The 144,179-nt window shown below is 38.3% G+C and overlaps 5 protein-coding genes and 1 long non-coding RNA gene across 11 annotated transcripts; 3 read left to right on the top strand and 3 right to left on the bottom strand.

Annotated features, from left to right (window-relative positions):
- Positions 1 to 31,071: 31,071 nt before the first annotated feature.
- LOC144664654 (potassium voltage-gated channel subfamily KQT member 1-like) lies at positions 31,072 to 56,730 on the top strand. 2 transcript variants are annotated; one of them, XM_078525827.1, is made up of 15 exons: positions 31,072 to 31,614; positions 35,217 to 35,319; positions 36,196 to 36,322; positions 38,110 to 38,179; positions 39,201 to 39,297; positions 40,108 to 40,233; positions 41,350 to 41,460; positions 42,374 to 42,469; positions 47,718 to 48,033; positions 51,862 to 51,913; positions 52,027 to 52,102; positions 52,587 to 52,681; positions 53,706 to 53,743; positions 54,271 to 54,329; positions 54,769 to 56,730. In XM_078525827.1, exons 1-15 carry the CDS (start codon positions 31,280 to 31,282, stop codon positions 55,759 to 55,761), a joined length of 2,694 nt encoding a protein of 897 aa, XP_078381953.1. In that variant the 5' UTR covers positions 31,072 to 31,279; the 3' UTR covers positions 55,762 to 56,730. The 2 variants fall into 2 exon arrangements, with proteins under 2 accessions (XP_078381953.1, XP_078381954.1); XM_078525828.1 differs by having other exon boundaries at positions 31,074 to 31,614; positions 47,718 to 47,841.
- Positions 43,882 to 46,219, bottom strand: LOC144664864 (uncharacterized). Its single transcript, XR_013572874.1, has 3 exons — positions 46,089 to 46,219; positions 45,434 to 45,484; positions 43,882 to 43,949 (listed from the first exon to the last, which is right to left on the bottom strand). It is a non-coding gene; the product is annotated as an uncharacterized LOC144664864 (long non-coding RNA).
- Positions 56,731 to 60,472: 3,742 nt separating the features above from the next.
- On the bottom strand, positions 60,473 to 78,717 carry LOC144664739 (endoplasmic reticulum-Golgi intermediate compartment protein 3-like). 2 transcript variants are annotated; one of them, XM_078525945.1, is made up of 17 exons: positions 78,490 to 78,717; positions 76,681 to 76,751; positions 75,613 to 75,700; positions 74,474 to 74,514; positions 73,351 to 73,429; positions 73,037 to 73,077; positions 71,065 to 71,199; positions 70,119 to 70,202; positions 68,056 to 68,113; positions 66,441 to 66,488; positions 64,573 to 64,604; positions 63,579 to 63,675; positions 63,375 to 63,439; positions 62,595 to 62,673; positions 61,860 to 61,917; positions 61,552 to 61,607; positions 60,473 to 61,237 (listed from the first exon to the last, which is right to left on the bottom strand). In XM_078525945.1, exons 1-17 carry the CDS (start codon positions 78,584 to 78,586, stop codon positions 61,158 to 61,160), a joined length of 1,209 nt encoding a protein of 402 aa, XP_078382071.1. In that variant the 5' UTR covers positions 78,587 to 78,717; the 3' UTR covers positions 60,473 to 61,157. The 2 variants fall into 2 exon arrangements, with proteins under 2 accessions (XP_078382071.1, XP_078382072.1); XM_078525946.1 differs by lacking the exon at positions 66,441 to 66,488 and having other exon boundaries at positions 78,490 to 78,711.
- Positions 78,718 to 88,868: 10,151 nt separating this feature from the next.
- On the top strand, positions 88,869 to 97,219 carry LOC144664721 (uncharacterized). 4 transcript variants are annotated; one of them, XM_078525923.1, is made up of 5 exons: positions 88,869 to 89,016; positions 89,797 to 89,891; positions 91,484 to 91,577; positions 92,545 to 92,638; positions 94,572 to 97,219. In XM_078525923.1, the coding sequence occupies exon 5, from the start codon at positions 94,586 to 94,588 to the stop codon at positions 95,933 to 95,935; it is 1,350 nt and encodes a 449-aa protein (XP_078382049.1). In that variant the 5' UTR covers positions 88,869 to 89,016; positions 89,797 to 89,891; positions 91,484 to 91,577; positions 92,545 to 92,638; positions 94,572 to 94,585; the 3' UTR covers positions 95,936 to 97,219. The 4 variants fall into 4 exon arrangements, with proteins under 4 accessions (XP_078382049.1, XP_078382050.1, XP_078382052.1 ...); XM_078525924.1 differs by lacking the exon at positions 91,484 to 91,577; XM_078525926.1 differs by lacking the exons at positions 91,484 to 91,577; positions 92,545 to 92,638.
- Positions 97,220 to 106,645: 9,426 nt separating this feature from the next.
- LOC144664629 (PAS domain-containing serine/threonine-protein kinase-like) lies at positions 106,646 to 131,258 on the top strand. Its single transcript, XM_078525783.1, has 19 exons — positions 106,646 to 106,816; positions 110,116 to 110,380; positions 110,983 to 111,140; positions 111,721 to 111,930; positions 113,424 to 113,564; positions 114,386 to 114,517; positions 115,523 to 115,795; positions 116,649 to 116,856; positions 117,600 to 118,124; positions 118,452 to 118,762; positions 119,411 to 119,566; positions 121,309 to 121,458; positions 121,915 to 122,040; positions 122,125 to 122,259; positions 123,283 to 123,339; positions 123,936 to 124,078; positions 125,596 to 125,729; positions 127,579 to 127,710; positions 129,152 to 131,258. Exons 1-19 carry the CDS (start codon positions 106,694 to 106,696, stop codon positions 129,340 to 129,342), a joined length of 3,570 nt encoding a protein of 1,189 aa, XP_078381909.1. The 5' UTR covers positions 106,646 to 106,693; the 3' UTR covers positions 129,343 to 131,258.
- On the bottom strand, positions 131,237 to 136,779 carry LOC144664717 (uncharacterized). The gene is made up of 4 exons (XM_078525919.1): positions 136,274 to 136,779; positions 134,993 to 135,318; positions 133,679 to 133,927; positions 131,237 to 131,930 (listed from the first exon to the last, which is right to left on the bottom strand). The coding sequence occupies exons 1-4, from the start codon at positions 136,753 to 136,755 to the stop codon at positions 131,650 to 131,652; spliced, it is 1,338 nt and encodes a 445-aa protein (XP_078382045.1). The 5' UTR covers positions 136,756 to 136,779; the 3' UTR covers positions 131,237 to 131,649.
- Positions 136,780 to 144,179: the final 7,400 nt, after the last annotated feature.

Genomic DNA, 144,179 nt, shown 5'->3' with positions numbered 1-144,179 from the left:
ACCAACAACTACTTAACAACCAACAACTACTAAAACCAACAAACGACACCAAAACTACTATACAACCACAACTACTAGTACACCAACAATACTGTCACACACATACTATGACAACCACAACTACTGTAACAAAATTAGTTCAAAATACTAGTACAACCAACAACTGTAAACCAAAATACTAGTACACCAACAATACTAGTGAACAAAACTCTAGTACAACCAACACTACTATACACTCTAACAACCAAATCTTACACCAACAATATTACACAAAACAAAAATCAACCCCTAGTGACAACCAACAATACAGTACACCAACAATACAAGTACAAAAAATACTGTACACCAACACTACTGTACAACAACAATATGTACACCAACAATATTACACCAAAATACCGCAACTACTAGTACTACTAGTACACCAACAATACTAGTACAACCAACAACTACTAGTACAACCAACTACTCAATACTACACCAACATACTAGTACAACCAACACTACTGTACAACCAACAACTACTAGTAACACCAACAATACTGGTACACCAACAACTACTAGTACAACCAACAACTACTAGTACAACCAACAATACTAGTACAACCAACAACTACTTGACAACCAACAATACTAGTACAACCAAAATACCACCAACTTACAATATACACAAATACAGCACTACTAGTAACAACCAAAAACACTTAAATCTCACTACTTACTAAAAACTATACAACCAAAAACTATACACCAACAAATAGTACAACCAACAACATAACACCAACAACTACTAGTACAACCAACAATACTAGTACAACCAACAACTACTATACAACCAACAATACTAGTACACCAACAACTACTAGTAACAACCAACAACTACTATGACAACCAACAACTATAGTACAACCAACAATTACTAGTGACACCACAACTACTAGTACACCAAAACTAACAACTACTAGTAACAACTATAACTACCAAACTACACAACTATAGTACAACCAAAATACATATAAATACATACTATACAACCAAAACTACTAGTCCACAAATATAGTACAACCAACAATACTAGTGACACCAAAACTACTAGTACAACCAACAATACTAGTACAACCAACAATATAGTACAACCAACATACTATACAACCAACAACTACTAGTGACAACAAACTATACCAAAATACTAGTAAAACAAAAACTACAGTACACCAAAATACTAGGACAACCAACAACTATAGTACAACATACTAAATACCACTACTCAACCAAAATACAGTAACCAAACTACCAAACTACCAAAATACCATAACTATAGTCAACCAAAACTACTAGTAACAACCAAAACTATAGGATAACCAAAATACTATAACAGATCGACAAAAATGTACCCAAAATATATAACACCAACAATATAGTACAACCAACAAATATACAACCACTATAGTACAACCAAAATACTAGTAACAACCAACAATACTAGTACACCAACAACTACTAGACAACCAACAATACTATACAACCAACAACTACTAGTAACAACCAACAATATATCAACAAAATACTAGTGACACCAAAACTACTAGTACAACCAACAACTACTAGTAACAACCAACAACTACTAGTGACAACCAAAATACTAGTACACCAACAACTACTAGTGACACCAAAATACTAGTGCACCAAAACTACTAGTACAACCAAACTACTAGTGACAACCAAAACTACTAGCAACTACTAGTACAACCAACAACTACTACTAACAACCAAAACTACTAGTACAACCACAACTACTAGTACAACCAACAACTACTGTACAACCACAACTACTAGTACAACCACAATACTTCACAACACTACTAGTGACAACCAAACTACTAGTCACCACAACTACTGCACACTAGTAAACCAAAAAATAGTGACAACCAAACTATAGTGACAACCAAAACTACTAGTAACAACCAACAATACTAGTGACAACAAAATACTAGTAACAACCAACAATATAGTGACAACCAAAACTACTGTAACAACCAACAACTACTAGTAACAACAACAACTACTAGTAACAACCAACAATACTAGTACAACCAAAACTATAGTGACAACAAATACAGCAATACTATAACTACTTGACAACCAACAATACTAGTAACAACCAACAACTACTAGTACAACCAAAACTACTAGTACAACCAAACTACTAGTAACAACCAACAACTACTAGTACAACCAAAATAATGACAAACACACATACTATACAACAACATTTAACCAACATACTGAACAACTAGTACACAAAATACTAGTGAAAAAATACTAGTAACACCAACAATATAGTCAACCAACAACTACTAGTACAAAACAATATAGTAAACCAAAATACTATGACAACCAACAACTACTAGTACAACCAACAACTACTAGTAACAACCAACAACTACTAGTACAACCAACAACTACTAGTGACAACCAAAATACTAGACAACCAAAAAACAAAATACTAGTACCCAACATATAGTAAAAATACTTAAACAAAATATATAACACCAACAATATAGTGACACCAAATACTACAACCTACAAGTACAACCACAACTACTAGACACCAACAATATAGTAACCAATACTATAACATCCAAAAAATAGTGACAACAAAAATATGACACCAACAACTACTAGTACAACCAACACTACTAGTACAACCAAACATAGTGACAACCAACACTACTAGTACAAAATATATACTCACCTGTACCCAACAATACTAGCCAACTACATAGTACAACCAACACTACTAGTAACACAAAATACTACTAACAACCAACAACACTAGTACAACCAACAACTACTAGTGAAACCAAATACTATAACAACAACAACTACTAGTCAACAAACTACTAGTACAACCAACAACTACTAGTACAACCAACATACTAGTACAACCAACAACTACTAGTGACCCAAAACTACTAGTGACAACCAAAACTACTACAACCAAAACTACACTACTAGTAACAACCAACAATACTAGTACAACCAACAACTACTAGTAACACCAACAACTACTATACAACCAAAACTACTATAACAACCAAAATACTAGTAACCAACTACTATACAACCAAAATACTGTACAACCAAAACATAGTACAACCAAATACTTAACCCAACAACTAGTACACCAAAACTACTATGAACCACAACTACTATACAACCAACAACTACTATGCACCAACAATACTAGTACAACCAACAACACTAGTGACAACCAAAACTACTAGTGACAACCAACACTACTATACAACCAACAACTACTAGTCAACCAACAACTACTGTGAAAACATACTATAAAAATACACAACAACTACTAGTACAACCACAATACTATCAAACACTATACACCAACAACTACTAGAATACTAGTACACCAAAACTACTAGTACAACCACCTACAAGTACACCAACAACTACTGGTACACCAACAACTACTAGTGACAACCAACAACTACTAGTAACCAAAACTACTAGTGACAACCAAAACTACTAGCCACCAGCAACTACTAGTAACAACCAACAACTACTAGTAACAACCAACAACTATAGTACAACCAAAATACTAGACAACAACTACTATAACAACCAACAACTATAGTACAACCAACAACTATATAACAACCAACAACTATAGTACAACCAAAATACTAGTGACAACCAACAACTACTAGTAACAACCAACAACTACTAGTGACAACCAACAACTACTAGTGACAACCAAAACTACTAGTGACAACCAACAACTACTAGTACAACCAAAATATAGTAACAACCAACACTACTAGTGACAACCAACAATACTATAACCACAATACAAAAATATATACACAAAATATATAACAAATATATAACAACCAAAACTACTAGTGACACCAACAATATAGTAACAACCAACAACTACTAGTAACAACCAACAACTACTAGTGACAACCAAAATATATAACAACCAAAAATATAACAACCAAAATATAGTAACAACCAACAACTACAGTAACAACCAACAACTACTAGTAACAACCAACAACTACTAGTAACAACCAACAACTACTAGTCACAACCAACAACTACTAGTCACAACCAACAACTACTAGTACAACCAACAACTACTAGTAACAACCAACAACTACTAGTAACAACCAACAACTACTAGTAACAACCAACAACTACTAGTGACAACCAACAACTACTAGTAACAACCAACAACTACTAGTAACAACCAAGAACTACTAGTAACAACCAACAACTACTAGTAACAACCAACAACTACTAGTAACAACCAACAACTACTAGTGACAACCAACAACTACTAGTAACAACCACACTACTGTACAACCAACAACTACATACAACCAACAACTTCTGTGACAACCACAACTACTAGTGCCAACAACTCTAGTAACAACCAACAACTACCAGCAACTACTAACTCCAACATACTGTACAACCAACAATACTAGTCAACCAACAACTACTAGTAACACCAACAACTACTATAACAACCAACAACTACTAGTCAACCAACAATATATACAACCAACAACTACTGTACAACAAAACTACTTAACAACCAAAACTACTAGTACAACCAACAACTACTAGTAAGCCAACTACTTAAACCAACAACTATATAACAACCAACAACTACTATCAACCAACAACTACTAGTACAACCAAAACTACTGTAACACAAAATTTAAACCTAACACGATCCCCCAACATCAACACAATACCAAAAGCCCCATACAACCAACTTAAAAAAAACCACAATAAACAAATAAAAAAAAAAAAAAAAATTAAACAAAACAAACAAAAAAACACCAAAAAAAAAAAAAAAATAAAAAAAAAAAAAAAAACAAAAAAATTTAAAAAAAAAAAAAACTATAAAAATCAACCAAAGAAAAAAAAACATAAATAAAAAAAACAAATAAAAAAAAAATAAATAAAAAATAATACAAAAAATAAAAATACCAAAAATAAAAAAAAAATAAAAAAAAATCAAAAAAAAAAAAAACAAAAAAAAAAAAATAAAAAATAAAAAAAGAAAAAAAAAAAAAATAAAAAATTAAAAAAAAATAAAAAAATAAAAAAAAACAAAAAAATAGAAAAAAAAAAAAAAAAAAAAAAGCAAAAAAAAAAAAAAAAAAAAAAAAAAAAAAAAAATAAAAAAAAAAGAAAAAAAAAAAAAATAAAAAAAAGAAAAAAAAAAATAAATAATAAAAAAAAAAAAAATATAACTACCAGTGACAACGAACAACTACTAGTAACAACCAACAACTACTAGTGACCACCAACAACTACTAGTGACAACCAACAACTACCAGTGACAACCAACAACTACTAGTGACAACCAACAACTACTAGTGACAACCAACAACTACTAGTGACAACCAACAACTACTAGCAACAACCAACAACTACTAGTGACAACCAACAACTACTAGTGACAACCAACAACTACTAGTAACAACCAACAACTACTAGTGACAACCAACAACTACTAGTGACAACCAACAACTACTAGTAACAACCAACAACTACTAGTAACAACCAACAACTACTAGTGACAACCAACGACTACTAGTAACAACCAACAACTACTAGTAACAACCAACAACTACTAGTAACAACCAACAACTACTAGTGACAACCAACAACTACTAGTGACAACCAACGACTACTAGTAACAACCAACAACTACTAGTAACAACCAACAACTACCAGTAACAACCAACAACTACTAGTAACAACCAACAACTACTAGTGACAACCAACAACTACTAGTGACAACCAACAACCACTAGTGACAACCAACAACTACCAGTAACCCAAACAACAACTACTAGTGACAACCAACAACTACTAGTGACAACCAACAACTACTAGTAACAACCAACAACTACCAGTAACAACCAACAACTACTAGTGACAACCAACAACTACTAGTGACAACCAACAACTACTAGTAACAACCAACAACTACTAGTGACAACCAACTACTCACCAGCAACTACTAGTAACAACCAACAACTACTAGTAACTACCAACAACTACCAGCAACTACTAGTAACAACCAACAACTACTAGTAACAACCAAGAACTACTAGTAACAACCAACGACTACCAGCAACTACTAGTAATAACCAACAACTACTAGTAACAACCAACGACTACCCAGCAACTACTAGTAACAACCAACAACTACTAGTGACAACCAACAACTACTAGTGACAACCAACAACTACTAGTGACAACCAACAACTACTAGTGACAACCAACAACTACTAGTAACAACCAACAACTACTAGTGACAACCAACAACTACCCTAGTAACAACCAACAACTACTAGTGACAACCAACAACTACTAGTAACAACCAGCAACTACTAGTAACAACCAACAGCTACCAGTAACTACCAACAACTACTAGTAACAACCAACAACTACCAGTAACTACCAGCTACTACTAGTGACAACCAACAACTACTAGTAACAACCAGTAACTATCAGTAACAACCAGCAACTACTAGTAACTACCATCAACCACTAGTAACTACTAACAACAACCAGCAACTACTAGTAACAACCAACAACAACCAACAATTGCAAACAATAACGATAACTACCATCAATACACCGAGGAAGCGACAGTACAATTAGTATTACATGAAGTATATACCTCGGGTGCACTCGTGGCTTTCTACCACGAAGTATATACCGTTCAGCCCCTATGCAGAGCAGGGGTAGGGAGAGTTCAGGAACTGGACTAGCCTCACTCCTACTCCCTATGGCAGTTTTTGCCAACGGTTCACTAGCCTCGGCTCCCGAGTTTGAATCCAAGACGGAAATTGTCTGATCAAAATGTGCTCATTCGCTAAAATACACCCGCATCATTGCAGCCTACTACATTTGCAAATAACAACGTAGGGCGAGAAAAGCTAAGTGATGTCACGAATTCCCTCTCCCAGGGTCCATGATCCTTTCTGATCTGCGCCAGAGAGGAAACCAGAAGGATCGTGGACCCTGGGAACGAGAAATGGGCTTTGTCCGTAGACTACCATTCTCGTCCCCATAGCCCTTTCGTTTCTCTTAGCCGGCTTGGCACGAGAAAACGGAGGGCTCTGGGGACATAGGATTTTTGAACTAATTCGAATATTTTTGATTGGCTGTTTGGAACAAAGAATTCCTAAACGGAAGTCGAAAACGTAACGACTCTCTCATACATTCTCTTGAAACATCATGACTGCGTACATGAAGACCGGAAGTCCTAGAATCTAGGACTGGAAATTCTGTGTCCCCAGAGCCCTTTTTTTCCACGTGCCAAGGCCCAGCCGGCTAAGAGAAACGAAAGGGTTATGGGGACGAGAATGCGTAGACTACATTCTGTGAATTTATTACCTACATTCTCGTCCCCATAGCCCTTTCGTTTCTCTTAGCCGGATTGGCATGACAAACGGAGGGCTCTGGGGACATTTAATTCAATTTTTTTGATTGGCTGTTTGAAACATGAAACAAAGAATTCCTAAACGGAAGTCGAAAACATAACGACTCTCTCATAGATTCTTTGAAACTTGACGACTGCATACATAAGACCGGGAGTCCTAGAATCTTGGACTGGAAATCCTGTGTCCCCAGAATTTAGCTAAAAAGTTCGGGAAAAGGCACATATAATACGGTTGCTAAGGTTGGTCAAGATTTAGTATCAAAACGTATATTTCTGACATTTTTTGACGAAAATAGTCAAACAATGTTATTTGCAACATGTTCTGTAGGTTGTTAAGGAAAATCAGGTCCTTTGCCAGTTAACAAATGTCAGTAAAGTAAACAGTTAAAATTTAGGCCATTTGTCAGTTAAAATTTGGGTCATTTGTAAGTTGTCTCCTATGGGACGATAATGATTAAAATAGAAATGACAATAATACCCACATCACCTTGATATATTACGTAAACGTATCCTTTGAAATTGGAGTTAAAAACTAGGTGGAAAATTTCCGTCAATAGCCCTTGACTACTCTAAAGTGAGAATTTCCCGTCTTAATGATGCTTTCTCGGCAATTCTTAACAAGAATTTAAATTTAAAATTTTCATATGATTTGCTATGATTAGGCCAGGATGTCAAAAACCCTTTGTCTGGATTAATGGATATATATTCATTTTCATGATGTCCTTTTGATGCTGAGCAGCCTATAGGGGGGAGAAGTAAAAGTCTTTGATTTGTCTTTTTTCATTCAACAAAATCCCCTCCTTCCCCATAAATATTAACCACTCTCTTATCACTTTCCTGGCGTATCCTGTGTAAAACTACGATGTTTTACATTGCTTTCTTTATTGGCGGTTTTGCCACTTATTTTCGCCGGATAGGGGCCGGCGCTGTCTTTGGAATTCTATTTGTTTTCGTTTGGGCTCTAGCTTCAAATTTATTGGCGAAGCAAAGTCTTTATTGGCAAAATCACGGCCGCATAAAAACAAGGATGATTTTCGAGCATTGTAAATGGCACTTTCATACAAATTTCCAAGTTTACCTGAACGCAATTTTTTTGTTCGAATTTTACCCATCCATGCCCCTTGGCCTTTCTGTTTTTCTTTTGAGTTTTTCTACAGTTTTAAGACCTTATTGTGACAGTTGTTCTCTGTGTCACTTCTTGACAAATATAAGCATGAGGAGGCAGACATTGACAAGGTGGTTTCAGAAAGAAGCACTGAGGCCCGGGGGAGGGGGGGGGGGTACTCCATATAATGGCCTATACGGGAAGGCTCCGCCTGAAAGGGGTACCTTTTTCAGGCTTCAGGTATATAAAAGGGTAGGGATTTCACAAGTTTAGGTATATGAAAGGGTATGTAAATCCGTCATTTAGGTTTTTAAAAGGGCCTTGAATTAAAATATTTCGAACAGACGCACTTTATGGCTGTATTATTTTAATTTATAAAGCGCAACATGAAAATGACAAGAAAACGTCCTGCCATGTCTTTTAGGTATATGAAAGGGGTACCTTTTTTCAGTAAAAAGTATACGAAAGGGGTACAATTTCTGTGGTAATGGTATATAAAAGGGTAAGGGGTAAGAGCTTGGGGCGGAGCCTCCCCGTATAAAACGTTTTGTGAGTGCCTCCCCCCCCCGGGCACTGAGGCCCGAAAAATGCTAAAAGCTGGCATCAAATATCGCAAAGGCTGATATACGAACATGATTTGTTAAATACTCAGAGTTTTCCGGGCCCCAGCGTTTTGATTTATGAAATTGTCCCTGTAAAAGGTAGGAAATGGCAATATAATTTCGAGGGGGTCATGACCCATACCCTCTAACTCCCTCTAGTGGCTCGAACCTCACGAAAGATGCACGGTACGCCCCTGTACTTTGCAATGAGAAAGCCTGGCCCGTTTAATCGGGCAAACAACCAAATTTGTGCATGGTATAGACATTAATGACATTAATTGTATTCCACGTTGTCAACCATGTTCAAATGATGAGGGATTTGTCATACAACCTGACAACCGAAAACTAGGAGTAAAGCCTTCTTCAGGGCATCACAAAAAAGTCCGATTTCTGGAGAGCTGCTCCTAAACATTTGCTTGTTAGAATACATAAGTATGAAACTACTAACAAGGGCGAAGGCTTTGTTCAATATGTTTTAACAGTATAAGGAAAATCATGATGAGAAAATTCTTTGTGAAAGGAATCACGACAGTGTTCATCGCAGTATGCATCTTTGGGTTAAAATAATAAATCAAAATGTAACTCTGTTCAGAAATGTTATCCAGTAGAGGGGGTGGGGGGGGGGGGGGCTTATAACCGGATGTGTTTTTTGTTTCCAGGTAGATGGGCTTATAACCAGGGGGGAGGGCTTATAACCGGGGGTCTAACCAGGTTAGGGATGGACCATTAGAAAAGTGATGGGGGGGTGGGGAATTTTGGGCACGAATTTTTTTCTGTCCATTTGTGAGGAATTTTTTTTTCGGGGAAACCCTCTGCTCGAATTTTTTTTTTAGCAAACGTTTTTTTCTTCAGACAAATGCCATTTTTGTACTAACCAATCTGTTGTTCATTGACTTCTCCTTTAGGACTGTCAATAAGTACCACGGGGGGGGGGGTGGTCAAAGAGCGGTGCATGAAAGTGGACACCGCTTTCTCTCAAAAACTACCCCGGCGGGGGAATACTGATCCGGGATCCACCCTTCTACAATAGTACGGTAAAGAATCTTGCTTTGAGTTGTGTACTCACCAATCCCACCATCCCTAACACTTTCCCATCACTTAGCAGCTCCGCATAGAAATCCCTCTCACTCGCGGCTTCTCTGAAAAACTGTCCAAATAAAATCGCGAACCCACAAGCTCAGAGAACTCACACAAACAAAATCGCGAGGTTATCTCCCACAGATAACAAGAGCTCAGTAAAGAACTCACCACCAATAAGACAAATAATTTACGCGAGTTATCTCCCACAGATAACAGACTCAGTAAAAACTCACCACAATAGAAGAAAATTTACGCATTATTCCCCAAGAAACAAACTCAGTAAAGAACTCACCACCTAGAAGGCAGAAAAATAGCGCGAGGTCAGTAAAGCGAAAAGTCACGCGCGAACACCCGAGTCCAGGAACATATAGCAGTGCTTAAGCGATCATTGAAAAAACTACTTTTCTTCTTCTTGGACGGCGGGCCGCGCTGTCGACACCTCCCGCAAACCGGAGTGATCTAACGACCATCTTTGGCGCCCTTGCTTCGGCGGGGGTCTGTGCTGTCCTCTCCTTCGTGTCCTCCGCCCCGTCTTCCCCCCGCGCTCCTCGCTGTCCTCCCTCTCCCGCCCGCTCTCGTCTTCCCCCCCCGCCGACTGGTCGCCCGTGCGGCACTCGGTCTCGTTTCCCTGGCTGCGGTGACGTTGTGTGGGCTTTCTCCTCTTCTTTCGTTCCCGTGCTTTTGTTTTCTGTGGTCTACTTTCATCATTCGTGCTTTTCTCTTTGGGGTACTAGTTGCAATCTCGCAGGCTAGGAGAGCGAGCTGGTGTTATCACTCCATTTCGGGGGTGTGGGGGCATGCTACCTAGAATTTATTTCTAGGCTCGTGCTCTTTCCGTTTCCACATATTTTCGTCGAAAAATGATCTCATCTAGTGTTATGATGGCAGGTATTATCAGGTATTAATAGGACCTTTCCTCCGAATTTTTTTCTTTGCCTTCCACTTTGCACGTTTTCCCATTTTGGCTTGTGAATTTTTTTTTTGTTTTTTCCCCCCCCCCCATCACTTTTCTTGGTCCGTCCCTTATAACCAGCTAGGGAGGGGAAAGGCTATTATAGCCGGACTTTTACAGTAGGTCGTTAATTTGTCGAATTTTTCTTTATTTTCAGTTGAAGTTGAAGAAGTTGCGGAATGAATACTGCCATCTGAGGAAACAGAATGAAGCGTTTAAAAAAGAGTATGAAACAATGCGTGAAAAAGTAGAAGGTTTGTTTTGTAAGATTTTAAACATTTATTGAAAAAAAAATCACTTTTTACGTCTGCATTCACTAATTTTAGTTTGCTTTTATGTACGCAGATCTGAGAAAAGAGAATGGAGAGTTAATAAAAGAGATTGAAACAATGCGTGAAAAAGCAGAAGGTTTGTTTTGTGAGATTTTTAACATTTATTGAAAAAAATTCACTGTTTACGTCTGCATTCACTAATTTTAGTTTGCTTTTATGTACGCAGATCTGAGAAAAGAGAATGGAGAGTTTTAAAAAGAATTTGAAACAATGCGTGAAAAAGCAGAAGGTTTGTTTTGTGAGATTTTTAACATTTATTGAAAAAAAATTCACTTTTTACGTCTGCATTCACTAATTTTAGTTTGCTTTTATGTACGCAGATCTGAGAAAAGAGAATGGAGAGTTAATAAAAGAGATTGAAACAATGCGTGAAAAAGCAGAAGGTTTGTTTTGTGAGATTTTTAACATTTATTGAAAAAAAATTCACTTTTTACGTCTGCATTCACTAATTTTAGTTTGCTTTTATGTACGCAGAGCAGGACAAGGAATTTAAAAAAAAATTGAAAATGTTTTCATTGGAAAAAGAAGAAACTAATGCAAGAGTTCTGACAATAACGAAAGAGAGAGATGAGTTTGCAAATCTGGCTTCAGAGAGAGGGAAGCTTTTAGAAGTAAGTTTTTTTTTCTTTGTCCAATGCTCATGACAAATGAACACTCTATCTTAATCATTCATTCGCCGAGCATAAAACATTTGTCATTTGTCATTATTTATTACATACCGTAGCATTCCGGTTATAAGCCCTGGGCTTATAAAACTACGTAAGGGGTTTTTGGTGGGCTTATAAGCGGAGGGGCTTATATCCGGGGGGGGGGGGGGGCTTATATGCGGATTAAAAAAAGCGTTTCGGTATATGATAATTTTGGAGGGAGAATCGTAGTTCAAGCCAAACACATACGTCCTGGGGGAGGGGGAGGGTATAACCCAGACTCAAGTACTCAAATTTCCCAAGGTCCAACCCCCCCCCCCCCGCACGTTTCAAAACGCTCGCCCGCCTCTGAATTGTAGTCCTGCTTACTTTATGCCACAAGAAATTAAAGTTTAACCAGCATAAATATGACCCCATGCATTGGCCTCTGTGGCCGATTTTAAAATAGAAATCCAATCTGTCTTAGTTTGTTTTGACTTAGACCATCATTAAATGAAACTTACGTTTAAGGCATATCTATAAATGCGGTAGTTCAAAATAAATTAAAAGTCCAAATGACTTAAAACTAGTCAGGTATGTATTTCTTGTTCCAGATTTGAATAATGATAACAATGCGCCGCTGGTTAAGAGCATTTTGACTTAAAATTCAATTGAACTACAAAAGGAATATTGGAACTTAATTTTTTTTTTATTTTCAGTTAGATATTGTAAATAAATATAAGAAAATTATATAGTTGCAGACTGAAAACAGTCGTTATTTGTTTTTACACAGGAGCGAGATTTTCAGATCGAGCAACAAAGGGACCATGTTAAAATGCTCCAAGAACAATTCGAAGCCGCAAAAGAAAAGGAAAGGTTGGAGTTTTTAACGTTTAAACGTTTTTTCTCATGAAACATTCACACAATTATAATAACATATATATATCGCTGGACAAATGGTTCATGTTTTAACGTGCACAATCGAGTTATGGTGCTCGCGGCCCGGGGGGGGGGGGACTCGCATATGAAAGTGACGGGGATGCTCGTCGTCTCGCTTAGGGGTGTCAATTTCGGACTTTTGGTCTCGCTTAGGGTGTTCCGGGAAAAAACGCCCAAAACGCCAATATTTTTAGCCATAATGGTCTCGTTTAGGGTTATACACGAAGAAATATACAAATATAAACTCCATTCTTAGTTTTTTGGTATCTTTTAGGGGTCAAGAAAGGCTTGAGCCACACCCAGATTGGTCTCTATTAGGGGTTCTTTTCAAAATTTCCGACGAGTCCCCGTCCGTTTCAGCGTTTGGAGAACACTATTAATAAGCGTTAAAGTGTCTATCCGGCCTACAGGTTTTTTGTGGTTTTCGTATCTCTGTAATGCATAAACGAGTATTCCAAGAAAAGTTTTGGATTCCGCGACTTTTTGGCTTTGAAATCGAGCTTCAAAGTTCCCGTTTCGGCCACGCCCAAACAAGTTGACCGCGTTATCGAGGATTGGTGATGAGTGACGTCATATCAGAAACCGCTCGAAGGGTTTGCATTTGTTTATTACATAAGGTTTGTCTTCCCAAGAATTCTTCGAGTTTGGATGAAATACTCGCCTGACAGCGTTTTTTTTTATCTGAAGAAGACGAGACTGGAATCGATCGTTTGCACTGTAGTAGAAGATGAGCCCACAAAGAAGAAGGCGCTTACTCTCAAGAACCTCTGGGGCAATTCTTTAGTTATGCCCTGTCTTTAAAAGTGGCCCTGCATTCCTTAAAGTTCATATGGTGTTTGTTGTTGTTGATATAACTTTACAAACTGAACTTTCCACCAATAAAAAGCAATAAAATTATGTGTGTACTTTAGGGTAGCCCTGGAAAAACTTAATCATTTGGAGAAGACGGTTGAACTTTTGCAAAAAGAGGCTGAAAAAGGAAAAGCTCTAGAAGTAAGACATTGTATTTGTATGTATACATTTTTACATTATAAACCTTTTTTAGGAGGCATAACTATATACACCATCTAGAGTAGTACAATATTTCGACGAAGACGAAGTGAATCTTATTACCTAATTGTTAATTGACATGAACAATTGGCACAAATGGGACATTTGGGACACCTGAGAAAACTGGGACAATTGGGAAAATGGCAAAACTATTGGAAAAACTTGGACATTTGGGACAATTAAGAACATTGGCAGGGTTGGAAATTAGCGCTCGCCCACTCGCCCAGGCGAGTGTGAAAACTGTCGGGCGAGTACAAATTACGGATCACTCGCCCAGTTTGGCGAGTACGATTTTCATATCCAGATTATAGTTTTCAAAATAAGCGTCCACTGATCCACGAAACTCTGCAAGATTGCTTTTCCTGCCTCTTTTTCTGTACAATTTCGACACTTTGCTTGCAACATACAGGAATTTGGGAAGATGTATCAAATTGAAAACTGCGTATCAACTTTTGAAGTAAGCATGCTCATGGTTAAATTGTAAAGTAAGTCTTTTTTGGCGATTTTTCATTCAAGAATTAGATTGCAGTCTGTATCATGATCGACCACCACTCTGTGGCACAATGAGTATTGAACGTGATTAAAATTGTTAGAGGAGGGGGGCTAAATTTTCCTTTCTTTAAAGCTGATTTCCAGTCCGTACTGCGCAGACTCGGGGTTTGTTTACGTTTTTGTTTTGAATTCGTTGAAACGTTACACTTCGGTGACAGCATACATGAAGTTTTTTAGTCCGCCATTACAGTTCGCTTCGTTCAAGAACTTCCGATGAGCTGAAACGTCGGTTTGAAATAGCGTCAAGGTTCTTCTACTTGTTATTATTTGTTCTGCAAGGATATCTGGCGTTAATAATGAAGAAACAGGTAAGTTTGTCACGTAATTTTTAGTTTTGCTTTGTTTGTGAGGCTCACATAAACATTGCAGCCGAGATTGCGCAGTACGGACTGTAATTCATCTTTAATGGAGGAGACTGGGCGAGAGAAAATTTATCTGGGCGAGCACAATTTTAAGGTCACTCGCCCAGATGGCGAGTGCTCCGAGTGCAACCCTGATTGGGAAAATTGGTACAACTGGAACAAGTGGTACAACTGGGGCAATTGGGTGATTGGGACAACTTGGAACATTGGGAAAATTGGTACGACTGGGTCAACTGGGAAAACTGGGACTATTGGGATATCTGGGACAATTGGAACAATTAGCACAACTGAGACAATTGGCACAACTTGGACAATTGGGACAACTGGGGCAATTGGCACAACTGGGGCAATTGGGACAACTGGGACAATTGGCACAACTGGGGCAATTGGGACAACTTGGACAATTGGGACAACTGGGACAGCTGGGACAATTGGGACAACTGGCACAACTTGGACAATTGGGACAACTGGGGCAATTGGGACAACTGGGGCAATTGGGACAACTGGGACAACTGGGACAATTGGGACAACTGGGGCTTACTTCTTCTTACTTCCTTATCCTTATCCTTTTCCATAACGGGCAAGTACTATTGTTACGTCATTATAACCCGAGAACACCTTGCGGGTAAGCACTATTGCTACGTTTTCATTACCCGATACTATTTGTAGGCAAACCCTATCCAAGAGTGTGATGTAGAAGAAACATTTTTACGAATTCTACGAAAGGCAGCGGGGAAACCTGAAGAGGTAAAGCTTAAGCTATATTTTACTCCCTATTTAGTAAAGTCATGTTTAAACGACCCTTGACCTTTCTCAAGGCTCAGCCAAATTAAGCTGTTTTAATATGAGATTCGAATAAAAGCTCTTGCATTGGTTTATTTTTTTATTTTGTAGAACGGACGTGAAAAATTGTATTCAATGGTTTAAGTGAAGAACGGTCAGAGCTACATTATCCCTTGAACATTCACTCCTTTCTATCAACAGGCCAAAACATTCCTTAAGGCAAATGCCAAATCAAGGGGTTGCCTTTGTGGCCCAACCGTCCTGTTTAACATCGAGAGGGCAACGGAGTTCATCGGGCTGCCAAAAAGTATGGGCGACGCCATGAGAAACTGGGTGAAACAAGGAAATGGGTGCACCGGTAAAACGTTCAACCGGGCAGATAACACGCAACTCCATGGCGTCCATGTCAAAAGAAGCTGCATCAGGCAAGACATATTAGACGCCCTTGACAAGGCTTTTTCAGGTAATGGCCCCTTTGATGTTGTTCTAAACCTTTATTTTGACACTGTTGTCTTTTTTATAGTTAGAAGAAACAACAACAAAAAAAATACCCGTAGCTCATGTTTATAAACATTGCCTTATAACAAAAGCGAACAAAAGCGTAAATGAGAGTGATAAATGATGATTGCAGTGAATTTCCAATTTATGCAATTGGAAGAAAGAAGCCTGAAAAAATTCAGGGCTTCAACGGGATTCGAACCCGTGACCTCCGCGATACCGGTGTGACGCTCTACCAACTGAGCTATTGAAGCCACACATTGCTTGGGAGCAAGGCCAATTGTGAGTTCATATTTGACCTTGCTCCCAAGCAATGTGTGGCTTCAATAGCTCAGTTGGTAGAGCGTCGCACCGGTATCGCGGAGGTCACGGGTTCGAATCCCGTTGAAGCCCTGAATTTTTTCAGGCTTCTTTCTTCCAATTGCTTAATTTGGAAATTCACTGCGATGATCATTTATCACTCTCATATACATCCGCAGTTCATATATAAATTATTTCATATACATTACATCAAAAGCGTGAATGTAGCAAACAGCCAGGCAACTGCTTCTCAGCAAAAAGGTAAACTGTATGCATTGATCACTTTTCAAAAAGCTACCTCCACTAAAATCAAGCATCCACTAAAATTTTGCGAGCATTAATTCCGAGCAGAAGCCAAACTTTGCGAGCACTACAAAATTTTGATGGACCATTCATGACCCTTAATTATGTAGTTTGTCTTTTGAACTGTTAATCTTGAAGTAAATACCGAAAGGCCTGTATTTCACTAAACGTTTTCTGTAACCGTTACTATCCCCATGAAACATGCACATTATTACAGTTTTGTAATTGGTTCTTATTTCGACATTTTTCTATTTCAGAGTATCCAAAGAAAGCGAATGAGTAAAGCAGCGAAAAGCCACCACAAACGCGCTCCAAGTCTGGGCGGTCTTTTTCTGTTTCTTCTTTTTACATGTTTTTTAGTAATATTTTATGCAGTATCTTTATTGGCATTACAACTGACATAAAAAAATGTTACAATGAAAGAAAAAAGGCTAAGTATTACAATTTGTAATTACATAGTTAGTTAACAATTAGTTACAATGTTCAGTACGCTGCAAGATGGGACATGAAAAAAGAATAAATAAATTAAAAATATAATGATTAAAATGATTAAATAAATAATAATTATAATAAACGAGGAAAATAAGGTTAGATAAAGTCTTTCCACTTTATTTAAAAATTGTTAATATTTTTATTTCTAACTGCAATTTGTTGTAGAGTATCCAATCTGTTTATTAGAAAAGAAGGAAAACCGTCAAAAGGTACATCATTGCAGTCTTGGGGCGTGCAAAAGATATAATACTTGGCTACAAGTGATATATAATTTAAAATATCTTTTGAATGTGTGGCGTTGTCGTGCCAGCCGTAAAGGATGTCGCGTTCGGAGAGAGTCTTTTGTTGTTTTTCGGACCACCAATTTTGTAATGCAGTACAGAAATTGGAAATTATTGGACATCGATAGGGTAGATGAGGCAATGTTTGCGGTGCCTATTACATAAGTGACAAGTTTTAGAGTCGCTTAATTTCATGCGGAAAAGCGAAGACTTGGTAGGAAGTATATTATGGATAATTTTATATTGTAAGATTTGAAGCTTAGTTTCGATCGTTATTGCAAAAGGGAAGTTGTAAACGTTTTTTAGATCTATACCGTAGAAGTCTTTGTTCAGCGGTTGGAGGTTGGAAATAATTATCCATAATAGCTGCGTAAACAGAGCGGTTGCTGATGATATTGCGTAAAGGGGATTCTTGCGACGCGTTTTCGTTTTCGATTGGGTCCTTTGCAGCTTTGATTTCGCATCTCCAGCTTGGTGGAATTGCGTGTATTGCGTCCTTTACTGTCCTTAACGTCCTTACTGTCCTTAATATAACGTCCTTTGCTGTCCTTAACGTCCTCCAGCTTGGTGGAATTGCGTGTATTGCGTCCTTTACTGTCCTTAACGTCCTTTGCTGTCCTCAACGTCCTTATTGTCTTTAACGTCCTTTACTGTCCTTAACGTCCTTTTGCTGTCCTTAACGTCCTTTACTGTCCTTAACGTCCTTTTGCTGTCCTTAACGTCCTTTACTGTCCTTACTGTCCTTAACGTCCTTTGCTGTCCTTAACGTCCTCCAGCTTGGTGGAATTGCGTGTATTGCGTCCTTTACTGTCCTTAACGCCCTTTGCTGTCCTTAACGTCCTTTGCTGTCCTCAACGTCCTTATTGTCCTTAACGTCCTTTACTGTCCTTAACGTCCTTTTGCTGTCCTTAACTTCCTTTACTGTCCTTAACGTCCTTTTGCTGTCCTTAACGTCCTTTACTGTCCTTAACGTCCTTTACTGTCCTTAACTTCCTTTACTGTCCTTAACGTCCTTACTGTCCTTAACGTCCTTTACTGTCCTTAACTTCCTTTACTGTCCTTAACGTCCTTTACTGTCCTTAACTTCCTTTACTGTCCTTAACGTCCTTACTGTCCTTAACGTCCTTTACTGTCCTTAACTTCCTTTACTGTCCTTAACGTCCTTTACTGTCCTTAACGTCCTTACTGTCCTTAACGTCCTTTACTGTCCTTAACGTCCTTACTGTCCTTAACGTCCTTTACTGTCCTTAACTTCCTTTACTGTCCTTAACGTCCTTTACTGTCCTTAACGTCCTTACTGTCCTTAACGTCCTTTACTGCCCTTAACGTCCTTACTGTCCTTAACGTCCTTTACTGTCCTTAACTTCCTTTACTGTCCTTAACGTCCTTTACTGTCCTTAACTTCCTTTACTGTCCTTAACGTCCTTACTGTCCTTAACGTCCTTTACTGTCCTTAACTTCCTTTACTGTCCTTAACGTCCTTTACTGTACTTAACGTCCTTACTGTCCTTAACGTCCTTTACTGTCCTTAACGTCCTTTACTGTCCTTAACGTCCTTTACTGTCCTTAACGTCCTTTACTGTCCTTACTCGTCTTTTACTGATCTTAACGTCCTTAACGTCCTTTACTGTCCTTAACGTCCTTTACTGTCCTTAACGTCCTTTACTGTCCTTAACGTCCTTTACTGTCCTTAACGTCCTTTACTGCCCTTAACGTCCTTTACTGTCCTTAACGTCCTTTACTGTCCTTAACGTCCTTTACTGTCCTTACTCGTCTTTTACTGATCTTAACGTCCTTAACGTCCTTTACTGTCCTTAACGTCCTTTACTGTCCTTAACGTCCTTTACTGTCCTTACTCGTCTTTTACTGATCTTAACGTCCTTAACGTCCTTTACTGTCCTTAACGTCCTTTACTGTCCTTAACGTCCTTTACTGTCCTTAACGTCCTTTACTGTCCTTAACGTCCTTTACTGTCCTTAACGTCCTTTACTGTCCTTAACGTCCTTTACTGCCCTTAACGTCCTTTACTGTCCTTAACGTCCTTACTGTCCTTAACGTCCTTTACTGTCCTTAACGTCCTTTACTGTCCTTAACGTCCTTTACTGTCCTTAACTTCCTTTACTGTCCTTAACGTCCTTACTGTCCTTAACGTCCTTTACTGTCCTTAACTTCCTTTACTGTCCTTAACGTCCTTTACTGTCCTTAACGTCCTTTACTGTCCTTAACGTCCTTTACTGTCCTTAACTTCCTTTACTGTCCTTAACGTCCTTACTGTCCTTAACGTCCTTTACTGTCCTTAACTTCCTTTACTGTCCTTAACGTCCTTTACTGTCCTTAACGTCCTTACTGTCCTTAACGTCCTTTACTGTCCTTAACGTCCTTTACTCTCCTTAACGTCCTTTACTGTCCTTAACGTCCTTTACTGTCCTTAACGTCCTTTACTGCCCTTAACGTCCTTTACTGTCCTTAACGTCCTTTACTGTCCTTAACGTCCTTTACTGTCCTTAACGTCCTTTACTGTCCTTAACGTCCTTAACGTCCTTTACTGTCCTTAACGTCCTTTACTGTCCTTAACGTCCTTTACTGTCCTTAACGTCCTTTACTGTCCTTAACGTCCTTTACTGTCCTTAACGTCCCTACTGTCCTTAACGTCCTTTACTGTCCTTAACGTCCTTTACTGTCCTTAACGTCCTTTACTGTCCTTAACGTCCTTTACTGTCCTTAACGTCCTTTACTGTCCTTAACGTCCTTTACTGCCCTTAACGTCCTTTACTGTCCTTAACGTCCTTTACTGTCCTTAACGTCCTTACTGTCCTTAACGTCCTTTACTGTCCTTAACTTCCTTTACTGTCCTTAACGTCCTTTACTGCCCTTAACGTCCTTTACTGTCCTTAACGTCCTTTACTGCCCTTAACGTCCTTTACTGTCCTTAACGTCCTTACTGTCCTTAACGTCCTTTACTGTCCTTAACTTCCTTTACTGTCCTTAACGTCCTTTACTGTCCTTAACTTCCTTTACTGTCCTTAACGTCCTTACTGTCCTTAACGTCCTTTACTGTCCTTAACTTCCTTTACTGTCCTTAACGTCCTTTACTGTCCTTAACGTCCTTACTGTCCTTAACGTCCTTTACTGTCCTTAACGTCCTTACTGTCCTTAACGTCCTTTACTGTCCTTAACTTCCTTTACTGTCCTTAACGTCCTTTACTGTCCTTAACGTCCTTACTGTCCTTAACGTCCTTTACTGCCCTTAACGTCCTTACTGTCCTTAACGTCCTTTACTGTCCTTAACTTCCTTTACTGTCCTTAACGTCCTTTACTGTCCTTAACTTCCTTTACTGTCCTTAACGTCCTTACTGTCCTTAACGTCCTTTACTGTCCTTAACTTCCTTTACTGTCCTTAACGTCCTTTACTGTCCTTAACGTCCTTACTGTCCTTAACGTCCTTTACTGTCCTTAACGTCCTTTACTGTCCTTAACGTCCTTTACTGTCCTTAACGTCCTTACTGTCCTTAACGTCCTTACTGTCCTTAACGTCCTTTACTGTCCTTAACGTCCTTTACTGTCCTTAACGTCCTTTACTGTCCTTAACGTCCTTTACTGTCCTTAACGTCCTTACTGTCCTTAACGTCCTTTACTGTCCTTAACTTCCTTTACTGTCCTTAACGTCCTTTACTGTCCTTAACGTCCTTTACTGTCCTTAACGTCCTTTACTGTCCTTAACGTCCATTACTGTCCTTAACTTCCTTTACTGTCCTTAACGTCCTTTACTGTCCTTAACGTCCTTTACTGTCCTTAACGTCCTTTACTGTCCTTAACGTCCTTACTGTCCTTAACGTCCTTACTGTCCTTAACGTCCTTTACTGTCCTTAACGTCCTTTACTGTCCTTAACGTCCTTTACTGTCCTTAACGTCCTTTACTGTCCTTAACGTCCTTACTGTCCTTAACGTCCTTTACTGTCCTTAACTTCCTTTACTGTCCTTAACGTCCTTTCCTGTCCTTAACGTCCTTACTGTCCTTAACGTCCTTTACTGTCCTTAACGTCCTTACTGTCCTTAACGTCCTTTACTGTCCTTAACGTCCTGACTGTCCTTATTATCCTTTCCTGTCCTTAACGTCCTTTACTGTCCTTACTCGTCTTTTACTGATCTTAACGTCCTTAACGTCCTTTACTGTCCTTAACGTCCTTACTGTCCTTAACGTCCTTTACTGTCCTTAACTTCCTTTACTGTCCTTAACGTCCTTTACTGTCCTTAACGTCCTTACTGCCCTTAACGTCCTTTACTGTCCTTAACGTCCTTTACTGTCCTTAACGTCCTTTACTGTCCTTAACGTCCTTTACTGTCCTTAACGTCCTTTACTGTCCTTAACGTCCTTTACTGTCCTTAACTTCCTTTACTGTCCTTAACGTCCTTTACTGTCCTTAACGTCCTTTACTGTCCTTAACGTCCTTACTGTCCTTAACGTCCTTTACTGTCCTTAACGTCCTTTACTGTCCTGAGCGTCCTTACTGTCCTTAACGTCCTTTACTGTCCTTAACGTCCTTTACTGTCCTTAACGTCCTTTACTGTCCTTAACGTCCTTACTGTCCTTAACGTCCTTTACTGTCCTTAACGTCCTTTACTGTCCTTAACGTCCTTTTGCTGTCCATAACGTCCTTAACGTCCTTTACTGTCCTTAACGTCCTTTACTGTCCTTAACGTCCTTTACTGTCCTTAACGTCCTTTACTGTCCTTAACTTCCTTTACTGTCCTTAACGTCCTTTACTGTCCTTAACGTCCTTTACTGTCCTTAACGTCCTTTACTGCCCTTAACGTCCTTTTACTGTCCTTAACGTCCTTTACTGTCCTTAACGTCCTTTACTGTCCTTAACGTCCTTTACTGTCCTTAACGTCCTTTACTGTCCTTAACGTCCTTTTACTGTCCTTAACGTCCTTTACTGCCCTTAACGTCCTTACTGTCCTTAACGTCCTTTACTGTCCTTAACGTCCTTTACTGTCCTTAACGTCCTTTACTGCCCTTAACGTCCTTACTGTCCTTAACGTCCTTTACTGTCCTTAACGTCCTTTACTGTCCTTAACGTCCTTTACTGCCCTTAACGTCCTTTACTGTCCTTAACGTCCTTTACTGCCCTTAACGTCCTTTACTGTCCTTAACGTCCTTTACTATCCTTAACGTCCTTACTGTCCTTAACGTCCTTACTGTCCTTAACGTCCTTTACTGTCCTTAACGTCCTTTTACTGTCCTTAACGTCCTTTACTGTCCTTAACGTCCTTTACTGTCCTTAACGTCCTTTACTGTCCTTAACGTCCTTAACGTCCTTTACTGTCCTTAACGTCCTTTACTGTCCTTAACGTCCTTTACTGTCCTTAACGTCCTTTACTGCGCTTAACGTCCTTTACTGTCCTTAACGTCCTTTACTGTCCTTAACGTCCTTTACTGTCCTTAACGTCCTTTACTGTCCTTACTCGTCTTTTACTGATCTTAACGTCCTTAACGTCCTTTACTGTCCTTAACGTCCTTTACTGTCCTTAACGTCCTTTACTGTCCTTACTCGTCTTTTACTGATCTTAACGTCCTTAACGTCCTTTACTGTCCTTAACGTCCTTTACTGCCCTTAACGTCCTTTACTGTCCTTAACGTCCTTTACTGTCCTTAACGTCCTTACTGTCCTTAACGTCCTTTACTGTCCTTAACGTCCTTTACTGTCCTTAACGTCCTTTACTGTCCTTAACGTCCTTTACTGCCCTTAACGTCCTTTACTGTCCTTAACGTCCTTTACTGCCCTTAACGTCCTTTACTGTCCTTAACGTCCTTTACTGTCCTTAACGTCCTTACTGTCCTTAACGTCCTTTACTGTCCTTAACTTCCTTTACTGTCCTTAACGTCCTTTACTGCCCTTAACGTCCTTTACTGTCCTTAACGTCCTTTACTGCCCTTAACGTCCTTTACTGTCTTTAACGTCCTTTACTGTCCTTAACTTCCTTTACTGTCCTTAACGTCCTTTACTGTCCTTAACGTCCTTACTGTCCTTACTCGTCTTTTACTGATCTTAACGTCCTTAACTGTCCTTACTCGTCTTTTACTGATCTTAACGTCCTTTAATGTCCTTTACTGTCCTTAACGTCCTTTCCTGTCCTTCGCGTCCTTACTGTCCTTATTATCCTTTCCTGTCCATAACGTCCTTACTGTCCTTATTATCCTTTCCTGTCCTTCGCGTCCTTACTGTCCTTATTATCCTTTCTTGTCCTTAACGTCCTTTACTGAATAATGAGGACACTCGCCTGTAAACACGAGATCTGCGAGAAAAAATCAGTACATTGAAGGCCCAATTTTACTATCTTAAATGTTTTCAATGAGTTGAAACTTGCAAGCTATATCACTTGATGACAAACCTCGAGTTTGTCAAATTTTAAAAAAAGTTCATCGGGCGGTTTTCAATTTATTATCACTTTTGTAGGCATAGACCAAATTATAAACAAAAATGGCAACAAGAGCACCTGAACGCACGCTCATCAAATTCTTTTTTTCTCGCAATCGACCAAAGCAAACTCCACCACTGTTTTACACACGATTTTAAATGGAATCAAACTACTATAAGATGAAATTTCAATTCACAGGTGCGTCGTTTTCTTCAGATATTACCCCATTTTCTCGTTAGTATGTTTTTGACGGTATTTATAGCTCCGAAAATTTCATTCCCAAATATTTCGAAAACGCTCTCATAGAATTTGTTCAAACTTTGCCAACATCGAGGCAGCTTTGAGTGGTACAAGCTCGTTCGAGCGATTTTTGAAAACATCTCCTGGTGCCGAGGAATACGAGCGAAAGTAAAAACCGTAATGACGTCATTTCGTCGCTATGGCAACTCCGATGCCATCCTAATACTAGTCATGAAAAAATTTCATCTTTTTCTAATGTAGCTGTGGTGATCGTTATTCGATAGCATTGTTAATCCAGTTGAGCCACCTTAAAAAAGAGAATGAAACGTTGTGAAAAAAAGCAGAAGGTTTGTTTTGTGAGTAAGATATCACTTTTTCCGCCTGCATTCACTAATTTTAGTTTGCTTTTATGTCCGCAGAACAGCACAAGGTATTTCAAAAAACTTTAAATCTTTTCAATGGAAAAGGAAGAAACTAATGCAAACTGTTTGCAAGAGTTCTGACAATAACGAAAGAGAGAGATGAGTTTGCAAAACTGGCTTCAGAGAGAGGCAAGTTTTTTTTCTTTGTCCAACGCTCATGACAAATTTCGCAGGACATGGTTTCCAAGGTTTATTGGCATACTTATTAATCACTGGTGCTTTATTTGCTGTTATGCAGTCTTAAGACATCTTTGGAAACAGAAATGGAGGAGATCTCTTTTGATGATCTAAAGAAAAAAACTGTTGAGTTCGCTAGGGCCCTTCACAAGCTTTTCATCGTTAAGACGCCCGTCGTCCGATACTGTCCAAGAGGCCATGAACAAGCTACCAGCAGCTGGCACTGGCACTGTTGTTCCAGTCGGCAAAGTATGTGTGTTTTTTTAAGGAACTACCAGATGAGGTTAATGCCATCCGGCAGGTAGCGGCATGTGGCTTTACGCCAGAGAAATACAAATAAGCTTTTCTAAGTCCAGATGAATCGTTCACCACCACCCAGCAGAGACCATTATGGCTGTCCATCCAAAGAGGCAAGCTGTTGAAGATTATTTAGAGAAGGAGTCGCCACAAACAGAATGAATGTACCTTTATTGTGATATTTTTGCAATATATAAACAAATACATTGGACATCATGTATATAAGTGACAGGTGAGAAAGTTATGGACTTATTGTTGTCATATATGGACTAAATAGCTTTCAAATGTCCATTTCCAAACATTTTTTTAGTTTTCTGGTAGAACAAAATGCAGTTATGATGCATTGATGTTAAGGTTGTCGTGAGACAAAAATGAATGGATAGTCACTGACAGGTGTGAAAAGAAGTTGTACTTAATGGTTTTTAAAATGTTGTTGATGAATATGAAGAGTGGTAGTTTATAGAAATATGCTGAACTGCAGTTATTAAATAAATTTAAAAAAGATTACATTATTATCTATAAAAGTGTCAGTTTGATGATCATGCACGTTTTAGTTCTCTGGGCACGTATAAAAAGTTATACATGCATTTAGATTCAAGAATGGCCGTTTTCACTCAAGAACAATAAATAAATACAGTGGAACCCCGATATAACGATATGCCAAGGGGGCAGTAAAATTATATCGTTATATCGAGGAATCGTTATATCGGGGTTCCGTCCCATACATTTTACTATTACCGGGACATAACATATTCATCGTTATATCGGGAATATCGTTATATCGAAGATCGTTATATCGGGGTTCCACTGTAATAAACAATAAACTCAAGAACACTACTAGCATTCTTTATTTAACAAGCAATTTTATTTGGATGTATAGTGTCACACACAATTTGTATGTCATTAAAAATGTGAATATGAATGTGAATATTCTACAAACCTAAGATCTGGAAGCGATATGTAGATGACACTTTTACTGTATTAGATCGAGACCAAGTCGAAGGCTTTTTACAGCATCTTAATAACCAACAGCCCATGAAAACCGAGAAAGATAACAGCATTCCCTTTCTCGATACGTCAGTTATAAGGGACTCAGACGGCCTTCTTACTAGCAGTGTATATAGAAAGCCCACACACACTGATCAGTACTTAGCCTATGACTCACACCATCCTCAGTCGGTGAAGCGTGGTATTGTTAAGTGTCTATATGACCGAGCCAAACACCTCATAACAAAACCATCAGTTATCTCTCAAGAAAAAAAAAACATTTCATGATCGTCGGTACTTGTTTCTAACGGTTATCCTTCTTCGTTCATACGAAAACTTACTAAGACCACAAGACCAACAGTCAACAACGAACCCACGCAGGAATTTAAATCTAATCTACTGCGGTTTTACCCTATATTAAAGGTGTATCAGAGGTTCTTCGCCGCTGCCTTCTAGAACAAGGCGTTCGCACCGTCTTTAAATCTGACACAACTCTTCGGTTTTACTTAGTACGACCGAAAGACGCCCTAGAACCAGGCAAACAAGATGGTGTTGTATACAAAATTCCATGTGAATGCAGCAACTGAGTATATATATAGGGAAACAGGGATAGCGATGCAAGACAGGATAAAAGAACACGACAGAGATATAAGGCCTGCTTATACACAAACCTCCGCAGTTTCGAGGCACGTAAACGAAACGGGGCATATTCCTTTATGGAATCAAGTAAGTTTATCGATCGCGACCCTCACCGATACACACGCAGGGTCAAAGAGGCTATCCAAATAAGACTTCATCCTAATAACATCAATAGAGATAGCGGAATTGAAATTCCTGAAGCATGGATACCTTTTTTTATTATTATTTATTTTTTTTTTTAATTTGCAATACGACATTACTTACAATACCTACATTACATCACTTACCTTCACTACTTACAATACTACAATTACTTACAATATAACGAGGACACTACTTACAATACTTACATTACACTACTTACAATGCTAATTAAGCTACTTACAATATACCGTAATGAGGACACTACTTACACTAATCACAACAGTGTCACGTATTACTTAGAAGTCTCACTTACGGATAAAATGGTAACACTTACAAAGGCAATAGAGATATACAAAAATAATTTAAATGACGCAAAAAATATATGAAAAAGAAAAAGAATAAGTAGGACAAAAGGTCGTCCATTTTTTATAAAACGTTTCTAAGGTCTTATTCTTTGTGGAGATATATTTTTCTGTTAGAAATTTTAATTTAATCTTTATTTTAAACCCAGCTAAGCTTGGTAGTATTTGCGATCTTCTGCAATCCCATAAATACAGTTTGCCTATTAATAGGAAATAGTTTAGTAAGGGGCTTTCTGAAGTTGTAATGCCTATTAACACATCTTTTAAACTCAAGGGGACATATTCTTTTGATACAAAATAAAAGTAAAATTCAAAATCTTTCCAGAAAAGTTTTGAATAAACACAGTCAAAAAGAAGCATGGATACCTACGATCAGAAAGCATAACGGCCGTTCAACTACAAAGCGGACCTCTGAGGGAACATCATCTGTTAGTCGGAATAATAATGAGGATCGAAATGCACCAATCACAGCGAACCAACGTGCATAAATAGCGACGCGCAAACAATCGACCTCATCGCCTGATGAAGACTAGCAGTATTGCAGTCGAAACGTCGCGATCAACATCTCAAAGCGATTCTATCGTGAAACAAGCGAATAAACGTTCATTACGTTCATTATACTCCATTTATTTCTTGAATTCGACCTGGTCGTTGTTGTTTTCGCGCTTCTAGTGTTACAATAGTGCTCCAAATACATTGGAAGCAAAGTTGTCGATCATTCAACGCGGCTAGAAGGGTTGACAATTAATGAAAAAGTTGCCTGATAGTTTGAAATAAACATGGCGATGTGGTCTAGTGTTGCACTGAATGCAGAGAACCGTGGACTGAACTAATGTGTAGCACGATATATATCGTGAACTGGATTGATAATTGAAGGTTCTGCTATACATTTATAGTGTGTGTTCGACAGTGAGATATCAATTGCCGCGAGAGGGCGTATTTTATCTATCTTTACTGTTTTTTTTGTTTAAAATATATATACTGTATATATAAAACTGCTGGAGCGATCTGTGGTCATAGCTTAAAATGTAAAAATGTTTAAAACAGATCTAAAAATATAAAAGGATACTCTAAATTTTCGATCGCCTTCTGCGGTATTCTGTTTCTGGAATCTTTACATTCTTTCCTCGACAAGAACACTATAAACGAAAGAGCGCCCTTCCCAAGGGTTTACGCATCGCTAGTTGCTCCCCAGGGGAGGCAACGAACAATAACGTCGATGCAACTTATTAGAATTCTGCGAGCCTTGCAAAAAGTCAATCATTCTCTGAAGAAGACCGCAGAAGGCGATCGAAAATTTAGAGTATCCTTTTATATTTTTAGATCTGTTCTAAAAAATTTTACATTTTAATACTGTATTTATATTTATAATCCTAACAAATGTTTCAAACTGGAATCCTGCATTTGGCAATTGATAATTTCTTATCTTGGTTGAGGTCACTTACATGACGCAAAAGTTTCTTCAGCCTTAATCCGAACCTTTTTTTTTGGCGGAATGCTGAGCTGGGTGCAGTGCCCACCACCCATAAGTTTTCGCTAGCCACACTGGAGATCCAGGTGACTAGGACCGCCGGGGTGAGGGAGCCCCTACTAAACGTAGCCAGCTCGCCACAATCGCCAGGGAATCGAACCCTGCCTCATCCCCCAAAACTAAAAAACTAAAAAGGCCAATAAGAAGCATATGACACATAGAAGACCAAAAAATGTTAGAAATAGAGCCAAGCAAGAGACTCTGTTAATACTATTGAAAAAATCTCAAAAAGACAAGGAAACGATCTTAAGAAATTTCAGGTCATTTACACGACGCAGAACCTTTTTGAGCCTTAATCCGAGCCTGAAGCTCAGGAAATCGGCCAAAACGCTGACGTCAACGTTATGGAGAGCTTTCTTTTGACGGAATGGTGACCTGGGTTTGCAATGTCCACCACCCTTATCTTAGCTTTTTACTCGCCACACTGGCCATGGAGGGGAGTCTGACTGGTCCTCGTCAACAACGTAATGAATAACCCTAAGCAATCTGCCAGGTTCAGGCATAAAGATTATAGTTGACGTTTTAGAGAGTGATAGGCCTCCTATTCTTTCGATCCAATCTGAACCCTTTCTTAAAGATGAAAGAAGTAAGACCCCTAGCTTCCTCAAATACGGTTACGGTTCCTGTAATGCGTGGAGAGGGATGAGATGGTATGATATTCCTGGTCGTGTGGATGCGCAACAGCAGCTGCAAACGATCGATCGAGAGGCATCTGCCGGGGACCGAAGAGGTTGCTTGCTCAGCAATGAATAGTTATGACTATGCGTTCTTCCCATTCTAGCCAAGATAAAAGGGTCTTATTTGTGAGTACATTTTCAAAAGTACTTCCTTAACTATTCAAGGATATTCAGGCAAAATTTTGCCATCTTAACATTAAGGCTGTTATTTTTTAGGCTGTCAATTTACAAAACCCGGCATTTCTCCTGCCTCGTACCCAGACGCCTCTCTCTTGTTTTGGGGGACATGGGCGCGCAAGGCAGGAAGGGAAGGTGAAAGGAAGAGAGACATCGTCTTGCTCCCTTTCCTTCTCCTTCCCGTGGTCCGTCGCGCTTCGCGCTCGTCACCAGTCACCGCGCTCGCTTTGTTCTCGCTTTGTTGAGCTTTGTTACAGCGAAAATCGAGGCGCCTGAGGAGGAGGCTGGCATTTCTCGGCAATCAGTTAGCCCCATCCATACGCTCAGTATGACGGCGCTTTTTTTTTTGTTGTTGAACCCGAAAAGGATACCCTGATTGCAGGGTATCCTATGCAGAGAATGGGGAAAAAACACCCAATCTGTTATCGATTACCGGCTAGTATCAACTTCGTGAATTTTCAGCCCTAACCCTTTCACTCCCTCTTAGACAGTGAAGCAGGGAGGGCAGGGGTGCTGTAGCCACTCCAAACGAAAATTTGGGGGGCCCAGCTCCCCCCACGTTTTGGTGCCGAACATACAGCGAGCGCAGCGTAAAATTGGTTTGTCAAGATATTCTGTCCCGTGAGTGAGTTCAAACATCTTCGAAACTTCCTTAGAAGTCTTCGGGAAAGTTGGTTTCTCTTCGGAAAACTTCGAAAATGATCGTAAACGTTCGTATGGCTCTCGCAACCTCGTTCTCAGGGAAAAGCCCTAGGAACGAGGTTGTGGCTCTCGCACAATAATCTGAGAATCTTCGGTAATCAGAAAACAAAAAGGTTACCCCAAATATGAAAATCTGCCAAATATTTTTGGATCAGTCTTAGCTGAGCCCTCGTTCCAAAACGCTCCACCGCCTCTGTTTTCCTTCGATAATCCGCACTTCACTCGCTAAGATGTCACCATTTGCAGACGTGAAAAGAAAGACAGTACTCCGGATGACAATACCCTCAAAGGAAAAATCATTCACCCCAATACTCTCAACTGGACGGCTGAGTGTTGTCTGAGTGACACTGTAAATTTCGACCAAGAATGTGTTCAAAATTTTTTGGACAGTTGCCAGTTTTTGCGCGCGCGGGCTATTCAGGCTGTCGAAGTGTGTAGAATATTAAAAAATAAGACAATAAGTTACAGAAACCACAATTTTAGTGGCTGGAAAAAAACATATAAGAGAATCGGGTCAAATGTACATGAAAAGTACAAAGCCCAGCGGATGTAAACACAACACATTTCCCGCCGTGGCGAGGAGCCAATCAAAATCTTGGTTCTCTCATATACCACGTGACTCCTTCCATTCCATCACTCAAGACGCTTGCCGCAGTTTGTTTGAGTATCTTTAGATGATGTTTTTGTTAGAAGGTTGTCGTTTGGTTTCTTCTCATGTGTGGACGTTTTGTGATTTCTGTTGAATCATGGCTAGGCCCATAACGGCGGACTTAAGACGCGAAAGCATAGACTTGCTTGGCGTCGGAGGTTCGTTTACTGAAAAACTTTCAACAAGTAATTCTTGTGACGGCGAAACTGTTCCGTTGAGAAGAGTTGGCTTGCAACCGGATCAAGACTCGAAGAAGAGTGAAGAATTCACAATTCAGAATGGACACAAGACTAAAGATGATAAACGAGGGGAATATAGACTTGGAAAGACTTGGGGATTGCGATCAGACGAATATCGAAAAATACAAAACTACTGTTTTCGATTTTTGGAGATGCCAAGAGGTTTCTTTGAAACCGTGTACCATGCTCTTTTGTAAGTATCGTGTATAGTTTTCTTGTTGATCGTAGCTAGTCTCTAGCGTATTAATATTTTATTATAGGAAAGGGAGAAAATGATAAGCTGTTGCGTTTTATTAGGCCGTTTCATCGCGACAACTGACTGTGGGATTTAGCACTTTTTCGGTTGTTATCACTGAGGGAATTAGTGGCTACGATCCTATTCACGAAGGTTATAAATAATTCGTTTGCACGGTTCTGTTTTCATTTTAGCGCGATCGAGTTTTCCCCAGGGTTCTGTAATGTAATATTTCCTTGTTTTGATTTTTTTCGGGTTTCACCGTGTCGAATTTTTACAGTAAACACACAATATAAATCTTGCATAATACGTTTTGAAAGAGCGTGGTTAATTTCTCTTATTGCAATTTGTACGTGCCTTGTGTCAAAAATTTCGGTGCGTTTTATCGCGATAATGTTTTTCAATCAATCCTGGAATTAAACAGTAATTAGATCACTTGGCACTATTCACTTCTTTTCACTCTTAGCTTTTATTTCTCAATAATAAGCATTGCGTGAGAATCAAAGTTCTGTGAATCGCAAAATTAAATTACCGGACGAAGTCTCGAGATTAAAAAGACACAGCAACTATTTTTAATATTTATTTTCACTAATTGGCAGCCTGCGTGTGAAATGCTATTAAACGTTTTTGTAAAAGCAAAACTTTAACCAACTTTTGTTTCTCTTGCAAGGTAATTATTATTATCATCTCCCTTGCTAGGTTATTCGAGTTTGTTTTTGAGTGGGAGTGATTAGTTTTGATAGACCATCGGGAATTTTGCCGAGAACTTTGTTTATTTTCCACTCTAGGGATTAATTCTTGGATCACTTAGACAGTTTTTTTGACATAAACACCAAGTTAATCCTTGATCATCGCTTGCTGTGGGTTATTTTCTAGTACATACTGTAAAAAAAATATTTTTTCCTGTTTCATCATCAATCATTTGGAGGTAACATTACCTTATTTGCTGTTTCTGTATAAGTAGGGTATGATAAATGTACAGAATTTCAATTTGCAGTGTTTTATTTTCAATCAACTCGTGCCTATATAAGTATGCATATTTCACTGGAACCAATATCTTTGTGATCACAGGCCTTTATAATTTTTGCCAAGTTGACATAAATATATTAAATTACGTGCTCTACTATCTGTCAATCATTACATCAGGAGTTTCTTCTGGTAACAAAAATAATGTTCACTGTTGCATAGATTTGTGACAAACATTTGCAGCTTTTTTGTAGAGAATGAATGTTTTTAAGGCAAAAATGAAATTATCAAGAACTTTTATTTGCGATTTTGTATAAAAAAATGTTTTGCGCAATTTGAAATAGTGCTTTTCTTTTAACAGATCTGAAAATTGGATTGCTCAAACGTTTTGGCATGTGACCCTTGCTGTGTGTGTTTGGCAACTAGGAATTAAATAAGATGAAATACAAAAGACTGTTGATACGTAGTTTGAGTAGATTAACGTCAGCAACAGCAATGAATGATTTCTGGCATGAAAAAAATCGATGGAAACATTTGTACTAATGTGAATCTTTGTTTTTTCAGAAGAGAAATTATTTTTTCAGTTTTTTATGAAATGTAGAGATAACAGGTGTCTGAGTGTTCTTAACCATTTGTAACAAAGGTACTGAACCCTGACAACGTTATTTACCAAACAGCTTTGGAAATCTTTGTTTTTCTTGATACTACCTGTTTTCTTCGAAAACTTAAACAAGGTTAAAGTTGATAAACAAACTTGGAAAGCAAAAGAATGAAAATCTTTTTATACTGTGCCAAGTTCATCAGTTCAGGTCATCTCACTAATGGGCCAAATCCTCACTATTAGCAGTGTTAAAATATAAAGGACATTCTAGAAAACAATTCTTTGGAGGCATTTATAAATAATTATATTATTATAAGAAGATATACCAAGCATGCATTGATTTCTGTTATTTCATGGTCAGTCATTCATTTATCACATCCATATTGGTTGTTTTGTTATATTTGTGACATCCAAAATATGCGTTGGTCATATTGACATTGCCATGGTTACCCATCATGGACCCCCTAGTGTTCTTTCACACAAAAGACAAAATCTCAAAAGGTGTTAATGGCGGGTGATTAGAGCTCTAACAAAATTGATATTTGACCCACCACTAAGTCTTTTTAAGAGGACAATATATTTAAAATGTCTGAGTCAACTTTTGAAAATGAGATTTGTCCGTCTCTACAATCATCAGGTTTATGAAAAATGTATATTTGTGACATTTTTGTAACCTGATACATCTATCATATTACAAGTTGTTTTTCTGCTTTGCTTGCCAGCCCTCAACTTTTCAAGAGTGTTTGCCAAATGAGCTTTAATTTATAATTTTTAAAAAAATATATGTCACACCTCACTTTTTGACCATTGGAGAAGACCATGGTTGACTTGATTAACTATCAAACAATGGATTTTAAATTGTTAAGTTTCTAGCAAGAGTTAAGTCTGTGATTACAGCAACAGAACAGAACCATGGTCTTGGCTGTAGTTCAAGGAATCAATTGAATGTGTATCCAACAGTTCAGGGAATATTAAATGAAAATGAATTTTAAGACATGATTTTCATCATAATATTAAATTTATTTGACAGTTTAGTTCAGTTTTAGATCTGGCAAGGAAGTCTACAATTATTGTGCTGCTGACTTGTTATATCTTAAATTCTTGAAAGATGCCTACAGTGGAGGGCAGGGGGCGGAAGTCCGGGAGAAAAGGGGGGGGGGGGGTGGGAAGTGAGATTTCGAAGGTGGCGGAAACTGGAAGAAAACAAGTAATTCGCAGCATTTTTTGTTTAACTTCGCAATAAATATGGAATAAAGAGGAGAGAACATCAACTGCTACGGGAAGGGGTGGGAGGCGGGAGTAAAAGGTACACGAAGCAAGAGTTAAAGGTACAGGAGGCAGGGGGCTGGGAGCCCCCTGTTCCCCTCCACCATACCGAAAAAGCAAAAAAGGTTAATTGTACCGCAGACAAAGTGGCCAGTGCTGTTGCATAGCATTAAGCAACTGGAGTATTGCTACTACGACAGGCGGGATGCTAGTCCATTATGCATCACAGCATTTTGTGAGGCTACCTTCATTTGATAGTTTGTTGGGGGTGGGGTTGGGGTGGGTGGAGAGAGGTCATTTGAAGGTAAAAGGTAAAGGCTGCAGTTAGGCATAGTGGCCCGTCAGGCTGGAGCTTATCCTGGTTTCAGTAGACTAGGAGTATTTCTGTTTATCCCCCCTGGATGGGATGCTAGTCCATGACAGGGTTACCCCCAGTATTAATTCGCTAGCACCCATTTAAACAACTGGTGGAGAGAAACACCCACCCGGGCTCAAAACCTGATCACTCGTTCTGGAGTCTAGTGCACTAAACATTATGCCACAGTGGGGTGGAGAGAGGCACTGTGGAAAAAGTGTCATGAAAAGAACACAACACGACAATGCCAGGCAGATGTTGAACTTTGACCTCTTGATCCAAAGTCCAATGGAATAACCATTAGGCCATAACACCTTATGTAAGTGAAAGAACTATTATCTTACTGATTTCTTTGATTCTTTTTATTTGTAGATTTTTCCTAGTGATTGCAAGTTTAGTATTAACTGTGTTGAGCACAGTACATACAGAAGATAGAAATTATGAAGAAATTTTACAAACACCAATATTAGCAGTGGTGAGTGTAATTCCTTTTTTTTTTTAACAAAAACTTAAACGTCTAATGTTGTAATTAATGATTGCTATAGATAAGCCAGAAGGCTTCAGTCTGAAAATTATATGCCCTTAAAAAGTTACTTAAAAAGTGAATTCAAATACGTATAAATTAATAAATTTGTACAGTAGAACCCCAATTTCTCAAACTCACAGTTTCTCAAAGCTTCTTATTTCTCAAACCAATTTTTATTTCCCTTGTATAGTACTTCTATTCAATTTTACCCCCAATTTCTCGAAGCAAGTTTTGTTTCCCCTAGAGGTTCAAGAAATTGGGATTCTACTGTATACATTTTGAAAAACAAAAATTAGAAAAGAAATAAAACCTTAATTCTACATAATTATATGTTCTAACCATGATACATGATGAATGTGTTTATGTTCAGTCTTTGCATTATGCCTCAGCTTCCACTAGGGACTTCTATGACACTATGGTATTTAACCTTTGTCGTCTCGCACGCTAGTCACTCAACACAACCAGTTTTTTGTGCTCATTTTGCCAATTTCGTTTTCATATTGCAGAATAGCTTCTTTAATGCTCTGGTATTCATGTAATTTTTTTCTTGTTATTGCTTGAATGTAAGTCTTTCATTGCTCGTCTCCAATAAACAGCTGGTCGTATCCTTCCTACATCAGAGTATCTGTTGTTCTCTACTTATTAGAACATAAATGTTTTCTCTGCGAAAATAATTCCATTCATTTGAATGGTTGAGACCCCTTTCTTCTGAGTTCCAAAATTAATGTTACTTCCAGGGCTTGAACTTCTGCAATTTTTAAATTGAATTTTGAATAATTTTAATTAAATAAGGCTCTAACTTTTTTCATCTTTTTCCTTTTGCAGGAGATTATTTTAATAGTTATATTTGTAATAGAATACATTGTTCGACTGTGGTCAGCAGGCTGCCGCAGTGCTTATGTAGGAATAAAAGGAAGATTACGCTTTGCAGTACAACTCTATTCTATAATAGGTACAGTGTGTTCGTTTTTTGTTGTTGTTGTTTTACTGTTCCTGTGTTTAAAATAAGAAAGTAAGTTATTTTACTGTTTAATAAAAGAAGATAAATTATCACCTAGTAGTTTGTTTCAAGCTTATCTTTAAGGAGCCGATTACATGGCGACTTTCAGCCCGGGATGAAATCTGAGCCCAGTTAACCTGGCTGAGATTTCAGCTTTGCTTCGAGAAGTAATATATCAAACACGAGAGGCAGTGTTTCATCGGGATATCCAAACACGGAGAAGAGGGTTGAAATTACGACGCACAGCGGAGTATTTTTGACGAAATTCGAGGTGTTTGGATAGCCGATGAAACACTGTCTCGAGTGTTTGATATATCTTCTCAATCGAAACAAAAACTACGAAGTAAACGGAGAAATAAAATTGTAAAAACGTGAAAACGTGAGCTTAGGGATGCACAGTGATGGTTTTAAAAGGAAGAAAATGGCCACCACGATCATTTTCAGTTTTAAAAGTGTTCAACTCGGGCAGACATTTGCCATGTAATCGCAACAAAATTCCAGCCTGGGCTGAAATTCGCCATGTACATGTAATAGGCCCCTTTTACTATAAAAAAATGTAATAAGCAGATTTTGACAAGAAGTATTGATGGTCTACTTGTTTCATGGAAACATATTACCTCAATTCTTTGGTTTGTTTTTACTGCTACAAAATAACAATTTTGGCTGTGGTTAAAAACTGTTTTTGGCTTCAAATTTATCAAACCGGTTTGATTTTCATTTTCGTTGTTTCAGATTATGATAATGATGATGAGACAAAGGAAGATAAAAAGAAAACTAATTTAAAAGATTTTTTTTAACTAAAAACAATCTTAAAACCACAGCATATACTAATTAATATGTATTAAGTGTACAAGTCATTTATCTGACAATCCTGGTTAAATTGCTGATCTGGAAAACCACATGTTTGGAAAACTTCTGTACAATTGACGTCCTTTATACCCAGAGATAGGCCATCTCTTTCATTTAATTTTTTGTTTCATGAAAGTGCTAAATGATAATATTTTGGCACTAAAACTAATTAATTGTATTCTTGACAGGTGTGAATTTGGTGGCTATATCAATTTTACATGAATATACAGTGTGATTCTGATAAACTCTTTTCAATACAAATGAGTGTTATTTAGTGAGTTTTTTTTATTGGGTTATATCTTGTTGGGTGATCTTTGTCTTTGTCGGCATTTCTTTGATCTCCTCATTAGTATAATCCTATTGAAAATGAATTTTTTAATACTATGGCAAACTGTAAACATAAAACATTTTATTTTAATTAAAGCAACTGAGTATTAAATAATTTGTGGAAAATATAAGAGAAATACATCAAATTTTCAATGAGATTTTTCATTTGAAAAATGAAAATGTTAAACTTACAGGCCTTTGAATGGCAAGACTAACCATGGACTTGACCTTGTTGTAGCAGTTTTTGACAAGTTTTGTTTGTAAAAAATTAATATGGCAATATACTGTAACTGAATTTGGCATTCTCTTTCTGTGATATCACTCATTTGTTACAATAAAAATTTCAAAATGGATTAAATTCCCTTTGCTTGCATGATCATTTCCATCAGCATCTCATGCCAGTTTTGTGTTTCATAGAGTAATAGATTTATGTAGAAATACAGCTTTAAGCATACCTATCTCACTAGCTACACATGTAGTGCAAAGTGTTTTCTAAATAAAAGATGAAAACAGTGACATTGACGTAAATGTCTCTTTTGATACTGTTTGTTTTCTATTCGCAGATATGATAGTTATAGTTTCTTCAATTGTTGCCGTGTCCTTGGCCAGTAATGTTTCCACATCTCCGATTAGGTAATTAAAGACTACCCTTGAAGGGGCTAATTAGACAGTTTGATTTTGCTTATAATTACGTATGCAACACACTTACTTCATGACTACAACACCAATTTCATCATTTTATCAACCTATCACACCCTTATGACAGACATGCATGCATGTAAATGGTCCTAAGCCATGTTGTGGGCCTGTCGTAAGCTTGTCACATGTGAGATAGTTGAACCATGTGAACTGGCCCTTACATACCTGTGTGGAATAATAAGAATGATAGTGTAGGGTTTGACATCTGTTCAGTTCTGTTGCTTTTGCTTTTAAAATCTTCTAGCCTGAGACACATGTCACTACCCGGCCTTCTCAGGCTAAATTTTCCAAGAAAATAAACAGCCACAACATACAATTTCTTCATGCATTAAGTGTTTAAATCGTCTTCATTCATGAAGAGAAACTTGACTGTCAAAAACAGCTTCTTGGATTGAAATTCCAAACCATTTTTAAGCGATGACTATCGCTAAATGCCGGGCAATTCCTTTGGACCTTTTTACGGTTACCCCAACCCGAAGAACACTGGGAACTAGAGACGTGAACAGAGATCTTGAGTATAGCACAACAAGAAATCACCGCGAAGAACACAAAGCAAAATACTCCTGGGAAGTTAGAAAGGACTAATACAAAAATATTATAATTATTTGACAAGTTCTGTGATATTCAGCTGCAGTAAACAGACATTTCTGCAATTGGCCTGTGTAAACAACAATGAGACCTGTTTAGGGTTTAGACCTTGGTCAATCGAAAAGTATCATGTATCATATATCAGGCTAATATACCAGATATCACGCTACAAGCTAAGATAATGCAGCGTTTGTTGAAAAATCATTCAATTCAAAAGTTGTCATCTACTTTTATTATCATACATTAATTTTTGACAAATTTCTTGTTAAGTATTTAAGACACCCCCTGGGAACGTCATTGCTTCTGCATGCATTGCGTGCTGTTTATTAAACTTTAAGATTGAATTCATTTTTTTTTTCTCCTTCAGGTTATTAAGATTTCTTCCTCTACTTCGAGTTCTGAGATTTGACAGACAGGGTGAAACATGGAGACTTCTTGGTTCTGTGATCTATGTTCATCGTCAGGTGTGAAATGAAAGAACATACAGTCAAAACAGCTCATCAAGTGTATCTAGCTATCAAGAGTGAATTAATGAATTCAGTAATGGAAATTTGTTTTCATTCTTTGCTTCAATATTCCATTTTTTGATTGGATGTTTCAATGTTCAAACGGGGAGTCTAATCTAAACTCAAATGTTGATTAAATTCATAGGCCGCATTGAAAAAAAAAGCGTCAAGTAAAGAACAAAGTGATAAGAAAACCCCATGTGTGACACTCGATGGTTGCCTAGTTGCAGCCGAAAGTATACAAATTTTGGCCAAATTCCCACGTGCTTGTCAAATCCAAACAACATTTGAGTTTTGAATTGAGTGGCTGTTTGAACATTGAAATATTCAAATTTTTTAAGAATGGAATTTTGAAGCAAAGAATGAAATCAAATTTCCATTAACAAATTCATTACTTCACCCTTGATAGGAACGCTTGAGCTGTTTTGACTGTAATTCATTTTATTATCAGTGAAGCGAATGTACCGTATTTTCTTGATTAAAGGACGTTTATTTCAAACTTAGCCTGGTAGACCTGGCCTTTATTTGACTTCTGCAGTTTATTTGAGCCTGATGTTCATTTAGCTGGCTAATATACCAACAGCTTCTTTTGTCGGGGGAATAAGTGCCAGCTTGACTCTGTCACACAAATATTGTGATAGCTGCATTAATTAAATAATCAATTAATTAATTTAATTAATTTTAAGTACTGGTAAGTAATTAGTTATAAATTTTATTAATATTTGACATGATTAACTCTTTTAATTTTTCTTTTTGATCTCTTTTCAGGAACTTCTCACAACATTTTACCTTGGTTTTATCAGTTTAATATTTGCATCTTTTGTACTTTATATGGTTGAAAAAGACTCAAATGCTGATTTGGAAAGCTGGCCAAGCTCCTTTTGGTGGGGAATTGTAAGTACTTGCCATACAGTGCAGTTTCTTCCTTCCTGCCTCCCTCCCCTACCTGCTTCCTTGTTTTCTTTCCATCTTACTTCCATCCCTTCTTCCATCTCTGTGGGGCAAGTTTGGGGAGGGGGGGGGGGGTGATCTGCACCACCTCCTGCACCTTTCACTCCCACTTCCCTCCACTTCCTTAGTGGTTGCCACCTCACATTGCTTCCCCCGGGGGAGGGGGGGACTCCTATTTTTAACAAACGGGGATGCTCTTCGGAAATTTTAAAAAGAACCCCTAAAAGAGACCAATCCAGGTGTGGCTCAACATTTTGTTGACCCCTAAAAGATACCAAAAAACTAAGAATAAAATTTATATTTGTATATTTCTCCCTGTGTAACCCTTAACGCGATCATTATTGCCATAAAATATTGGCATTTTGCCGGAACACCCTAAGCAGGACCAAAAATCCGAAATTTACACCCCTAAGCAAGACGACGAGCATCCCTATCACTTTCCCCCCTGGGAGTGCTTCCCTATTTTGCCCAGTTGCTTCTACCGTGAGATCCCAGTTCCCACCCTTTCTTCTGCTACCTCCTGTAGAATTCCTGCCCCCTGTACTACTAGGTTTCCATCCCCTTCCCTCCTCCACCTCTCTCCCCCCTTCCTCTCCTCCTACCTCCCTTCTTTCCTTCCTTGTCTACACATACTAAAATATAGACCTAAGCTCTTCCTAGACTATACACAAAAACAAAAAATCGGTGCATGGTGTTACACCCAAGCAGTGGAATACAATCTTGGACAAAACTAGTTGAAACACATGGATTTCACAAATTTTTTCACAAATTTCCTGACTTGCAAGCAGGTAAATATTTTATCCCCTCACCCCCTTACTAGATGTTGTTTCTTGGGGTTTGTGGTTCAAACCGAACTGTGGTACTTAAATTAGTGGAAATTTGCCAAGTGTTTTAACAGTTGTGTCCAAGATTGTAGCATCCAACCAGGGGAAGTATGTAATAGCACTCTTAGATGTTTCAGAAACCAGAGTTACATGCTGGCAATTGTGGGTCACAAGGCTTATGAAGAGCTACATCAACATGTACCAGTAATAATTATGTTATTTGGTTGCATTGCAGGTCACTCTTACAACAGTTGGTTATGGAGACACTGTGCCAGTGACGTGGTACGGCAAGTGTTGTGCCGCTTTGTTCGCTCTTTGTGGAATCTCATTTTTCGCCCTTCCTGCAGTAAGTGTTTTCTTTTTAGACACCCACTTGTAGAAATAACATTGTGGCCTGTTGTGCTCACGTGAATTTTGCAGTCTGGCTAGTGGATTTTGTCCTTCACTAGCCCAACTGGCAAGTGAAAGTTTTCAGCTTAAATTTTTGAAGAAAATTAATCATGCTTAGAAGGAATTTTTTTTGAGCTAGTAAAAATGACTTTCAGGCTAGTTTGTCCTGGCTGCAGCTTGCCCGGCGAAGGGCAGGCTGGAAAATACAATTTCTTTGCACTCTGTGATGATAACTATAATAAAATAACAATTTAATGATGATAATGATGAGTGATGACGAGGATGTTGTTGATGATGATGATGATGTAAACTTTTATATCAGCACTTATACATTGCTGTCCTAGGCAAGTTGCAATGATAAAATACTAGTTAGAATACCGTAGAATTTCGGTTATAAGCCCTGGGCTTATACAACTTCGTAAGGGTTTCTGGATGGGCTCATAAGCGGAGGGGCTTATATTCGGGAGGGCTTATAAGCGGAAGGAAAAAATGTTTCAAATGAGCCTCGGGAGTGTTGATCGAAATACGATTTTAAGTTAAAAACGCACAAAAAAGCAACATTTAGCCCTGTTCAGTTCTGTCATCCGGTAGAGGGGGGCTTATATTCGGGGGGGCTTATAACCGGATGTATTTTTTTGTTTCCAGGTTGTTGGGCCTATAACCGGGGGGGGGCTTATAACCCGAATTTTACGGTATATAATTAATATACTTACCGGTATTTACTTGTCACAATTTGAAATTAATTTTGAAAAAGTTATTGAACTGCTAATGATAATGATGATGATGATGATTGTGTTTTTAATTATCTGAAATTTCATTTAGCAGGCACAACTCTTTTAAAATGCTTTGTTTTATTTTCTTCATTTTAGGGTATTTTAGGATCAGGATTTGCTTTAAAAGTGACACAACAGCAACGCCAGAAACACTTCCACAGGAGAAGAAGGCCTGCGGCAGTTCTCCTCCAGGTAACAAGAAGGGCATCTTGTCTTAATTATTTGTTCTATAAGGAACCACATTTGCAAGTTGTAAGTATAACACACATAACTTTTTCCTTCTTTATATCAACGGTGACACAAATCATCTGCCGTCACCAAATGATTATTAAGCATTTTTGGTGATTTCCCTTCCTGTGTTGACCCTGAAAAAGGAATACAACTGAACCCTTTTTTCTGGAACATTCATAGGAGAGAAATTAAGAAATGTTTTGTTCCAGAAAATATGCCATACCCCTTCGACAGAAGGTTTTTTGGTTTGAATCCCCCACCCCACAGGAAATTCCAGTTAATTCAGGGCTCGAGACTAACAGTAGCCAACTAGCCAAAGGCTAGTAGAAATGCAGTTTTGGCTAGTAGGTTTTGGACTTTCACTAGCCAAAATGGCTAGTGAAAATTTCAGGCATAATAATTTTATTAGACAGTGCAAAAAAACTTCATTACCGGTTATTATAAAAATCGTCTCTGAGAAAATAGAACTAATATATAGATTTAGGCAAGCCTAAAAGCGGAGCTCCCCAGTTATTTCCCCTTTATAATTTTTTAGACTGATTTTTATATTCATGTTATTTTCTTTATATATGATATCAAGAGAGGATGATGATATGTATCCCTTTTCATCATGAACAACAACACCAAATAAGAGTTAAAAAATTGATCAATCAACAATATCATTAGTAGTCTATGCATAACCTTCTAAAGATATACTCGCAACTCTCAAAGTTAACCAAGAACAAAGAAAGGTTTGCTCTTGAAAATATCCATACCCTCATGATAACTGGTATGTTACAGCTGCACATAGCATACAACTGGTAAGTTTTGCATGTTGCTTGACCCACCCCCCCCCCCCTAAATAGGGGGCCTATACGATGGAATGGTGACGATGACAGTCTTATTATTGCCTAACACCAAAAATAACAGCTTTCTGCTAGCAAACTGGAGTAAAAGGTAGTGGCAAGCAAAATATTGACATTCTGTCATTCTGCACCTTTTTCCTTTATATGAGTCCCTTTGCCCTTTGCCCTTTGCCTTATTACATGTAAACTTAGCAAAAATTCTGGAGAGGCATAAATACTGTTTGTTAGTTCTAAACTCAGGTATAGATTGCTTGGCAAAAAGTTTACCATGCCATTTTACCATGCATTAAGAGATTGATGAAATGTGTATCTCATTATCATAATTACTGTTCTTTGTAGTGTGGGCACTGGGAATTAAATGTTTAGGTAGCAGGATGATTATTTATGTACATGATTGTACCTTATCTGGCTTTATTTCATTAACTTTAAAATTACACCTGTCCTTATAAATAAATTGTATTCTACACACAGTACATGTACATAAGTGTTATTTGTACATGCAATGAAGAATATAATTATAAATATAATAATCTGATTGTTCATTTATCTCTTTCTGTGTCTGCAACTCTGTGGAAATTCTGCTACTCGTGTTGACCCTGAAAAAGGCAAAAAAGACATAAGATTTGTTGATGATCATTCAATGGCATCAAACGAATGTTTATAATTTTAAATTAGCTTAAATTGTTCAGAACACTCTGCAGATTCATAAAAAAGAGAGATATTTTTCCAATTTTTGCCTGGGCCATGATCTAATAAACGCCCGGGGCGTCTATTAAATTTTAGGGGTCATAGGGGAGGCATTAAATAGATATAAGGCGTTAACAAGAGAGAGGTGTTTATTTCACTTTAACTGTAACAACGTCAACAAAACAAATAGGATGCATAGATTACTCGCGGAGTAAGATACAAAACAGAGTTGGTGTGTAGGAGACTAATCTAATCTGCGCTAATGCAAAGCCTAGAGATGTCGTTCATAGTTCGATATGGATGTTTTCATCGTCATCGGGGTCAACCATGTTGGCGTTGTTGGCCTCTTCGATGTCCGAGTCAAGCAAGAAACTAACTATATTGCGTGATTTTACTCTATGGAGCATTTCCTTGGTTTTTTAGATGATTCTTGGAGGGGGGCGTTTACTAGACACGGGGCGTTCATAAGAGGGGGGCGTCCAATACAAACTTTACACTTCAGGGGAGGCGTTTATTAGATACAAGGCATTTATTTGAGAGTGGGCGTTTACTAGATCATTTACGGTATGTTCAGAACCAAAAAAATCCTTTGACCTACTGAAAGCATAAATAGTGCTATCAATAAGACCTGCCACATGAATGAGCTTTAGTGGGTGTTTTGGGGTGAATCACTGGCTAAAATTCATGATTTCCCTATTAAATGAGGTGTCTTAAGACTCTTATATTGCTCTCTGACAGGTGCTGTTGAAAGCACTGTGATTAATTGCACGAAAGCTTACATATTCTCCCCTTTCTTAGCGATGTAGCTAAGAAAACACTACGCTGGCTCATCAACAAGCCCAACTGGCTTTTCTGGCCTTAGCAGCTCTAGAAGTTTACTAACTCTTTGTTTTCATGTGAAATTTCAGCTGAGTTAAAATTCTATTTCTATATTCGCCTAGTACCACAACAAGACAATTTATGTCAAGTTAGGGTTTGAGCTTACATGTAGATATTAAGGTTAGCTATTAACAAGCGGAATTTGAACAGGTCAATTTGCACTTCTCCCACAAAATAATTACAAGTATTCCAGTAAATTGTTGGGTTTTTTGCCCTCCTATCCCTCCCCCATCCCCTCTTTTCTTGAACAATGAAAACATTACATTTTGTATGTATATTTACATGTGCTGTTACATGTAAATTGTGTATATTAAATTCCTCAATAGAACCACGATTTTAAGGAAACATAAACTTACCAAGCAGTTGAAACACCTATCATTTCTTAAACCCCAAAATTTTACACTTAAAAAACAAGTTTCATGCACTAATGTAGATTCACAAAAACTAAACTCTGTCACAGAGCATTTAGAGAAATAAAGGTATATATAAACTGACACTAATTTCTAATGCTTACCTTCATCATCACAGACATTAACTGCACCCCTTGAATTCCTGTTTTCCCTCACTAAAAACAAAATGTACACCATATCAAAAACCCATAAAAGGTATGGAAATCCTAATATAGCAAGTTTTAGAAATGCAACAGATTTGCTTAATATATAAAATTAATGATAAACTCAAACTGCCTCTTACAACCTCCATTAAAATACCTGTCACTCAATTAACCTCATAAACCTTGATGTACATTTAAATGTACATGTATTTTAAATTTGCTTAAATGATATTCTCCTCATTGCAGACAGGCCCTTTTTAAACTTTTTTTTTTTATTTCAGGGTCAAAAACACAAATTTGCAAATGCACATGTAAATTTTGATCTTGTAGTGTAACTGGAAATTTGCTCTTTCCAACGTTTTAAAGTGCTGTGTTCCTCCTACTTCGGTGATTTAATTACAGGATAAACAAATTTATCGCAGTAGATGCTATCTGCTTTGAATACAACTCGTGTTGACAAAACGAATTTCAATAAGGTTGTATGCCCTTGTTCTGCTGACATACCGGTTACACGAACGACTGAGTGCTATTACATTGAATGCTTGTTAATCTAAATAACAGAAACTTTTCTAATCTGTTAAAAAAGGAACATCAAAAATACATAAGCTTAGCTTACCTTGGTTTCGTAAAGGGATTTTGTCTTTGACCGTCTTTGCTTTAAACTCGACAAGTAGCTTGGAAGATTTACGTCCATTTCGATCGGTCACAATCTGTTTTTCTTTGGCTGCTATCCCGGGATAAAGGAGGAATACGTCCAGAAATAATTTATCTGTAATAAACTGTCGTGTGCTTTTCAATTGCGGAGACTCTCGGTGATCGTGAACTCATTCGTACGCTTGGTAAATCGGCATATTGTGAGTTTGTTTCCTGCCTTTTGACTCTGAACCATATTAAAAATTCTGCTGTTAACCTTGCCGTTTCACGAAAGTTTAGGTATAAACCAGAATGGCCACAACCCACAAGTTCCTTTGTGAAATTCTGTTCGCCACAAGTTCAAAATAAGCTTGATAAGCTTATAAATTTCATTTAGCCGAGCCGACAGCAACGAGCGCACTTCCCCAATTTCACTTTCCGCTTCATGTAATTCAAGAGGAAGAGCAAATGACCACAGAAAAGTACTTGCGCCCGCGATTCAATGGTGAAAAGTCACTTGGTCAGCGGTCAACTTCAAAAAAACATTCGACCTCGATGTGTTCTATATCTGAGCCCGCGATATGGTCATGTGATACTGGTCAGCAGAAAGCTTGTTTTGACAGCTGTCAATTCACCATAACATTGATTCCCAATAACAAAATGTAAGTCGTTGGACAGCCGTTGACATCACAAGAGGATGGCATGCATTGTCTCCCCTCTGGTCAGGATTGCATTGGCACTCCCCTCCCCCTCCCCGAGAGTCTGTACGGACGTTCGCTCGTACGCTGACGTCATAACCAATTTTTTTCGGCTTGATGGCTTACCAAAAATTCTAAGGAATGGGGCTACGCTCTGGGAGCTCCGCTAACAAGCAAACTGTTAACGTAATAAAAGCATCATTAGTATTTGACACAACGGGCATGTTATGGATACCCGAGGGTTTATAACTGCGGTTAGAAGCTGAAAGAGGGAGGTAAAAAAACAGACAAAAAAAACACGATAAAAACTTCCGATAAAGATGAACACCTGATGAAGTTGTGTGTACACGCCTAGATGGTTTGAGATTTTTTGTATAATTGAAATGTTAAAATATGTCCCCTTTCATTCCCCCCCCCCCCCCCTCCATGGTAAAAAAAAAAAAAAACCCGAAGCTACCGGTACTCCCTCGTTTGCGCTTCGCGCTCGAACTTCCCTTCTCCCTCCCCTTCAGACGCCGGCCACGCAGGCTACCGGTATACTTGAAAATTCTGGCTAGTAGAAAATAAGTTTTGCCTAGTGGAATCAAAGCTGTCACTAGCCGGTTGGCTAGTTAGCAAAAAAGTTAGTCTTGAACCCTGTAATTAAGCTCCATACTTTCCTTCAAAGTTTTTGGCTTTGGCGACCCCTCGGAATTTCTAATGACCTTCCATGGGTTGGGTTTGGATATTTTCTGGAACAGCATAATTTGAGAAATTGGGGGTAAAATTTACTGCTAAACTTGGTTCAGTTCAAGAAATTGAGGGTTCGATTATAAGCGGGGAAGCTTATAACCAGAATTGTACAGTATTTCTTTCTTAGGCACTTTAATATTAATGCTTCCTTATACTTTTGTTTTGCATCAACTTTTCTGAAGTCTTACTGGCGTCTTTTCTGTGCTGATCTTGACTCCAAGTCAGTGGCAACATGGCTGCCGTCAATCTACTACAATCGTCAACAACACTTGTTAAAAGCCGTGATGGAGAAAACAGGGACGACAGGTACGACACAGGACGATGACGGTCTGTCCGATTCACAGCGTAAAAGGAAACGCTCAATTTGGTCGAAGCAGAAGGGTGTGAGGCGGGGATCGTATGACGTTGTGCAAAGCAGTAGATCAGATTCACTTTTGACAGGCATTATTGACAGAAAACGGGCCGCTAGCACCTGCACATTAGATCATGAATTTTTTGGTGAGATTTTTGACGATAAGTTAGTAACTTTAAAATCATCACCATAGGAGACATTATTCACTATTACATTTATTGGTTTTTGAGAAATCTAACATCAGCACATAGCATAGAATCATGTTTAACTCTTTTGAACACCACTGATTGGAATAGTTATTTATCCAGCAAAGAGCATTATTCATCTTTAAAACAACCAAGGCTTTGTGTTGAAAGAGTTAACACATGATTGTAACAACAGCAATTAACAATTACCATGTTGATGTTAATTATATCTCACTTTGTTTTGTTTACTTTTCTTTTGTTAGTAACAATGCACCACTGGTGAATAGCACTTGCACATCTTTGGTATTTGCAAGGAGTAACAGTGAAAACAAAATTATTGTTATACTGTATAAGCACCACTAACTTGCACAAGAGTTTGGCATTTATTATTGTTCAGTTGGAAATTGCACCAATAACGGCCGGGGCTCAGCAAAGCTGGGGAAAAGTCGAGAAAAATTGTTAAGTTCCTAGAAAAGCCAGAAACTTTTTGCACCTGGTCAGGAAGATTTTAGATAAAAAAATTTCTTGTTGAAGCCCAGGTTTACATGCCTTACATGCCCTAATAAACCTATTTCTGGGTTTGTGCATTATATGGTTTGCAAATTATAATTGAAGAGGTGTGTGGTTTTGCATGTTCATGGAACATTTTCATTCATTCTCATCCTCACAATCAATTCGCCATCCTCACTTCTGGACTTAAAATGGTTCCTGCATTTTGAGGAACTGTTCTTCAAACCTGAATCAATATTGATGGGCTTCACGATCTAGGCAGGTTTGTGGGTTCCTACATCTCCTGCACAGGGTTTTTGGGAATGGGGAGAAGTGAAACATGATCGCCCCTAAAAATGACTGTGTGGGAGGCTATACTAGTAAGCTCCTTGAATTGTGGTAATAATAGGCGACGGAGTTCATTTAAAACCTGGGAAATCACAAGGTGCAATTTGATCGGGAAAAAAAAGAATTGTTATCAATGACAAAATTATATTGTTCATGTTAAATATTTTGAGCGGGGCTCAAAATTTGATTACCAATTAATTTGATTGTCAGTTTATGATTTATGCTGATTATACTGTTTACAATTTTTCTGTCAGATAATTAGTACCATTAGTCACTGTGAATGAATTTAATGTGTTGTTACTTTCTGTTCATGTATTAATCATCATTGTGTTGCTTGATTTAAGGTTACTGACTTCTAAAAAGATGTCAGTATTTTATGGTTCTTTGCCACTAAATAATTTGTAAAAAAATTTCTTACTAAAAACAAGCTAAAACTTGATAATAGCTTTCTTCAAACCTTAAGAAACTGGTGACGTTCAAAACTCTTGTTGACTGGAAGGCAAACAACAAATGTGATGCAAATGCAAATAATCCACTAAGTTCCAATGACGATGGTTGAGCGTTTCCCTATTTTAAAAAATTAAGATCAAGTTGTGTCAAAAAGATGTTAATGATGCTGACATACATTTATAAGCATCAATCTTTTACAGCAAGGCGCCCAAAAGGTGACCACTTTTAATTTATTCACATCTTCAGTGCGATTTAATCCAATCAAAGTCAACTAGAACCTGTCCTTGGCTTCTGATTGATGGTGGTTGCGGATGTGAATTATAAAGGTGGTCACACTTTGGGGCTGCTGTAAACACTTTTAAAACTACTTTAATTAAATGAACACTGTATTTCCTTGAGTAAGATTCCTTTCTCTAATTATTGTGCCTCTACTGTAGATGCATAAATTTGAAAATATAAACCAAGCTCTTCCCTTCTTCTCTTCCCCACAAAATTTCCACATAAAGTAAAAAAAGGTCAACAACTAAATTTAATTACACAAGTTGACAAGTAAAAACATGAGATTTTTGACATACCGTATTTTCTTCAATAAACCCCGGGTCTCGAATAAATGTCGGGTTTCCAAGGAAGAGTTGGAAATAACACCCTCAAGAATTTATTTAAGGGCTAAAAAGCTGTAGTTGTAATGGAAATATGTAAGTCTGTCAAAAATAATGTATGAAAGCCTTGTTTAATAAACTCTGGGCTGGAATAAATTGCAGGAGTCAAATAACACTCTTAAACCTGAAGTTTTAAATCAAAATCTTTTTCTTAGCTTAAATAAAGGTAATTTGTTATTTTAAGAAGGTTGTTCTTGATTTAAGGTGACCGTTTTTTATTTAAGAATTTGCTAAGACAAAGGTCCTTAATTCGCGATTTGTTTTGAGAAATTTGTTCTTAAAATAAGACTGATTTCTAGTTTAAGAGTGTAAACGCCGGGTTCACCAGGCCAAGTTTGAAATAAACGCTGGGGGTGTTTAATCAAGAAAATACGGTAAAATAGCCTTAGTTGAGGAAGTACAGTGTTATAAACTTGCGGCTAAATTGTAAATACATAAGACAATTGTGTCTTTAGCAGATGGTCGCCCTAAATATGGCTCATGCAGTACTAGTCATGATGCACTTGTGACGATGTTCTCAGCCCATAATATTCACTGTTCTATTGTGCACCCAAGAAAACGAGCTAATTCAGCCTCGCTTTGGGGCGGTAAGTGAGAGATGGTGACAGTTAAACTCGGAGGTTCTAAATTAAACTTGACTTGATTATACACAAAAGAAAGTAATTAGGGAAATGGTCAAAACTATTGTACTCAGACAGGACCCACCAGTCTGCAAAAAGACAGGTGGTCTCTTCATGTACCGCCCTTTCCCCACCTTAAAAGATGGTGTCTTGTTTGTATAGCCCCCACTCTATCAGGAGTAAAAACTGAGAAAAAGATTCAAACCTCCTTGTGCCATTTCTCTTGCAATGCAAGCATCATGCACACCGAATAATTATGAAAGTCTCAACTGTAATTTTGAGGCCAAAAATCAGACAGGTGGTGTCTTGCATAGCCCCCCTACCCCTACACAAGGTGGGTCCTTGTCGAGTACACTTGTTATGACCACTTCCCTTAAAATTTAATGTCAATAAATAAATATAAGTAAATGCCTAATAATCAACCTTAGCTAACATTAAATTTAACAACATTAAATTTACTGCAATTTCACGTCCTTAATTTATCTTTCACTTACGGAGTTAAATTTTGTGTCAACATTCGTTGCTTATTTTGAGTGTAATATTTGCTTAATGTATTGTTTTTTAAATCTGTATTTTAATGGTAAACCAATCAAATAACAAGCTTAAAAAACATAAAAGCAATTAAAAAATCAATCTATCAAATGTAGCTTAAAAGTTCTCACTGCTAAGTAAGCATGCATGCTTTATTGTGTATGCACAATCACTGCACAAAGCACAATAGCTAGTTTGTAAGTGAATGTTCATTGAATACATTTAAATTATACAGTAGATAGCGTAAAGGGGAATTCTGTTGATAAAAACAACAAGTAATTTCTGGAGCCTGAGTAAAAAAACTTTCTTCATGCGCACTAACTTCTTTTCCCGCTCGACAACGGAAATTCAATCCCAAAAATTCCGTACTGACGACGTACTCTACATAGATCCGTGTAGTCCCTGTGATTGGTTGTTGGTTGCATCAACCAATCAGAGATAGCACGGATCTCTGACGAGTACGTCATCACTTTGGAATTTTTCGGGTCAAACTGAACGGGAGAGAATTAAGTGCATGAATTGAATTTAAACTTCATGTTTACCAAAACTGTGTTGAAGGGTTTATTGTTTTTTGCGTATGATAGACTAACATATCTTCTGTGTTAATTACACAAAATGACACTGTTGACAACATTTTTTTAAGTTTTTTTTTTGTTTATAGTACTAACATATCTTCTGTTGCCTTATTGCAGATGAAAATGCACTGTTAGCTTTACAACAAGATGGAGAGAGACCTTGCATTGCGTAAGTCATGATTGTTTATCAACGAAAACAATAAATAACGTTAGTTTCGTTGTGTGGTGTTTTTGAGAACAATCCTTTTTGGTACTCATTGTGTCACTGCTTGTATTTCACAGGTTGACGAATGCTCAAAAGCTGGCCATTCGTCTTATTCGTATTTTAAAGCTCAGAGTAGCAATTAGAAAATTCAAGGTAAGAGAAAGTTTAGGGCTCTTTTGCCAAATATCGTTGCATGACTGATTTTGGTTGACCTGTCCAATAACAAAAGGGAAGCCTCGAGCCAAGTGGCCTATACTTGCCGGAGCTTATCCCCAATTCTGTAGCATTAAACAGCTAGGAATATTTCTATTCGCCCCTAAATGTGATGCTAGTCCATCGCAGGGTAACCCCCAGCATTGTGACTCCAAAACCCATTCATACACCTAGGTGTGGTGAGGCGCTATGAGAGTTAAGTGTCTTGCCCAAGAATACAACACAATGACCCCGGCCAGGCTCGAAGCCGGACTGCTTAACCCGGAGTCCAGCGCGCTAACTATTAAGCCACAGCGCCTCTCGCCTGTCAAATGCAGATTCATTAATTCCCCGTATTGTATTCTTTATAAACATTCCAACAATCCAAAAAACATTCTGAAAGGTCCTGGAACTTAAACTTACCGTACCGTAATTGTGTTTGTAGGAGGCGAGAAGACCTTATGATGTTAAAGATGTGATAGAGCAGTACTCTACTGGACATGTAGAAATGTTAGCGAGAGTGAAAAATCTACAGGCCAAGTAAGTAACCATGCAGTTATGTTATGTAGTGTACAGAGGAAGCCACATCAGCTCTTGCTTGTTTTCGTGCAGGTCCTCTATCCAAGTCGAATTGGAATTTGAAAATGTTAGGGATTTTAGCCAAAGTTAGGTATAGGAAATGACCATTAAATTCGTTGAAATATATAAAATAACCCCTTAAATCAGTGAAGTAATATTTAAATAACACACCAAATGCAAAAGAATGATGGTCAAAAGTGTCGAAGATTGAAATGGATTGTGGTATGTGTTTTTTTAAATATGGTCCGGCGGAACAGTTTTCAAAGTAAATCTTGTCTGCTTGTAAATTTAAATTATAACACCCAAGAGACACATTTGGCTCAATGAAGCTGTGGTTTTGTTATTTAGAATCATATAATTAATTTCTCTGTAAACATTTAGTTTCACAGCGAATATTTGGCAAAATATAATAACATAAAATTAACTTAGCCGTGACACAGTCCCTTTAATTAGGAAGAAGGAAAACTAGAGAACCCGGAGAAAAACCCTCGGAGCAACCCAGGGCACATTAATTAGTGGATTACTGGGAGGCGAGGGCTTTCACCACTGAACCATCCCTGCTCCCGACTGAATTTGAGCTGGAATGATCTGCTAGACCCATTTTCTTCCCTTGAGTCTACTGTTGCTCTCAGACGGCAAGGCCTTTGCGCGGGGAAAGGTTCAAAGGGCCCGCCTTCTAAGGAGACAGGTAGTTCTGGGGACGAGCCTAATGGTGCTAGACTCATTAAACAGACGTATCTCGCCGTACATTCATTTCCATACCCCCACTCCAAAGACCTTTGAGAATCGATCCCAAGATTTCCCTACTGATGACGTAATTGTACAGCGTGCGCAGAGTCTCTGATTGGCAGCTACAGGTTCGCGGGAAAACGTAACTGGCTGCTGACCAATCAAAGACACTTACAGTGAGAATTCCAACGAGGAAGAAAATTCCAAGAGAAATAACAAGAGGAAATGTTATTAATACTTTTTTTGTTTATTTTAGGATGGACAAAGTTTTTAATAACATGGTAGAGGGAGGAGGTAGGTTAACGATGTTACGCTAATTTCAACTGATTTTTTGCTGTTTAAAATTTTTAAAAACTGCAATTTCATGTTGACTTCACGGCAATGTGAAAATTCAAAACGCCGTGAATCCACCGGTAGTTAACCTTTTTGAAATCCCAGAAAATATGCCGGTCAAGAGGCTTTCTCGAGCGGGCAAGATAAGGTTATCCTTGCATTGTGATTGGCTACTCGAGTGGGCAAGATGAGCCTACCTTACCCGCTCGGAATTGCCTGCGATTTTCCCGCAAATTTGTTGTTGCCGCCGTTGTTGCCATAAAATAAATCCTTTATTGACCAAGCGTAAGGTCAAGATGGCGGGATATTGGCCTCTTACTTTTTCTGCGTGTTTACGAACCTCGATTTTGTCTCGGTCCATAAAGACGCAAAAAAGAACGAGGCCATTATCCCGCCATTGTGACCTCACGCTTGGTCAATTACCCTGTATCTGAACTTTAAATCAACAGAATTCGCCGGATCCTTGAGTTAATTCTTTTTTTTTTCAGATGATGAAAACGCGGGAAAGCAAGGTCTAACCAAACGACTTACCCGAGTGGAACATCAGGTAAACTGACACAAGAATTGACAGAATATCCTTCATAAAAAAAGTCCACAAAATGGATACTATTATCACTTGTAAACTTCTATGTTTTATTATCCAATCAAATAATATTGCCAGCACTTGCGACTACCCTAAATGCTGTTCCCAAGTAAGGCAGGGCGAAAAAAGAAGCGGCGAGTGAAAATCGTCTAGTGCCTGGCCTCAGCTCGCTTCGCTGGCCCCTCTCGGCTCCCTTCCCTTGCCAATTTATTTTTCACCCTACTCCACTTGGGAGCCTGTTCGCAGGGTACCAATGAGGTCCAATCAGAGACGCTGCACGGATCTCTATAGAGCCACGTTATCGTATGGAATTTTTAGGTCTAAGGCTTCCCTCGAGCGGGGAAACGAGTTTACCGCGGTCATTGAGACGTCTGTTTATCAATCACGATTTTTAATTTTTCAGGTGACCATAATTGATTCCAAGCTGGAGTTGGTGCTGCAGATGCTACAGAACATTCAGAATACCCGAGGCTCTCCATCAGGAGGCAGCCACCCGTATGACTTGCATTTCCGTAGTAATGGCGACGGCGTGTCTTCCAGGCGTTCCTCCGTTTCACGCGCCCATTCCGATCCATTAGATATGAGGACGCAAACGAGCTCGGAACCGCACAGGATTAGTACTCACGTGATGCGGTCCCCAGATATTCCTTGCGTGACTCTCAGCGATCCAGAATCGTTCCAAAGCTCAGGCTCAAGGCCCACGTCGCTGAGTTCTGTGCATTCGCAGTCATTACACGGGAGCGTTTCTGGTGGCGATCAACACCAAAATATGGACCATTTAGATGGCGTTTACTTGAGTGAAACGGGCGCTCTCAACGCACCGTTAATGTCACGCAATCTTGTCACGGATAAGAGACAGTTGTCCGACGTGACGGAAGAGAGTCTTGGTGATTCTAAAGAAAATGTAGGCGGATTGACGCCCCCCGGACCAATATCTCAACAGAACTCTACCACGTCTGATACTGAGCCTGGTCCGGGGGGTGCAGATAGCTCCGCGAATGAGCAAAAAGTTGATGAACCAGTGTGGGAAAAACGAGAAACAGGTTCATCAGAGTCTCGACGGCGAAAGCGAAGTTTACTAAATTTAGGAGAAACAGAAACAAAGTCACCCGACGATAAAGAGGCTTCGGACGCAAATATTCCTTCCGATACAGGTGAAGAAAAAGAGGCGGACGAGTGGAATATTGCAGAACGGTACACAGGGACACCAGAGCGAAGGGACTCCATTAGTGGAGAAAGGAGCAGTTTGCCAAGGGGCGCTCATGGACAGTCTGATGATGAGCCTTCCTCTCATGCCGTTCAAGAGGGACATTTTGATTCATCAGTTAGGTCTGCGCCGACAAGGATGTCGGCGAAGCGTCGCCCGCTGGTAAAATCGAATCCCGTTGAAGTCTAGAGTCTGTTCGACAACAAAACACCAAAAAATGGCCACAATAAGGGGGTGATCATGGAGTGATCTCGATCAGATTAAATGAATGACGTCTCCCAGCGTTTCTTATCGAGGAATTACTTCGCTAATTTCAGGCGCCCAGTCCATTCTGGAAGAGGTACTGGAAGAGTTTCTGATTGTCCAATAAGAAATTGCACGAGCCCCACGGGAGCTCTTACATTAAAACTGTTACTTAGCAACATCTTTGCCGAAAACCGCGGGCTTAATAATTATATGAGTGGTACTCGTTTCAAATGCCTGCTTTTGGCGCGAAAAAGGTTGAAAAACTAAAGAGAGTAAGAACCAATTTCTTCTCTCAATATCTACTCACATTTTTGTGTAGGGAAAGAAACCGCTCTTGTCTAGTCTTACTCTTATTAAATTGCAAGAAAATGAATTCCGCTGAAAATCTAGCATTGCTATGACGCGCAACAAGTGAAAAGTTGCTTGCAAACAAATTTTACTTCTAAAGAAAACTCAAAGTAATAGTAGTGACTTCAAAGCACCACAAGAAATCTTCTTGATGAAAGATTTCACAGAAGCTGGACTCCATAAGTGGTGTAAATCGTAATAATACTTAACGCTTCATTTAGGTGTTGATTTTTTGGCGCAAATTGCATGTGGATAGCATTGTTTTTCGCTAACAAAATATCGCCTTAAACGACTTTATATGGCTGAGATCGTTTTGTAGGACAGAAATGAAAGCTCAATGTTATCGCTTGAGTCCGCACTAAAGTTGAGTTAAAGGGACTGTGTCACGGCTCCATACGTTTTGTCAAATACCCGCCCTAAACCTAAATGTTTGCAAAGAAGTTACTTCTGTGGATCTAAATGACAAAACCATAGCTTCATTACTACCAAATGTGTTTCCCGGGCGTTATAATTTAGTTACAAGCAAACAAAATTAACTTTGAAAACTGTTCAGCCCAAATGTAATTCAACAAGCAGCTATTTCAAAAAGAAATAGTGTTTCGTTTCCAGATTGCGGAAGGGTGAGAATAGTGTAACACTAAGGAGAGATGGGTTTGTGGTTTACTTTAATTTGGAGAAGGTCCTAGTGTATGTTGAATTTGCCGAATTTATGCACGAGTGAAGAATGAAAAGAAGAACTTCATATTCAGTTTAACACCTACTGTCCATTTTATGTAAAGGAGACATAAACTACGTCCTGATGCAGTTTGGCTTTCAAGAGTTCAAGTAACACAAAATATTTCTCTTAATAGAAATAGCATGTGTCTTTCTCTCCAAATTAAGTTAGTGAAAGAAGCTTGTCTTTATCGTTTTTACTCATCCAGTGAAAATTAAAATGATTGTTTTTATTTCTGCAGAACACTTTTTGCTTAAAAATGGCACCTGATAGCATAACTTTGAATGTTACATGAATGGAAAAATAACTTACAGAAAATATTTAAATATATTCCTATCAATGTGGGGGAATGGTTTATTTTTTAAAACAAACAATCCTAAAACAAATCAGTCCCATAAATAAAGTGTTTTGTGACTACTGATCTCTGATAAAATGCAAAACAACACTTTAATCGTAGATTAAATTATTACCTTTTGACAAAAAGCTTGAGGTATATACTTCTCTGAGCTGATCACATGTTCAAATCAAATAAATGCCAAATTCAAGACAAACCATAACCCCGGTCGACAAGAACAGAGATAAGCACACTGTTTCGAAGCCATTTCTTCAAAATCAAATGCCTGTTGTCACTTTACAAAGACACGTAAACAACCAGGGCAAATTAATGTAAAAAAGCTACCATACACAGATTTTTAACCGGGATTTTTAATTAAGCAAAATTCAAGTTTAAAGAAAGTTTTATGTTATATGTTATATGTAGTCATACCAGGATTGTATTTTGGTCGATCCGCGCTGCACGCTCTCCCGGCAAATATAAAATTATCTCCACAGAATAATTATTATTCAAAGATGCGCGCGCTGCCCATATATGGTCAAAAGTTAACGATATCTGTCATCCGTACATAACAATATCCTGCGGTATACGTAGGTTGCGAAGAATCGTCCGAAATTTTGTAAAGCGCTGCATAATTACCGTTTTTCTTTCTGCAAAATGTGTTTCTTGACAATTTGTCGAATAATAAAACAATATCCTGCTAATCTTGCGGATATCGTCTGATTGCCACTCGGCCTACGGCCTCGTCGGCTAAGTATCAGGCGAATCCGCCGATCGCAGGATAATTGTTAATGAGCTAATAAGAACAGCCAAGTTGCTTCTGTTGTCAGTGTAACACTGATAATAACGATTTGCATTTGGCGATACTGTGGAGTTTCGATCAGACCGCGATGGCTTTGAATAATCCAAATAATGTTTATATCAATAATTTAATCTCAAATCTGCTCCAGCAGTTGCAACGGTAATAATGTTGAGCGTTACATCAACTAAGGAGACGAATTTAGTTCGAACGGCAGTTGCACACCTTGCTACGTACTTCATAAAATAAATTTAAAAATGACTTCTTCTTTTCTCAACTTTCCGTGCAACTCGAATGTTTTTGCGACGACGTGACACTATCACCAATTCCGGGTACATCCACCGAGAACCCACGCAATTTGCGTGTATTCGCGCTGTGTGACGTCGACGATGCCGTGAATTTTCTTGTACAAATAGAATAGGGCAATTTCCCACATTTATACATTCCTCTTTACATGAAGTGAAATTAACTTTGTAACTCGCCTGTAAATATCACTTCTCTTTGTAGTGCACTTAAGCTCTACCGTGCGAGCAAACACGAGTCATCCCGTTTTTCTTTGCGCTTGCAAACACTGGTTGGTGGAAATTTACTTCCGTTTCAGAATAATATTAAACGCTACGAGAGCTTTCTCTAGTTTTCTTACAATACATCGCTTTAATCAAACTTAAAACCATTGCAGTCGCCAGATATTTCTGTTTGCAACGAATCTCAATATTTTTTTATCATGCTGAGGAATATCTTTCCGTTTTGAAGAACATGTTTTTACGAAATTAATTGCCTCGGTCAAACTATACTTTGTGGTTACGACCTTCTTCTGATTGGCTAGTAGCCCCCACTGTGTAAATAGTTCACATCGAAGCAAAATAATACCGTATCGTTTCTGAGGAAACGAAACAAAAACCCATATCACAATCCGTTACAATCTACTTCATTTTTGACCATCCGTACTTTCTTTTGTATTTGCTGTGTTATTTAAATATTTCTTCCCTGTTTTAAGTGGCTATTTTTATATTTGACCGAATTTCATGGGCATTTTCTCATGCCTAAATTTGGCCAAAATCGGTGACACAGTTCCTCTAAGTCTAAAGAGCTTTAAAAGTCTAGAAGGGTTGGGTTAGGAGTAGTGGACGCTCCGTTGGAAAAGAACCGGTTTTGTTTCTATTGGATACGGACCAATGTGGAAAAAGGAACTTAACGAACGTTTATTTAAATGCGAGCTGGATCGTTTTATGGCTTGATTTATCAATATAACTGAGATTTTTCTCGTTAAAGGTGTATTTTTCTATTTTCTCAAGAAACGTATCTGTATAACAGTTATGATGTACAGTTAAGTAAAGCGAATGTGAATAGAAGTCCGAAGCAATGTTATTCGTGTTTCTTCTTTTACATGTCCCTACCCAGTCATGACGTCACGCCATATCGTGTGTTGACGTCACAGGATGGCTTTTGGCGAGAACCATTTTCTCGCTCGGCCTCGATTTCAAGCCGTTTTGTGAGGCAGTGTTCCTGACGACCGAACTCGCAAAACGGCTGGAAATCGAGCCTACGCTGTCGCCAGAATCGTCCGTGTCTAGGAGATCGCGTTGAAACTAGACTGCCTTCTGCGTGGCAAAGTTTTTCTATATACAGTAGAACCCCGCTAACTCGAACTCTGAAGGGAAACGAAAAACAGTTCGAGTTAAGTTTTCGGGGTCGATTGAATAATCAGTTTGCCAAGTTAATAATTAATAGTTTATCGATTTTTCAGCACTTCAGTACACAGTACAGTGCAAATTAACTATCTCGTCTGACACTCTCACACGATCATACATTTTTATGTCAAGAGTGGAAAATGACTGTCAGATTCGTGATCTATTAGTTGCATTAATTAAAATCAAATTGCTGTAGTGTCTTTAATCCAAATACACGACAAGAAGAGCTAAGGGAATATTTCAATGGGTATCCGTGGCGAGCTGCAAGAACCAGAATTCGAGTTATCGGGGTAAATTTGACCCAAATTTTGATCAAGGGAAACGAAATTTAGTTCGAGTTAGCGGGGTTTTTGAGTTATCCGAGTTCGAGTTAACCGAGTAGTTTGTTCGAGTGAGCGGGGTTCTACTATAATTCAAGCTAAGCACCCCCTTTTGTGCAGTTTCTACATGCGCACATTATAGCAACGAGAGGAGTATGGCAAGATCCGAAACTCCCAGTAATTGGGTCGCTGTTTTAGTTAGCAGGGAAAGGGGCGGATACGATTATTCCAAGAAATCGTTAGCCTGCGAGCAGGCTCACCTTGGGGCACGCGCGAATATACCTTGGGGCACGCGCGAGTGGCGAGCGTAGCGATAAGGCGGAGAGTGGCGCCAATAAACTCGCGGCTGACGGCGTGCCGCAAGGTGCGGCGTGCCCCAAGGTGAGCCTGCTCGCAGGCTAGGAAATCGTCTTTGGTACCTTAGATAATAACTACTGAACAACCCTCGTTACCGTTTAAGGCACCCTTTATTAAGAAAGACAAAGGGAAAATATTCACTCCAATAAATGTTCCTAAAAGTCCGGTGCAAGCGCAATAAGTAGTGAACAGCATCACTTTCCTCTCCTGGGAGCGACAAACGCCTTTCTTCGTTTAAGTAATTTTTGACAGCCACAGCGATCTTGTGTGTCGAAAAGATCACCGCACAACTCAGGGTTTTGGCTCCTGTACACGTGATGGTCTGGAAGCGAGGCTCTTGTTCAAGCAGTTCCCAGTGCTCCTGGAGTAGAACGTAAATTCTAAATCTACCCACAATACAACAGTATAATTGACATGTAGCCCGGCCACATAATAAAACTAACTGCCGTGACGAAGAAAGCTTGAATAATGTTACGATGTGATTTGCTGTTCATCAAATTTGTTTAAATCTGACAACAAGTTCTGTAATTAATAGTATTTTCCGTTTAAGGACTAGAGAAAAATTGTGTATGCTTTTAAAACTGTCCCTAAGCTAACAATTGTATATTTTTTTTGGCGAACTTCAACTTGTTAGATGAAATTAATTTTCTAAAACCGCTGCCTTAAATTTAAAATGAGATCCAGATGGGTATTTTTACAGTGGGGTGTAGCGTCACGCAACACCATGTATCAAGTCACTCAGTATCTGCTATACAGTCACGCAATTTCCACTCTGTTATGTTGCTTTTCCAAGATCTATTTTTTTCTGCAGTGCTCGGGAAGAATGATATATCATGGAATCTACGAGGCCAGCCACTGGAAAACATGAAAAATAAAACAACAATTTAGTGCAACGAACACATGAGAGGCAGAGCCGTAGGCAGGATTTTGCATGGGTGTGTGCGAGCGCTGATGGTGTAAGCATCTAAGGGGCTCCGAAGGTATTTTCCCCTTCCGGGAAAGTTTGCAAAATCAAGTCCTCAATTTCTGCATTTTGAGAGTTATTGTAACCCTCACTCCCAAGATTAGGCGGACCTTCGCACCTCCCCCCGCCCGCCTACGGCCCTGAGACGTAATGGAAGGTTTTATCAATCCGATATACAATTTATATATCTGTTCTGACGTCATACCTGTAAAAATACCACCAACGATAGCACAGAGTCCGGTGAGAAAATGCATAAAGGACCTGAAATTCAAACGATAACAAAAAACATCAGGTCAGTTTGAATAACTTCCTAATTGTTTCTTATTTTTGCGAATTAAAGACCCGCAAAAATTATTTTTTGAACGTTTTTTATTGTTTTTTTTTATATGTTTGAACGTATTTTTTGGCCAAATCACGAAAATTGAGTCACGCAAAAAATGCCTTTTTCCATTTTAGGCATGTAAGTGCTCCCCCCTCAGAAAGAAAACATGACGAAAATAACGAACATCTCACCTTCGACTTTCTGTGTACTGAACAACCATTGGAGAGAATTCATACAGCACGAAAACACCTACAAAGAACAACATCATCAGTGCTCACTAAAAACATCGGGGAAACTGCTTTGCTTCGCCGACGGCAAATTGAAAACATTTAATGCATTTATTTAATATCACACGTTACAGAAAGTGAAAAAAAAAAACACAGTTACAAAAAAAAAAAAGAAGGAAAAAATACATCAAGTTACACAATTTAACCGATAAAGCCTAACTTACTAACAAATACTTTTAACTAGTCTTTGGTTTTGGAAAACATTTATTCTTTGGTTTTGTATTATTACGCTTTGTGATTGGTTAAAAAAAAAACTCGCGTCACTTTCTTTCGTGACTCGCTCGCACACGTTGTTGTGTGAAGGCCGCTTTATGTTTTCACCAAGAAATTGCGCTGAGGTTGAGAAACACCTCGTCCTTAATTGTTTGTTTCTGGAACCGGTTCCGAACGATTTCAAAACTGGACCTGCAAAACAGCACGTCCAGTTTTGAAACCTTTTGGATGCGTTCCGGACCGGTTACGAAACAGTCCTGTATAAACAGAAGGCCTTTTTGCGGTCGGGATTTCTATTTGGATTCGTTTGGAACCAGTCCTGGTAAACATAGCCTTAGAAAGTGTGAACTGTAAGAATAGGATCAAGAGCGAGGTTCATAAAACAATAAAATAAACGACATTTTTTTTTAATAAACTACATGATACCTGGAAGACCGTGTTCGCCAGAGACTTGTCTGATTACTCGCTTGTGCTTTGTGACCGAGAACTGATTAGTTTTCACCACCTGTAAACAGACAAATACGAGAATTAGGATAATTGAATCACACTAAATGGAACTTGATAATTACAATATACTTGCTACATTATAAAATATATAGTCTAAGAAGCTAACCCCCAGCCACCCGAAGAGAGCTGTTCATTTTCCTAATGTATTGCCTCTTGGTGTCAAAACTATGTTACACCTGAAAACAAAAAGCCAAGGTTCAAGTCCAATAGAAACCTGGAAATTTACTGCCATTGTTTATTTGGGTATTTCACGTTGTTTTTCAGAGGACAACAAAAATGTAACATTCGCTTTTTTCACGATCCCATAATACATCTTGTTTTATTTAAATAACCCCCCAAAATTTTTGCATAAGCATTGTTTTCAATTTCTCTGGGGACGATTGCACGTCACTGTAAATCCCAAGAGAAATTGAAAACAATGCTTATGCAAAAATTTTGGGGGGTAAACAAGATGTATTATGGGAACGGTGAAAACAGCGAATACGGCAAACATTGTCTTACAACTTTTGCAACAAATGCCATACTGCACGAAGAAAGCGCTGTTGCGCGTATTACCTTCCATATGGCGAATTTCGGTAACATGTTACACAAAGTTGAACTCACGTTTACTTCACGCAACGCGTTGCCACGCTTGTAACACGGGAGATAACGCGAAACAACGTTTTAAACGTTTGTGTGGCGTTTAGATTTTGTACTCACCTCGCCGTTTAACTTCCGGTACATCGTTGGGACAATCTTTACAAAGTACTGGTACATACTTCCGGCTAGAATAACAATAAAGAATTAGGATAATATCATGTTTGATTTAAAACCAAATTCTCCTAGGAGGAATTGTAGAAATAAGTGAAAAAAAATAAGGAGAATTTACATGTGCATCTAGAATGCAAAAGAACAGAATCTCACCATCTTCTGCAGCAACAAAAGTGTCGTCCAGGGGATGTTTAATGCCAGGATATTCATGACCAAATGAAAGGTGACGAATATGATGAGTCAGGTTAAACTGCAAGGAAAAAACATTGTTAAACAGGATTTACACGGGCAATGTTTATGTAACAACTTTTATGTGACAAAAATATTTGCTAGTGTAGATGGCACAACAATTATTTTTCAACAGTTCAAAGTTTAGTGCGCCAATAATGATTTTGGACAGAGTAGACACGCTGAAATGCATACGCAATACGCAATGCTGTCCCAATATTTGTCACATTTTATGTGACGAGTTATCTACACGATCAATTTTTCGTATGCGACAACTTTTAATTGTCAAATAACAGCTTACACGCCAGATTCTCAGCAAATACCGGTATAATTTATTTGTCAAACTTATAACCACCAATAACCAATCTCGACGCGGTCGTTCATATAGTGGTGTCAGTTTATTGATTGGTTACAAGTTAAAACTCGCCCCAGTTCCCTGCGCAACCTCGGAACGCGTGTTGAACCATTCTCGTCCCCATAGCCCTTTCGTTTCTCTTAGCCGGCTTGGCACGAGAAAACGGAGGGCTCTGGGGACATAGGATTTTTGAATTAATTCGAATTTTTTTGATTGGCTGTTTGGAACAAAGAATTCCTAAACGGAAGTCAAACGTAACGACTCTCTCATACATTCTTTTGAAACGTCGTGACTGCATACATGAAGACCGGAAGTCCTAGAATCTTGGACTGGAAATCCTGTGTCCCCAGAGCCCTTGTTTCCTCGTGCCAAGGCCCAGCTGGCTAAGAGAAACGAAAGGGCATGGGGACGAGAATGGTGTTGAACAAACGAGGAGGTCTGGGTGAAATCCATAAGATTTACATAGCAGAATTCCATAGCAGAAAGGCGCGAGATGGCGCGTTTCGCGTTTATCAAATGCACGCTCAAAAACTACGCAGATTATGTGGAATGTTAGCAGCCTACCTGGGTGGATCCAAATGGCTGAAGATCATGCACTGTTAAAGTGAAAAAAAAAAAAAAATTAAAATACCAAAAACACTTTGTTATAGATTCTTGTTTCAAACTGTTAGCTAAAGCTCTTTATAAACATTTAGCACGGCATATTCTGTTAGAATTAGTTTGACCATATCCCTCGCTACAAGTAGAACACTTTTCCAGTGACTGTCAGAGAACCGAAATCAAATTACTCACATCCCTGCAATCGCAACAATGCCAAAAATAACTCACTGTGACTGGTCAGGGCACCCAACGGAATATTTCGTTAAAATATCTGTTCGGAAGACGATTTGAGATCTAGAATTTTCGGAATTCATTGTAAATTTTTGCTTGCCTGCCTTTCCTAGGATTTTTGAATAATTATCTAAAAAATGGTATAATTGTTCATTTTTAAGGATTTTTACTCTAAAAGGTCACCTAGAATTTTCGGGGCCCTTCTCTGGCTGGAATTTTTTTGAAAAGGTAAGTTTTGATCCCTATAACTTTCGGATCACTAGACTTTTAGCTAGGAAATCCGAACAGATAAAAAAAATTAGGGGATAAAAATATGCCTATATCTACCGTTTAAATACTAAAATACGTTCAACAGTGCCATCTTCAAGTGGTTTTGAACTATATTCTCGATGGGTGCCCCTGACTGGTGTAAAATGGGAGGAACTTGACGTGTTATGAGTGATTTTGAGTAATGAAAACAAAACAAAAAACAGTAACTGTTTTCAGTTTGGCTTATTTTCTTTGCTGGTTGGTTTATTAGCCTCGGCAACACAAAACCAAACAAAATTAATTCGACAGTCAATGAAAAACTGCTGTTAATGGTATTTAATGAATGATTTGCTGAATGCAAAAGATAGTTTAAGGGCCATCAGCTGTCCGCACAGCACACAAGCTCTACATCATTTCTAGGGTCTCAAGTTTAGTCAGCTATGCATACTTTGGTTTATCAATTAATCGACCTATGCTTTATCATGGTTTCTTTACAATCCTTCACTGGGTTAACACATACTTTTAACAGAAACAGAAACCTATTGACCCAAAGTTTCAGTGAAAACCATAAAGTTCTGCAAAATAATTTGCATTGTACATGTAGGGACTGTTGATCATCTTATATCCTTTACGCTATGATCAGTCCCAAATTTAAATGTTTAAGCAAAAAACAAAAACATAGGAAAATTTAGGCGTTTTTTTTTTTAATTTACTCAGTCTGAGCAGAAAACAGACAATTACAGGTAGTAATTAATTATCAAAATTATAATATTAAGTAAAAAAAAATATTATGGACTTCTCTAATAAATGTGCAGGTTTTTAATATTAAAAAAAACCTTTTAGATTTAAGTTCTAATTTGTGTTTTAGCCGTGGTAGTGCATTAATTTAGTTTTAGTTTTGTTTTAAAGTTAATGATTTCAATCCCAAATTTAATTAACTAGCATTTTACGATTGAAATGTTAACTGGTGTGTTTTAAACTTATTGTTAAAGAGAAAGAGAAGTGGTACATGAAGCGACAAGCCTCAGAGCATGAAGGCATTTCTTGGCCAGCAATCGCTGGGTTAGTTTATTTCTGGTCATTTTTGTCAAGCAACGCTGCACTATGAAGACAGTCTCTTTTACATAGTGCAGCGTTGCATGACAAAGAGGGACACACTTGTCCGTTTGGATCAAACAAAGAAGAGCGAACAGAATAAGGCAAGTTTAAAAAGTATGGCTAGGGCTACTAACTTTAACTTCACCATTCCTCAACAGCTGAATCAAAGGTGAATGCAAATTTAATGACTGCCTGCCAAGAAATGACTGCCTTGCACTTGAAGCCAACAAAAAATAACAGCCTTTACTACTTACTATTGACTTTTATAACATTTCCCCCTGAGCTTAACTTGAGAATGGCGACTGAAAAGTGCAAAACGGTCATTAGAGTGGTGATTATTTTATTGCAAAAAGTTATTATAAAACTTTTACAGTCAAAACAGTGATTGGAAGTGCTTTTGCCATTAAAGAAGTAAGCAAGCAGTTTAAGGTTTAGACATGGCTTCATAATTAATACATGCACAGTTTTTACTTATGTGCCAAATTAGCTACTGATTATCACTTAATTAATTTCCGCTGCAGCCTTTCTCATTAATATTAATAATGACCACTAAGCTTGTAGAACTGATTTGCTATTATGTTTAGCTGGTATGCAATAAGTTTGTTATAAAAAAAAACACACAAACTCTATTTAGTCATTTTCAAGACAACTTGAATTATTTAAGGTGTCTTGAAAATGACAGGTTTAAAAGCCTTGAACTTTACCTCATTCCCATTATGATTGATAATAATTTTAGAAAATAGCAGTGAATGCATAAGTTGGTTAGTTGATGCGGCAGGCAGTTAGTTCTGCTCAGACTGAGCACATGATACAGGCAGTACCCAAATTGTCATGACTTTTTACATGCCTTATAAATTTTTGTGATCTGTTACATGACTATAAATTACTTCATGCCCATAATATAACATGTAACTGTGCAAAGATTTCCTGCTTATACATGTAATTATAGCAGTCAGACAAGAAGTTCAAATTTTAGATATTTCTTTATTACCGTAACTGATTTCATTTATTTAATTTTATGTAATGTTTACATTACAATATATATTTTGTTTATTATTTATTGATTTAAAATTATTATTTTAATATTTATTTACTCTTTTATTAATATAGCTTATTTAATATTTATTAATTTATTATATATTTATTAATTTATTTAAAATTTATTATTAACTCAGTCATTCATTCATTTTTATCAAACCAACTGGAGATTAATCTGTTTTCAGCAATTAATAACAATTAAATGTGCAAATGATTTGTAAAAAAATGACACACCAGGGCTGTCAGTCATCGGATATTGGCCGAACAAAATTTGCTCATGTCCGACTAAATCCCAAGCGTGGTCGGACATAAAGTCCAGACAATTTTTTGATCGTAAATGATTTTACGGCAAATGATAAATAAAAATCTGTCCGACTAGAATTTTGTTTTGCCCAACCAAGATGGTATCTTAGTAGGACATACCGTATTTTCTCGATTAAACGCCGGGCCCCGAATAAACGCTGGGTCTCCAAGGTGGAGTGGTAAGTAAGCCTTTTAGGCATTTATTTGAGGTGTAATATGCTTTAGGGGCAATGGCAAGATACATTTCTGTCACAAATACTGATTAAAAACCCTTGTTTAATAAACATTTTGCTCAAATAAACTGCACCATTCAAATAAACGCCGGATCCACGCAGCCAAGTTTGAAATAAATGCGGGGGCGTTTAATTGAGAAAATACGGTATGTCTGTTCAAGTGAAAAAAATTATTTGCAGTCCTGCACATGGAAGCAAGGCGTTAGTAACGACATGATCACATGTAGTCATTAAACAAGTTATTATATATTAAAAATGTCCTCAGTTTTAGTGACTTCTGGTAAATTAAGCTTACCATGGACATGATGTTGTTGAAAACTTTTTCCTGGAGCAAAGTGAAAATTTCCAGCAACCTGTAAAAAGAAAATGCCTCAATGAGTAACAAGGAGTCTTACAAATGTGCGAGGCATGTGAGGCAAGGCAGCATGGCATGCAAGGCGAGGCAGCAAGACATACAAGGCAGGAATCCCTACTAAAAAAAAAAAGGCTAACCACAAGCTGTACCTAAGCTAACTGTACGCTAACTGGAGTGCTATTGAGGCTAATCTGAATGCCATTTAGGCTAACCAGATTGCACACCTTGCTGCCTTGCTCTTTGTAACAACCAGTAACAAGTCCCAGGATGCAACAAAAAAAGATTTTCTTGCTTGCCCTAATGTCCGAGCCATTGTGTGCTAGTTTGTAGGCTTTTTACAATGGCCTACTTCATCTGCTAACTAAAACGTCAGGCTATTGGATAGCATTCTTTCTGCACACTAAGTCTGGACACTAAAGCCTTGTTTGCATGTGAGATACAAAAGTGAAGGCACTGGCAAGCTCAATGCGAATACAACGGCAAATGGAAGCATGAGGAATGGACAATTCTCAACTACTTGTGCTTGCATTTGCGCTTAGGTTTGTCTTGAGTGTGAACAATGCTTAAACCCAAATGCAAGCAAGCAAAGACTGACTTGTTTGCCATCTTGGAAAAGACTTAAGACGGAATCCACTAGGAAGTCGAGTAATATTTATTAAAGTTGGACAAAAATCAATTTCCAGAATAATTTAAATCCTATTGCGTTATTTCCTACCCTTAATAAAAGGTAAAGATGTAAGTAATTATCCGTGATAACGCCAACAACAATTTCTTATCAGAGTCTGAGAAAATGAATTTCAAAGTTCACAAGGTATGGGCAAAATCTCACGTGTAGCCATTTTGTAAATTCGTCTTAAGCGATTCAGTGGAATTCAGCGGAACTTCAAAATGTGTTTTCGATGTGTGGTGTTGTTAGAAAAGATTTCTTTTGATAAGATATTTGAAGCAGTAACAAAAAAGTTTGCCATTAGGTGGAAATAATTCTGGTACAACAATTTCTTATCAGAGTCTGAGAAAATGATATTTAAAGTTCACAAGCTATGGGCAAAAGCTTACATCTTTTAAGCGATTCAGTGGAATTCAGCGGAACTTCAAAATGTGTTTTCGATGTGTGGTGTTGTTAGAAAAGATTTCTTTCGATAAGATATTTCAAGCAGTAACACAAAAGCTTGCAATCAGGTGTAAATAGTTTTGGTACATAATTTTGTCCAATAACTACTCGAAGTCCTGGCGGATTTCCTCTTAAACTGTGTTTGCATATCTTACATTCCTTGTAAACGAACAATATTCTTGTCGCAAGGTCTGAAAAGTTTATAAGTGAAGCTTTTGACTGTATCGCACAGTCTTCATCAGCAATTGAAATTAGCTCACATTGTCTCGTGAATGTAAATTGTTTAATCACGTGACAACAGATGGTCAAAAATGGCGGGAAGATCGTAGCCCCCGTCTCTGTTCAGCGTTGGGCGTTGACGTCTGATATGGATGGCTTCCTTGATTTTCCTTTTGACATCTACCGACTCTTTATCAAGAATCTTGACTCCTTCCCAGTCGATTTGGTGGTTGTTTCGTGATTAAACAATTTACATTCACGAGACAACGTGAGCTAATTTCAATCGCTGATGAAGACTGTGCGATACAGCCGAAAGCTTCGCTTATAAACTTTTCAGACCTTGCGACAAGAATATTGTTCGTTTATTTTAACACCAAGGTCAAGAATGAGCGTACATAGTCATACATTCCTTGTGTTTGCATTTGCGCTTGTATTTACATTTGCGTTGGCATTGCACCTGTCAACCAGGGTTACTCTTCTCATGACAACAGAAGTGAATAAATTTTGTGGAGTACAGATTACTATTAGCTAGGCAAAGAACTGTCGTGATATTTAAATAAATAGTTGTACTAGCATTTTCATTTAAGCAGTGATGGCAACAGTGGTGCTTGTAGTAGAAGCAGCAAAAGCAGCAGTACTAAACATTCTAATTTAAGGCAATTTCATGACAAACCTTGTTAACTTCCAAATGGCCTGTCACTGAACAACCTTCATTCTTCTGTTCTTGAAGTTTGTCCTTCCAACCTTCTCTCAAACACTGGGATAAAAATCACATAATTATACATTTTTGTTTCAGGTTCTTATACATACAGTTGATTCCCGAAAACTTGAACCTTCAAGGCAAATTGAAAAAGGTTCGAGTTATCAGGAGTTGGTGTTATCAGGAGTTGAGAACAAATGACCGGAAGTAAGAAAAAACAGTGTTTATTGTTTTTCGATTCATCCAGTGTACATTGTAATCAATTTTAACTACAGTAATGAGAAGTCAAGTGAAAATGGAACAATACATTTCTAAAGTACTGTATGACTCCATAATGTAACATAATTTGAAACAACAAAGCAAAGCATCAGGAGAAGTCCAGGTAGGGTATGATGAAAATCCAGGGGAAATCAATTTTGGTTCGCATTAACGCGAAGTTTGAGTTAGCGAGGGTTCGAGTAATTGCATGAAGTCAACTGTAAAAACTTAACGATATGCATGGTTTACACGATTCTGCGTGATGTAACTGCAAACAGGAATTGCTAAGTGTTCAATTCAAGATTTGAGTCTTATACTTCCTGGGTGGGGTCTTACTTTAGGTGCTCTATAAAGTTTTGGACACCCACTTCTTAAAACCCTGAGGTGATGTCCTTGTATGTACAGTCAACTCTCGTCTTGCGGACACCTCGCTATTGGGGACACTTGCTATTACGGACAAAATCCATATCTCCGACATAAGACTAGAGGTTTGACTGGAAATGACTCCTGCTATTACGGACTCTCGCTATAACGGACACTAAGCAACGTCCGGAGTGTGTCCGCTTGAACGAGAGTTGACTGTACTAGTCTCTTAACCAATTGTAAGGATGAAAAAAAAAATAAGTTCAATGATATTAAAAGTAAAAAGCGCTCCTCTCACCTGCTTGATCTCGTCAACATCAGATAAAGCCCAACCTTTCCTTCTGTAAGCTTCTCTGACATCTTCACATGTGTTGCAGCATTTCTTTTCAAGTGTCTCAGCTCCGTAACAAGATTCACATCTGTTTGGATCAAGCTGTGGAAGAAAAACAATGTTACATGTATGAAAATGTTCTTGAGGTCAGAGCTCTACTCAACAGGTTTGCCAATGTTCATTGATAGTTGACCTATAACACAGAATACCAGCTTTCAGGTACCAGTACAAAAATAAGCAAAACTTAATTTACATCATAAGAGCAGTTTTCAATTGAGTGTCGTAAAACCAAAACAAAAGTAATCACTTTGGCCAATCAAAAAAGTCGCAGACAATCCAGTGAACCAATCAAAACTTGAAGCAGTTACATTTAGCCAGAACAAAGCGTGAGAAAATGTGCGCGAGCGAATCATTATTGGTTTTGGCTTTACTTTTGAAGGTGGCACAAGTTGTTTTAACCAATCACTAAGCATAGTAATGCAACACCAAAGCAAACGCGAATTACTTTCAACACTCAAGTAAAAATAGTATCATGATTATTGATATTGAAAGTTTAATGTTATAACTGGTAATAAAGATTGTACTGTTGTTGTTGTTGTTTGCAGTGTAAGTTATTTTATGTAAACAGCTGCAATAGCAAAACACAGAAGTGCTCTTTTTTGTTGTTGTTTTTTTTAACTGCGCTGCGCAGTTCTTGCTCTGCACGGGGTTTATTATTATTATTTTTTGTTTTGTCGGTGACTAGACCCAGACCTCCAAGCTTGAAGTCACGTGATGTTTAGAAGCTGCAAATCAGTAACAAATGGAAAAAGTTTCTCTTTTTTGTCTTTATAAAGTATGTTTAGTGTGAGCTATTCGATTTTGAAGCGTTTGGTTCATGGAAAATACTAAATTTCCATGCTTTCAAAGAGAAATATAATTTAGCGGGCCAGAATCTATGAATAAATACCATTACGTTGGTGGAAAAGAATGTGCTGACATGACAAGTTTCACTTTCGATCGGCTAGACCTCGAGTCACGTAATTTTTCAAAGCTTTCCAGCCACCTTTGAAATCTTTGCGAATCCTTTGCTCTTTACTTAAAAAAAAAAACAGTGTGAAGTATATTGAAGCGTTTGAATCAAAAAATATACTAAAATTTGATGCTTTAAAAAGAATCGCTTTAGCGGGCAAGAATTTACATTTATTTACATTACGTCTGTGTCCTGGAATGTGCTGGCGTAAGCAAATTTCTACTTTCACAAGGCACCGATTGGCAAGAATCACGCAATGCTCTGAAAGCTTAACTGCTACAAATGGAAACTAACCTAGCATGTTAAGTGTAAAATGCTCGACTTTTTAGCTTTAAGTATTTTTTGGAGCTGTGTCATCTAGAGGATTTCTGAAATCTGAAGGAAAACCACTAAGACAAACATGTCCTGACTTGCAAGATTTACGTCATTGGTAAATTAATTCTCCGGGGAATTCCCATTCAGCAAAACACAGGTCTAGTGTTCTTCTCAAATTTGATTTAATTATTTGCTCTAATATTCCATTTTCGGAGCTGGTTATTCAATCTTAAAACGGTAATTAAAGACAACACCGGATGCTGATTTAAAAAATTTTTTTGTTTCACGGATCAGGATCGTGGGAATTAAATTTGGCCACCATTAGCATATGAGAAAAATGTTTAATTTCGGATGGAACTAGTCAACCATGAAATGTCACGCAAGGTGTTTTCTTACCATCTTGTTTGTCAGTCGCAACATTGTTCGACGCAGGTAAAGGGGATGAGGTGGGGGGGGGGTTAATTTTTTGTCCCCCCACATGGCTCCCCTAAAGTGCTCACGAGACCAGCGCAGTTGTAAGCTCTAAGAGCTCTTGTTTTTAATACTTTGATGCCAGTAACCAATTACACATAGAAGTGTCTTGTTTGTTTCAAACACATTAATTTAACACACCTCAAGTAACTCTTTAGCTTCATGACTTTTATCACCTAGATCTGTAAAAAAAAGAGAGCAAAAATTCACAAACATTATAGAAAAGAAACATAGCATCAGGGAAATTAAGTCAAACAACAAACAACTTTATTAAAGGAGGGTAACAACAAACAGTAAAAACTTACAAACCAGCGACACTCAGATTACACATAACAACTAAATTACAGGCACCCCAATATGAAAGGTCAATAACTTTTACTCAACATTCAGATATTTGCTCCTTTTTCATATGGAAAAGTTTAATAATAATTTATAACAAAATGCAGTCAACTGACCTCCCTTTTCTCCATTTTCATCGATTGGTTTCCCATCAAGATCCACTCTCTTTTTAAATATACTATGCATTACATCAATCTAGAAAATAATAACGGGTCAGATTATCACATGAGAAATTTACCAAGTGAACATAACTTGCTAAATATACTATATAATATACTATATAATATACAATATAATACAGGTCAAGCAAGATATCTTGGGTCTAATCAGAGTTTAGGCTTGAGTCTCCTTTTAAATATTTTAACTCTTTATATGAAAAATAAAGAGTTCGAAACAAAGAATGAAATATTGAATTTTCCAGTCAAGACTTCATTATTAGCAAAACCGCTGGTAGGACCACTGAGTTCAATTTATTACTACTCTTGCTGGAAAACTGTCACATTCTGGTTGTAATGTAAAACTTGCACAGTGCCATATTTGTATAAATTTTGTTGCAAGGAAGGCGTGGTGGTTTAATGGTTTATGCACTCTACTCTGAGTCGAACAGTCCAGGTTTGAGCACTGGGCGGGGCGCTGCGTTGTGTTCTTGGGCAAGACACTTTAATCTCACAGGGCCTCTCTCCACCCAGGTGTATAAATGGGTACCGGCGAATTTACTGCTGGGCGGTAACCCTGCGGTGGACTAGCATCCCATCCAGGGGGGAGTAGCAATACTCCTAGTCACTTAATGCTACCGAAACCAGGATAAGCTCTGGCTGTATGGAAAACTTGGCTCCGACACAGACTTTTCCTTTTTTTTACCTACCAAGGACGGCAAACACTAGAAATCAAAATCAGGTAGGGTCCAGACCATTTTATGTGCTTTTGAGTTTTCATTTGACATTGTGTTGTCTTTGCTAAGTCTTCTTTCAAGAGTTATATATGTAACTAAAAATTAACACTTTGAAACTTCAGTATTTAATATTTATTTTGTGAAAAAAGTTTACACTAAAAAGTCACGATGTTTCAACCTCTCTGAGGACATTTTCACGCGTGAGTTAAAGTATTTTTACTTGCACTTGAAAATGGCCTCAGAGAGGTTTTAGGAAACGCTGTAACTTTTTTATTTTAGCATTCACTTTTATTACAAAACCTATATCTAAGAAATTACTCATAGTAGGTAACCATATGATTTTGTACCTGTTGTTCTCCAGAAACATCCATGGCATCTATACTTAAATCTGAAAGTACACAATGAACAAATTAGAACTTCCCACACAACACAATGATGATTGTGTTGTGATTGAATGTTGATGGTTGAATTTATTACTAAATTCTGCTCACTGCTCTTCATACATTTCTTTTTATAACAGTGTGCAATAAAGTTAGGGTACACTAGCCTTGGCCAGCCTCAAGAGTCCTCATGGGCCCGATGAGGATAAGTAAGTAAGTAAGTAAGTACACTAGCCTTGGGCTAGTTGATTTTGTGTTCAAGCTAGTGAACTTAATCCTAACCATGGCCGACAGGCAAGTGAAGCATCATAAGTGTGATGCTTATGAGATTTTTTTTGGACGGGGGGGGGGGGGGGGGGATTACAGAGCCTTTTTATTTGCATGGCTTACTATGAACAGAGGTTCCCTTCACACAAAGTTTCAGGCCTATACAATTCTCTATTTTTAAGATACAGATAACTAAAAATCGCTTTGCGGGCCCGAAAAGTATCCGGAACTTTCAAGAAACAGGAACCTGGAAATTTCAATTTCTTTGCACCCTGTGATTACCAATATATTGGTCAACCAAATTTAATTCACAACAAAGCCAAGTCATGGAATCGAGATACACGGATACAGAAACACAAATTCACAGCGGTCAAACACACTGTGCACATGTGGCATAAAAAGTTTCACATTTCTAAACTCCTCCAAATAATATTTTGGTCAAAAGATAGTCTAGACAGTTAAGGTTAAGAAAAGATAAGTTTTGTAGACTACATATGCATAGAGATTTTAATACCAATACATTGTTAACCACCTAGGTTTCAGCCAATTATATATTCCGGCTTGCCAATGTCCTTTTCTGTCATAACATTTTTCTTACAAAAGCCTGGCATTGCACATTAAGTTAGCTTCAAACTCTTACAAACTTGCAGTCAAGACCTGAATAGAGGACCTGTGTGAAAACCAGCTAGTCAGAGCTGATGTGGCTTCCTCTTTTAATTAAGTAATTTTTTGACAACAAAAACCAGAAGCAGTGCTGGATTTTTGCATTATACACTGTTGTGAAAGGCACAATAATATGACTGACTGTACAAATATTGTGCTCAAAAACAAATACTTACAAACACAGGGTAATTTTGGAAAAATAACATCTACATTAATTCTAAGCTTTTCTCCTCTTGCTGTGTCAACAAAAAGTTCAGGTGTAACCTGGAAACAAAAATAGCATTTTAATGGTCACGTTAATGGAAATTTCTTTTCATATCACTGAATGTAACTAACTAACACAAGATCATTCCCCAGGATTGTATTGCCCATCCCTACCGCACATAGTTTCATGCGTCAGGGCTCGAGACTAATGGTAGCCAACTAGCCAAAGGCTATTAAAAATGCAGTTCTGGCTAGTAGGTTTTGGCCTTTCACTAGCCAAAATGGCTAGTGAAAAAATCAGGCATTAGTGGCAAGAAACCACATTTATTAAAATCGTCTCTCAGAGAATAAAACTAGCAAAAAAACTGTTAACATTATAGAATGTGAAACTTTAAACAAAATTCTAGTTGACAAAATGCATGTACTTGTACAATTTTAAAAGTGAAGAACAAAGCCCATTTTTTTAAGGAAAAAAAAACATGAAGATTAAAGGTTTAAACATTATCAGACATTGTTTTCACCCCCTCCCCCCCCCCCCTTAAAAGAAGAACTATGCTTAAAAATTGCAGCTAGTAGCCACCTGGCTAGTTAGCAAAAAAGTTAGTCTCGAGCCCTGATGCGTGATTAGTCTGTGTACATTGAAAGATTGAGGCTTTCTTCTCTATGGCTGGACCTTGCCAGGGACATGTTAATCCTCGTTTTCTTGAGTAAATCAACCTATCATTTTTTTCTGTTGTTTTAAATTGGGTAATAACTTTTTTTCTGGAAAATAAATATAGACCAATTCTCAATGCAGAATAAGAAACATTTGATGAAAATGTGAATTTAGCAAGCGATCATGACTATTATTACAATGATATTACAAGGATATTACCCCATTTTTATTTCCAAATTTTGAGTTCTCATACAATGTAAGATAAACGATCAATAGGCAAAGTTAGAGAAAAATCTCAGTGCAGTTCTATTTCAGTGGAATTACCTTAAGGGGTTTTGTTGTAAGGCATTTAGAATGAACACTACAGCTGTCAAGCAACACTTACCTCTGTTGATAAGTAGAAACTTAATTCTGATACAAATAAAATAAACATCAAAAATCCACTAACAAGTGTGACTGTAAAGAAACAAAAACAGAAAGTCAATAAATATCAGTTTCAGAACATTTTTGTACCATGTTGTATTCAAAACTTTAAATTAGGCATAAGTTTGGGGTTCCCCTGAGCTCCAGGAAACCACTACCCCGCCTCAAAAAAACTCAAAAAATTTCAGACTACAGAGTTCAATTGTATACTTTCTTAGACCAAAAATGAAGGAGATGTTTTTTGATTTAAAAAAATCCTCTACATTACTACCGTTTGCATTTATACAGGACTTGAGAAATTTAAACACCTGCAGATTGAAAGTTTGAAGGGGTTTCCGTCAACGTTTCAAGTAAGTGATCACAAAAGTGAACTGGTGACAAATAGATTAATGAATTCCCAGGCCAATACTCCTTAAACCACCTTTATAAACAGGCACAGATTACCATGATTATTACTGGTAAACCCTTTGTAGCTAAGTTGTCAAAAAGAGCTTTGTCTCGCTTACCAGTCGGAATAAACACCATAAAAATAAAAGGTACAAAATTATGTTCAGCAAGCCGTAGAAAGGTATTGCAACATTCAGTCTGCCACTGTCTCCTTTGTATAAAATTAATTTTTTGTAAAGATCTGTAAACTGTTTAGTTTCATTTGGTTTCCAAATGCAAAAACCCTTGAAATTTTAGGTAGAGTCTCAAAAAAATATTAAAAATGTCTTAACTGTGAAATATAATATACCATATTTTCTTGGTTATAAGGCGCACGGTTTTTTCGAGGAAAATCTGTTTTTTCTTGGGAAGTTTTTGCCAAAATCAGCGTGCATCTTATAGCCGAGTGCGCCTTATAACCAAGAAAATACAGTAGTGTGACAAAGTTTCTGTTGCCTTCTGTCCAAATAAAATATATTTATCCTGCAAAAATGTCATTTTCAAACTCTGATTGACAGAAATCTTGGAAATGTTTCTGCAGGTATTTTCGTTTCGTTTCGGAAATCACATATTAATGCAAACACTGGTAATGCATCTGCTATTATTTTCATTTCTACGCGACCTGATTGTAAGGGGAAAGATGTAAAATTGTAAACCCCCCCCCCCCCCCAGCAGCACATCTTTGTATGGAGCATATAAGGCAGTTATACCCCACCCCATGGGGTTAACTCTAAAGATGACACAAAATGTAAATATTGCTGTTAGCGATGCTTGCTTTTATCTATCTTTGTCATGTTATGAATAGATAGAAGCAGGAGGCTGTTAAACGAAAATAGGTTTGTTTTGACAAACTCTGAAGCCCCACAACAACCGAAAAAACCCTTAACACATGGACATCTGTGATTGGATAGTCGCAGTGTCAGAAATTTCAGCGGGGCATAAACCCGAGGTTAAATTCAAAACTAGATCCATTACACCGAAACATGCTCACAATTTACCGCCTAGAAATGCGAAATTAGAAATTAAAGTTAAGCCACTGGCAATAATTCAGAGAAACTCTTCATTTCCTCAAAATAAAACGATGCTAATTACACATGCATGCTTCAAAACTACCTGAAAATGTTGCCACGTTTACACAATAACTAAAACAAAGCTGACGGTCCCTCCACAAATGAACGATAGTTTACTTTTAAAATACAGGTTAATCTTGAAGATTTTTTATACTCTAACCAGATTATCGATCAGTTCTTTTGTAAGTTAACCACACTGCATTAAAGACGTAACATCAAATTTGTCACTTCCTAAAATCCCATTACAGCAACTAGCAGAAGTTAGCTTACGTTACCTGCGGCTCCGCCGAAAGTTTTTATGCGAAAATCTTCAAGCGTCTTGGGGTACGCGTCGAATTTCTTCAACGTACTGACTAAATCTTTAGTTTGCATTTTGCTACGTTGATTTGTGTGGAAAATCCTAACAGTTTACCGTACTTTTATCCATCCATTCGAACAAGTGTAAGAAATGTAAATTTCAACGAAAATGACTCGCTATTACACGCATGCGCAATTTGTTTCATTTCCGTGTCAAAAGATCACCTTAGTCCTCCCCCCTAAAAAGGTGGAAAACCTTGCTGAATTCTGTCAGAAACCATCAGCGACTCATTGGCCATAATTCCCAGAAATAAACAAACAAATAAGACCTTGCTAAAACGTTTATTCAGTTGCTTGCAATTTTTAACTTGTTCCAAAGCTACAATCCTAGCTACAATCGTGGGGGGTGGGGTGGGTAACGGATTTATGACGAGTTCCGTGTAGCCAGGGCGTTAGTGTAGCTGGTGGAATTTCCCGCACGTTTGCTTTGCTTCAGCTATGGAGACGCTAAAATTGAGCAGCGAAATATTTCGAAATTTATCGCAAGGGAAATATTTCCCCATTCTCTTTGCGGCTTCGCAGCTCTCGATCTTGTGAGAGGCTCCGCTGCTGAGAAAAACACTAGCGCGCAAACTCCTGCCATGCGAAGGCGTTTGCGCAGGGAGTCAAAAGCGTTTGACTCCCTGCACCCACCGTTGCTGTTGAGTAAGCTTAAAGCATACGGTTTCCAGGACGGACTTATACAACTGCTGAAAAGCTACCTTAGTGACAGATACAATCGTGTCAAAATGGGCAACCAAGTCAGTTCGTACAGGTTGGTGAATCGAGGCTGTCCCCAGGGCTCTGCCCTGGGGCCGTCACTATGGAACATTTTTCAGAACGACCTTCCCTTGTGCATAGCAACCAGACCATCTATGTACGCTGACGATCATCAAATTTACCACAGTGGTCATGATCTAGTGGAGGTTACATCCAAGCTTAGTGAAAGTGCGGATCAGGCAACAAAGTGGTACGAGTCAAACTTGCTGGCCGGAAACCTTAAGAAATTTCAGACGTTGAACATCGGCTGCAGCAAGACAACTGACTCAGGCACTAGTGCAGTGATCTATGCTAACAATCAGAAAATTAAGACCGCATATACTCTTAAACTTTTAGGGGAACTATTGACTCCAAACTGAATGTTTCGGAACACGTTAGCTCAGCCTGCATCCCGCCTACATAAAGGCAAGTCAGAGAATCGGCGTACTAATGCGACTAAGGAACTGAATCCCCACTAAGGCCAAACTTCAGTTTAACAAGTCAGCTGTACTACCATACTTTACTTATTGTCACCTAGTGTGGCACTTTTGTAGAGCTAGCGATGCACGCAAACTTAAACGACTACAGGAAAGGGGCTCGAGGGCCGTTTACAAGAACAAAAATGCTAGTTATACTCAGCTACTGGAACAGGCGTTTACAGGACATATGTATTCTTATGTATAAACTTAAACATAGACTGTGTCCTAATAGCATCTGTACCATTTTTAACGAGCATACTTCCGCATATAACCTGAGACAATCAGATTTTTCTACCCCTAGATATAACACTGTTACTTATGGAAAGCACTCTTTGCGTTATGTAGGACCCAAACTATGGGGCAAACTGTCTATGGCTGACAGATCAGCCAAGACACTACAGGCTTTTTCAAACTGTATGATTTGCAAAACGGATTTAACTCGCTTAATGGACACCGGCTGGTGAGGGCTGCATCCTATGCTGCACATAATGCCTTTCAAGTCATTTTTTTACTTATAATTATACACTTAGTTACAGCAGTACAGATTTTAACTTTTTTTAATATCATAGATTATAGTAACATTTTTATATTACTTATATATATTTCTATTGGTATTGATATTAGTATTAGTGTAGTTTTTAGTTTTTTAGCAGTGTCCCATAATTAGTATGGTGCATTATTCCCAAGATATAAGGTTTTGACACTTTAATGAAGTTAAGTTAAGTTAAGTACATAATCTACTGGAACACAAAGCCGTTGACCCATGTACAAAAGCCGCGTGGGAAATCAAAAGCTTAAATAGCTGATTTAAAGGAGTTTCTTACTTCAGTTTTTCCAACAAAGTCAGTTAAAGGGATATTCAACATGGAGATGCTGCGTGTTGAGACTTTGGCGGATTTCCACTGTCGCGTAATTTTTTACGTGCGTTTACATGCGTGAAATATTTAGAGACAATGTATAAACGACTTGCATACACGTTTGCGCAAGTCGTTTGTCTCAATTTTTTTTTTCACGCATAATAGAACCCCCCTTGTCTGAGTTTTACTTTTTTTTCACAGAGCACTTAACTCTTGTTGAGTATTTCATTATACCATGTATCTCACAAAAAAAATCGGACAAAAAAATTCAACAAACCTTTTAAGTTCCTTCTCCACCTTTCTCTTTTCTTTCCAAGCAATAACCACTGTGAACAATTTGTGGAAATTTTCTCTTTTTTGCAAAAACAGCCGCAAAAACGCGTCTTGACAAAACGAATTCGTTTTGTGACTGAAATATTTCCTTTGTGACATAACAAAGGAAGAAAAACGCGCGAGCAAAAATGAGCCATTAAGATTCGTTTTGGCTGCGCGTGCAGATCAATGCATGGTTAACCATGTATCGATGACATTTTTTTTAATTTTGTCATTGCAATTTAACGCAAGTGCACGCAAGTTCTATCTACGCTGAGTCCAAGTAGCCGAACTTGAAAACTTCCCCAAACGACCCCATTTGCAATTTGGATAATATGCGCCGGTTTTGTTTTTCACTTCGTGTCTTCGTGTTCTACCCCCCCCCCCCCCCCCCCAAGTTTTGGACTACTCAGATTTTTGTGCAGCAAAAGAAATTTGGGCGAAGCCAGTTTTAAAAGGAGTTTCTATGTTGTATTTTTTTCGAAGAGATGGAATACCTGAAGTCGGTGTGGAAAAGCCAGTTTAATTCACATGAGGCAGTGGTTGCCTAGCTCGTGATGAGTTTCTGGCTATCGGTGAAGGAAATTGTATGTTGATATACATATTTGCACTAGCTAGTGTGGGGTATTTAATCAATTTCGGCATAACTCACTAGCATATCGTCAGATTATCGACTGGCCGGAGACTCTCAGAAGATCTGAGTAAAGATGTGAGCGTCATAAAGAAAGCTTCTCCTACGTTGCTTAATTTTACAAAATCCACGGGGAGATTCTGTGAGCCGAGCAGAAAATTTACGCGGGTTTTCGTCTTGTGCGCGAATTAGGCAACATGACTGTTTCAGAAATGCTGGAGACAATGCCCGAGAACTGATCTTTTTAATATGTTTCTAGAGTTTTCCAATGTGGAACATATACTTGCAGTGTTACCTGCTACATCGTGTTCTGCAGAACGATTATTCAGTGCATTGCGCTGATTGAAAAACTTACCTCCGCAGCACCATGGGGCAACAATGTACCAGTAACATCGCAGTAATTAACATTGAAAAGGCATATGCCAAATCTGTAGTCAACAATGACATGGATCGTATCATTGAAATCTTCGGCCGTCGAAATGGCAGCTGTTACTTTTAACGTGTTTTATGAGCTCATGATCATGTGATAGATTCACAGGTAAGAATATTTTCAGTTTACATGTAGGACTATGTTAAGTGTCATTGTCAGAGAAAACCAGGCAATGCTAACAGATGGGGGTCAGCCGATTCCCCTAATATTTTCAGCATTTGAAACCTATCAGATAAGATTTACATTGGTGGCATTTAAATGATTTTCTGCCTTTTCAATTCTGAGATTGACCACCCCCTAGTTTTTGGCACAGAAAGTGCCAAAATTCTACATAAAAAAGGCCAACTTCTCGGTACTGGAAACAGATCTTCCTTTTGCATTTCGTGCACAAAATTTTTTCTCAAGGTAAATTAACTAGTTGTTAATGTTTTGCATGCTTAGAAACAAATTTTTAGTTTAACTGTAATTTTTACCATATTTACTAAACTAGGTAGGTAGCTTGTGCCTTGCCACAGAGTGAATTTCGTGGGTTTTCAAATTTATTTTTTTCAAAAGTGCGGTGGTTTATTTTTTATTAAGAGCCATTTTATAACAGTCCATACCTTTCTTAATCAAAAACAAGAATTTATTGATTGGCAGAAGAAACTCTTTTTCCACGAATTTAGTTAAAAAATGCCTCTGATCGCTCTTATGGCCATTTTCCCCCCAAAATTAAATCACCAGATTATCACATAACATCGATAAAATTACATTTCAAATTGAAAAACTTGTATTGTAATTGATTTGAAAAGAGTAGAAACTTCAGCAAATGTGTTAGAAATTGATTTTGAAATAATTATGTTAATTAAAGTTAATAGATACAGCAGGCCGTGCATGAAATCATTGTGTATATATATTTCCCGCGAAATTTAGTCGCATTATGTAAGTATCTTTTGGATTTTCATAGCCTATATCTAGATTAGTTTGGTTTGTCTGAAAAGCGAGAATATAAACCTTATATATAAGGCGGTCTTAGTAGTAATGTTTCAAGGTACTAGAATAAGAAACCACGTGACGTTATTTCTCCCAGTCGACATAACTTTTGTCAGTTTCAGTTCATGTTATCACGTCTCATACGGGACTAGCACTCTTATAAATATGAATTGTTCGTCTTCACAAGAATCACCTTGTAGTCTTCTCGGATATAGTACAACTATTCTACCGTTATAGATGCTTGTAAAAAAGACTTTACAGTTCACTTACTAGGTCTTGGTGTGAGTGGCAAGAGAGGAAGGCGATCTCAAAGTTCAGCAATCACTGAGATGGAGCTCATTTTATGCAGATCAGGGTACTATAACTTATCAGAGGATAGAGTAGCAGGTATGAGTATCTGTCAAAAACACTATAAGAGAAGTAGGAGCCGACTGCATGCGACTGGCGACCTTGAAAAAGTACCTGTTGTTATCATTGCACAAGGATAAATGTAAACAGGTTAATGACCTACGCCGTGTTTGTATGACCTTTGTAATGTATGCATTACTGTCACGCTGGTTGTAATTTGGGCTCCTCTCTTTTCAGGTTCGTCTCGAATTCTTCTCATCCAAAAATATACACAAACGCACACAAGACCCAAGTAAGCACAGGTAGAAGTTCAGCTGAGCAATTTTTATTCCAGAATCAATAGTGATAGGAAGCGTATTTTTTTCTTATGCAATTTTGATATAACGCAAGTGCAATCGTGACGCACCCGATGTTAGTAGTTTTTTGCTATTTATTTAATGTACTCCACTTTGACCAATAATGTTCCGATGAAATCCAAACTTCAACATCCACCCACCGTCATGCCCCGGATATTTGAACTTTTGAGGTTTTGGTGGTTCAAATTGCCATCCCAAAGGGCCAAAAATCGTGTTCAAATGCCCCACCTAATGGTCAAATTTGTCGATCAAATTCTCCTACCCCCGGGAAGTAAATGGAAAAATAAGCAATGAAAAAAAGTGTATTTCTTTTCAGAGTGTGATTTTACACACAAAATATTCATGACTAAACAATATGTGACCCTCCACGGGAAAACAGGGAATAAGGTGAACGCACGCGCACGGCACGCTCGCACGTTTAAACAAAAGATACGTGTCTCAACACGGTAGCACCGTGTAAGTCACTCTCCTCATTAACTAGCAAAGCTAATGTTTTTCCTCGCACGCTTAAAACAAAGGAGCGTGTTAAGACACGGTCATCGTGTTTCGGTGACACGGTCATCTTAACACGGTCATCCTGACACGGTAATCATAACACGGTCATCGAGACACGGTCACCGTGTTAATGCGTGCACAATTTTAACACGATGACCGTGTCAACAAACCCTAACTTCCCCGGGGAGGGAAATGATCGAGCAATTTCATTACTATTGTTCGTACTTACCAGGGAAGCTTAGTTGTTTCCACTTCCATAAGAGAAAGCTCGAATATTCTGATATTTTACACTGGAAATTTCCCGTTTATTCACTTTGCTTGTCAAAACCACGGACGGACAAAGAACAAAACTTTTTTTCATCTACAGCTTACAATAACTAAAACAATAGGACTTCGATCCGGCTTGAATGTTCCAAAAAGCTTTTTTAGCCTGCGCGGGCAAGTGGATTTCCGAAGAACAAAACTTTTTCATTTACAGCTCACTAGAACTAAAATAATTATTTAGGTGAGAAAGGCAATGATATTTAGAGCAAAACAACGATTCTCCCAGCGATGTAATCTGGCTGGTAAGTTGCATGCAGGAAATCTGCCGTGTTAACAACTCTAGCGTGTTAAGAAATCTACCGTGTTGAGTAGTCTAGCGTGTTAAGAAATCTACCGTGTTGAGAAGTCTAGCGTGTTACGAAATCTACCGTGTTAAGAAGCTTAGCGTGTTAAGAAATCTACCGTGTTGAAAATAACCGTGTCCATCTACCGTGTTATAAAACAAAGCTCTACCGTGTTAGCCAAATGGAAACAAAGGCCGCAAGCACGTTGCTGAAAATCAATTGTTTTAATTCGCATAATCGCACGACAAGCGTGTCGTGTTAGGACCGTGCGAACGTGTTGCTTCCGTGCCGTGCGCGTGCGTTCACCTTATTCCCTATTTTCCCGTGGAGGGTCACATATATTCGACTTCAAACGCAGAACAATGGCCACAATGTCACAAAAGAAGCAGCCACAATGTACAAAATAAAACAGTTTATCGTCCTAGCCGCTATCGAAGCCGGGAAAACCGCAAGGAATTATAAACACAAGATGGAGGCAATTTGCTAAAATCCCCACCATCCCTTTTATATAACTTCAAATTTCCCCACCACAATAACAACTATTGAGGTCAAATTCCCCCCCCCCTCACCTCTGGGCACACTGATGAGATAAATGCCCTGGGTATGCTCGGGGGGGGGGGATGTTGAAGTCTTCATTTGACATGTACAAAAAAACACAAAACATCTCTGGTTTGATCTTTGACGAGGACTGCATTTTGGTTTTGATCACTGGATAAAACTGAAATATGTCCCAACTCGTGTGTGAATTTGCATGGAAGCACAATGTTCATCAATTAACATGGGCATAGTTTTTTACCGATAAAAGAAATAAAGAAAATCTTCGTTTCAGGTCACGATAATTAATATTTGTCTTTTTTCTGTTATTTTACCAAAAGTGGGGGTCAAGCTAATCGTTATCCGTTATAGGATGCTTAGATGCGCGCACTTTTGTTCATGATTCGCCACTATGAGAAAACTTATTTAACTAGCTCTGGTTTCCTTTCTAGTTCCAAAATATTTGTGAATTAAATTAAGATATAAAATTCTCCTTTTTGTAGCACAAACGACTAGTCAATCCTATGAAAGATCGTGACGGTGGCAAAACAACTGTGTTTTTTGTTGTGTACCTTTCAGACAAAGTAAATTTATGTGTGGACGTATAACCTTGAAGCAGATTTCATTTGTACTGTAAAAAGATTTGTACTATAGAAACTCTTAGAGAAAATCGTGCGAATGAAATACTTAGCCCACTTATTTCTCGCGCTACCAATCGATTCCGAGGAGCTGGGTGTGGCCATTAAAAAACTGTGTATCACTGTTTTACATGCCTCTAGGCATGTAACAGCCCTCTGTCCTACATAGCTTATAATGCTCTGTGCAACAATTCACAAAAACAGCTGACTGAAACGTGAAATATAAATAAGAAATGACTTAACTGAACAAATTAATGGAAATATGGTGAAACCTGGTTAGTACCAACGGTTATCTAGAGGAACTGGGATTTGCCAGATTGTAAAAGCCAAAAAATGCTTCCTATATTGATTCAAGATTAAAAATTGCTCAGCTAAACTTCTACCTGTGTCTACCTGGGTCTTGTGTGCGTTTGTGTATCTTTTCGGATGAGAAGAATTCGAGACGAACCTGAAAAGAGAAGAGCCCAAATTACAACCAGCGTGACAGTAATGCATAAATTACAAAGGTCATACAAACACGGCGTAGGTCATTAACCTGTTTACATTTATCCTTGTGCAATGATAACAACAGGTAATTTGTCAAGGTCGCCAGTCGCATGCAGTCGGCTCCTACTTCTCTTATAGTGTTTTTGACAGATACTCATACCTGCTACTCTATCCTCTGATAAGTTATAGTACCCTGATCTGCATAAAATGAGCTCCATCTCAGTGATTGCTGAACTTTGAGATCGCCTTCCTCTCTTGCCACTCACACCAAGACCTAGTAAGTGAGCAGCAACGTCTTGTTTACAAGCATCTATAACGGTAGAATAGTTGTACTATATCCGAGAAGACTACAAGGTGATTCTTGTGAAGACGAACAATTCATATTTATAAGAGTGCTAGTCCCGTATGAAACGGGATAACATGAACTGAAACTGACAAAAGTTATGTCGACCGGGAGAAATAACGTCACGTGGTTTCTTATTTTAATACCTTGAAACATTACTACTAAGACCGCCTTATATATAAGGTTTATATTCTCGCTTTTCAGACAAACCAAACTAATCTAGATATAGGCTAAGAAAATCCAAGTAATGCTTACATAATGCGACTAAATTTCGCGGGAAATATATATACACAATGATTTCATGCACGGCCTGCTGTATCTATTAACTTTAATTAACATAATTATTTCGAAATCAATTTCTAACAAATTTGCTGAAGTTTCTACTCTTTTCAAATCAATTACAATACAAGTTTTTCAATTTGAAATGTAATTTTATCGATGTTATGTGATAATCTGGTGATTTAATTTTGGCGGGAAAATGGCCATAAGAGCGATCAGAGGCATTTTTTAACTAAATTCATGGAAAAAGAGTTTCTTCTGCCAATCAATAAATTCTTGTTTTTGATTAAGAAGGGTATGGACTGTTATAAAATGGCTTTTAATAAAAAATAAACCATCGCACTTTCGAAAAAAATAAATTTGAAAACCCACGAAATTAACTCTGTGGCAAGGCACAAGCTACCTACCTAGTTTGGTAAATATGGTAAAAATTACAGTTAAACTGAAAATTTGTTTCTAAGCATGCAAAACATTAACAACTAGTTGATTTACCTTGAGAAAAAATTTTGTGCACGAAATGCAAAAGGAAGATCTGTTTCCATTACCGAGAAGTTGGTCTTTTTTATGTAGAATTTTGGCACTTTCTGTGCCAAAAACTAGGGGGGGGGGGGGGTGGTCAATCTCAGGATTGAAAAGGCAGAAAATCATTTAAATGCCACCAATCTAAATCTTATCTGATAGGTTACAAATGCTGAAAATATTAGGGGAATCGGCTGACCCCCATCTTTTGGCATGGCCTGGTTTTCTCTGGCAATGACACTTAATGCATTGCATGACCCTCTTTTCTTTTCGACTGTTTCGTAAAAATTTTGGCAACTTGCGGGAATTTTGTGGGCAAATGGTTCACTGCCCCCCCCCCCCCCCCGACAAAAAATTGCCCGTACCCCTAGGCCAACTTGGTCCACTTGTCAAATCGGCCACCAATAAAGTTCGAGAAAATGAGACGTCATAGGCAACCCCTATGATGTCATGCCCACCAGTGACGTCATAGAGGTTAGTTTACGTCATTGTTTTTTTATGGCTGGCTTGGCTTGGGGGATTTTGCCGCCCGTCTCAGGACAATTAAGGCATGGAGTCTTCAATTATATTGTTTATCAAAAACTATGGAAGTGGTCTATCTTCTGAGGTTTTAGCCATGATAGTCTGACACTTTGCCAAAGTAATAATTATGGAAAAAACATTTTGTTCTTTTTATGTGAATGACGTATGCAAATTAGGTCACATGACGTTTTGCGGCCAATTATTTCTAAAATATCTTTGAGGAAAAATGGCACCAGTTTAAAACATCAGTCTTCTAGCTTTTTTGTAACTAGGCAAGTTCTTAGGAGAGCAAAAAAGATCTGTGCCTGGACTTTGTTAAATATCTTATTAATTTCGAAATAAACGGTATTTTGTACTAGTACCCAGTCCTCCAGAAATAGTCTTTTTTTTTCAGACCGTTATTTTAAATTTTGTCACAAAGTCCGGGCACAGAAGTGATGTACGTAATAATCTTAAGCTCACAAAGCTAACAGCAGCAACCAGAAACTATAAAAAGTGATGCCATTTTTCTAAAATGATTTTTAAGTTAAAAATAACCCTCTCAGGTCACTTGATCTAATTTGCATCCTCGTTTTTGTTATCGATTAACAATGGGCAGCTGATCTCATCGAAGTCATCAACATTGCCAAATCTAATCGCGGATACAGGTATCTATTGACGGTGATGGTGGACGTGTTATCAAGTAAGCATGGGTGGAGGCCGACAGTTGCGAGTTATCTGATCAGACACAAACGCTTCGCTTGCACATATCACTTTCGATCCGACTATCAGTCTGACAGTTATCCTCTAATGTTTCATTTCAGTTGCCGTTTCTTTGAATAGCAGACGGAGCGACGTGCTTCAAGTTCACATTCAAGTTTAAGACGTGCAACACTGCTGCTGTTACAAGGACGTTGAAGTAGGTACATCTATTACGATTTACTATTGATCTATGAATTTAAATCTTTATGTAGGAATGACTTTTCGATCCTCACACCGTATGCACGTTTTCCTAGTACAAAATGACTTAGGTTTGTTCCTACTTTATCTTTTACGCATCTTACTAGGTTTAATTTGCAAGAATCCGTTGTCTTCGGTTACTCAATATTGAATACCAGGAATAACAATTCCGGGAAAAGTAAGAGCAAGCTCCGCATAAATTATCTGATAAATTATTAATGAGATTAGTTTTACCATTTGCTTTGGTCTGACAGGTTGTGACGCTTTGCAGACTTTTTGTTGTCTCTTAACCAGTATGACGGTTTATACTACGTTTAGAATCACTACCAGAATCACTGTTGGCGATGAATTTAATACTTCTTTCTCATTTTACTGAAAATTATTTTGGAAAATCACGGTTCACAGCTTAATTAATTCTAACGAAATCACGATTCACGAGAAGAAAAAAACAAGCTATTTCACATTTTACGAGAACAAAATTCGATAACCTCTGTGGGTGTTTTGTTGACAGTCGCGAGCTATTCCAAGAAAATCAGGAAATCAGATAACGCTTTGTTTTAGTGAACATTTTCACTTTCATTCCCCCACGTGATGTTCGAGAACCTTTTGGAGAACCAATCAGAATACAGGACCTCCCACAGTGGCGAGTTATTTGTTCAGACACAAACGCTTCGCTTGCACCTTTCACTTACGATCCGGCTTTCAGTTTAACAGTCAATTCCCTACTGTTTCATTTCAGTTGCCGTTTTTTTGAATAGCAGACGGAGCGACGTGCTTCAAGTTCACATTCAAGTTAAAGACGTGCAACACTACTGCTGGTACAAGGACGTTGAAGTAAGTACATCTATTTTAAAAAAGAGTTAGGGCCGAATCGCACTAGCGGACAAATTTTGTAACAATTGATAGATTTCATCATTAACGTGTCACTTGTCACAGAAAACAAGTGCGAGTGCGTTTTTTGAGACCTAGAACTTGTCCAACATTTCAGGAAAACAAAGAAGCAGTTGTCTTATGATTGGTCCGCGTTGCACGCGCGATAGATGTTGTCAAACAATTGCAAAAACAAGTGCGAACGACTTGTTGGACAAGGGCAAATTTTGTCAAAACGGACAAATCATCAAAGGGGCCGAAGTCCTGCCTCAAGGCAGGACTTTTTATGACAAGTCGCATTCCCATGCCCCTCGTAATGCCAGATAACAATACGTTGTTGATTGGCTATTGTGTTTGGCCCAAATTGCACCGAAAAACAACACGCACTCAAAAGTTGTTGGGATAGTATGCACCGTGATGTGGCTCTCACTATCGTAATCCAGCCGCAAAATCTTTTCGCGAGAGGCAAAGCATATTTATAAGTGAAGTGTTTCGGCCAAATGTAAGAATGAGAAAAGAAAAAGTTATCTTGAGACGACTCATTATTCTACTGCATGAGAACGCGTACTTTAAATGCCAATTGTTTTAGATTTTTTACCGCGTTGTACTGCATATTTGATGTTTGCCCAAGACGGCCGTGCTGAGAAATGTACAGGGATGGCAGAAGCACGTGCAGAGCTATTGTACTAATAATTACACTTTTTTTTTTCTTCAAAATGTCTCTGACTTGTCGCGACAATTTTGTTTTTGTAAAAAATGTTATGACATTTAAAACTTGTCCGCTAGTGCGATTCGGCCCTTACTATCAATTTACGAAATTTAATCTTTATGTAGGAATGACTTTTTGATCTTCACACCGTATGAAATCCACTGCACGTTTATTAAAAGTACAAAATGACTTTATATATGTTCCTACTTTACCTTTCACATAGACGACTGTTTAATGAACTTCCTTACTAGGTCTAGTTTGCAAGAATCTGTTTGTCTTCGGTTACTCAATGTTGAATACCATGAAAAACAAAGCTCCGTATACTTAAATGATCTATTTAATTCTTAGCATTCGCTTCATCTGGTGACGCCTTGCAGACTTTGTGCTGTCTCCTAACCAGTATGACGGTTTATACAACATTATGAATCATTACCAGAATCACAGTTCGCGATGAATTTAATACTTCTTTCCCATTTCGCGGATAATTATTTTGGAAAATCACGGTTCACAGCTTCTAAAGGAATCATCATTCGCGAGAAAAAACAAGCCATCTCGCATTTCATGAGAACAAAATTAAACCATAATTTAAGTCGATGACCTCTGTAAGTGTTTTGTTGACAGTCGCGAGCCATTCCAAGAAAATCAGAAGATCAGACAACGCTTTGGTTCAGTGAACATTTTCACTTTCATTCCCCCACGTGATGACGCGTGGCCTTTCGAAAGCGACTTGAGAACCTTTTGTACAACCAATCAGAATACAGGACCTCCGACAGTTGAGAGTTATTTCATCAGACACAAACGCTTCGCTTGCACATATCACTTTCGATCCTCTACTGTTTCATTTCAGTTGCCGTTTCTTTGAATAGCAGACGGAACGACGTGCTTCAAGTTCACATTCAAGTTTAGACGTGCAACACTACTGCTGGTACAAGGATTTTAAAGTAAGTACATACATATTAAGATTTACTATTGATTTACGAAATTAAATCTTTATGTAGGAATGACTTTTCGATCTTCACATCGTATGAAAACCACTGCACGTTTTCAGTCCTAGTAGAAAATGACTTAGGTTTGTTCCTACTTTACCTTTTACACATCCTTACTAGGTTTAATTTGCAAGAATTTGTTGTCTTCGGTTACTCAATACTGAATACCAGGGATAACAATTCCGCGAAATTGTCCTGACGTAAGAGCAAGCTCTGCGTAAATTATCTGATTATTTCTTAGCGTTAGCATCAATCCTGGGGCTGGTGACGCCTTGCAGACTTTGTGCTGTCTCCTAACTAGGATGACGGTTTATACTACGTGAAGAACCTGAAATCTCACCTTTGTTCCAGGCAAAGCCGCGAAATTCCAGTTGTGCCTTCCACATTTTCGATCTACCTCCACCTCCCATAAGCGACCACTATGCTTGGTATTTTGGGTGGTCGCTTACGGGATGTTTGACTGTAAGGTCTATTTTGCAAGAATCTGTTGACTACGATTACGCAATGTTGAATGCCCAGAATAACAATTCCGAGAAATTGTCCTGACGTAAGAGCAAGCTCCGCATAAATTATCTGATTAATTTCTCAAAATTCTCGCTCGCTCATTGATCGGGAGTTCTTTTCAATATTTTAAGTCGATGACCGCTGTGGATGTTTTTTTGACAGTCGCGAGCTATTCCAAGAAAATCAGGAAATTAGATAGCGCTTTGCTTCAGTGCACTTTTCACTTTCATTCCACTACGTGATGAGGCGTGGCCTTTCAATTCAAAAGCGACTTGTTCCAGAACCTTTTGTACAACCAATCAGAATACAGGACCTCCGACAGTTGCGAGTTATCTGATCAGACACAAACGCTTCGCTTGCACATATCATTTTCGATCCGGCATCAGTTTAACAGTTATCCTCTACTGTTTCATTTCAGTTGCCGTTTCTTTGAATAGCAGACGGAGCGACGTACTTCAAGTTCACATTCAAGTTTAGACGTGCAAAACTACTGCTGGTACAAGGACTTTGAAGTAAGTACATATATTAAGATTTACTATTGATTTACGAAATTAAATCTTTATGTAGGAATGACTTTTCGATCTTCACACCGTATGAAAACCACTACACGTTTTCCTAGTCCAAAATGACTTAATTTTGTTTCTATTTTACCTTTCACATACACTGCATCGGTATTGGCGCATGGGATAACTCTCGGCAGTTACCATATTCTAATAAGGAAATATTTTGAACCGTTATGGTCCAAGTTCTCGTAAGCGACCACCTCCCATAAGCGACCACTATGCTAGAAGTATAGGAGTTTAGGCCTAGGGTACCGATTGTTTTTTCAAAAATAATCTCATATCCCCAAATCCTATGCTACTAATCATATGAGGGTCATATTTTATCGAAAATTATATGTTTTTTATAAGAAGTGGTGCGTTTATTCTATTGCGCGACTTTCTATGATATAATACTTTAAGCCGGATTTCCCCGAGCAAATAAGTCATCAAAGTGCTATTGTTGTTAGGTCATACGATAGTGATATGAGAGTCGCATGACAAATAAAAAGAATACCATACATTAAAATAATCAGAAAAAAATATACAAAAATTAATTCTTATATAATAATACATAGAAATAACAAGAAAGATAGAGAAAGTAAAAAACTCACACTGCCAAAAGCTATTTAGAGTCGCTGCCTCAGAAAACCAGGTAGGGGTCGGTAGAAGGGAGTCGGCCGATCTCCACCATATTTATGCAGTATGTGGGCCTTAACCAACTAGTAACCATGGTAACATTTTTGATTGATTGACTTTATTGTTTTCGAGAAAAGAACACCCCCCTAAAAAATAGAATAGCCCCTGTGATTTTAGGTCAACTTTCACAGCGTATATCTCTAGATTTATTAAAGCAACAGACTCCAATTTACGGTAACATAACACTTGACCTTTCGTTATTTAATTGCGTACTAGAACAAATCGTCTCTGTATATCTTTCACGATCTGCATGCAAACTAACTCACCATACATAGAAAAGGGTTTTAAGCCAGTGCTGACATTGGGCCGGCGAATTTATTGTTGTTGTTGTTGAATCATGTATCATGTATGTATCGATATGTGAGGGGGACTTTGGGGTTTTCGGTTTTGACCATTTTTTAGATCGGTTTTTCGGTTTTCACAACAAAAAACCCGCCGTTTTTCGGTTTTGGTGTCTTCTTCGGTTTTCGGGTTTTCCTTCTATTAGCATACGGTTTTCGGTTTCCGGCAAAAATACTAGCGGTTTTTCGGATTTGGTATTTGCTGTGGTTTTCCGTTTTTCCAATTTGGTTTATGGTTTCTCTGAGATTATGCTGGTGGAAAGAAAACCTGCTTTTATGATTAAAATGCAAGTTAGAGCAGTGTAATTTAGCACGTTAATGAACAAAAATGTCAAGACTCTTTAAAATATTCCTTTCTTCCTTCTTTCAAAATCTCGAGGTGCCAATTAAAGTTAGAGCTTCGGAATTTGGAATGATATGTTCGGTTTTCGGTTTTGATCGAAATTCACTTCGGTTTTTCGGTTTTGCATGATTTTTTTGTGCGGTTTTTCGGTTTCTTACAGGCCCCAACGCCCCCCCTCATATGTACGCCGACGGGGGTGTAGATATTTTGAACGAAAGGCATTTTGCTTCAAACACATCGTAAATTGCTTGCTTTGCCATTTGATATATAATTTTGTTGCTGTGTGATATGGGATGTTATAATCCCTTATGTAAACTGAATCGCATCTTAGTCCTAAAATAAACCGGTCCGTGAGAAAACGAAATAAGAACGTTTGTGAATGAAAATTTTTATAACTTAGATGAGAATTTATCGTATGAGGAAGGGAAATTCCACTCCGCCAATTTAAATAAGTCATTTGTCTGAGCGAAATGCCATTTTGGTTCTCGTTTCAGTTAAGTTCTAAATTTTTCCCAATTTTCAGGTGTGATAACCGTCATGTCGTGGCTTCAGAGGATTCGGAATTACCTAAAACCGCCCTATATAGTTCTGTTGGGTGACGTTGGCACTGGCAAGTCTACTATAACAGAGAAACTGACTGGAGAAAAAGGCATGAGTTCAGATGCGAACGAGAGTTTCACGAAGACTTCGAAAGTTTTCTGGGTCCCTGACGGCAGCCTCATCGTATCCGATACACCCGGCAGTAACGCATTGAAAGATAAACTGGAACACAATACTTGGATAGCTGGGGCACTGAACTACAGACCCGTCTCAAGAATTTTCATTGTTGTCAAGGCTGAAACTCGTATTGATAATGTGGTCGACAATGTTCGCAAATATGCCGATCGTTTCCTGGAACTTCCTATGGACGTGGTAGCGGTTCTTGTTACACACATGGATATGGTTGACTGGAAAGAGAAGGACTTCACAGCGCGAATAGATGAAGAGCTTGGTATCGACACGGTTGTCTTTTCCAGCATCAGCACGACGGATAAGACACTTCTGCAAAGCATACTTAAAACTTGCACGAAAGAACATAACCTGACAGTGACCAGTGAAAACTTTTTTAAGCTCTTTAAAATCCACAACAACCATAGGAAGATCCTACAGTCCACCAGCGATGAAGTTGAGAAGTTTTCAGAAAAAAAGAGGGCTTTTGATGAAGCAAGAAAAGGTTTCAGTGGAAAGGACCTGGTTGACCTTATCTTTGAGTTCCAGGCATACATGACAGATGAAATTGTCCAGGCCCAGAAGAGGATGTCCAAGAAGAACAACTTTACCTTTTATGGTGACGGTGCTGCCAATGAGGCTGGCCACGTTGCCAACATGGTGAATCAACTCCGCATGGTACTGTACGATATCAGAACAGAATGTCTTGGATACCAGAGTGAGCATGGTGTATCTGAATTGCGAAGATGTCCTTACTGCAGTACAATCTGGACCAAGGTGGAAGGGTGCGAAGGTGACACAACCTGCGGAAAGCGACCATCAACCGTCAACGACTTCAGAGATTCAGCATACGCGGTTCTGGGCACCTTCTCCTTCAGATGGCTTGGTAATGGCAAACTTGAGATCATCAAGAGCGGTGGTAAGAAAGTGAAAAGCGAGAGGCACAGTTCTTCATTTGGATGTGGAAAGTCAATCAACTGGAAACAGATGGCAACCGTTACGGTCCCTTCTGAATTCAGTGAAACGGTAAAGGTTGGAACAAGCGATATCAAGGTCCTGCCACCAACTGCATCGAAGTTCAAAGAGAAGCTATCAGACAAGATTGATGCAGCACAAAGAGAGCTAAAACTACAAGAAAGACCATCTCCATTTCCGTCTCAAGGAAATCAAAACAAATAGTATGACCTTTGTGACGTGCTAAACTGATCCTTTGCCTTTTTAAAATACTCCATTTACGAACATTTCAATATGATTTTAATTAATGAACAAGACAATAGAACGTGTTTAAGGTAGTTTTATAAAGTTTGTAAGCTAATTTGTGCAGTGTTAGAAATTGATGTACTGAGTGGAGTAGCTCACTTTAACATGTCGATCAAAGTTAGAGGCGAAAACCCCTTTACTTGTTGGAAAAAGTGTCTATAGCTATAGTATCAGATTCAGTAATTGTTTAAGTTTCAAGGAAACTCTAAATACAGTCTATGTCATCATGTCATATACAGCAAAACATAAAATGGGTGGATACCCTTCAGGGAATTGGTCAATGGATGGGTATAACAGAGGTGCCCAAAAGGTTTTTTACGGCCAAAGTCTCCTTAAATTTTGGATAGAGTTTTCCACGTTACAGCTTGCAGGCTGTAGTAACGTAGAGACTAATACAAAATTAATACAGATCACATGAAAAGCAAAAACAAGGAAATACATCGTGAAAATATCTAGCTAAGTGTTTGTCTATCCGAAATCGTCGAAAAAACAGCAGACTAACAGCAATTGTTAAAAAGGAAACATTTTTCATTTTACAAAACATGTTTTTATGCGAAATGAATTTTAATTTTGTTGTACCAAAAGAGTGCTAGTCATTTGCTTTTCCACAAAGAAGTGCTCGAAATAGTGGGAACAGGGATTACTCTAAACTAGTCCACAAGGAAAGAATGACAAGAATCAACTTTCTCTTAGTTCGGGAATTCGGTATCGTTAAGTGTCCGCTTCCGTCAAATAGGGGCTTGGACAGCTTAAGACTTGAGAAGTATTCACTTAAGGGACTATATCACGGATTTGAACAGCCAAAAATTATATTTGTGTCGTAGGAAGCTTTAAAACAAATGGTTTATTTTATTAACAATTGCTATTTTAGAGCACTAAAACTGTTGTAAAGCGCGTTTTTCTGCCGATGGAAATGGATTGCAATTTGAAAACGCTTGCCAACGTTTTGTTTTGTTTCCGGGTGCTTTTAAAAATATCGTTATTTAAAGCCGAAGTTTGATTTCTATTCCCAAATAAAAGTTATATCTTTAACTAAATGTTTATATATAATGTTTTGTATGGGTAAAGCTGCCTACCACTTATTTTAGAACAGTTTAGACCAAAAATATGCGAAATCCCCGTCAAATTGTCTCTTAATACAGGGTGAACACTGATATTGGATGACTTCTTAACACGGGTTTGATTGTATTGTCAAATATCATGACGAGCTTCTTGCGACTTTGAAATCCGCAGCAGGGTATGGGTTGTAATTTCCGGTCAGTAGTGTTAAGTGGTTTTAGCGATCTGTCGTGACCGTGTACTTTGCGGTAATTGTGGTGTCGCAAATGTCACGGCGTGAGTAAATGAAAAAGACCAGATAATCTGGACATTTATGGAAGATGATCATGCGGTGTGAATATCTAACTAATAATACGGGAAACAAGGGTGAGATAGAATGGCGGCATGTACGTGAGTCATCTCGTCACAAAGTGTTCGAACCTTCGCTTTCTAAGACTACAAATCGGTGTGGTGTTTCAAATGAGTTGCCTTGCAGACTTATTCAAAACTCGTAGCCAGCACAGAGCCCGGTATTAGATGTAATTCGTGGAGGTAACAATCTACGATCTAGCCGATCGTAAATATGGCGCGAAAGTCGATCGGCGAGAGACATCGTTTTCGTTCTTTTTGTATTCTGACCAAACCTCCGGCGAGGGAAAATCCGAAAGGCGATAAATTAAGCGGTTTAGTGGAGTTCCACGCGGTCCGAGACTTACAAATTCACATCCTTCGATGAAATGGTGATAAGAAGTGAGTTTCCCGCCATCTTGTGCGAACGCCGCTGCAGTTTCTTAGTCACGCTGCAAATCAAAACGTTCACACGACTACATGAGGATATCGACTGTTTGGAAATCGACGACATGGAAAATGTAAGTCCTCATGATTGCTTTTTAAATGCTTCAGTTCTTAACATTTATTAGAAAAAAATTGGCATGTATCAACTTACGAAATTGTATATTTTCAAGGTTTCGCATTTATTGATACATTTTTTGTCCACTTAATACACTGAAAAATTTAAAACTTTATAAACGGAAGCTAAACTCATAAATTTAAATCTTTAAGACCAAATACTGTTTGGTCAGCTTAGCCTCCTCAGGCTGTGGCTCTGTGAAAATTTTTTCTCCATGCAGGTTTTTGCATTGAACATTATTTTTAATCTTTAACAGCAAATATTTTTGGCTTTTCCCTGAAGCAGCAGAGCAGCTTAGCCTTTTTAGGCTGTGGCTCTGTGAGAATTCTTTCTCGAGGTGTTTCATTGGGAACTCTAATTCACGCTTAAAACATTAAAAAGAAATAATTAAAATATTTAGAACCAAGTATCTTTTGGCTAAATATTTTTAAAGCAGCAGAGCAGCTTAGCCTTTTAGGCTGTGGCTCTGTGAGAATTCTTTCTCCAGGTGTTTCACTGGGAACTAAAATTAAAAATTTCGGCTTAAACGTATTGAACATTAATTTTAATCTTTAACAGCACATTTTGTTTGGCTTTATCCCTGAAGCAGCAGAGCAGCTTAGCCTTTTAGGCCGTTGTTCTGCGAGAATTCTTTCTCCAGGTGTTTCACTGGGAACTAAAATTAAAAATTTCGGCTTAAACGTATTGAACATTAATTTTAATCTTTAACAGCAAATATTTTTGGCTTTCCCCTGAAGCAGCAGAGCAGCTTAGCCTTTTAGGCTGTTGTTCTGTGAGAATTCTTTCTCCAGGTGTTTCATTGGGAACTAAAATTAAAAATTTAGGCTTAAACGCATTGAACATTAATTTAATCTTTAACAGCAAATATTTTTGGCTTTCCCCTGAAGCAGCAGAGCAGCTTAGCCTTTTTAGGCTGTTGTTCTGTGAGAATTCTTTCTCCAGGTGTTTCATTGGGAACTAAAATTAAAAATTTAGGCTTAAACACATTGAACATTAATTTAAAATTATCTTTAATAGCACATTTTGTTTGGCTTTTTCCCTGAAGCAGCAGAGCAGCGTAGCCTTTTTAGGCTGTGGCTCTGTGAGAATTCTTTCTCCAGGTGTTTCATTGGGAACTTCAATTGACAGGCTTTAAACAATTAAAAACATTTATTTAAATCTTTAAATCTTTTAAACCAAATATTGTTTGGCTTTATCCGTGAAGCAGCAGAGCAGCTTAGCCTTTTAGGCTGTGGATCTGAGGGAATTCTAATTCTCCGGGTGTTTCATTGGGAACTCAAATTGAGGCTTAAAAAGTAGACATTTAAAATTAAAATCTTCCAGGCTGAATATTGCAATTGGTTGAATCCTAATTATTTAATGACGGTCAACCTATCTCAAGTTGATTATCTCAATCATTAAGTTGAGTATTTAAACATGTTACATTTCAGTGTTACGTTCCGGGTCCCGCAAAGCTTCATCGTGTTTAGCCCAAAAGAAACGTTTTGCGAGTGAAAAAGCCGTCACGCCGCTTCCGGTATCTACAGTGGTATACTAGTATGTTGTTTTGAGGCTTTTGTAATTTTCATGTGTAAATCTATTTTGTTCCCGCGTTTTGCGATGTAAGACATTTTAAGCGTCTGAAACTTTATCGCGAGTTAAGATGCCGTTGCGCTTTTTGAAACCCGTTTCTTTGAGGATAAGAATAACATTTTATCTAAATGAGAATTTTGTTCTTACAAGAACACAATTTAGCGCCGGAAGTTGTTTTGTTTCGTAACCGAATAAGCCGCCATGCTTCCTGAACTACATCCCATGGCCAATTGGTCGGTTTTGCAAATAATTTTGGGTTATTGTCGTCTTTAGTAAATCCGCTAGTTTCCTTGGTGAATGTTGTCTGTTTGCATCCTTGTTTTCCGGCATTCTCGACTGTACTGTGGTATATTTTATCCTGTATTCTGTCGATCAACCTGGTTTACTTGACCATTTGCTGACAGATCGGTATTCGAGTATGTTGATTCCTTAACACATCTCTGGCGAAGAGGCGTCAAGGAATTTCATTCATACGTGTCGAAAAATCTAGACCCCCTGCTAATGTTCTGCAGTAAAACTGCAGAACATCGGCAGGGGTCAACGATTTCAAAGTCGCATGAAGCTCATCATGTCAAGTCGACAATCCTTCAAAGGTGCTGCGCATTTTGGGTATGTAGTGGTCAAAGTTTAAACTAAAGAGATAACGGTGGTTCTGGCCATCATTTAGTAAAGCCAGTGTCGATTAAACAAATCCGTCAAATCATCTGATTCGTGTCCAATACGAAATTGATTTAGGAAACTTACTTTGCATGTGATATAGAGGTTCAGTTACCGCTGCAATAATTAGGGTATCTGGATACAATCAACTTTCATTTCATGATCCATCATATCTTTCGTCTTTAAGTGCTAGTTTTAAAGTAGATCAAGAAGAAAGGAGTACAAATCGCTTAACGACTTAAGGATTTACCCACAATCGTTGGTAAGTTAATACTTTCATTTCTTATTAATAATATTAGTTGATTGCGGTGATAGTGTAGTCTGTTTACCAAGTATGCCGAGAAAGTATATTCGTGTAATAGGAGGGGGAGAGTTTTAAATAGTGAGGTTATGAAAACTTTGGAAAACCTTGTCGTTCGAAATTTATAGACATAAGGGAAATGGTCAAAACTATTGTACTCAGACAGGACCCACCACTCTGCAAAAAGACAGATGGTCTCTTCATGTACCCCCCTTTCCCCACCTTAAAAGATGGTGTCTTGCTTGTATAGCCCCCACTCTATCAGGAGTAGAAACTAAGAAAAAGATTTCAACCTCCTTGTGCCATTTCTCCAGCAAGGCAAGCTTCATGCTTGCCTAATATGAAAGTCTCAACTGGCCTACCAGACAGGTGGTATCTTGCATAGCCCCCTACCCCTACACAAGGTGGGTCCTCGTCAAGTACACTTGTTAGACCACTTCCCTAAAGATACTTTTTCTGCTTTAAGAAGAGTCAACGTAATTTAATGTTTCAAGAACAACTCGGTTGAAATCATTTGCTGAGTTAGTTCAGCAGATCTTTAACTTGTTTCATTTATATTAATAGTGTAGTTTGCTTTCCAAGTAAGTCAAGCTTATGTTATGAAAACTTTGGAATAATTTGCCATTAGAAATTTATTGACAAGGATACTTTTTCTGCTTGAAGAAAAGTCTATGTAATTCAATGATTGAGTTAAGTAAATTTTTAACTTGTTTCATTTATATGCAATTTTACAGTTCATAAATTTTAAATTTTGGATATATAACATTTCGCTATTTTTTACTCTATCAGTATTTATTAATTAGGAGCGCCACAAGCTTATTAGCTTATAGCTATTTAGGGTTGCCGTCATTAATTAATGTCTACTTACTCTTGCGATTTATACATAGGCGGCGTAGCAGCGAAGCAGCAGAGCAGGGGGGCAGGGGGACAGGGGACTGTAGCCCCCCAAACGAAAATTTGAGCCCCTCACCACGTTTTGGTTTCAAAAATATCGCGTTCGCAGCGTAAAATCATTTTGTGAAGATATTCCGTCTCGTGAGTGAGTTCAGACATTTCTAAAACTTCCTTGGTAGTCTTCGGGAAACTTCGTTTTTCTTCGGAAAAATTCGAGAAATGATCGGAAACGTTCATATGCTTTGGAACAACAATCGGAGAATCTTCGGAAATATTCGGTCCAGAAACTCCTTTAAAAACAAAACGTTGTCAGAACGGAAAAATGTGCTCCAAATATGAAAAACTGCCGAGTATTTTTGGGACAGTCCCCCCCCCCCCCACACACACACACAAACAACCACACCACGTCAAACACACACATACACACACACGTTCCAAAACGCTCCGCCGCCTCTGTTATACAGATTGTTACTCTGGCGTTAAGAACTGCTTCCGTGCATGACAATAATTGAGCTTTTTGTACTTGTAATTTCAGTTAAACTTGTCTCGTGGACTCAGTGCAATCAAGGTAATAAATCTTTCCTGTGTTGTTCACTGAGTGGCCTGAGTAGTGTGCGTGCAACACTATTAAGACGGATTCCGCTGAAAGTTCGAGCAATGAATACAAATAAAAAATTGAGTACCAAAAATCTACTTATAGTTCGGTAACATTTTATATACTATACAAAAAATCTCACTGAAATTCATTTCTCTTACTGACCCTGTGATAAAACTCTAAAGCGTTCTCGAGAAAATTAAACTCAAACCTCGTAAAAATGTTTAAAACGCGTGCCATTTTGTTTTAAACTGGCGTGAAACGTCCGTTTTAACTGAAATATAGATAATTTCAACTCCGTTTTTCTCTGGCGGGGTCAGCTTGAGAGCAGGAGCCCATAGAGCTAAAGTTTTAGTAGGTTTTTGTTAGCTTTGAGCAAGCTGTTACCATGCTATGAGATCTCTTTGGTAACTTTATTTTTGCCTGTAGTGCTCTAATGTTGCGTGACAAAGGATTCTGCAATCTTGGGCGAGTTCGAGTCGGGGGTGCGTTTGTCTTTGGGCGTTTTCGGGTGTAAAGGACATGAAACTGCGCAAATTCCTCGTTCTTGTTTTGAAAACAAGCGAATACAATCGAAAAGAACCGAAAAGCCTTTTCAGGGCTTCTAACGAAACAGGCCCCTGCCCACCTAAATGGATTCCCGGGGGGGTGGGGGGGGGGGTACTCAGAATTTTTTTTTTTTACGAGGAGGTTCCGCCCCGAGCTCTTACCCCTTACTCTTTTGTATACCATTTTGACAGAAATTGTACCCCTTTCGTATACCTGAAAGACATGGAATAGACTTAGAACACGACGACGACGACATTTTCTTGTCATTTTCATGTAGCGCTTTATAAATTAACATAATACACCCATAAATTGCATCTGTTCGAAATATTTTAATTAAAGGCCCTTTTAAAAACCTAAATGACAGATTTCCATACCCTTTTATATACCTGAAGCCTGAAAAACATAAGAGGGAGGGGGGAGATGGGAGAGCACGGGGGAGATGATGGGAAATACGAGGGGAAACTAGGGGGAATAAGACGGCGACTGCGGAGAGTAGCTTGGAGAGGTGGGGGAATAAGAGGGGGAGGTGGGGGAATGGCCGGCGTTCGAAGGGGAGGGAGAAGAGAAGTTCGAGCGCGAAGTGCGATCGTGGGGGTGGGGGGGGGGGGGGTCGGGAAAATCCTAAACGATCGTGCTTCACGCTCAAACTTCCCTTCTCCCTCCCTTTTAAACGCCGGCCACGCAGCTTGGCAAAAACGCTGGGCTTTCTGGTGAGTAGTACCTGGTAGTTCGGACTCCCTGCCGCTGGACTGGGAAAGTACGGGCTGATGGGGCCCGGAGAAGAAGGCGATTGTGTCTGCGCGTTACAAGCTGGGCTGTACCTTCCAGGGCTAAACCCGCAAGTTCCCGCTGAGCCACCAAGCGTTTAAGCCCAGCGCTTAGGCTAAGCCCCTAGCTAAACCTTTTCAGCTCCCATACCCCCCGCTAGGTCTAGAATCCCCGGCGGCGGTGGCGGGCGGCAAAACCCCCATCGTGACGTCAAACCAACCCCCATGACGTCACTGGTGGGCATGACGTCTTGGGATTGCCTGTGACGCCACACTTTCTCGAATGTTATTTGCGGCCATCTTGAAAAATGACCCATGTGGGCTAACGTGGCAGCCCTATTACTACTTAGTACTAGAAATAGCTGACACTAGGTTGCCCCCGAAGTTTCGACGATGTTTATCGGTTTTTCTCTGCTGTTCATCCTTTTCTACAATTCAGACATTTCATTAGAAATTAATTTTCTATTTTGGATGATTATTAATTATGATACGCTAAATCGTTTAATTACAAGAACGCAACAGCATCTTGACATCATTTTGTCATGTTTTGCTGTGGTGGGGGATCTCAGCTAGACTCAAGCTAGACTTAGTCGAAATTTTAAACTCTCAGAACTGCTCTCGCGCGCTACAAATCGCCAAGAAAACGGCATAAAAACAAACTTAAACAATGCGAAATTATTTCCTCTTCATTTTATTACAAATAAAAGTCGTAAAAGCCGATTTTAGAAAGCTTTTAAGCTTAAAAATATATACAATATAAAATATATACAATAGCAATTACTGAAGAAATTTAAATATTTATATGGCATGCTGTGACCTCACAAACATAGGATGGTAAGCCTGTGGTCAGACATGTACGCGTGACACGTCACTCGAAAGTGACCGGAGATAGCCTGGCTTCGATGGACTAGCATCTCATCTAGGAGGAGTAGCGATACTCATAGCGCCTACAATAGCTACCTGTCCCCTGCGCTGTCCTCCGGATTACAACAAACTGAGTGATAGTAAGTAATTATAAAGATGGTAAATTTTGAGCTCGGTGATAAATAATAAAGTGAATTGTTCAACAATGACACGAGCATTCTTAGTTCCTTGCAACCGGGTAGGGGATTGGGCCGGATGACACGAGCATGAGACAAAGAAAAAATTTGCGTCCCCGACGGGAATCGAACCCATGGTCTCCCAGAAACCGGTTGGGCGCTCTAACCAACTGAGCTACGAGAGACTCGTGTCGAGCTGGGCCATTTACTAGGTTGATATGTGACACGCGTCCTGCATAAATGCTAGGATCAGCAATGTCGAAATCATCAAGTGTGTGGTAAATAATAAAGATGGTAAATTTTGAGCTCGGTGATCAATAATGAATTAAATTGTTCAACAATGACACGAGCATGGGACAAATTAAGAAAAAAACTTAGTCCCCGACGGGAATCGAACCCATGTCCTCCCAGATACCGGTTGGGCGCTCTAAACAACTGAGTGATTTATGTATCACTATCTGTCATATTGAGTATATAAGATCAACAGTTTTTTTGAATATACATTTTACACTGAGGCAGCTGTTTGAGCGATCATTTAATTTCCTTATCTGACGTCATAAACCGTTCTGCACCTCACTTTCTCAATAGTGGTAACCAAGGCAACAAAACACGCTGCTTCACTTTAATGTTTCGGAAATGATCAAAGTAATTGACTCGAATAGATCGTTAATTCACTGATTATCGATGACGTATCATAACTAGCAAAGTCGCACGCAATTTATAATGATCAAAAAATTAAAAAAAATAATTGTGGTTAAAGGTTGCCTGTCGAAGACTTGGTTTTCGATGTCATGTTTTGCGAAAAGTTGAAAAAAGGCAAGGATTGGTGAAAACGCACAAGGCGGGGTAAGTGATATATATATACTTATTTCAAATGCTACTTAATTTTTAACATGGTTACCTTCGTGAGTTTAAACAGGCGTTTAGCATGATATAATCCGTTAAGTTTGATCAACTAATTTCAAAGCTGAGTTTGTTAAACCATATAAACTATAAGCTAACATCGTCAAAATCAGATCAAAATATAGTCATGAAATTTAAACAAGATTTTTCAGTTTTTGACCAAAAAATAGTATAAAGACAAGTCCGCCATTTTATGTTTAAAATGACTTTTCCGAATAGAATTTCATGGAACAATTTTCAAATTGCGCATAAGGACCCATAGATTTTTTATGAGGCTAACTTCAGGACTATTATATTGTGAATGGCCAGACAAATTGACTGGCCGTTTGAATATTGATATATTAAAACAGTTACTTCATGCTAAAAAAAAAATATCGATGAAATATATGCTTAGAGTAAACTCACCAGATAATGACTTAAGTCAAGGTGTGTTTTATTGAGAGAGCCGAGAAATAAGCGATTTATTTTATGACCTAAACGATCGAAAGTCGTTTATTTAACACGATGTGTTTATATAATAGACCCGCGCCCTGCTTAGATACTGTTTATAATATAAAATTGTTAATTGATATTTGTTTATGTTCACCACAAGCCAGCCATAATTCATCTACTTAGTCTGGCTCTCAATATTCAGTAACACGACTTAAAAAGAATCGAGTAATAAAACGTGTCTTGTGAATATAATGCTACGATTAATAAACATTATATTTACGGCTTACACTTAAATTTTAAAGATGTCATTTATATTTTGATTAGAGAATGTATATAGAGCGCTAGTCCCATTCTACTCAATTAGATCGTGATTATGCATATTGTGGGAAAAATTAGAACCGAATTACGAACAAAGTAGTTTGCGGCTAGCTTTCAGCTATCAACCGCTCTACACAAAGGCATATTCACAATGAAGCTACGCGGTTAGAAAAGAAAGAAATTAGTGAACTGTCGTTTACACGATCAAGATTTGGGAATTTCTCGGTTACAAATTGATCACAGAAGTGTTTAACTTCAGGCTTTTGGTTTTATGTCATTGATTTTAAATTTTTCAGGGTAAACTTTATATTTAGCTAACTACAATGAATAACTTCTAAACAGGATACAACGTGTTTGAAAAGTATAAAAAAACGTTCAATGTCTGGTTGAAAAGAAGAACCCGATAAATAACAAAGAACGCGTTGTAAATGGTTACCTTTTATTCGAATAAACAAGGTTTTTTTGTTGATGTTCCTTAGATTTAGTTTTTGGCTGGGACAAAGACAGACTCATTTGCTGATTATTTTGTTGAAAATACTTTCCTTTCCGTAATTTTGGTGGTATATTTGACATGATTTGAAGCAAAATGCACAATTTTTCAGTGCCTCTCGAGAAAAAGGTCGTGTGAAAATCGGATGCCATCGGGTTTTCCGAGTGCTTCCGAAGATTTAGGCGCGCGGAATGATTTGAAAAGACCAAACATGGCGACGACTTCAAAGTCTCCTTTGCCTCCGCGGCCCCAAAGCGTCCCTTTACTGCGGAAAACCATGTCTCCTGATCCATCTAACGTCAAGGCTTCGCCTACTAGAGCTAAGACACCACTGGTAGGGCAATGTTTTGTTCTTATTTGTGAATTTAGCTTGCAAGGACTTCACAATTCCTTCGGCGTAAAATTTTGACCGGCAGCGTCTTTGTACATGAAGCAGCCTAACAACATCTGTACGTCGGTGTAAAAGTGCTTTTAAATTATTGCGAGAAATCAGAAAGACCATGATCTGTCAGGTTTTTGAAATTTCTCAAACAGAACAGTAGATTCAAGGACATATGCTTATCGATTGAAGTACCTTTGCAACCATACGGCAATGTAGTTTTGTCAGTGTGACATTTCAGGTTGTAAGCGTTATTTTTGAAATCTCTGTGTGCATAATAATTGTGGTTACACCTGTGTATATTGAGATTGAATTAAATTGGGCAAGATTACCCATTCTAAAAATTCTATTTTGAAAACAGCGCTTTTGGAAACCTTAGCTTAGTATGAATTTATCGCAAAGTAAGCTTGTTCTAAAATCTATTTCTAAATTGCTGAATATACGGTGTAAATATCTACAAAATAAACCTTTTTTACGCATTAATTGACTGGGATTACTCTCTAAAATATAAATAAGCGAAACCCTTCTTCAGCAGAATATTTAAGCTGATCGATCGCGAAATGCCGCTGTTTATTTTCTTTATTTTTAGCTAAACCTTGTTGAAGACTGTATAATGTTTTGAAATTGACCTTTCTGTCTTTGGAATGATCGGTGTTTTTGTTGTGACTTCAACGCTAAAATGTCTCCATGATTAACAACTGGGTGACATCCGGAAAGATAAGAACAAATTATTATTTAGCTCTATGTGGCTCAAAAATACAGCACACAGGAGAGAAAAAGAAGATTGTTCTATACTAAAGTGAACTTTCAGAATTTATATAATCTTGACATTTTTTATGCTAATATTTTAGTCTAGAATTTCTTTTATTGTTTTTGGTTGTATTTTTAGTTAATTGCTGTTGTTGTACATGCAAATTACATAAACTTGTCAGGGCCGTAATTAGCAAGAGGCAATATACGAGGCACTTGTCTCGTCTCGATTTACACCAATAATTCACAAAAGAAAATGTTTAAGGTGGCCGAATACAGTTTTTACGTGGCTCAAAGGCGCACGCTACGATTTTCTGCTTGACGTCATTATTGCTCGCGCGGCCTAATGGCGCTAGCAACTCTAAACAGAAAGGAAAAAGAGTTTCATCTGTTTTACCGCGCTTTACTAAATTTGTATACAAAAGAAAACTTCAAAATACTTTCAGATAGGTCTCCAAACCTGGGACGGAAAATAATACGACAAAAAGTGTGGATAAACAACGACAGAGAAGTTCTATTCTGTCTTTCATTATCGCTCGCGACGCATGACGTCATATTAGCGCGCGCTCGCACGCGCAATTGATTCGCTTCGGAGGTCGTAAAGCCAGATTTTGATCCAGATTTTCTCGAAAACCTACCGTACAACCTATTACGAAACTTTTACAATTAAATTTAAGGGGTGAACCACGTCCACGGCCAAAATTTTGAAAAAACTGTAAGACAGATTTTGAGCTATTTTAAAAATCGAAAAAATACATTTTCCTATTTTGCGAAAAATCTGTCTTACAGATTTTTATATTATTTTGCTGATGATAAATGAAAGCCAATTTCTTATTTCTGAATTTTGAGGTAGGGTCGTACGGGTAGATTTTGAGAAAAACGCCGTTTAAAATACTAGTGCCAGTCCCCTCATAAGCACTCGGCCGTTCATTTAAACTGTTTATTAGCATTTTTATTTTCCAAATATCGCTTAGATGGTTTAAGGATGTAACAAAAGTGATAAGAGAAAGACAAAACTTTTTTGGAGATTGTAAAAGAGAGTTAAAGGTTGGACTGATTTACCCTCTCAAAACTGTATTAAGCCACCTTAACTGAGAAAATAATCTACAGTTGAACAAGATTGACTTTTCAGAAAAAATAACTTGCAAAAATACTAAAAATGGCGTTGGTGCATCTAGATTTCAAAATTCGCGGTTCGCACTGGGCGATCACCGATTTTGCCTTGTCTATACCATAAGTCTGGTTCCAGCCCTGCTCCTACAGTTTCAGCCTCAGTAAAGCCGCAAAAAAGATACAGTAGTTTTGGACTGTTGAAAGCTAACAATGGAGGTTGAAATAATTATAGCTTGCACAATCAGGGATGTAGCTAAGAAAACACTATGCCGGCTCATCAACAAGCCCAGCTGGCTTTTCTGGCCTTGGCAGCTCTAAAAGTTTACCTACACTGTAAGTCTTTGTTTTCATGTGAAATTTCAGCCAAATTTAAGTTCTCTTTCAGCCGGTGAAATAAGCCGGCAGCCGGCCCTTAGCGACATCCCTGCACAATGTAAGCACAAGGTCCTACACAAACGGCTCACTGCCCTTTGCTAGAACAACATGACAAGCAACAGGAACAATATAATGCCCCTAGCCCCAAAACAGCAACTGCTACACTAGAGGACCAGTACAATTAAAAGCTTACAAAGGCTGCTACACTACTTATCTCTTGCAGTGTTCTCCCTTACCCCTGCAGTGTTCTCCCTCAGAGGTATTTAAGGCCAGGTGGGCCGCCTATGCTAGCTTGATTCACAAGAAAAGCATTGCTGCCTGGCTTAAAATTAAAGATAAAATACCTTAACCTTAAATTTGAAATCTGGAACTGGGAATTCCTATTCATAAGCGAATAAGAAATCATTCAATGAAGTTGATGAAACTGGCTGGGTTTTCTCAGCATGAATACGATTATAAAAGTGAATTACTGCCCTCGCATTAAGGTTTTTTTTTTTTTTTTTTTTTTTTGGGGACCTTTCCTCTCGCCCCGCCAATTAATTTTAAAATATTTAAGTTTCACAAAAAAAATCTCTTCAAAAAATTGGTCAAACCGTACACTGTCCCTTTAATATGTTCAAACCTGGGTTACATCTGTTTTTTTTTTTGTTGAACAGCAGCTATCTTCATCAAATTGTCACAGGAACACAATGGCACTTCAATGTGCCATACGCCGGATACTAAATGCCAGCTTTTGTGGAAAGAATGGTGAACTCAGTCGACTGGGGTAGCGCAGATAGAAAAAAACTTCTTACATTGTGTAAAACCTGATGCAAAGTAAATAAGTTGATTTCTTACTCTGGAAAAGAGACACAAAAGTAATACAATGTAGTAATGTGGGAGAACAAGTTCCACAAATCAGGTTTTGACATTTGAAATTCACAGTCAGAATACCCCCTGGCCGTCCCAAAATCCTAGGAAGAAAAGTGCTGTCTTGTGCTTACTTGATTATTCTCTTTATGTTTTTTTTTTCTCAGAATAAATTACTTGGGAAGTCACTGAATCTGAAGTCAGGTCCTGTTCCAGGATTATACTTGTTTGGGACGCCATCTTACCCCTCGCCCCTTGATCGTATCAGGCCCACAAAAAAGGACCGGGCTGTGGAACTAGGCCTTAGTACTGCACTGCAGGATTCCTTGGATCTTAATGCCACATTCCCAAAAGCTTATAAGCCAAAGTCAAAGTTGGACGAACACAACATGGATGTTTTCAAGCCTAACAGAAATCTGGATCAGATATCAAGTGAGTTTTTAAAAAAAGACATTCATACATCAGTGGTTCTAAAAGATGTTCAGTTTTCCCACTATTTGCATTGATATGTGACAACGGGGTGGGGGGGGGGGGGGGGTGGGGGGGGGGGCCGGGAAAAAAAAAAAAAAAAAAAAAAAAGAAAAACCCCGAGGGAAAAAAAAAAAAGAAGGGTCCCAAGAATAAAAAAAAAAAAAAAAACCAAAACCGGGGGTAAACAAAGTATAAGAAGATGAAAACACCCGCTGAAATGTTTCCAACATTTCTGTCAATCAAAGTTTGAAATGACATTTCACAGGAGTAATGGCAACGGTTTAGGCAATGATACATAAATTTTATGGGGACAGAAAACTACAGAAAACTGGTCGCATTTAACCTTAATACACAGCAAAGACAGAGAGAAAAGCCCTTTTTGTCAACAGCTACAAAAGGGTTTAATCTGCACAGTTTAAGAATAAAATTTATTAAGTTCACTTTTGTGATTGCTCGTGTGAAACGTTGTCAGAAACCCTTTCAAACTTTGATTGACATAAAACTTGAAAACGTTTCTGCTGGTGTTTTTATTTCTGTCATTGTGTTTTAATTTTCCTTTTCAGGTGATTCATTGCACAGCTTTAGTTATTCACCTGGTCACTGCCGAGGCTCATTTCTGGCAACCCCCCCTGATCCACGACTGACATCATCTTGGCAGTTTTACAACTTTGTAGGTGGAGCTGGAACAGGAGCTGTCTTCCCAACCACAGTCAGAAATCCTGTATGTACCGTTTTACTGTACTACCGTAATGATTCGACTCAGCTCCCTCCTTCCAATAAGCGCATCCTTCCAAATAATCGCTCCCTTTTGAATGTGTTTTTGTCAATAAATGCTCTTATTCCAATAAGCGCCCCCATTCTAATAAGTGCCCTCTAATAAGCCCCCTATTGTGGATAACTGCCCCTACTGGAGTCATCGACAGCGAATAGATAAACTCGGGAACATTCACCATTAATATATGTACCGGTATAGTTACTGCATAAATGAACAATTGTTTTAAAAGTAACTGAACTTTCAACAATTTTTTGCTGTTACAGTTTCTGTTATTGTTAGTTATTTTAATATTTATTAAAGTTTTGTTTTGAACATTTGGTTGTTTCTCAAAAAATTAAATAAGCGCCCTGTCCCGAATAAGTGCCCTGTCTCGAATAAGCGTCCTCCCTTGAGATGCCAAAAGTAAATAAGTGCCACGGGCGCTAAAACGAATCATTACAGTTATACTGTACTACTGTGATTGTATTATTATTAACCATTAAGTATTAACAGTACCATATCTAATTATTTTAATATTTTTTTACAGAACAAAGCAATTGTCACAATCAATGCTAGAACATCAGAAATTTTGACAGCTAATGACATGGCAGCAGAGCTGTTTGGCTACTCTACACAGCGGCTCATTGGTATTAAATTGTCGCAGCTTTTTGCCGATGTTCATAAAGAAAAACAAGAAGCTCTTGTGGAGCAGCATATTGAAGCAAGTGGCGCTGTGGTTATGGTAAACGGCAAAGTGGTAAGTAAAAAATTGAGTAGTCAGGTGATGACATATTGGAAGAAAGTTAATGTTTGTCACTGACTTTTGTATTGCTTTGCCAAGACGTTTGGGCTAACTCTTGAGCCTTCAACTGATGAAGGCTTACAGTGCGTTTCACAAAACTTTTGACAAGCGGTTTGTGAAGTTTGTTTGAAACTTCCGAAGTTCGCCGCGAACTTGAGAATTTCATTTTGAAGTTGTCAATAAAATTGCGAACTTCGTAACGAAGTTGCGAATTTCACGTGCAGCTAAGTTTGCAAGATGAGAAGTTCGAGTTGCTTTCAAGTACGTCTTCTGTCTATTTTCGATTGAAATGCCACAATAGAAAGAAAATTAATTGTCATAGACTGAAGTCAAAAACGAACGAAACTTCTTGGTGGTAAAAATACGTAAACAACTTACCTGGCGCATTTCCACCTTCGACTGCAATTCTCCGCTGGTTTTAGTTTCACAAATATTTCTTCTCTCTGCACTCTTACCTCGAATTGGGAGCGGTGATTCTTCCTTCAGTAAATCAACTTATACATCAGCGAGTGTTTTGCATCGAAAGGTAAGCTTAGTTTCTTTGAAAACATCATATCGACTTGATCCGCAGTGAGACGTTTCAGCTGAAGTCTACTTGTAAATAATTCCGTTCGCTGAGAGTAATTCAACAATTAGCTGCTATGTTTTTCGTCCTTTTTGCCCCTAAACATAGCAATACAATTCGGCAAGTCTGCCATTACAATCGAAAATAGACGGAAGACTTGGAACTGTCTCGTTGGAAGCAATTCGAACTTCGCAACTTGCAAACTTCGTCACACATGAAATTCGCAACTTCGTTTCGAAGTTCGCGATTTGATTGACAACTACGTAATGAAATTCCCAAGTTCGCAGCGAACTTCAGAAATTTCAAACAAACTTCGCAAACCGTTTGTCAAACGCTCTGTAAGAGTTTCTGAAACATCTGGGCGAGTTACCTCACCTACCCCCCCCCCCCACCTCCATGTAAACAGGCCCTAATAGTTTACTCTTTGATACTTAGTCCGCAGATGGCTTGCCTGGGCACTTACCCTTCAGGCAAGTGTCTGTGAAATTTACTTGCCCCGCAGGAAAATCTGCTTGTATGGGACAATCAGACAGGATTTTTTTTTGTACCCTGATGTTCCTCTTCAGGTTTTTAGTCAGGTGGGAGTCCAGGAGTCCTATGGCTGGCCACTTTTCAGAGAAAATTAACATGAATCACTGTATACAATTTTTTTTTAGCAAATTTGGAAATCGTTTGATACCATTGCACTCATAACTGCAGAAAAACAACTTGCATGCTCCTCAGGACCTCCTGTGCGGACAAAGCCAGGCCTTATAAAAATTTTGAACTCCCACTGTTTAAATCCTGGCTAAAAGCCTGCTCCTCTTGAACCAAGCCTTTAAACTATAAATTTTGAGTCAAACAGATAGTACTTGTTTACTAATTTTAATGTCTGTTGTTTTAGTTAGAAGCTGTTGATAGCTGTGGTATAGTGTTCCCTGTCTCTGTTTGGATGAAGAAACTGACATGGGATGAGGAACCGCGATGTATCACTGTCATGGAACCAGTGGAACGAAAAACAGCAATGGTCCTTTTTGATGCTGAGGTATGCATGTGAATTGGCGAGAAATGACTGTTAAACCTAACAACCAGAAAGGAGTGGAAGATAAACAATTCATGTACTAAATTCACACACAACAGTTGATTGCAATACCTCTTCATGGCAGAAAAAATACTTTGTGATTACTTCAATAGGCCAATGAAAGGGTGTTCAGTGTACGTTTTGCACCTATCATTGTAAAGCCAGGGGGGTGGGGAAGGCTTGATATTAAGGCATCCATGGGATTTGACAGCAATTACTAGAGGGGTGCCTGAAATAAAGCCCAAGTGACTTAAAGAGAGAAAAGAAACAGAGAATTTCATATCAGATCAGGGGTCACTAAGGGTCTGGTTCCATGCACCCATTTAATTATCTGCCTGTAATGCAATAATTAATTCGGCCATTTCAGTTTACTTTCTAACACATTATTAATGCCTTGCTAAAAAAAAGGAATCTAACTTCTGTCGATTCCCCTGCTTATCCCAAGCCCCCCTCCCTCCCCTGCCAGCTTAACATTTATAGGTGCTAGTTTAACTATTTGTTATAATTTATTATTACATGTATAAACTTTTGACTCTTGACCATTTCAGTGTAAGTACCAAAAAATGTACTTTCTAGCACATTTTAACAATATTTAGTGACTCTTGACCATCTACAATTGCTTTGTGGTTGGTCATTTGAAAACAAAAATCTCAACTGAGATCAAATCCCCTGCCTATACCAGGCCTCCCTCTTGTCCACCGGTTTAACGTTAATACATGTGTACGTGTGTGAAACTGTTTGTAAAAATGACTACGTTCAAGTAATTTGAAGTAACGTCTTTCCAGGGCACCATAGTGGATTGTGATCAAGAACTTTCTTTCCTGTATGGTTACCATGCTCCTTCAGATTTGGTTGGAGTCAACATCACAAAACTGATTCCTGCTCTGCAGCTGCCAACAGGCACAAATATGAACAAGGTTTGCTCTTAATTAATAGCTGATATACCTGGGGCCTTAAAGTAAATGTAAAAAGAAAATGTAAATTACAGTATGTTGTTTTCTAGTGGTCATGCACTTAGCTTCAAGATAGCTAGTTTACAGGCATGCCCCTGAAACAGAGGAAATGAACATTTAAATGAACATAACAAAGTTAAAATCTCAACGGCTGGCAGGAGGTGCGTGACCGAGGATTTAAATTTGGGACAGCCAAGAACAAATCCAGCTAGTGGCAGGGTGGAGGGTTTGAAACCGGGACCTCCGGATTACAACACCAGCACTGTAAACCACTCAGCTTCGCTGCCTTCTTAAATAATCTGTGACCCAGATATGTTAGGCATTATTAATAGTAAATTAAATATTTTTGTGACTATGCTTTTTACTGAGAAAGTTACAAAGTCTTGTGCACGAAGCCAAAAAGGAACCATAATTGTATGGTCTAATCTTGAGATACATGTAAGTGGACATTTTTAAGAGACAGGCACTGGTAATGCATATTAAAAACTGCCAAAAAATTAAATAAGAATCATAGTTGGTCTAAAGTAAGTAACATAGGTTAGATACAGATCCAATTTAAGAGGATCTGTATGTTACCTAGCGTGTCAACTGGCAACTGGAAAAAAAGTTTAAAGTTTGAAGTCCTACACTTCTTTTATATGATATCACTGTGTTAAAATCAGGGATTTTAAAATGTTTTGAAGTAGGTGTCAGCAACTGAAAAAGTAGGTGGCTATGACAATGCTGAGCTTGTTTGTCATGAGCTGATTGCTATGACCAGAGTAAACAGCAACATACAGTATACTCAAGTAGACGACAGATATCTGGCAGTTTCTGGCTTGTTTTGAAACCTCTGTAAAATTGAGTCATGCTCTGTGGTTGTTCAATTTGCTATCCACGACTTTTGGTATGGACTGCAAATTGAGCAGTTGTAAATATTAATAATATTTAACTATTACATTGAATTTTAATCTCCAATTTTTTTTTAAGCATGTCAAGAAGCAGAGAGCTACAGGAAGGACAAGAGATGGTGCAACGTTTCCTCTTAGCATCACACTAAAACCCAAATATGGAAAGGATCTGAAGAAGCTTGATCGTGACAAAGACTTCCCCGATGATCAAGTGTTCTATAAGGGGATGGTGTGGGTGTTTGCGAATATCAGTGGTCTGGTGACATTCACACCTGATGGAGTCATTCATTCCTGTAATCACAACTTCTCTCTTGTGCTTTTTGGTTATCCAGAGAAAGAGCTCATTGGAAAGGTAACTACATGTAAATACCATAGAATTCCGGTTATAAGCCCTGGGCTTATACAACTTCGTAAGGGGTTTTAGGTGGGCTTATAAGCGGAGGGGCTTATATCCGGGAGGGCTTATAAGCGAAATAAAAAAACGTTTCGAAACAAGCCACGGGAGTGTTGATGGAAATACGTTTTTAAGTTAAAAACGCATAATAAGCAACATTTAGCCCTGTTCAGTACTGTCATCCGGTAGAGGGGGGCTTATATTCGGGGGGGGGGGGGCTTATAATCGGATGTATTTTTTTGTTTCCAGGATGATGGGCTTATAAGCGGGGGGGGCTTATAACTGGAATTTTACGATATAACTGTGAGCCCTGAAACAACATGCAAGGTCAAGGTGCTGTCTCGTAATTAATTACACAGACCAACCATGCAGGCCCGTTGTACTAAAAGATATAGAGGTGTGATCATGTCTGTCTACTGAATTCAATAGAACTCGTCAAATATACAATTTGTCTCTTACATTTATACTTTGTCTCAGTCCTTTCTAACCTTCCAGGAGTATTTTGCTTCCTGTTTTGTTGCAGCAATTTCTTGTTAAGTTGATTTCTGTTCCCATAACATTTTATTCCTTTAGCTAGTTCACAGTCCCATTTGGTTCCATTGATTAGTCGATCAGAACAGAATGTAGTACAGATCCTGCCAACTACCTGATAACATTAAGCGGTCGTCATCGCTTAAATCCTATGGTTTTTGATCTCTTGAAATAGGAGCATTATATCCTCTCTTGTAAAACTCCCTGAAGAAGTCTGCTAGTTAGACAAAATGTGTTGGTAGTTATTGTTGAATTTGATGTCAACTCATTTCCTTCATAGCATATGACAGATCTCATCCCTAACTTCTATGATGACATGGACGATATAGACGACAATAGTATGCCTCTTCCCCCGTTTGATGATGAGGATGATGAGTTTGAGGATGATTATGATGATGATGACTTCCTAGAGAATGATCGGAAGAGCACAGTAATCTACTCACGTGAACTTGATTCAAAAGCAAGTAACTACAGTGCAGGAAGTCTAGGTATGTCATGTAAATGTCATGTCATGTAAACTATGTAATTATTATTAGATTTCACATTATTTTGATAACTTAGGCTGTGTTGTAGGTCTTAAGGGTACAATAATTATGCAGCACTGTTTCTAGCAGCTGGAATGTAGAGAATTAACTCTCTTTAGGTTATTTTAAGTGCTGGAGAATAAACCAGGAATTTCCTTCACCACACAAAGACAAAGAAAAGTCACAACCTCCAGATTACATTGCACTGTTGCTCTACTGACTGAGCTGAGACCAGATGGGAGTAGGTCCTGGGTAGTTAAGGTCATACCCGTGATAAATGTTGTAGATCAGATTATTTTTGGGTTAATTTGTTTCCATTGTGCTGTTAGGTTATATGTTTTCTCCTGTTTTATTGTCCAGAGGATTAATTAACAGGTACTGTACAGGCAGCATAGAGTAAAATTGCCCAACTCCTTCTGGATGGGCTGCTAGTCCACCAGAGGCCACTCCTACACATTCAGTCAAGTTGCATTTTGTAAACAAATTCCATTACCTACTATACACTTCTGGGGTGGGGGGATTCACTTCAAAAGAGTATTGAAGTGTATTGCCCAAAAACTCGATATGGACAAAGGGCAGGACTGTAATTAATCTCAGAACCTTGGCTAGAGGTTTAGAGTTCCATCACTTTAATCAAACATGATAGTTGTGCATGTACAAAATAATTATGTTGACACACATTCTCTTTAAAAATCCTTATTCACCAGATGGGAAAAATTTGGACGATTCAATTTCAAGTTCCCTTAGCACCAGTACTGGCCTAAGTAGTTCCCATTCAACAGTGGAGAGTATTACATGTAAAACAAACAGAAGCTCATCCAGAGATGTTCAGTCACCGCCAACGAACAGTACATTTCTCAACAAAGAAAGTATGGTTGCAAACTTTGGCGACAGCAAAGTAGGTAACAGTTTCAGTGAATCTAGTTTTCCATCGCTCGAGGCTGGCTCCTTTACTCCAGGAACAAATGCAGAGGATAGCGGGATTGACGACAGGAGTGGTAGTATAGAGAAGGTGCGGTTAGAGATAGGAGAGGAAGGGCCCGTTGTACGGGGTGGACCTGTTGCTGTGTCATCGCCAGCAGATGTATCTACTTCACCTACAGAAGGTCAGGGAGAAGACAAAGAATCTTTATCTGGCTCTTTCTCAAGTGATCCAAATAAAAATGAAATCTACAGCAAGGGAAATGAAAAAGATGAGGACTTGAAAGAATCATTAGAAATCAATAAAGAAGGTATGTACACAAATGTGAATCATTCTTGTCCCCAAGCCACTTGCCCCTCTTTGTCAAAATCATTAGCTTAATTACATTTGTAACTGTATCACAGCTTTGTTGAGATTTGCCTGCTTATTTTCTATTTTTTTTCTTAGCTTGTTGCCCTTTTGGTACCGGGGAAAGGGGTGGGGGGTCAGTTGCCTCCCCCCTACCTCGTACACCTATGCAAATCCAATGAAAAAACTTGCTGTTCGAGTTTTTGGGAGGTTACAGAAACTTGAATTCCACTGTTTTTTGTCAATACCACATTCCGTAACTTAACTTACCATAGTATTTATATTTCAGTCCAACAGGCTACAAGTCCTCAGTCATCAGCAAATACAAGTGAAACATATTCACTTCCAAGTACCAACGAAAACCATTCATCTGTTGACACATCACTTGCAGAGTCACAAGGTCAAAATGAATCCCCAAAGAGATTGCCAACTCCACCAGAAGGCAGCAATTTCAAGCTGGAAGGTTTAACATCCACGCCAAACATCGTGACAAGCTTGCAGCGCACAGACCTTCCATCACCCTTTCAACCTGTGTGTGAAGGAAGCTTTGTTGGGAGAGCTAAGCACAAAGATGGATCACCCCTAGGAATTATTTTTCAGGCGAGTGCTAACTAAGGGTTTTCGTTTGAGGCCGGAGGCCGGACGTATCGTCTGGTTGTTTCCCATTTTTGTACTTTGATACCAATACTTGGGATTTTTTTTTTATTATTAAATTAGTTTTACTAATTAAGCATCTCATGAACTTACTGACTAGAGGATAACAGAAACATTTTGCAATGATAAACAACTGAAAATTCTGTCGTTGCCAATCTCCCTCCCACCCCCTCCCCCTACCAACTGTCCATTTTCATTCAATATTTTACTTCTCCTCTCAGAAAACTGCTCTCTTCTCAGAAAAGAGAATGTCTAAGGACAAATAGTGCACATTTTTGCACCAAATGGCTCAGACTATTAATATTGCCTATAATTATATAGGTTTATGAACGATTTAGTTGGTTAGAATAGTGGAGACATTTTGACATAATTTTAAATGCTGATTCTATACTGACTGTTTAAATAGTAACAATTTCTGATCAATATAAGTTCCTTACTAATAGTTTTCCTTTTTGAATCAATTGGTTATGATGGAATTATTCACAATTGATGAAATATTAACCACACGTTGCTTGCAGAAAACTAGAACCCTGCTTACTGCTCAAGATTTTGGTTACTATATTCATTTGTTGATGCTTTTTTGGTCGTCAACAGATAAAGAAAATAGAATTAAATGATGGGCGTGTCCTGTACTGTGCGTGGATATCACGTGACCCAGAAGAGGAAGGAGAGGGTGGACGGTCGACAAGCAGTTTTGCTTTAGCGTCAAGTTTTAACACTACAGACTTCTCAGTGACCAGTATAGCAGAGGTGGGTCACAGCTGCAGTGAGCTTAATTTATTTACCGTAATGATTTGATTTAGCTCACTCCTTCCAACAAGTACCCTCTTCAAATGTGTTTTTGTCAATAAGCGCCCCTATTCCAATAAGCACCCCCCATTCTACTAAGCGCACCCATTCTTATAAGTGCCCCTATTCTAATAAGCCCCCCCCCCCTGTTGTGGATAGTTGCCCCTACTGAAGTCATTGACGTCGAATAGTACATGTATATATTTACTGCTAAAATAAACAATTCTTGTAAAAGTAACTGAACTTTCAACAATTTGTTACTGTTACAGTTTCTGTTATTGTTAGTTATTTTAATATTTATTATAGTTATGTTTTGAACATTTGGTTATTTCTTAGACTACGAGCAGTCCCTATTTTTTCGCAGAGTCCGTCGAGCTTGAAGCGAATTTTTTTTCGAAGAGTTCGTCGAGCTTATAGCGAAAAAAATTACGCGTGGGGGGAGGAGGCGGGGCAAGGCGAGAAGCGAAAAAAATAGGGACTACCCGCTAAGCCACAGTGTTTGAATTATGCGTTGCTCTCACAACGCAAAAATATGATTGGCTAACGCTTGGAAAGTTGACAGCAAGATGTCAATACGTTGTTAACACTTGCATGTCATATTGCGAAGCGATGGGAGCGGAAGCTTTTGAGCTCTCGAAATCGCTTCTTGAATCGTACTTTGTCGCTATAAAATTGCATCTCCGTAAGAACATTTTTAATTCAGTGTATGAGCAGCAAGCCGCCAAAGTACGGAGCGAAAATAAGAGAGGAGAATTCAACCAAAAGTAGCTTTATTCCACAGAAATTCAAGGCTCGTAAACAAGACAACGGCTGTTTTGCGCGAGCTTCGTAATTACAAGCCGGGAATAAACAAATTTAAACAAACAGAAGCGCTTTAAACACTTACATCAAGCTGCCTTTACATTAAGTAGCCCATAGAGGTGAATCAGTGTTAAAAAATAAACATTGCTGGAACTGTATAAATCGCCAGAGATAAAACTTTGCAGATGATTCATCAAAAAAGCTTTGAGTTTGATGCGTACGTGACAAACCCAACCAAGTGCAGCGGTGTCAATTGACAGTACGTCAAAATGCGGAAATATTATTGGACACGGTAAATTAGATTTGAAATCTAAGCCAAAAATCACTCGGCCGTGAAAGGTCAAACGCTGTGGCTTTGCGGGTAGTCCCTATTTTTTTTCGCTTCTCGCCTTGCCCCGCCTCCTCCCCCCGCGCGTAATTTTTTCGCTATAAGCTCGACGAACTCTTCGAAAAAAATTTCACTTCAAGCTCGACGGACTCTGCGAAAAAATAGGGACTGCTCGTAGTCTAGTTATTTCTCAAAAAATTAAATAAGCGCCCTGTCCCAAATAAGCGCCCCGTCTCAAATAAGCACCCTCCCTTGTTGAGGTGCCAAAAGTAAATAAGAGCCCTGGGCCCTGGTATGGAAAGAACTGTATCTCATTGCAGTTTCTCAAGACCAACAGCAACTCTAGCTTCAAGAGTACTCTCACATTTTGCATAAATCAGAAAATTCTGTTCCCATACAAAAGGCATAATAGTAAAATGGGAAGATTTCTAATATTCCTAGCTGCTTAATGCTACAGAAACTGCAATAGGCTTCAACAGTATCGGCCGCATAGCTCGAGGCTTCCTTTAATTTTAAGCCAAGATGTAAGGGGAAATACATGTTGTTCTCTAAGAAATATATATATTACTCACAGCTCAGCCATCACTTGAGTGAGGGAAGTGTACAAGAGGAGCCCTCACCTGGGTGTGGTCGATATGATGAGAGGTACATCACCCTCCAGTCAATAGGAAAAGGAGCATTTGGGTTTGTTAAAGTGGGTCAGAGAAGATCTGATGGACTAAAGGTAACAGTTGTTTTTTTGTTCCTGCAACAAATACTCACATAATTCACAGGGGATTTCGTAGATTTTTGGTCTAAGCTGTTCTGCAATTAGTGGTAGGCAACTTAACCCATTAGAACATTATCTTTGAACATCTAAAGGAAGATATAACTTTAATTAGCTTAACTGTAGCTTGATTGCAATCAAGCTACAGCTATAATATCGATTTGTTGAAGACGGGCAGAAACAACTTTAAAAAGTAAGCCTTACTTTTTCATGTTGCAATCTGTTTCCATCTGAGCCATCTGCAGCCAAAGATCCATGTTAACAGTTTCAGTGCTCTTATATAGCAATTTTTAATAAAAATGTTTTATTATTTTTTAGGTTTCCTGCAACAGAAATATAAATTTTGGCTGTTCAGAAATCTGGTAAAATCTGTGACATAGTCCCTTTAATGATGTCCTTATTTCTACCTTTCAGGTCATTGTGAAGTTCATCAGGAAAGCAAAAATTCTGGCTGACTGCTGGGTAGATGATTCTGTTTTGGGTTCAATTCCTTTAGAAATTGCTCTGCTGGCAAAGCTTAAACACCCAAATATTGTCAAGGTAAACATCTTCTTACAAAATCACTTGAAAAGAACCTGATTTGTTTGAAGCAATCTTTGTTTATTATTTCTGTTTGTATTATAGATGTTAGAGGCATTTGAAAATGAAGAGTTCTTTCAAATGGTTATGGAGAAGCATGGTAGTGGGATGGATCTGTTTGAGTTTATCGACAGACAGCCTGCAACAGATGAAGCTCTCTGTAGTTACTTGTTTAGACAGGTAATTACACATCATTCTCTGTTTTGCAGAATGTGTGTGTTCTTTAGCTTGACAACTGCTATGTGTACACTTATACCATGCAGTGCATAGTGAAGTGTATTAATTCAGTAATTAAAAGAACTATTGATTCTCACTGATAAACAAAAAAGAGTAAAGCCATTTGTCGAGCCCAGTGGCTCATCAGGATCAGAGCTTATCCCGGATTCTGTAGCATTAATCCGGAGTATTTTTACTCCCCCTGGATGGGATGCTAGTCCATTGCAAGGTTAACCCCAGCAGTACCCATTTATACACCTGGGTGGTCAGAGGCACTATGAGACTAACTGTAAGAGCGCAAGAACACAATGCAGTGCCCTTGGCTCAAACCCGGACTACTCAACTGGGAGTCCGGGATACTAGTTACCGTATTTATTCGATTAAGCGCCCTGGGCGCTTATTAAATTTTTGGACCTTGAGAGTGGGCGCTTATTCGAGGTGGGCGCTTATTCGAGGCTGGGCGCTTATTAAATTTTTACGATTTTCAGCAAATATTAAGTTTATTTTTGTAACAAAATAATAAATAATAACAAAACGTGAAGATGTACTAAAGCAGAAATTTAATTGTTCATTGAAAGTTTCTGTACAATACTAAGAAAACTCGGTCATGGGGGAAGTCTTCTTAGTAGTGCATAGTCAATTTCAATAATCAATACTCCTTTTATGGACTTCAGTTTTTTTCTTGGGTGGGGGTGGGTGCTTATTCGAAGCTGGGCGCTTATTAACTTTTCCTACCTAAAGGGTGAGCGCTTATTCGAGGTGGGCGCTTATTCGAGTTGGGCGCTTATTCGAGGTTGGGCGCTTAATCGAATAAATACGGTAACCATTGGGCCACCGCACCTCCACTCTCACTGATACTGGATGATTTAAATTAATTCATCCATCTATTAAATGTAAATGCTTCTGTTGTGATAAAGAAAAATTGCCCTGACTTGGTTGTACATGTAACAAGACTTTATTGTTGATTTCTAAATCATTTTGTCCTAGGTTGTTTCTGCTGTATCTTTCCTTCACAGCAGAAGTATTCTTCATCGAGATGTAAAGGTAAGCTCTAAACAGACAAAACAATATTATTTGTGAGAAAATATGCAATGTAACACAAGCGTGGGACAAAGAAAAAATTCTGAGTCCCTGACAGGAATCAAACCCATGGCCTCCCAGATACCGGTTGAGCACTCTAACCAACTGAGCTACACAATGGATGTAACAAGAGTTTGTTTAACTGTACGAAACCATGCAAACGAAAACTACAGCTTTGAAATATGAAGAAATAAATGTCGAGGCGTGCCCCTTGGGGCTTCACAAGAGCACGCTGCATTATGTAAGTTGAGTTCTCACCGTTTTCTTTGTTAACACCCCCCCCCCCCAGTCTTGTCCCCCTTCCACTAATTTTAGCTGAGAGAACTTTTTAGAGGCATTTTATTTTATCCTCGATACATGTCGTCCTTAAACCCAATCCAGGGTTTTTAATGTGTAATGTCACTCACGGTTCAGAATACTTCAGCAATCTTTGCAGATACATGTACATGTATGTTTTGCTTACAATTTTTCCTATTCAGTTGTAACAGTAATACTTAAACAGTGATCATTTTATTACAAATTATTTAATGTTACATTTTTGTACATGATTGTAACCACAGGATGAGAATATCATTTTGGATGACAAATTTCACATCAAGCTGATTGACTTTGGGTCAGCAGCATACATGGAGGAAGGCAAAAAGTTTTCCACATTCTGTGGCACAATGGAGTACTGTTCACCAGAAGTCTTGATGGGAAATAAGTGAGTAAATACACTGTAATCTGTTTTAGCAGTTTCTGTGCATTTTTACTTTGTTCTTGGTTTGATCATGAGTACATTCCAAGAATTTCAAAAAGCAAGCCTGCCCCTCCCCCCCCCCCCCCTCCCTCAAAAAAAATCTCAGCTGCAAAAATCGTTCTGAAAATAACAAGGGGCTACGCACCTTGTTGGCTATAAAGATCTCATATCCTACAAGTGCGAGTTGAATAATTGTTTTATTAAAAAGAAGTCCAAAAAATAAGCCTTCCCCTCTCCCCTCCCCCTACTCCCCCAAAAAATACCAGCTGCAAAAATTGTTCTGAAAATAACGAGGTGCTATGCACCTAATTGGCTATAATGATCTCATATCCAACAAGCGCGAGTGGAATAATTGTTTTATTAAAAACGCCCAAAAATTGCAATTTTTGAGCTTCCCAGGTGTTTTTGTTGACACATATTGGCTAACAAATTTGTGGTCAAATGGTATATGAGCTCATATACCATTGCCTGTTAACCAATCAAAATGCAGGAATTGCAATATACCATTGCTAGTTTTTACTAACTCTAGTTATAGCTTTTTTGTGATTATCATTATGGAGTATGCTCATAGACTTGTAATTTATTAATTTTTTAATAAGATATTATTGTATGCACCCAAAAGTTTCCAGACATAGTATCTTGTCCATCAAGAGACCCAAAGATTCTTAAAATGCAAATTTCCATAAAAAAAACCCGGCCTATTGACCCCCCCCCCCTCCTCCCCCCATAATCCTACCACAAAATAAGCCTACCTGATAGGTTAAAGGAGCTCAGTCACGCACAACTCATCTTGAAAAAACTGGCAATTTTTTTCAAGTTTGTCGTTTGTTATCTGTCTTAATGTTTGTCAGTCGAAACCATCCTTGGTTATTTTCGTGTTTTGTTTACTCCTTTGTTGTTTTCCTACATTACACAAAGTTCTATTATTTTAAGGTTTCCTTCAATTTGGAAGTAATCAGAAAAATGACTTAAAACATCGTGACAAAGCTCCTTTAATGGAGCTTGCAAGTGCGTTACATCTGTTAGGGACAGACACCTCCTGTAAGCAGATTCCTCCCAATCGCACACACCTAGTAATGGTCTCCGCCACAGGAGGCAGCGTAGCCGAGTGGTTAGAGCGCCGGACTTGAAATCTGGAGGTCCCTGGTTTAAGTCCCGTTCTGACCACTATCTGGATTTGTTCTCGGTCGTCCCGAGTTCAAATCCTCGATCATGCTTGTAAATAGCCAACTGGTCTGCCTCCGGCCAGTTGGGATTTTTAACCATGTTATGTTTATTTAATATATTATAGCTTCTAGCTTTAAACACAAACCGTGTATAAATAAAGTTGCTTTACCTTTTACCTTTTTTTTTTATGTACATTGCAGATCCAAACACCTTTTCCTAAGTGGACACTTTTTTAGGTCCCATCTTGGGTGTCCACTTAGAAAAAGGTCCGCCTGAATTTGCTTAAAATATTTATGCTTTGATGTATTTTGCAGATACACAGGGCCGCAATTAGAACTGTGGTCAATGGGTGTTACGTTATATACTCTAGTTTTTGGAGAGAATCCATTTTATGATGTCGAGGAGACAATCAGAGCTGAGCTTCATCCACCTTACGCTGTTTCAAATGGTAAGACTTGTTTGTACAGTAATTTACAAATTTTTTGTACAACACAAAATGTTTTTTCAAAATCTGGTAGATTTAAACTCAGTTGTGTGCCTTTTGGCCTTGGTGCCTATCATTAAAATAATGTTTACTTTTTTATCATCTCTAATTGGTGAAAATGGTTTAATTCAGGATAAATGCTGTGTGAAAAATTTTGAAATTATATACACTTGTAAAAAGGTAAATTTTGCTACTGTACTTGGAACTGTGTATCTGTTGCAGTTAATTTTTGATCTCAGTTAACTAGTTAGTTTTTTTTTCTAACTAGTTTTTTTTTATATACTAGGTTAATAAGTAGAAAAAGCAAAACACCTCCCCTCCCTTGATGTCTCATTACCCCCCCCATCTTTACTAACACCCCTCCCCCCTACTATCTGCTATTAATATTATCCCCCTCCTCTAAGTACTATCATCTATTTTTTTTCTTTTTACTAACCTGCACTGGATTTGAACTCTTGACCTCTGGATTTGCTGTCCAACCCCTTACCACTTTGCCACGTAGGATATGTTGGATGAACCACTATTTTTTTAAAAATATATGACTCCAACCCATACCCTAACCCTATCCCTATTATTTACCTAGTATAAAAAATTAACTAGTTAGGAAAAAGCTAGCTAGGTAAAATTTAAAATTAACTGAGATAAAAAAATAACTGCAACATATCCAAGGGAGGTGAAAATTGGTTTGAAAAATTGGGAGTTCAAGAAATCAGGTAAAAACTTTACTGTTTGACTGTGTAAGGCAAATCAAAAGGACATGACTTTTGGTTTGAGTTAAAGGGAGATTCAAGAAATCAAGGGGCAATCTCATTCCCAGAGGCCGCGATCCTTCTGGGGCCCGTTTCTCAAAAGCCCTGAAAACTTTTCGGGCCCGTAACTTTAGCCATTTTTAATTATCTGTATTTTAAAACAGAGAAGTGTATAGGCCTGAAACTTTGTATGAAGGAAACGTCTCTTCATATGAAAAATATTATGGAATTAAACAGCTCTGTAATTATATGGTTTGAGATTTTGCTATGGCTTTTCGGGTGTGAAAACTTTTCGGGACCTTCAAGAAAAAGGCCCTGGTCTGTGCCAGGGATCGGGAGCTCTGGGCTATTCTGAAAGCCCACCACAAAGGCGTCTAAAGGTGATTGACGGTTAAAAACTTTTTCGTTTCACCACAATCTCCGGCGCACACACACAATCTCAACAGAACCAGGATTTTCTGGTTCCGGTTTTGGATTCGTCCAGAGCCGTTGAGTTTCACGACTGCTGGTCAAAGGGAATGCAGGCTCTGGGAACGAGATTGATCAAGGGTTCAAAAAGAACCTTGACTCCACTGTATGTAGTACTCTCCTTCTATAGGGACTTTCTTTGATCTGTGCTTACACTGACACAGTTACTTAAATGCTCATTGAAAAGTAAGATTGTGTGACAAGCCCAAAAGAGCATCTACATCAGGGCTGCAAATAACAGTCAGTCATCGGACATTGGCCGACCAAAATTTGCTCATGTCTGACAAAAATCCTGAGTGTGGTCGGCCATAATGTCCGGTCAATTTTTTGATCATAAATCATTTTATGGCAAGGATGAATGAAAATCTGTCTGACCACAATTTTGTTTTGTCCAACCAAGATGGTGTCTTTGTAGGACATATGTCCTCTCAAGTTAAAAAAATTATTTGCAGCCCTGTACATGTAGGAGAATAACCAATTGAGAAAAGGCATGAAGCTACTGGAGCCTTCCTGATATTAATTCTGACAACAGCTTGATTTCAAATGTTCAGTTCTTCACATGTCACAAGAACTGAAGTTCTTGTTGTTTTTGATAGATCTCATGTTTATTATCTGCTGGCTGTTGCATCCTGATCCTCGGTGGCGAGCCACTATTACAGACCTGGAGGAAAATGAATGGATCAACCAGCCTGTGGACATCACCAAATACTCATTTGATGCTGTGTTGGGTGAATTTATTATCAGTCATCAATATAATAATTATTAATAATAATTATACAGGGTTCATGGGGCCGGGGGCCCCCCAGGCCCGGGCAAAAAAGCCCCGCAATCTTTTTATACAGGGTTCATGTACACGTCTTGAAAACCTTTGAATTTCAGGAGTTCGATTTCAAGGTCTTGAAAGTACTTGAAATTGGTTTTCAGTCATTGAAAGTCCTTGATTTTTCATTGAAGATCAGAAGACCCGCAATGAGAAGACAGCCAAAATATGCGATTTTTTTAGTTCTTTAGCAAGCACATCAACAGCACAACAGACTGGAAATCGTTGATTTGGGGTAAATTTCATGAAAATAAGTTCTTGAAATTTCCAAGAAGGGTCCTGGAAAGTCCTTGAAAAGTCCTTGAATTTTTTGCCTGAAAAAGTGTACGAACCCTGATTTATAAAAAGGTTATTATTGCACATTTAAAATTTTCAATGCACTTACCTTTGTACATGCTTAAAAAGAATAAAACAATGAGACAGTGCAGTGTTCGACACTAACGCTTGCCCGGACTTTCTGTGGCTGATGTTTGATAGATACAGGAGAGAACACAAAGAAATGAGAGAACAGTTGTAGTAGTTTTTGTATACTGCTTTATTCAATATCAATGAGCCTGTGCTCTATGACTGATTATATCACCCAATGAATCACTGTTGCAACACCAAAACAAAAAGACAAGTTTGTAAAATAAAGTTGAGCATTTTTTTTTCAAGTTTGAATTTTTCTTTTGAGTGCTAATGGGCAATAAAACTTTACTAGGTGGGCAACCAAAAAGACACATGGGCAACCAGAAAAACAGAACTGGTTGCCCAAAGGTAATGCAAATTGGCAAGAAAGTTAGTGTCGAACACTGCAGTGACTCATACATTGTCCATCAGACAGGTGATGAAAATACAGGAATGTGTCAGTAAGGGATAATATTGTCTTGATCTTTTCAGTATCGCATGTAAATCAGTGAGTTAAGCTTTAAGTTTGGATCTAATAAGTGGTTGCCTAAAACTCTGGGGGCAGGGGTTCTCCCTATGTACTCCCTATAATGGCTTATATGGGGAGGCTCTGCCCGAGAGGGGTACCTTTTTCAAGCTTCAGGTACATAAGAAAACAAAAAAAAAGAAAACAGTCATCATGTGTTCTATGTCCGTGCCAAGTTTTTCAGGTATATGACAGGGTTAAACGAAAGTTGTGCAATTTCTTTTTAAAATGGTATATAAAAGGGTAAGGGGTTAGAGCTCGGGGCAGAGCCTCCCCATATAAAACTTTTTTGATTGCCCCCTCCCCCCCCCCCATGAGCCCTAAGACATTACTATTTGATTTACAGTATTTCATTGGATCTATTGGATTTCACAATAATAAGGTCATCCATAAAGTTGTTTTAAATTCACCAACTTTCTGGAATTTTATTTTGTAGGAGATCAGCTGGATGGCTCACAGCAACATTTACAACTGCCAGTCATTGGGTTAAATGACAGTCAGAGTGATGCAGATATCACGCAAGATGAAGTCATAGAGTATGGTAACCAAGACAACCTTCAGTTATCTGCGCTTCAGGAATATCTCAGCATGATTGACAATGACGACAACAGCGACGGTGAAACGTGACATAAAATACAAGCTCTACTAAGCAATTTCAAAGTGTCAGATTGCGCATCGTGAGAAATTTAGGCTGATTTTTCATAGATGAATATTGACGATCTCTCAGGCTTGAATTATCAAAGCCATTTATAGCCACTTTTAAATCATAATTATCACTGGCCACTTTTCTTACGCTCTTTACTTACTCTCTTGTCAAGAGAAAGTTGGTTTTTAAATTATTCAGTCATTTAATTAACATCTTAAGTTCCAGTCTAGTTGAATTTCAAGGTATGTTAAAAATGTATAGAGATTATAATATTGTACAAAAATGTTTTATTTTCTGTCATACAGTACATTTAAGCTTTTATTTTATTTTTTGATTTTTAGGCGTGTTTATGAAACTTACATGTAGTTTAGACTTTGGTTTAAACTTTCTTAGTTTTAATAATTCTGGTTTTTGGTACTTTTAAAGCTATAAATATTTGGTTTTCATCTTATACCCATTGATATTGTTTAACTTATGTTCAGTTAAGATATTATTATTATTATTATTATTATTACTATTATTATTATTATTATATTATTATTATTATTATTAACTCTGTTATTTAAAAGTGTTATTTAATATAGTTGCAGCTACACATGGTCTGATTGGTCAATAGCTGTGGACTATTGTAATCGTAAACCACATGGAAATTGTGACGCCAATGATTGTCGTAGTTTGTCTATTCTCTTTGTTTAGACAGACCTTCATTTTGCAGTACCCAGGTTTAATTATTTTTGGTAAGCTCTTCTCACAACAAACAGTTATTTTTAATCAAGGCTATTATGGTAAATATTATCATTTTATGTGTTCTTTGGAATTGTATTGCATAGTGGTGTCATCTTGTAATCTCTTGGCAGTGTTATTAAAGAATCACTGTAAAGTGACATGCTATACAAAATAATTAGCTTTACTTTCAACTGACTGAATATACATGTCATTATGTGTAAAACAGTGTGAAGTCTTTAAATAATAAATTAAATTAAAATAATAGTTCACAGGATAAAATTAGTCTAAGATTCCATAACACACAGTAAAATCTTGATTTCTTGAACCAGTTGATAACTAAACAGTCTGGGGAACATGTGCCAGTTGATAGGTACATCACTCCTTTGAGAAGTGACTGAGCCCGCGGTTTTCGTCCCAGAAGTTGCTAAGCAACATGATATACAGTATTTGTATGCGTGATTGCTTTTAGAGTACTCGTGAGCGCTCAAACTAGTTTTTTGATTGGATGAAATTATTCGGGAATTCTTCGAGTGCGTCAACGAAGGTTTGCCAAAACTAGCACTTATTCCCCCCAACTGTAAAACTAAAAGTTGTTTTGGGGGGGGCTTGGACTTGCCTCGACTAAGTTGAAAACTGCAATTTATCCATTTCCTTTCCCTCCATTTTTCAAAGCAATTTTTTTAATTTCCTTTGGAGGTTCAAAATATTGGGATATGCTGTATGTTTCCATAAAATATAGGTAAGGTCAAATGCTTACATGTATGTCACAGGCAGACCAAGTGATGGCCTCGTAATGACTGACTGTGTTTTTGGAGGCCTTAAGTTATCTTTCTTTTATACCTTTTTAAGCTATAAAAGAAATGTCACTTAAAGCCTCCAAAGACCTCCAAAGTAGCTTCCATTAGTATGGTGATTTTTATCCCAGACTTAAATGTTAGCGCCACATTTATTAAGGGTGAAAAAAATATTGTTTCAAGGAATTGCAATCAAAACTGTAGCTGTATTATTGAGGGAACAGAAGTTTTCCTTTGTGGTGTTATGAATTGTATAGTAATTTATTTTAGACACAGGAAACATTATTCCATATACAGATGTAACTTGTATGTGTTGATCAAGGTCACAAGATAATTTATTGATCCGAATAAAAGGTAAAAGAGAAATAATTTTTTTATTGATGTGTAGTTAATTTTACCACTTAATAACATTGGCAACATTACCAGTAATTTTTCCGTCCTAAAGAAATGCAAACGCAAGAGACGTATACACGTGGAACACAAACACAAGGAGCATGAGATACGCAGGTGCAGTTGAAGTCTTTCCAAGATGGCAGACAAGTCATGCTTCACTTCCCTTGCATTCGCGTTGCTCAGCTCTCACATGTGAAATGCAAACGCAAGCACAGCAAGAAAATATTTTTTTCTCATTTATTGCGTTGGCACTTGCATTTGCTTTGGGCTAGTTCACATATGTTTTCTCTTGTGTTTGCATTTGGAGTTTGACAAAGATCTTGACAAAGAGGAAGTATTTTTTGGTTAGCCATAAACAATATCAAACTGTGAAACCTATGTATCAGTAGCTTCATACAAGAAGTCTCCTTTAGCTTCACCGTAATGGACAACATAAGATGGAAGAATGTGATAAGAATTAAAGATGACAAGTTCTTTCCCGTCAGGGGAGGTGTGGGAGTCATGGCCCATCTCCAGGGGCTCTCCATGGATCAAGTTGATACATCGATAAACCTTTCCTGGTAGCACCTGGCATAGAAGGAGCCTTGATGCACCTCTGATGAAAGTCATGGAATAGGAAGGATACTCGCTGAAGTACACACCCCGGCCATAAAATCCTGAATGAGAAAAAGTGTACAAACTGAATAGATTTTAAAGATATAAATAAAAGCTAATTAATAAAGATTATTTTTTCCGGGGGCTTTTTTTTTGGGGGGGGGGGGGTTGGGGGGGGGGGGTGGGGGGGTTTAAATAAAAAAAAAAAAAAAAAAAAAAAAAAAAAAAAAAAAAAAAAAAAATTTTCAAAAATCTTTCCCAATAGAGGGGGGGGGGGGGGCGGGGGGGTAATTTTTCTACCTCAGGGGGGCGACGAGGGCGTATCGAGGTGGGCACTAATCGAATAAATACTATACAGGAGCAGCCAACAATGCAAGAAGGGTCATTTTGCAAATTGTGGTGAACTGTAAGCAGCAACTTGAAAAAAATAGCGAGGTTTGAAACCCTGGCTATAAGGTCACTGCATGCTTTGTTTTCCTATCCAAGACATTTTACTCCCACAGTGGATAATTTCTCCACCTTGAGTCTCTTTGACTCAATTCATACTACCGCTACCTTATTACATGAAATTTTCGCGACACTTTAATTTCGCAATTCTAAAAAAATCGCAAAATTAAAGTGACGCGAACAATGTGTCGCGAACATAACATGACGCGAATATTAAGTGACTCGCATATGTCAGTAATCAATGTAAATGTCAGGATGTTGTCGCCAATTGACTCACTTGTAGACATTGTGAGAACTGCTCTGTTGTTGCTAATGCCAAGATTATGTCCCCCCCCCCCCCTGCGTTTCGGTTAATTTTGACATTATTGTTCGTTCGTCGTTTTATGTCTATCAAAGGCATGTCAAAATATATTGCCAAGAAAATGTAAATTGTGTCTCACTCAAATACACGAAATTAAAGTGATTCAAAATACAAAATTTTCGCAAAATCACAAAATTTAAGTGTCGCGAAATATGTGCACCTCAAAATCGCGAAATTAACGTGTCGCGAAAATTTCATGTAATAAGGTATATATATGCTGAACCAAAAAAAACACTAAACCATTAAACCATTAAAAAAAAAAACTAAACCATTAAAGTCCTGATTTTTTTTTATCAAATATTAATGCTTTTCTACAAGATACAGGCACGGATCCAGACCAGTTTTACCATTTTACGTAAATTGGTCAGATTTTTAAACGATCATAAATTATATTTTTGGAGTTAAAGAAAATTTTTATGTTTCAAGATCAAAATGCGACTTTTAAGCTTCCAGGCATATGGTACTGGTCAATATCAATCATGCTTCCAGGCTCGCTCCTTCGGCGCTTGTGTACGTTCGTGTTATTGGAAAGTGGTCAGCATTTTTTCTGGATCCACACCTGAGATGGCTTTCCTTACTTTTAAGGGACTTGCGCTATATAGGGAAAACAACTGTCTAAATGCACGCGCAAAATGGCGTAAACAAAATTAGTACTACGCTAGTGCTTCAGTTATCAATTTTTTAAAAAAGTGCTGCCCTTACTGACAAATAAAAGCTAACCGCTAGCAAACCGGAGTGGAACTAACCGCAAGCAAACCGGAGTGGAACTAACCGCAAGCAAACCGGAGTGGAACTAACCGCAAGCAAACTGGAGTGGAACTAACCGTAAGCAAACTGAAGAACAAACGTGATGCGTTTTTTCAATAAATTTGTAATTTTGCGCGTACATCACTTTTACAGTTTGTTTACGCCATTTTGCGCGTGCATTTAGACAGTTGTTTTCCCTATATAGCGCGAGTCCCTTAAAAGTAAGGAAAGCTCCTGAGATATTCCTTTTTTTACCTGTATCAGTGGCATGCTCAAAATTTGCATCACCAGGAACTCTAAATCCAGTGTTACATATAGAATGAATGTTGGTCTCCTTTGTTCCATGGAATGCCAGTACTGGATATGACATCTTTTCCCCTCGAACTTTCTTCAGCTTCTGTCGAGCTTTCTGGAATCGTCTGATCATGACTGGGTTGACGACATATTCTACCTTGGTGACGCGATACTTGTCTGTTGTATCCACAAGCCTGTAGAATTGGGATTCTAGAAAGAAAAGAAATTAAAACAATAGAGTGACTTTACTAAACCCATACGTGACAAATTTATTACATACTAGTAGACACTAATTCTATTGTTATGTAAGGGGAGACTGAGCCATGGTGCCCGGGGGGGGGGGGGGGGGTACTCCCATATATGGGCTATATAGGTATGTGCCGCCCAATAGGGTATGGTTTTTGAGGTTCTCAGTCCTTAAATAGGGTATCTTTTTTGCTCCTTTTGGCAATGTGTTCCCAGTGTGATCCTTAGATAGGGTACCTAAATTCTATCAGCTAAAAAAACGCTCAGCTAAACGTAAAAAGGCATCCGTTCAAGTGTTAGTAAAGCGATTTTGATTTTATAAAGATTTGTGTTTTGCTGTGCGCGGTTAGCCGTTATTTGCGTCGTCACGGAACGTTTCTTCTTCCCTTGAATAGGGTGTCATTTTTCAGTTTTGGGCCTTAAAAAGGGTATCAATTTTCGCTTTCTTTATCCTTAAATAGGGTCAGGGTTTAAGAACCTGGGCGGCACACCCCTATCCAAAATTTATGGGAGTACCCCCCCCCCCCCCGGGCCATGGTGTTAATGCTGTGCATGGGTAAATTTAGTGGGCTTTGCGGCGCGCCTCCTGCTCCAAGGGAGGCATGGTGGCAGTAATGTTTAGTGTGCTGGACTTTGGATCGAGCAGTCAGTGTTCAAACCCTGTCTGGCTCATTGAATTGTTTTCACTCTCATAGTTCCTCTAAATGGGTCCTAAGGAATTTAATGCTGGAGGGCGGTAACCATACAAAGGAACAGAAACCTATCCAAGGGGAAGGGGGGGGGGGAGTAGAAATACTTCCAGTCACTTAATGCTCAGGAGCCTACTAAGGATATAAAGCTCCAGTCTGACAGACCTCTAGGCCTCAATACAGACTTAACCTTCCCTTCCCTTCCCCCAAGAAAATTTAAAAATCTGTCATTATTTGTAAATATCGCTGAATTTTCTGGATCCTTTCCTGTGCCATAAGGGGACATGTTTATAGGCATGATACAAAAACAATCCCTCAATAAAGATGTCCCAAAGTTCACCTGCAAGACGAAAATGCATCTGAGCTGCAGATCCTTCTTTATATTCCCTCTCAGCAAAAAGAGGAAAATAGCACAAGTCATCCTTTTCCAAAGCTTCCTTTTCCCCGTCAACCATCAGATGACCTCGTTCTAGCTGCGAGTGAACTCGTCTAAGCTCTTTGTTCTTTTCTTCAATGATGCCTAATGTTTTATCTAGTTCCTTCTTTAAAAGATCTTTCATTTCAAAGGCTCTTCTGATGAGCTCTCGACGCTCAGTTTCAGACAAAAGAGAATAGCACTTTACTATGCTGGGACCACGACTCAGGACTGTGTCATCTCTTGACAGTCTGCAGGACAATGAGAAGTAATTTTTCAACAGTCAATACCTTGCTTCTCAACACCTTTTTAATGAGGCCTTCTAAGGGGCTTTCTGATGTTGTTTTGTTGCTTGTTTCCAGCCCACCTGTCGCCTTTTAGGTGAGGGAAACATTGACGCTGTTGCAAATATATGCCCTTTCAGTGGAAGTTCCTTGGAATGTCTATTTTATAACAGATTAAGGCAGGAAGTTTGTGAGAAGTTGGAAACTTTTAAGGAAAATTGACTTGATTTAAACTCAACTCTCCCAAGAATAATAAAAGAAAATCTACAGGGATTGTAAAAAAATCTGACCAGTGTCTAAAAGATTCTGCCTTAACACAGTTACATGTAAAGAACATAGAACGTTTAAAAATGAACTGTTTCAGTATTTGAGGTTGACTATAAAGCCGCGGTGAAAGTCCTGTAGCCACCTATTGCGTGACGCCAGCTTATGGCATAAGTCACGCGAACTCAGGTCGCAAACTCTTTCCTTTACAACTCAGCCACTGTAATCTCTTCACTACAAAATTTTGATTACTTTAACACGTCTCAGGTTCATTTGATAATAAAGTATGTAAACAGCATGACATTTCTAACTATTGTGATGTAAATTTGATATTTAAGTAGGCGCACTAGTCGACAAGAACATTTGTTTTTCATAAATGTAAGCTGATTAAGTTCAGCAGGAATGAAAAGAGATAAACGGCCCTCTTTCTAGACGAAACTGCTTTTAAAATATACAATCATTACCTTCAATATGCGTTTCGTACTAAAGATATATTTTTGCGTGACATATTAAAAAATTGCGTGCTCAAGTTGCGCGCTCCGACTGCGAAAATCCACGTTGCATATTTTAATATGCACGCGCTTCATTTAACACAAAAGCAATCCTTGTTTTATATTTGATTTGCACCATCTAACTTCATCAAAACATAAGTACTTACTGAGATCCCCAGCTATCGCTGCCAAGTCGTTCTTCGTGAGATTTTACTATGACAGAGTTATCATCTTCGCCATTTTCCGAGTCGCTGTCGCTAAACTCGTCGAAAACAGGCTGCGTTGCTGTGGCCTCGTCATACGGTAACTCCAGAACCTCGCATTCATTTTCTTCGCAACTTTCGTCCTCTTTGTTGTTATTTTGATCCCCATCGTCCTTTTCAGTCGGGTGCCAGAATTCTGCAAAGTGAATCAAATCTGTTTCCGTGCATTCTACGCCATGTTTACAGACCGGAAGTTGCTCATTTGAGTCTTTTCCCGCGTCTAGCGACCCTTCTGTTTCAACGGTTTGTTTGTCGCTAGATTCTGTTCCATCGCACGGGGATTGTGTTGAAATTAAGGCCTTGGCATAGGAAATGCCATTTTCTGTGTTATCCTTGTCTGTTTTGAGGCGTTTCACGTCTGGCTCCATTCTAAACAAACTCTGCATCTGGTCCAGAGGGCCGGGTGAGACCAACGGCAGCATGACCTCTGACGTATTGTGATAGGCTGGGCCAATCAAAGCACGCGTTCTATCTTGCGTACGTACAGAAACGTAAACTCCGTCACACAATGTTCAGACATTTTTTGGTGCAGTCATTTTTCAATTGTCTTAGCCTGAGTATCAGGCTTTTCTAAAGGGGAAGGGAGAAAGGGTAGGAGCGCTCCTCTTTCCTTCCCTACCCTCCCCCCTCCCCTTAGGAAGCCCTGATACTCAGGTTACAATTGTCTTTAAGCGGTTAAGCCCCGAGATATGGGATACAGGCCAAAAATTGTTTCGGTCAAAATATCACAAACACGGACCACAAAATGTATTAGATATCTTCATACATGTAGAGCACTTTATGGTAACTCATATCGAGCCACAAGACACTTTTTGGTGTCTAACGCCAAGTAAAAAATACAAATGTATCTCGTTTAGGGCTTTCCACAAGTTGCTTGAGATTTCCCAAAAAGTTGCTAGCCATTTCTCAAATAGTAGCTCAACATCCTCGTACCCAGGGTCTTCGTTCCCTTTGACCCGCGTGCGCAGAAGGGACGAAGACGAGAATGGTAGCTCAAAAGTTGCTCAAAAAATTCAAAAAAGTTGCTCGAAAAAATCCAAAACGCTGCTTCTAATCAAGAGAATTTCTCTAAATATGTCTCTTTGAGGGTAAGATTTCTAAGCAGATTTATGCAATTTTACAGCAAAAGAAGTATCTAAGTAACTTATTAATGGGAAAATTTGTTAAATAATAAGGATTTCTTTAACTGAGAAAAATCGTGAAGATATCGATGACGTCATGTTTGATGACGAGTTAATGTAATGTTTTAAAGGGGCTACGTCACAGGGATTTTGCAGATTTTTGGTCTAAATGTTCTGAAATAAGTGCTAGGCAACTTAACCCACGAATAAACATCTTTGAACACCTAAACCTTAATTGCAGCAGATAGAAATCAAACTACGGCTATAAATATCTTTTTTTAAGGCGCCCAGAAACAACTTGAAAAGTTAAGCCTTAATTTTTCAAATTGCAATCCATTTGCATCCAAGCCATCCGCAGCCAAAGACGCCGTTTAAGTTCTCTAATACAGCAATTTTTAATAAGAATGGGCCATGATTTTTAGGTTTCCTGCGACACGAATATAAATTTTGGCTGTTCAAAAATCTGGTAGAATCCATGACACATGGCAAAGCCTCTTTAATGCAGAATGAGCCAAAAGTTGAAACGTCTTCAGATGTTCCTCAAAAATCTTGAACAAACTTCGTAAATCTTCGGAGACGTTCGTATGGCCTTCGGATAACACTCGGACAATGTTTGGAGATATTCAGTCTGCAAATTGCTCAAAATGTACCAAGTTGCTTGAGAAGAAAAAAGTTGCTCGAAGGGAAAAAAGTTGCTCGAAACCTGAAAAGTTGCCAAAAAGTTGCCGAGCAACTTGTACCTAGTTGAAAAGTTTTTGACTCCAGCTAAAATTTTAATGACAGCCTTGGTACGCTAGGTCCGTACTGGATAGATCAAGTTGCAGGATTCATTTTGCAAGTTCACTTCTGAAGAATTTGGCGAAGAAGGAAAAACATCGATATTCGAGCAACACAGGTAGGGAAAAGGCAAAAAATAATAAATAAAAAATAACAAAAAATCACCCGCTTTCTTTCTTATAGAAAATCGGACGAGAAACATTTGTTTTTACTTGGCCTAAGTTGAATTTTCCCTTCGAAAACTACCGTGTTCCGGTTTCCCGCCCCGGGCTCGGGCCCGGCCGCCGCCAGGGTGTGGCGGCCGCCCCCCCCCGGGGCCGCCGGGCCTCCCGGTATACGCTCTATATAAGTCACAAGCGTAAAGCCTTTCCCATCGCTTATTGAAAATGACCCAGTAATAATAATAATAATAATAATCACCTTTATTTATAGAGGGTGAACACATAACAGTAAAAAACTGAAAAACCAGTGGCCCTCTAAGACGTCTTTTAAACAACAGCGCCAGCGTACCAAACCGAACAGTTTTTAACCTAATCAGTCACAAAACGCTTTACAACAAAATCAGCTTCGCCAAAAAACCTTCTCGAATTTCTACGCTTATGTCGTCAACCCAGTCATGATCAGACGATTCCAGAAAGCTAGACAAAAGCTGAAAGAAAGAAAAGAAAAGAAAAGATGTCATACCCAGTACTGGTATTCCATGGAACTAAGGCCCCGTGCACACTGACCCGGGCAAATTTGAAAACGGAGAAATTTGAAAACGCCGCGTAAAATGTTTTCCATCCACATAAACCCGGGTTAATTTGAAAACGATACCCACTTTGGAGAGCGTTTTTGAAAAGTACCGTTTTCGGTGACCTAAAACGCCGTTTCAGTGTGGTCGGTTGGCCTATCTGGGTAAAAAAAGATGCGATTTCAAATTTACCCGGTCGGGGGCCTAAGGAGACCAACATTCATTCTTATGTAACACTGGATTTAGAGTACCTGGTGATGCAAATTTTGAGCATGCCACTGACACTGGTAAAAAAAGGAAATCTTGTAGAATAGCATTATTAGATACAAAAAAAAATCAGAACTTCAATGGTTAAGTGGTGTTATGGCCAAGGTAAAGTCTGAGCCAAAGATTCACTAGATGGGGAGAGGAATGTGCGAGGAAAATGTCTTTGCCAAGAAAAAAAGCAATGATTCCGAAACAAAGCGCGCGTAAACCCTAACAAAACCGCCAGCTACGTAGGCTAGCTGTACTACGGCAAGGGAGGTGCTAATATAAGGTGCTCAAAATGGGAGGGGGTTAAGGGGGCAATGCATGATGACCCTTATTTTTCTCGCTAAAAGCAAAAACAAACAACAAAATAATGAAACAAACAAAGCAAACAAGGCCGGCGGAGTGAAGGTAGGTTATAGAGCAGCCGGGACCATGGGGCCGGGCATTACCAACCGGCGAAAATCTACAGACCGAATCACGTGACAATCACTGATACCTTTCTCTGTAACACAGAGTCACTGTTGTCGTCAACTAATGAACCCATTAGGACATGAGTGGGACATGTGGGCATTTTATAATTTGTTCCCATTCAAAGACTACTCCCGCACTCTTAAAAGAAAACGTGCGCAAACCACGCGCAAATAAACGTTTTAGTTCCTCAATTGAGAAGGATCAACTCAGCTTTTTTCATTGTTGCCATGCAATACAATGCGTAAAAATTTCTTGAAGAACGCCCACTCTGGATGATACATTTCCGCGGTGTTTTACGCACACGGAACCCACATCATAAAATCTTTTGTTTTAAGTGCTACATGTACAACATCCAATATATTGAAAAGGTTGCTCATTAGAGCCACAATGAATGGCGTGTAGTGGGTGGTAGTAACTAATCCGTGAGACTCGCTTTACTGAGCGACAAGAGTTTTTCAGATAAATAACAAAATCAAATCTGGCGTTGTTGATTTAAAACTTTGGTACCAAGATCTGCATGGACCTCGAAATATATATATTCATAAAATACATAAATATGATAACATTTATTACATAAATTTAGGGAAACATGATAATGTGCGGAATTACTGAACGAGCGACAAAAACTCTGAAAGGAATAATTACGCGCGCGATAGGTTTCGTCATGTAGCTTTGACGTGCCGCGATTAATTTTAATATATTAATTTTGAGGTTTTTGTGTCATTTCAAATAAAACCTTAAGTCTAGTTAGCAAGCCGAGATTATCTCTTGACACAAGTAATGCTAAACTATCGATCTTTGTGTATCGGGCGTACCAAACAAAACAGCAATGTTTATATTGCTTTCCTTTTTGATATTATTTTTCTTTCCGGTGAGTAGTTTGTATCCCTGAGTGCCAAAAATCTTTCTAAATCGATTCTTAATGGTATTTTTCGTTACTCCAAAACAAATTTGTTTGATTATTCAGTGCGATTTCTATAAACCGTAGTGCAACTCTAAAATAATGTTTCCTTTGGTTTAGGTCGCCTATATGCCGGTCGGTTGATTGAAATCGAGTTGCCTATGTAGGCGATTAGAGGTTTTTTTTTTAAAAAATAATATTATAATAAAAAAAAAAAAAAAAAAAAAAAAATTAATAAAAAAAAAAAAAAAAAAAAAAAAAAAAAAATTTTTTTTTAAAAAAAAAAAAAAAAAAAAAAAAAAGGAAAAAAAAAAAAAAAAAAAAAAAAAATAAAAAAAAAAAAAAAAAAAAAAAAAAACAAAAAAAAAAAAAAAAAAACCTTCCTTTTTTTTTAAAATATATTTTTTTTTTATTTTTAATAACCCCAAAAACTCAAAAAAAATTTTAAAAAAAAGGAATTTTTCAATCCTTTCCCAAAAAAAAGAAAACAAAAAAAAAAAAGATATAACCACCCAAAGAATTTTAAATAACGAACCAAAATAAAACAATTTCGGAAAAAGGAAAAAAAAAAAAAAAACGATTTTTGAAAAAAAAAACAAACAGAATTTTCCCAAAAAAACGCACCCAAATCACCGATATTTTAAGTGCTAAAATACTTCCCTTTACTCTTCCATAGATAAAGAAAGTTACAAAGAAATTTGATTAAATACGAAAAGGAAATCTGTTTTAAAGAAGACAACAAAGCCACTCCAAACCTTCAGCGCGTTTTAGGTTCGGAAAGTTCGGCCGGAAATGGTCCGCCTTTGAAAATGTTTTCAATATAAACGTCAACAGAGTCGTTAGGATTTGAGTGCTAATTTATAATCTTATCTTTGGAAGTGAAGTGAAACAAATAAAATTCGGTCCACATGGCCGGGTTTGTTGTGTTTTGTTGTACTCTATCGCTATATCTAGAACTTTCACAGAACCGCCTTTGTAGGAAACGGAGGAAGGCGGATCTAACCGTCTTTGTTGAAACACCCATGTACTTCATCAATGGCATCCACTTCACGAAATTTGCGTCTAGTTTTACCGTTTGGTTTCAAGCAGTTGGGTAGAATTTCTGGTTTAAGTGATCGAGCGGATCTGGCATGTGAGCGTGGTAAACATAGGGGCCAAATCCTCTACATTCTGAAGGAGAGTCGACGATTTTGCTCAACCGCTTCAAATATCGGAAGTACCCGATTCCTGACATCTTCTGCTTGTACTTGTAAAACCAGCAGAAAACTCTTGTCCACCTTCAGTTCATAAATTTGAACACCTTCAAATCCGCACGAGATCTAGATGAAAACTAGTTGACAAACCTGAACTCTCGTTAACCCTCGTCGACTCTGATCTGATCATATTTGTTTGATTCCGTCGGCCAATAGCTTACAGTGGGTGTATTACACTTTAATATTTCCGTTCATCGGCGCTGGTGTTCAACCCAGAATTTTCTGTCTTAGGAGCGGGGTGTATATTTGTTTCTTTGTGTGTCAATTTTCATGAATTAGATTTCATCCGGAGCATGGTATTAAAATCAGTTTAACTCTTCCCTGTGTTCAAAGATCGAAACTCCTTTCACATTTACTGTTGAAAGGAAACAATTGAAGCCGCTGTCAGCTGATCGACACCCTGGCCTTAACATGTGTGCGCTTTTTTGTATATTAGGCCTGAATATAGCGATGTTGTCCAGTAACCGGCAGTAAAAAACAGCTTGGCGTTTTTATTTTGAAGCTGAGATGTTTATAGTTTTGGTTTAAGTAGCATGTCTGGTCATTTGCCTCGGCATGGCTGGCGCTTGACTGAATTCCGGAATTTCGAAACAGCAGGCCCAAACGTGGCGAAAAAAAATATATCCTGGCTACAACCGTGTTCTTCGGTATGAGAGGGGAACGATGTAAGATAATTTCCGTAAAATTTAATTTCTGGACGATACTTCGAGTCTCATTGGAATATTCTGAGATTTTCATATCGATGTTTCTGTTCATTTTAGCGCGGACTTTATGTCAGTTCGCTTGAATTGACTCCCATGTTTAAGTTACAAAGACCCGCACATTCTTCAAATATTAAGGTATTTCGACAAGTAAAATCTATTGCTAAGTACTGGCTTTAAAACTTTGAACATTTCACAATACAAAATAGTTTTTTTGGAGTTTTAACTGCGTCGATTAATTATTCTGTTTTCAAAATGACGGAAATTTATCATCATTCTGGTCTGGAATATTCTGAGATTTTCATATCGATGTTTCTGTCCATTTTAGCGCTGACTTTATGTCAGTTCGCTTGAACTGTCTCCCAGTGTCTCCATTTTTATTTTCAAATACGGTATTCCGCCAAGTTAATCTATTGCTAGGCTCTGGCTGCTTTCTCAATCCTTTTAATTTTTTTCTCTGGTTGCTTTCGGCTTACGATGTCGACTTGGAGCAAGTCTAGGCTATAGCGTAAAAAGTTTGAACATTTCACAACAAAATATTTTTTTTCAAGTTAACTCGTCGATTAATTACTTCGTTTTCAAAATAACGGAAATTTATCATCAATCTGGTCGCAACGACTCTGCTTGTTTATATTGCCCGCGAAACAAGAAAAATAACAGAAAACCAGTTAAATCTATATTTTGAATATACCCTTTCACCATATTCCAGTATTTATTGTGAGCTGGAATTGTAAAAGTTGTCTGTGGTGGTGGTCACGTAAAATGTCGTGACCTGTCATGAAATAAACAAGCTTATTTCACGAAATGGTTTATTTCGCTGGGTCTCATTTTTTGCTGATAATTTTTTTTGTTGCTTTCTCAAATAGCTTTCTGTTAAAAAGGAAGAGGGCCAGAATCATCTCGAATGGAGAAAATCGTTACTTTTCCTTTTCTTTACACATTCACCGGTAAAGGGCAGCTACTGTAATTCTCAAGGTCACGAATCAGGTACAATTAGTTCAGGTTGTTATAGCAACAAGCACAATAGATTTGAGGGAAAGAAACTTTCTAGACTATTTTAGCCATTTGTTTAAAAAAACTATCACGTTTGCCTCTCATTCAGCAATTAAAAGGGGCGTATGGCATGGAAATAAACTTTCACATCAAGCTAATAGCATTTCAGCGAGAAAAATCGAGAAAAATATTAATACGATATTCGAGTTTTTATGTGGGATAAAATTAAATTATTACTTTCGGAGTCATCAAAATTTTATATTTTCGTTTCAATAAACCAAAAGCTTTTGAATAAAAAAAATCGAGTCCGTGTATATGATGATTTAAAAAGATTTTATGACTCTAATCATATCCTGTCGAGTGATTAGAATTGTGATTCATCTTTCGGGTCTTGTGATCTACTTCCGTCCAAAAGAATAACTGAGTCAGTTTTAAAATATTCGTCATGATAGAAAATTTAGCGCTCACGCTCCGATCTTGTGACACGAAACACAAAAGGAGCACCCGACCGCAAGTCGCTCGCTCGAATCTATTTTTGTCGATAAAGATTGGCAAAATGGTGAGGCAAGACTTAGTCCTCAGTGAAATTCCCAAGAAAATGATGCAAT

The sequence above is a fragment of the Oculina patagonica genome, chromosome 9 (genome assembly GCF_052425735.1).
Source record: "Oculina patagonica isolate OP01 chromosome 9, crgOcupat, whole genome shotgun sequence".
Classification (NCBI taxonomy): domain Eukaryota; kingdom Metazoa; phylum Cnidaria; class Anthozoa; order Scleractinia; family Oculinidae; genus Oculina; species Oculina patagonica.
This window is presented reverse-complemented; position numbering and strand designations above follow the sequence as displayed.

Coding starts and splice junctions, on each gene's coding strand:
- LOC144664654 (XM_078525827.1), top strand. CDS start 31,280: ATGGCTAGGCCCATAACGGCGGACTTAAGACGCGAAAGCATAGACTTG. Junction 40,234..41,349: donor GCTCCTTTTGGTGGGGAATT/GTAAGTACTTGC, acceptor GTTGCATTGCAG/GTCACTCTTACAACAGTTGG. Junction 48,034..51,861: donor ATTAGATCATGAATTTTTTG/GTGAGATTTTTG, acceptor GCCTTATTGCAG/ATGAAAATGCACTGTTAGCT.
- LOC144664739 (XM_078525945.1), bottom strand. CDS start 78,586: ATGCAAACTAAAGATTTAGTCAGTACGTTGAAGAAATTCGACGCGTAC. Junction 74,515..75,612: donor TCCAAAATTACCCTGTGTTT/GTAAGTATTTGT, acceptor GTGTACTTTCAG/ATTTAAGTATAGATGCCATG. Junction 73,430..74,473: donor ATGTTTCTGGAGAACAACAG/GTACAAAATCAT, acceptor ATTATTTTCTAG/ATTGATGTAATGCATAGTAT.
- LOC144664721 (XM_078525925.1), top strand. CDS start 94,586: ATGTCGTGGCTTCAGAGGATTCGGAATTACCTAAAACCGCCCTATATA.
- LOC144664629 (XM_078525783.1), top strand. CDS start 106,694: ATGGCGACGACTTCAAAGTCTCCTTTGCCTCCGCGGCCCCAAAGCGTC. Junction 111,931..113,423: donor TTATGGTAAACGGCAAAGTG/GTAAGTAAAAAA, acceptor CTGTTGTTTTAG/TTAGAAGCTGTTGATAGCTG. Junction 125,730..127,578: donor ACCTTACGCTGTTTCAAATG/GTAAGACTTGTT, acceptor TGTTTTTGATAG/ATCTCATGTTTATTATCTGC.
- LOC144664717 (XM_078525919.1), bottom strand. CDS start 136,755: ATGCAGAGTTTGTTTAGAATGGAGCCAGACGTGAAACGCCTCAAAACA. Junction 133,928..134,992: donor GATGCATTTTCGTCTTGCAG/GTGAACTTTGGG, acceptor TTTTCTTTCTAG/AATCCCAATTCTACAGGCTT. Junction 131,931..133,678: donor TGAGCATGCCACTGATACAG/GTAAAAAAAGGA, acceptor TTTCTCATTCAG/GATTTTATGGCCGGGGTGTG.